At 41.6% G+C, this 144,179-nt stretch overlaps 2 protein-coding genes, 1 long non-coding RNA gene and 1 pseudogene across 4 annotated transcripts; 2 read left to right on the top strand and 2 right to left on the bottom strand.

Annotated features, from left to right (window-relative positions):
* Positions 1-11,353: 11,353 nt before the first annotated feature.
* SLC35G1 (solute carrier family 35 member G1) lies at positions 11,354-19,235 on the bottom strand. 2 transcript variants are annotated; one of them, XM_046027862.1, is made up of 3 exons: positions 18,996-19,235; positions 14,313-14,493; positions 11,354-12,289 (listed from the first exon to the last, which is right to left on the bottom strand). In XM_046027862.1, the coding sequence occupies exons 1-3, from the start codon at positions 19,171-19,173 to the stop codon at positions 11,551-11,553; spliced, it is 1,098 nt and encodes a 365-aa protein (XP_045883818.1). In that variant the 5' UTR covers positions 19,174-19,235; the 3' UTR covers positions 11,354-11,550. The 2 variants fall into 2 exon arrangements, with proteins under 2 accessions (XP_045883818.1, XP_045883819.1); XM_046027863.1 differs by having other exon boundaries at positions 14,313-14,421.
* A 63,921-nt stretch (positions 19,236-83,156) lies between these two features.
* LOC123955060 lies at positions 83,157-85,014 on the top strand (annotated as a pseudogene).
* A 9,537-nt stretch (positions 85,015-94,551) lies between these two features.
* LGI1 (leucine rich glioma inactivated 1) lies at positions 94,552-134,227 on the bottom strand. The gene is made up of 8 exons (XM_046027485.1): positions 133,788-134,227; positions 133,314-133,385; positions 113,933-114,004; positions 113,763-113,834; positions 102,634-102,705; positions 99,442-99,611; positions 99,003-99,167; positions 94,552-96,445 (listed from the first exon to the last, which is right to left on the bottom strand). The coding sequence occupies exons 1-8, from the start codon at positions 134,000-134,002 to the stop codon at positions 95,610-95,612; spliced, it is 1,674 nt and encodes a 557-aa protein (XP_045883441.1). The 5' UTR covers positions 134,003-134,227; the 3' UTR covers positions 94,552-95,609.
* On the top strand, positions 134,206-136,268 carry LOC123955438. The gene is made up of 3 exons (XR_006821276.1): positions 134,206-134,295; positions 134,571-134,674; positions 135,592-136,268. It is a non-coding gene; the product is annotated as an uncharacterized LOC123955438 (long non-coding RNA).
* The last annotated feature ends 7,911 nt before the right edge of the window (positions 136,269-144,179 follow it).

Here is a 144,179-nt window from a genome sequence, read left to right as displayed (position 1 = left end):
GTTGTTCCGCTGAGCCTCGTGTACACCGTGCCCTGCCTCACCCCCTTTGGGGGAAAGTCCAGACCAATTCACCTCCTGCATCTGTAAATGGGAAGTATGACATCAATGAGAATGTGTATACTTTGGGTCAAATTGAGTGCCTCTGTCCTTTGCTGGCTGTGTGACTTTACACAAGTCTCTTTCTTAAACATGCTGAGTCTTACCTTTCTCATCTGTAAAAGAGGGAAGGGAACATCACTCTCCTAAGGTTATTCCAGGGAAGAAACAAGAGGAAAATCTAAGATCTTTGACATGTGCTGGCATACAACAGGGCTATGGAAGTGGTGTCTGTTCTTATAATCCTTCCGTACTCCCAGCATGTTCTAGAACTGGGCTATCAGACATGGAACTGCTATCTCAGTGTGTCCACAGAGCATCTGAAATGTGGCTGGTCTCAGCTGAGATGTGCTGAAACTGTAAAATAGACTCCAGGTTTAGTGTGACTAAAGGAATGCATATCTCACTAATAATTTTTATATTGATTACATGTTGAAATGGTAGTATTTTGTATATATTGGATTAAATCTGTTGGGTCCGTTATCAAAGGAACGAGACTGAGACAAAGTGAAAGTTATGCAAAGCCTTATTCTATGCCAAGCATTAGAAGTCAGATTGACCGGCCAGGGCTGCCTCCAAAGAGAGCAACCCCTCTTGGTCTTACAGGCTAGTTTTTATAGGGCACAACCGCAGACCTCTACGTATGTGGCTTTGGCTGATTGGATGTCTTTTACCTGTGTGTTTAAGTAACAGTTACCCGGAATCGGTACTAGTAACTGCTGAGGTGTTTATTAAACCACAAAATGGCCTTTTTTTAAGTAAGTGTTTTAGCAACGGTTACCTGGAACCGGTATCAGTAACTGCTGAGGCATTTATTAAACAACAAAATGGCTATATAGGCAACACGGAGTCACTATGGCGAAATAGGCCCAGGCAGGCCCTAGGGGTTTAACAGGTTTTAACGTGGAATGGGCCCTAACAAATCAAATATATTGTTAAAATTAATTTCACTTGTTTCTTTTTACATTCTTTAAGAAGGCCATCAGAAATTTCAGAATTATATATTGTCTAAGTCAGCAAAGGCTGGTATTACAAAATACCATTGACTGGGTGGCTTAAACAACTAATATTTATTTCTCACAGTTCTGGAAGCTAGGAAGTCCATGATCTAGGTCCTGGCATATTTGATTCCTAGTGAGGACCTTCTGACTGTACCCTTACACAGTTACGAAATAGGGCTCTGGTCTCTTTCTCTTCTTATAAGGACACTAATCCCTTAACAGGGACCCTATCTCCATGACCTCATCTAAGCCCAATTACCTTCTAAACCCCTAACCCTCTTCATACTATCACACTGAGAGTTAGGGCTTCAACGTGAATTTTGGAGGGACGCATTCAGTCCATAACACATATGTAGCTTGCATTAGATTTCTACTGAACTGTGCTATTGTGGAATCTTGATTTTTGTCTGTGAAATAGAAAAGGTTGATGAAGTGTTGTCTGGGACTGTCTTTTAGAGATCACTCCTGGATATGATGTCCGTTGATATCCACTTGATATCCCTCTTGAGGATGTTGTGTTGCTTTATCACTTATTCAGCCTTAAACACCTGCTTTGTATTGTTAATTGCTTTTACCATGTTCCTAGAAGATCAAAGACAGCATGTAATGAGATAGAGTGGTGTCACCTGGAAAACATTGGTCAGATGCTCCATCCGATCCCCAGGGGAGGCACCAACTCAGTGAAATTATCAGCTCAGGGCCAAGTCATGAGGGAGTGGTCAGCATACAGGTAGCAAATGCTGGGTATTAACTAAGGTATTTTGGGTACAAGTAACAGAAAATCATTCGACTTTAATCATGAATAGGGGATTAGTTGGAGTGATAGTGGTGAGCTCACAGACTTGACAAAAGAGCTGGACACCTCTTGGCAGCCAGCACCCAGGGCCCACCTCACTGGGCACTGTTGTCAAACAAGTCAACTATGTGCCTTCTGCTCTTGTGACTCTGCTCCATGCTCAAATGATAGGAAGAGAGAAACTTGACTTTGTTGCATTCAGGTCATGGGCCCACCCACTCCTTAGGGCATTGGTGGTGGGATTCTGTATTGCCAGTCCCACTAGAACTCTGTGGAATCAGGTTTGGGTGGTTCTCCAAAGGGATGGGCTTGCAGCAGAGATAACGTTATGTGTTCACCAAATTCTCTTTTCTTTTCCCCTTCCTGGAACCAAATGAAAACCAAAGGAATCCTGCCTTCCTTTTCAGTTAGGTTAAGCTCAGTAGGATATAGGTGGAAGTGATATTCTGCATATGCAAGTCTACATGGTCATAAAATCTGCAGCAAGCTTGGAGCTACATGTTTAAGAGGTTAGGACTTTAGGATGGAAGGAGCCTGGAAGCCTGAGTCACCACTTAAAGGAGAAATGACGGAGAGCTTGTAACTTAGAACTTAACTGGACTGTGATATAACTAAGAAATAAAATTTTATTGGTACATATCTGAGATTTGGGGGTTATTATACTAGCTGGGATAATTACCCTGAGTAACACAGGAGTATTGTTTTAGAAGAAAGAGGATGAGCGTTGCTGGGAATACAATATATCTCTCTGGAAAGAGTCACAATCACCAAGTACATGGAGACTGATACGTGGAACAATGGCAATTTTACTAATATACAATGAGAAATATAACAGTTTAGGGAACCAAGGGCTGAATCTTTTGCTTAATCCATTATCCTCTGCATTTAAAGTATGTGAGAAGCCAAATTGTAATCGTGTAGATACTGATAACATGGATATACAATGAATAAGGGGTGTGATTTTATAGTTTCCAATAGCAAGAGGACTTGACTGCATAATCATTGGCCGTGTTTCTTAAAATGGAGTTGAAGAGTCCCTTGGGCTACACTGCAGTGTGCCAGGGGCACATAAAACTCAGGATTATTTTTTTTCTTTTAAAGCATGGCTTCAGGCTTAGGGTGAGCAGTAGAGTAGCAGAGTTGAGAATATAAGTTTGGAGTTTGACAGGCCAGGGTTTTAAGACCCAGGTTCTGCCACTTATTAGCAAGTGGACAAGTCACTTAACTTGGATGTGTCATGTAACTTCTTCAAGTCTCTATTTCCTCGATGATGAAATGAAGGCAATAAAAAGCTTTCCTTACCGGGGGTGGGAGGTTGGGGAACCAGGTGGTGGGTAATAGGGAAGGCACGCATTGCATGGAGCACTGGGTGTGGTGCAAAAACAGTGAATACTGTTATGCTGAAGAAAAATTTTTAAAAAGTGAAAAAAAAAAAAAAAAAAAAAAGCCTTCCTTAAGGACTTGCAAAGACTCAATGATCCAGAGCACAAAAAGCAGTTAGAAGAGTAGTTGTTACATGAAGAATACAATAAAGGGTAGTGGTTACTGTTATTGTGTTGTGGTTGGAGCTCCTGATTTTGGTGATGCCATTATGCCTCTACCTTCTTCTTAGACATTAGGGGTACTTTAGGGTGAAAAACTGGGAACTCACCATCTCTCATCATAGAGATCTCTACAGTGGGAATATGCCTGACCCACCCACCCTTGTCTCCTGCTTCCATGGCTGGTCAACCCTTCTTCTGATTGGTACATTACACCCTTACAAATCTTCTTCGCACATCTAGGTAAGTTATGGCTAAATGTGGCTGGCTCAGAATTGAATTTTGTATATTTAGGTGACCTTGCAGAGTTTTGTTCTTTGTTCCGCCTTGGTTCATGACCTCAGGAGGCGATCTCATTTCGAGGTTCTCGTTGTAGCTCATTGTGTACGGATTATTATAGTGTGTGTATGTCATTTTTGCATCCAGTTTTACCATTTTAAGAGCAATATTTGACAATATTTGATGTTTGGTGTTTCCTTTCATTGACTGTGATTGTATATGGCTCACAGGTTGAGAGAAATAAAACTAGAATAAAAACTGCTGTCATCACCTATTCTTTCACATCCAGCTCTTACATCCATGGGAAAAGAGAGAGGAGAAGGGCATACATAACTTCAAATCTCAAAGTCAAGAAACAGTCTTTTCACCACAGTGACAAATGCCACGGTGACTCCCTATCGTGCATTCTTCCCCAGCTAAGGAGGTGACATGGGATAATGGAAATGTCAGGTCTTTGCAGTCAGGCAGACCTTGGGTAGTGGCCAACTTCATCATTTATGGGTAAGGTAGGTGACTCTATTCAACCACTTTGAACTTCAGTTTCCCATTCAACCCATCCCCCAGAGTTGACAAGGACTGAATGAGACAAAGATCAAGAAACTCCTGACCTGGATGGGACATATTAAGTAAATATTAGTTTCCTTTCCATGTAAAAATGGTTTTGGTGGTGTGGAAAGGCAGGTATCTAACTAAAGGGTGGGCAATGATTTCTGGGATCTTGGAGGATATATGTATGTATATATATATATTAGATTTTATTTATTTATTTGAGAGAGAGTAAGTCAGAAAGAGAACAGGAGTGCTGGGGGGGTGCAGAGGGTTGGTGAGAGCCGAAGGAGTGGGAGAAGACGACTCCCCACTGAGCAGGGAGCCCAATTCAGGGCTCATTCCCAGGATTGGAGGATATATTTCTTTTTTTTTCTTAAGATTTTATTTATTTGAGAGAGACACAGTGAGAGAAGAAACACAAGCAAGAGGAGTGGGAGAGGGAGGAGACGCAAGCTTCCCGCAGAGCAGGGAGCCCAACACGGGGCTCAATCCCAGAACCCTGGGATCATGACCTGAGCCTAAGGTAGAGCTTAACAACTGAGCCATACAGGCACCCCTATATTTCTATGAAAATGCAGAAGTTCAGGATTTCCTTTTGTTATTTTCTTCAGTCATGGAGCATGTGGGAATTTTTTTTTAATTAATTAATTTACTTTTATTTTTGAGGGAGAGAAAGAGCCCACAAGCAGGGGGAGCAGCTGGCAGAGGAAGAGAAAAAAGCAGGCTCCCAACTGAGCAGGGAGCCCCATGCAGGGCTGGATCGCAGGATCCTGGATCCTCAGTGGAGGACTCAGTGAACTGAGACACCCAGGTGTCCCCAGCATGTGGGAATTTAAGTCTGATTTATGGGCTGAATGAGGCAATAGGAAGTCAATGACAGTGAGCCAGGGTGATGGCTCAGAGGAAAGCAGTGAACATTTCTCTATGCATGTGTATATGGATATATATGTGGATATCTCTCTTTTACCTCCTTTTTTCCTCATCAGTTTATTTTTTATTTCGTTTTTTGACTAGGTCACATATATACATGGTTCAGAATTTGAAAGGTATAAAAAGGAATTTAGTGAAAAGTCTCCTTCCTACTCTTCAGCCCCCAAATTCTTCTCCCTAAAGGTAACCAATGTTACCAGTTCCTTGTGTATCCTCTTGGAATATTCTGTTTACCCTCTTTTTTATGTAAATGAATACATACTATGCTGTACTACTACCTCAATCTTACTTTTCCACTGATAATCTTGAAGATTACTCCACATTCATACATGGAAAGGCCCCTTGCTCTTCCTTAATTTATTTTTATTGTATTGTATTTCATTTTATGTATGTACTCTTAGGCCAAGGGTAGGTAGGCCACCCCCAAAAGTGCCACTTTGGCATACTGAATATTTTAAATAGAAGTTACTGAAGAGACAGCCTATGCAAGAAGGACACTTAAGACTCTCCTCTGTCCCCCTGAAAGCAGGAAAGAAATCTCCCATGTGAAAGGTACCCTCCCTATACAAAGAAATAGAGATATCTTTATCACCAGAACTGGAAATTTAGAGCCAAGAAGGCTGTATAAATAACCCTTGTTACTTTTTACTAATTTACTAACCCAGCCCAAATATTCCTTAGAATTCCTTACTAACTGAAGCTCCCAAGGTTATCTTTGTCTTGTCATTCCTCATAGATTTATCATCTCTTTGCCTAAAAAGTATAAAAACTGTCTGGTCATTCCTTTAGGACTCAATTTCATTGCTGGGCCTCTGTGCACATGTAATAAAACTTTCTGGTTTTCTTTTCTTCCATTAATCTGTTTTATGTAAATTTAATTTAGTCCAACTAGAAGAACCTTGGACAGAGGAAAATTTCAGTATCATTACTTATTTAGTCATTTAACCAATTACTGGTACCATTATTTATTTAACATTAGACTCGCTCTATTTTTTTTTTTTTTTTGCTATTACAAGTAATGCTGCAATGAATAAACATGTACATTTTATTTTGCAATAAGCAAGTATATTAAATTCCTGAAATGGAATTTCTGGGTGAAAAAGCATATTCATTTGTAAAATGATTGTTGTTGGCAAGTTGCCCTTCACAGAAGTTATACCAATGCACATACTTACTTGCCAAGTATCAAAGTCTTCTGACTTTTCTAAAATGCACATACAAAGGAACTAAAACACATACGTAGGAAGTACAGAGACAGCCTGATATGACCCTGTGAGCATAGACCAATTGGATTTCTTGTTCCTTTGCCCTCTGTTGGGTAGATAATTTGGATTGCTTATATACATTTAGAGTTGATTAACTCACGATTCTAAAATGGAACATCACATTAAAGATGTTTCCAATTTGCAAACTGTTTTTGAGCTGCATTTCAAACTGTGAGAACCTCATGAAAAAGTTGGTAGATTTGATGGTGGGCTTAATCATTGTTTTTTGGGTTTTTTTAAGGTTTCAAATTTGATAACACCATATATTAAAACTGCAACTTGGGAACTTTTTGGTTTTGTATTCCTTTACTCTCTTAAACATTACTGAGAACTCCAAAGAGCTTCTGTTATGTGGGTTATATAGAGATATTTACCATATTTAAAGGCAAAACTGAAAAAAAAATTTATTAAAATGATTCCATAATATTAACATAAATAATATTCTTATGAAAAATAACTATTTAAAAATCAGTGAAAAGAATAGCATTATTTTATATTATTACAAATCTGGCTTAATAGATGATAGCTGGCATGTACCTTGTGCAACCCAGTGGCACATTTCCTGTGGACTAAATTTCTATGATGCCACATTGTATGCCCTGCCTTGACACGAGATACGTCTTCCCCTTACCCTCCTTCTATAAAGTCCCACCCCAATTTCTAGGGGATGATGGGCAGCATGAAGTTTCACAGGCTCTCTGTGAATTGGTTTTCCAAGTCCAACTTCAAACCTAGTGTTCTAATAGTCTAAAACTTGGATGGGTCTTTGTGAATCACAGAGTCCCTGTTAGGGCATCTTGCAGAATTCCAAGTGAATATGTTAGCTGTATTAGATTTCATAGAAGGGGTCAAAGGGACCATAGAATGGTGTGCTTAGGTTTGTGCTCAGGCTTCATGTACCCAACCTACACCCTAAGAATCAAATTCTAATTCCCAGTGCTGACCACAGCTCCATACCCCTATATTAGAGACCGACATGTTACATAAAGACTTCTGGCTCTCATCACTAGATTACCCTCAAGAGACTAATTGTGCTTACTGAGTGAACATATAAGGGGCTGGAAGAGCCATACTGAGTGTAGAGAATAGCGTGTGGGAAACACATAGAAAATCAGGCACATTCCCCAGCCAGAGCCAAGTGTAATACAGAGGATCAGAGTTAAAGCCAGAACTGGAAATGTGGCAACACCTATGCATAAGATAAAGACTGGTTACCGTTGGCCACCTATGTGGGCAGATCAGCCAGGAAATTGAGAACTGTCCAACAGTGGAATTATGTGCTGGCTGGAGAGAGTCAAATGAGGTTTGAAATCCATTAGACTGTTTCTGGATTTCCTGGTGAAACGGCTCAGGAGTAAGGACCCTGCACTGGGCATCATTTTGAAGAGGAGAGAGAATGTTCAACTCTACAGTATTAACTACAGTTTGATATGTAGCGTTTTTATCTTCCTTTTGGTCTACAAGTCCCTCTATGGCACTCCTTTGTAACATGGTTTGGGCAAGTAATATTCTATTTAACAAATGTGGACAGGCTGAGGTACCTGTTATTGATTCAGCTGGAAAGTGATACAACCACACTCAGATCTTCAGCCTCCTATTCCAGTGCTTTATCTACTTGTCAGAGTGGGCAAGTGTGGGTGGGAGAAGCTGGAGGCAGCGGAAGAAACAGCTCAAGCTGAGCCTTTGGAGGCCAAGAGGGTTTAGAGGCCAAAGAAAAGGTGGCAAAGGAAGCAGGGGAGACCCAGGAAGGAATCTCTTGGCAAATGTGGGTCAGTGGGGAGATTGATAAGAGTATTGATTTGTAATGGGACATGGGAAATGAGGTTGGAAAAGTGGGAATAGGGCCAAATAATTTGGATAAGATGTGGTATGTGATACAGCAACATTGTGGTTCTCTGAAAACCAAAGTAACAATGAAAATGGCTTTAGGGGCACCTGGGTGGCTCAGTGGGTTAAAGCCTCTGCCTTCTGCTCAGGTCATGATCCCAGAGTCCCGGGATTGAGTCCTGCATCCGGCTCTCTGCTCAGTAGGGAGCCTGCTTCTCCGTCTCTCTCTGCCTACTTGTGATCTGTCTGTCAAATAAATAAATAAAATCTTAAAAAAAAGAAAAGAAGATGGCTTTAGGAAGGTCAGTCTGGCAGTGAGGCAAGGATCTGAGTGGATGAGAGTCAAGCAGTGGGTAACCCGTTAGGAGACTGTTGTAATTCAGCTGTGAGGTGCTCAATCTTAGACTAAGCTGGTGGCAGTGGAAATGGCAAGGAAAGAATGAATCCACAAGATAATAAGAAGACAGACACTCCAGGACTTATTGACAGATTAGCTATGAAAAGAAAAGTACAGGTTCAAAGCTGCTCTAAGCTCTGGGAGTCTAGAACAATGTAGGCCTCACTGGAATAGAAGGTTAGGGTCCTTATTTTAGAGACATTAGATTTGATGTAAGAGTATCAGAGGAACAAAAATACTGATAGATTGGTGGGATGCCAGGATGGTTCAGTTGGTTAAGCTTCTGCCCTTTCGTCTCAGGTCATGATTCTGGGATTGAGTCCCACATCAGACTCCTTGTTCAGTAGGGAGCTTTCTTCTCCCTCTGCCTGCCGTTCCTCCTGCTTTGTGCTCTCTCCCTGACAAATAAATAAAATCTTAAAAAAAAAATTGAAACTTGAGATTACATCACAGGTGAATGACTAGGGATCATATCCTTTACAAAATGAATTTTGAAGCACATGGATGAAAAAGGAAGTAAGTTAGATTAGCGAGCACATTTGTTATAATCATAGAAACCAACATATAGCCTTCTTTCATATTAACTTTATTAGTAATTATAATAAAAACAATTTGTGAAAATATTTTCAAGATATAGAAACTACAGTTTTTGCAAAATATACACACTCATAAATCATTACAATACACATCCTTGTATATACTTTGGACATTATAAAAGTGTTTAAGAATGACACTCTGTAAAAGTTTAGAGAAGAAACATTTTCTCCAACCTTGGTCATATATTGTGACATTCAAGTACTTAAACCACACACTGTTGAAATAACTCATCTCTAGTGTACAGGCCCAAAGGGATTTAACTCTCCAAGTCCCATAGGTTCTTTCATTGTGCAAGGTAAAGAACCAGGAGAGGGTTCCCTGAGTTAATTTACCTTAGGTAGCTTAAGCAGTGCTTTACTTTCCACACTTTATCATGGAAAAAAGGGAAGGAGCAGGCCATGGAAACCCATCTTGGACAGATCCCCTCCCCAGCATCTCTATCTGTGCAGCATGGCTCCTACAAGAGGATCTTTGAGCTCTAAAATGCTCTGATTCTGTAACTATCTAACATTCTTGCAAAATGATGCTTCTGCAACGCTAAACTCCAAAAATTGCGGTTTAGGCTAAAGTTATAATGATAGTGTGACTCCCTTAAGTAGACTTCATTTAGGATTTGTCAGGTGGGAAGCATCTGGGAAGATCAGCAAGCTAAAAATTTCCTCCATGGAACTACTGGAAAAGATCCTTTCTTACCAAGGCATAAACCTCAGAAGCCAAGTTCGTTCTTTCTTTGGAAGAATTCTGTGATGAAAGGGAGAGAAAGAGCCTATAATCGTTCAAATCTTTAGGCTTAAGATAATAACAGATGCTAGGTTGCACAGTAAGAGTTGGAAACCATCATAGCTTCACCAATAAAGAGTTCATTGTGATAAAAGAATCATTCGCGTCTACTTTCTACTTCCTGATTAACCTCCCAAGCGTTCCTAAATATTACATTCTCTCTGTAACTGCAGAGGATTGGCCTGACGAAATTCCAGATAAAAAATGTCATTTGAATTCATGAAATTAGTATCATGGTACAGCACTAACATTTAATACTATACTGATATACTAGAATTTAACAGTGATTTTTTTTTTCTGTTCAAGAAACTACAAAAGTCAATCAACCATGGATTCATATCTTTACATTTAACAAGTAACATGAAGCATTATTACATGTAATTCTATAAGGGAAAAGGACTACAAAAATAAATTTAATAGGATTACTGTATTTTAAAAAGTTGTCTTAAAAAAATATATGCCACAGTCTTCTAAATATTTGGTGTAGAGAGGGTAAGGAAGGTATCTATTAGGGTGAACCATAAGAAACCATTGTTTTTGTAAGTTAAAAAGGTAAAATTTCAGCAATTTCATATGGCTCAACCTAATAAAATCCTGAGAAAATCTTATTTGGCATCACACTCTAAATTCAAAGAGAATTTATAGAAAATCACATTTCTAGTGAGGGGAAAGTACTTCAGCATGGAAATGTGCACACTGGCTATGCCAAGATTTCTCTCTTGTGGTTTAAAGGCCTGAAATCTTAGAAAGTTAAGAAAAATGTAGTGCAGTTTCAAAAAAACAGGACAACTTAAAATTACAGAATGATAGCTACAGTCGTGAATGCCAATGAAACAGAAAACTTCTAGCCAAACCTGGTGATTAAAAAAAAATTTTTTTTAAAGTTTACATACAAAAATTCTGGCATCAAAATGAAAAGGCACTCATATGGGTTAAAAGAATGATAATCATTTATAGAAGCCTTGAAAATAAGGCTAATTCATTTGTATTATTAACACCATAAGTAGGCACCTTTTCCAAGTTTCAGCTTTGGCCTCCGAAATGGAATTAGGTTTCAAATGAATTTCCAACATAATACCAATTATAGCAGCATTATAATCAGTAAGTTTCTTAGCGTCTACACTGCTCAAAGGGCATCTGAAATTTCCTACCCACATATATCCCATCAGTACCAAAAATACACTTTAAAAAATTACATATACTTATACCAGTCATGGAACATTTTTTTTGTTTTTTTTTCAACTAATGATCTGTCCTTTTATCAATGCCACCCCAACAGCAAAAAAAAAAAACCAAAACAATTGAGAAAAAAAATTGCTACCACACTGACTGGCTAAATTCTTAAGCTAATTAAAGACATACCGTATTCAAAAATGGTACTGTAATTACGAAATTTATTAAGTATGACCAGTGAAGGAAATGCGGACTTTCCAGCTGTGTGCACGCGTGGCATGGCGTGTCTGCCCCGGGACCTTGCACGTGGCCGCAAACCTCATTTGGAACCCTGGCACCACTTCCGCACCGCAGCGCCGGTGCTACTGGCTATGACGCACAGGGCCCCGCCCACCGTCCACCACGTGGGCACATCGTTAAAGAAAATAATCTGGAAGATGAAAGCGAAGACCACGTCCATAGTCTTCATTATTGCCACTGGCCCTGCTTTTTCTATTTGGATGGCTTTCGTGAGAAACACCTGACCCCCCAAACCAAACAGGCCGATGAGGATGAGAAACAGCCTGTCCAAGCCGCAGTAGGGCAGACTCCATTCCCCGATGATGAAGAGGATGATGATGCTCTCCAGGAGGCCGAGGATGACGTAATACCAGATGCTCAGGAAGTAGTCCACGGACTTCCCCATCTTTCTGAGGATGACCAGGGTCAGGGCGCCGAACACAGCGTGCGCCACCGCTGCGATCGTGCCCTTGAGGTGAAGGGAGTAGCTCTCCCCCCCGCCCGCGGCGCTGGCGCCAAACAGAAACGGGGGCCTCACGATAAGGATCACCCCGGTGATGGTGAAGACGGTGAAGAGGGCATCCCAAGGGCTGTATTTCTCCTTGAGAAATATGCAAGCGAAGATAGACGTGAACACGGGCGAGCTAAACGTGATGACAGTGGCGTCGGCGAGAGATGTTGCCTGGAAAGCGTAGTACAGTAGGATCATGGCCGTAGAACCCAGGACTCCTCTGAGCAAGAGGAAAATTCGTTGACCTTTGGGGCCTATAAACCCAGTTCTGTAAATTCAAATGGAAGAACGCACATTAAACCAACTTAGTATGTTTTTAATATTGCAATTCTTGATTAAATATAATTTTTGAATGCCTAACTGTCAAAAAATAAGGGACTGGTAAATTAATTATAATAATGCCCACAAATGAATAATACACACCTTTAAAAAATGGTTTCTAAGTATAGCTAAAGACATGAAAAGTGTTCACAGTAGAAGCAAAAATAGCAGAAGAGTACTCCATAAATCGTATAATTATAATTCAGCAAATACAATTTTTCCTATGTTTACACAGGCTTGCAAAAAAAAAAAACAAAAAGGAAAATGTATTGAAATGTTCATAGCGGGTAAACATTAATAGATGGACTCACAGGTAATTTTTCTTCTTTATTTCCCTCAATTTTCTACAGGGATAGTAAGTGATTATAATTATAATATTATTAATATAATTATAATTATTAATATAATTATAATAAATACAATTTCCAGATTGAGCTGTTTCTACATAAGAAAACTTGGTGCTGACTGGTATGCATTGCCAATCTTATGAGTTTTTCTATAAAAGCTGAGGTAATGCTAAAATGTATTTTAGCCTTGGAATGTGAGACAACTTTTGACTGTTCTCTGCAGGAAGAGTTAAAATACACTGAAAAAGAACATACAGCATTTGGATAAGTATAATAACTGCCACTCAATTTTTTAAAAAATTAAATATTTACCAAGCAATGTGCTGGGTAAACATCAGGCTAGTGCAGCTCACTGACCTGGAACCAGCACTGAACATCTATGTGAAGTCTAGCCCTGCAGGCCTGACATGAGGACTGCTGGGTCTCTGGAGTTAGAAAGGGTGGGTCATCTTTGACTCATACTTTGGAAATACTTGGAATACCATATGCATCTTCCATGATAATGAAACATAAAATGGGTCAAAACAGATTGGTGCTAAGGATTTAAAAAACTCTTCTAATGCCTTCTTTTATTAAGGGGAAGATAACTGTGTTAGCGTCAGTGGTCTGTTATCACCCTTAGAAATTTCTGAAGTCTTACAGTCATTTCCTAAAATACCGAGACTTGTACACACTTCCACAGGAATTTCTGACAGTATTAATTAGTAAGTTTTCATCTTTTTCACCAAATCCTCAGGATACAGGGTGAGACTATTCCAAATGCATCTGTACTATGTTACAGATACAAGGAGACTTTGGCGGCACCTGACTGAAGCATTTAGTTTAGGGTTTAAGCATTTTTGCCCAAAGAGAGAAAGAGCCAGACTGCCACCAGGGACCCAACCAGTCTCTTCTCTAAGGGTTCTAAGTACACGGGGGTGTGTAGAGATTCTAATAGGTGTGAGAGAGGCATAATTTAACCTGGGAAAGGGTGGGGAATGATCAGGAAGGGTGGGAATATAGTTTTCAAATACTACACGTGTTACATTCTACACAAAGCACTCTGATCTATAATAAATTTTATTTGGCCCTTGCAGCCAAGGTGCCAGATAGAAGACAAAGAGTATTATTCCATCCATTTCACAGATGAGGACACTAAACATGAAACTATTTAAAAGGCCTTGCTTGAGATTACCTTTTCTCTTTCCCACATTATTAAGGTAACCTTCTATTTGCCTAGATAACAGAGCAGTCCATTCTACTTAAAGAAATCTTGGTATTAGGAGACACCACCACTTCTTTTCATTTACTTTTTTCTTCTAAATACTAGTTGTGCCAAGGGAAAGAAGGGAGGGTGGTACAAGATGGAGGAAACTATACAAGGAATGCTTTGTTCTCAAAATGGGGAGTGGAGAATAACTGAATCTCTTTCCCCTCTTTTGCTGGGCATGTGGTTTGTGCTTATGAGAGCATCTTCTGTGGGTGGGTCCTTGTGACTTTTTAGTAATCAGAGCCAAAGGATGTAGCAACTGGTAAATCTATGGGAGGGATAAAGCAGATGCTAGAGAATAAATAATTTAAGCAGGTCAAAAGATTTACAAACATTTGTTAATACCTTCTACTTTGCAGATAAGAAATACTTACTTTCTGTATATTAAGCAAGGGATAATGACTAGCATTTGGAACACACATCGGAATGCACTAATTTCTACAGCATGGACGTCTTGCACTTTTTTAACAAATAAAGAGGCCACTGAGAAAAGGAAGGCGGACAATAATGTATAAAACAAGCCAAGTCCAGGACAGGGTGCTTTCTTCTTGGCTTCTGAAAAAGATTAAGTTCTGGTTAGTCCTTGCTTCCAAGTATATGATTTATTATTTTCAGTTAGGATTGAGAAAAATGGTACAGTGTTAATGGCTAACAGGCTACGAATGCTATCTCCTAAGCATATCCATTCTCTGGATCTGAACCATTTCTCTACCAGGAGTGAAGAATCATTCAGCAAAGCAACAATTTAAACCCATAATTTTTAAAGCAGCTTTACCCTATAAAACGGATTTCCTTTGGCTCACTGAAGAATCACCCCTCACTTGTAAGTCAAAAAGAAGTAAAAATGCTTGCCAAGATGGTGAGAGAAATCTTTAAGAAATGCTTGTCAAAATGGCTGGAGAAAAAGGCTTCTAATGGATAATTTTTATCATCTCACTGGTGAACCGGGCTTTATGAAGAAAGTATTCTTTTTTGGACAACAGTTTATAGCTGTGTCATATGGCTCCTTGTTGATTATCTTACTTCCCCAACAAGTCTGTGTACTCTTTCAGGCTGGGACCTCACTGTTCTGTTTATGCCTGGCTCATGGAAGACCCTGATTAAATACTTGCTGAATGAAAGAATTCAAGAGAACTTGAAAGATGCCAAGTCTAACACAACTGGCGATAGCATAATCTGGGAAGTCTCTCCATTGTTATTTTGAACCGTTAATCAAATCTTTTACTTTTCATGGTTTATGACTGATCTTCTGTTTACAGCATAAACTCTTCGAGGGCAGGGGCCTAGGGTATCTACCCCTCTGACCTCAAAGTGCTTTAAAACAAAATTTTTTAAAAATCAGAACTGTCGTTGAGCACCAACTTCTTGGCTAGATCTGAATCAGGAAACTTCTGCTACTTCTGCTTTCTCTAGAGCATCACATATTCAATCCATTAACGACAGTGTGTATGAGCATTAAACTTTTGTTTTGCCACTTTCTCTATCTGAGTTACCTAAGACAGGAGCAGAACCTGTTTTCAATCTCATACCCACTTCCAACCCCATCACGCAGAGGGAAGCTAAAGGGAACAGGATAAGCAGAGAGCTCCCTAAAAGGCAGGTGACACACTGAGGAATATATTAATATTTCTTTTCTTTTTTGAAATGAATACAGAAACAAGGAGAGAATAAGAAGGAAACACTACTGGCCCTCAGCAGTTAAAAGCATAGCAAAATGCAAGAGTGTATAGTTTGGGCAGTTGCAGTTTATAGTAAAACTAGGATCATCATTCCAGTCTAGGAATTCACATGTTACTCAGCTATAGAACAATATTGCATAATAACGTTTTTTAAAAAATGCCCTTCTCTGATAAATGCAAACACCAGGTAATACATTTCAACTACCTCATAGCCGTGAGATACCTTTGCCCACGAGTGACAAACACTTTGTGAATGGGGACCAAAGTATGACGATGCACAATCTTTCCAGGAGCATTCCACAGCCTGACGTGTGCAGTAAAAGATGCCACTGTGGTCAGAGGCCTCGCCCTCTTCCGGTTCCAGGTGCAGTCGAAGAAAATCATTTGGAGCTAGGGGTCGTCACATCAAGGGTGATATGTTTTAAGTTCCCGAATCCTCCACTTTCTGTTCACTGCCTATGTGCTCAGATACCACGGAAACAAACTGTACATACTCACTTAGCCCATGAGAAGGAAACTTTAGAAGACTTCCAAGTTAAGCACCACAAAATACATGCCTTGGCTGTGGTCAGCCTGAGAGTTCAGCTTCTGAAATTTCAGAGTTCAGGTCCAAATAAAAGTTTTTCTTAAAAGAAACCCAACTCATACATAGAAACTACACCCTCAGAACAGGAAGATCAAGGACAGAAAACATCTCCCTGGTCTATATTTCAATGACCTTCTCCAACCTAAACTTTTAAATTTTTCTCCAGGAGTATTTTAACTTAACATGATACTTTAACTCTTTTAAAACTTAATTTTACACCCCTGATTCTGATTATCTTGTCTCTTGAAACACAGCCACTCACATATTTTCTTGCCTATAAACACATAAGGCCCATGATTGCTGACTGGAAGAGGGGAGTTGTTACAAGGCCTGGCTGAACTTGACTATTTATTATGTGGGGGGAGGCCTGGTTCTACTCAGGCAGAACTGTGTCTTACTGAATAATAATTTCCATTCTGCCAATGGAGATGGGCAAGAGAGCAGCATAATCCAAAGAGGCATTTGCTTATGTAATGTGCTTCTATGATCATATTCCACTATAAGCATAGCTAATAATTTGGCAACTCTAAATAATTCAAATTAAGTAAGGGGCCACAGTGCAATTTCCTGAGTTAGGAGAAAACTGAAAAGTTGCTCCGTTTCTCTATTCTTTGCTTTAAACTGGTGATTCACAACCCCAGCTGGGAATAAAAATCGACTGAGTAACTTTTTAAACTTCAGTTCCCGAGTCCTACCCCAGACCACTGATACAGGCTCTCTGCAACTGTAGAAAGCTCCACCAGCTCGAGAACCAGTGCTACATACAGACAACTCCTCCCAGGGGCATATGAGGCACAAAAGCGAAGACAATTTCTCCTTGCTTCAGTCCAAAATCGACACTGTCCCTCAAGAAAATAAATAGATGTCTTAGGATAGCTGTATGCTGTCTGTGAAGGTTATCCCACAATGTAGAAAACTGGTAAGTTTCAATCTGAACTTGAAAATGAGCTTTCTTGAGACACCCATGATCAAGCCGTTAAAATGATAACTGTCGCAAAGTTCAATGACAACATTTCTCTGGCAATCCTGTTTTCAGAATATTATCTGGTTATCTTACAATAAGTACTACTAAATCTTATGTTAGCAATTTTCTTTGCAGTTAAAATACTCCACAAGATTCCTAAGTGCAGTAGCTTACGTAGCTTTATCATTTTGCCACGTGCTGCCTGAGTGTACAGTATTTCTTTGGCTCACAACAGCGGAAACATTTAAGAGTTCATAAGAACTGACTCAGCATTCCACCAAAATGACATTCAGCCATAATAACTGATAATGTGAGAAATACACCTCTTCATGGGCTGCACATCTGGTCAACACAGCTCCACAGCTCACAGGAACCCCTGCTCTGTAGCTACCAGCTCATGCATAAATAATCAGAAGTCTGATCATTTGTTAGCATTTAGGACAAACATGGAGCAAGAGTCATCTGGGGCTCCTCTCTCTAAACTGGAAAGTTCATAATACAGAAAGGGGGACCTGGGGCTGGGTAAGAGGCACAGAAATCCAGGGTCACACTTGGTGGAGGCCACCGAGGGGATGAGATGGTGCAGACTGTAACTTTGTCTTGAAAGGCGATCTACCTTTTTCCAGTTCTTCAAGGAAGATGTTCAAGGTGGGTAGAGGAATATGCTTAAAGTAGCACTGTGGTCAGCACAAAGGGCCTTGGCGTGGGTCTCTGGCATGCTGAGATCCTGAACCTTGGTGCTACACGGACCTATGCCATGTCTCACCCACATATGCCAGATCTAGGGAAAAACAAGGCAACCCCGGCCCTGAAGCCCTCATCTTCCTGGGCTTCACTTTCCTCATTTGTGGAAGAAAGAGGCTGAACAAGATCAAGATGTTTTTACAGGATACTGGGCTCTGGAAGACAGGTCTGTGAACCTCCTAACAATGTTAATGTAAGATTGTGCCTCTGCCTTGTTTAGGATTAATTGCCAAGAAAGTCCTTCTGTATTTGTTTCAGGTCTATGATATAATGATTCAAATTTAGAAATATAGGGAAAAATCACAAAATATTTACTATATTAATAATGGAATGCTGGTTTAGTTCAATATGAGCTATTATAAATATATACAAGAACAAATAAGTCCTCCCAACCCCAAAAGAACCAGTGGTTCCTCAGTCAACTTGGCCTTTCCAAGATTCTGAGATTCTGAGGCATTTCTACACTCTATGCTTCCTTTTTTTTTTTTTTTTTTAATTTTTAATTAAGTAGCCTCTATGTCCAGCATGGAGCTCAACTGAAGACTTGAACTCAGAACGCTGACATCAAGACCTCAGCCAAGATTAAGAGTCCCCCGCTTAACGGACTGAGCCACCCACGTGCCCCATACTCTGCTTTTCAACTTCCTTTTGAAGGAACACCGCTCACCGCCGTCATCAGTGTTCAGAGTTTAGCTCCTTACCAATCTCAGCCGGCTGCGGGATGGCCTCTTACTGACCCCCCAACCTCCAACCTCCGGCAGGGCGCACCAAACTGCAATCTGACTCCGCTGTCCTGCCCGCAACACTTTAATTATAGGAACAGTTTCAGAATCCCAAAAGGGTTCCAAACACAATCAGAAACTTTCTCCGGTCATCGCGCCAGCGGGGACGAAATTCTGCTTTGCAGACCCCCAGGTGAGGGCTCGAGGGTTTTTCCCAGCTCTGAGCAGGGTAGGGATGGGGCAGCGGTCCTCACTGAGCCCCAGGCCCGCAGCTGTGCGGGGACCCCCGCCCGCTGGAGCCTGCACCCTCACCCCTACCCCAAGGAGCAAGACCCGCGCCCGGGTCCGCACCCCACACTCACCCTGCGGAGCACACAAGCCGCACGGCGAGGAGCGGAACAGCCAGCACCTGCCGGTGCCGGGCGTCCCCGCTGCCTCGGCCGCCGCGGGCTCCTCGATCGCGCCCTGCGGCGCGTCGTCCGTCAGCCGCAGCCCGGGCTCTGGCACCTCGGCTACCCCGGAGCTGTCCAGGGGCCGCATCGCGCGGCCGGCGCTCTCCCCCGCGCCGCGGCGACTAGCGCGGGGAGCAGCGGCTCCGCTGCCCGGCTCTTCCGGCCGGCGGCGGGGCGGGGCGCATGCGCGCGCGGCCCTCCTCCCCCTGCCGGGGACCGCGCTTGTCCTCCGCTGCACTCTTACCTTCAGCTCCTGGAGCCTCCTGCACAGGAGGAGGCCGGCCACCTCTCTGGTCTGGGGCTGGTGCCCACAACTGGTCCAAGGGCGTGCTCCACTCTGCTGCGGTCGGGCTAGACTGGCCAGCGGCTTGGAGGCATCCTTCCCCAGGCACAGCGGACCCCCTTCTGTCTTTGCAAAGAAAGGGAGGGACGCCTGTGGGTTCTGTGACCTTCTTTTGGGGTAGGCCTTTGGGAGGTTAGGAGAGTGTGCTTTTATTTAATGGTGTGGCGCCGCATTCAGCACTTCTGGAATGCCCTGGAGACCTTGCCAAACACTGTGCCTTTGTCTCTTTGCCATTTATCCAAGGAAGGTAGAATTTTTCTGGTTTTAGGTAAAACAACAACAAAAAGGATTAGCACATAACCATAGGGAAAATATATCTGTAAGACTGGGGCAGAACCCATTTATATGTTCTTTGTAACAGTAGGCATTCATTATTGGTCTCTTTTTTTGTTGTTGTTTCTTCTTTTTGGTTGTTAACTGAGACATCTAATTTGGTTAGATGTAAGATTCCAATAATCTGACATAATTGTGCCCAGTAAAGTTAAAAAAATATATATGTCATTTGGCCCCAGAATGTCTGGGATTCACTAATATGCTCTTTATGTGTAGGTAATTCTTCTTTCCTCTCTGCTCGCTTTAAAGGTGAAAGGACAGTGTCTGGGCAGGGATGAACTTGCCTAAACTGTTCTAGGTCCAAGTGCAAGCAGATTACCAACTGTCTTTACTCAGGTATTTGTACAAAGTGATCAACAGCTGAAAAATACTGCAGTCAGGAATCCTGGGTTCTGCCTCTGATTCTGTCCCTAAGTATGTGACCTAAGATAGTCACCACCTACTACTTGAGGCCTTGGTTATTTGAGATAAAATATTACCCTCCCTATTTTGCAGAGCTGTGCAAATCAAGTCCAGTGATGTGGGCAAAAGCAGGATCACCTGAAAAGCACTTTACTAGAAATCAAGTTGTGTTTTTAAATCAGGTGAACATATAATTTATCCTCTAAATCGGACTCCCCCTTTTTTTAGAGTAATCAAAAATTAGGCAGGGCAATAGGCTTAAACCAGGTTTGTTGTAGGCAAGTTGGGACAAATGGCTACCTGAATTCTAAGTTCGTTAACACATATTTTGCTTGTCTTAAAAAGAATTTAAGGCTGCTTATAAAAATATATGAAACTGATTTTATTGTTGATGGTGGTGGTGGCGGTATTTTGGTGGGGAAGTTGTAGGGAAGAGTGGTGAGGGTGATAGATCATGTTTATGAAGCAAGAACCAAAAAAGTGATTATGAAGCAGAAACCAAACATCTAGAAATCAAGGGCAGTTTCACAACTGCATTACTTGTAAGACTTAGATGTGCAGAGTGTTTGAAGAGTCCCTCTAATATTGTGATTTACAGGAAGTATATATTTGGTAATTCACATATTTCTTTGCTCTTCATCCAAAGTTCTGGACTCACAGCTCTCAAACCCTTGGAATTTCCTGAGCAGTAAGAGCAATGGGAGCGACTATTGTCTTAATACTTGGTCTCTTGTCCTTAGTTCCTAAAATAGCTTCAGAACCATAAAGGTGTAAAGAGCATCTTATTATTCATAACAAACCTCCTTCTACCACAACTGGGTTTATGTTAATGAGGTGACTTTCTGAAAACACCTAAGGATGGTGGCTCTTGCTGAGGAACCATCCAGTGATTAGAGGGTTGGCACTGGCAGTCCCACCTGACACCTGTGGGGAGGGGGGAAGGGCCAGGGATCCAGTTCAGTCACCAGTGGCCAATGATTTAATCAGTCATGCCTAGATAATGAATCCTCCATAAAAACTTCCAAAGGGTGGGGTTTGGAGAGCTTCCTGTTGGTGAGCACGTGGAGGTACTGGGAGAATGGCTCTCCTGGAGAGCCCATGGAAGCCCTGAGTTCCTTCCCCATACTTTGCCCTGTGGCTCTCTTCCATCTGGCTATTCCTGAGTTATGGCTCCTGAGTTATAGCTATATAGTTATAGTTATAGTTATAGTAAACCAGTGATATAGTAAGTAAAATGCTTCTCTTAGTTCTGTGACTTGCTCTAGCAAATTCATCAAACCAGAGGGAAGGGTCTTGGGAACCCCCCGTCTATAGCCAGTGGGTCTTGCAGTAAGCTGGACTTGTAATTGACATCTGAACAGGTGGGAACAGCCTTGTAGGACCAAGTCCCTAAACTGCAGAGTCTGATGCTATCTCTGGGTAAATAGGGTCAGAACAGCGTTGAATTATGGGACACCTAGCAGGTGTCTGGAGAATTGTTGTTGGTGTGGGGAAACCTCCCACTGCCCAGCCCTGTCTCCAGTGGACTTGGGTTCCAGGAACCCTGTTAGTTTCCCTTTTCAAATAGGAAAGATGGTGGTTAGGAAGTGTAAGGAAGAAAGAATTGGATGATTAGAGTAAGAAATACCTTGACTCCTTTACTTTCAATACCATCCTCAAAAAGGAAGAAGAAAATAGCTACCACACCACTACTGGCTAGGGTGACTGAAGGGTGATGGTATGATTTGGGCCTTACACTGTATTCCTTTTTACTTCCTTCTCTTCTGCTGCTGACATTGATATATGAAAGAGAGCACTCCCTGTAGTTTTCTTGTTTGCTAAACAGACAAGAACCATAGACATCTGAAAAGCAACTGATAAGAAAAGTTCAGACCAGACTGGGTCAGAAGACATGACTCCAAATTGCAGCTCCATCCAGCAGGGCCATGGAGGAGCTAAGTTTTTCTTTGAGCATTGCTGTTTCTATACTCTGGTGACAAGGACTTAGAGCTGGGTAGAGGTGGGCTTACTCCACAGGGTGAAGGGTGGAGCAGAAATCCTGGGGTGGGGGGAAACCAGGTCAGAGTCCCCTGCAGTAGTCTGAGATTCTGACCTCAAGGCAGAGGAGGCAGGGAGGAAGGACTGCTTTTGAGATAACTGGCAGATGGAGTGGACAGGATTTGTGGACTCAATACAAAGGAACACTGCTTCTGTAGGAAAAGTCATGCAGTGTTCCAACTGAAATTCTGCTTCTGAGGAATTCAGTCCTCTAGCGATAACAGGGGCTCTCACTCTAATGTCAGGTAACCACAATGGGGTGGCACTCCCACAGTTCTGGTGTCAGAAAGGAAGACGGAAGATCAAAGTAGAAGAGGGGTAGTGATGAAGGATAGTTGGAAGGCAGGGAGGGACAAGCCCCCCATCCCCTCCAGCCCTCAGAGGAAACCACCCTTGGGATTTTACACCACTGGAAGGAACCCTCTACCCTTCGTGTATGATAGATAGATGACAAAAACCTGATGGGATGACAGGCACGGGGTGTGGGGGCGTGTTAATCAGATTAAACTAGCCCTCCTGGAGCACCTGGGTGGCTCAGTCAGTTAAGCGGTTAAGAGGCTACCTTCACCTCAGGTCATGATCCTAGAAACCCCAGGTTGAGCCCCATCTGTCCGGTTCCTTGCTCAGCAGGGAGACTGCTTCTCCCTCTGCCTGCCACTCCCCCTGCATGCGCTCTCTCTCTGTCAAATAAATAAATAAAATCTTTTAAAACATTAAATAAAACAGTACAGCCCTCCAACAAGCCCATAAAAACCCCTAGACTTGGAAATTTCAGTGGTAAACTTCTAGAGTTGCCTCCCTCTTTAGGAGCTTTGTACTGTCATTTAATACTCCTTGCTTTGCTGCCCACCACTCTGCCCGGTCTACCTCTTCATTCTTTGAAGGGGTGTGACCAAGAACCATGGGCACCGAAGGAGAAAAAAAATCCTGTAATGGGGTTCTAGCTGTTCCACGAAGAAGCGAGAGGGCAGCATCCTCGCCATGGCAGTGATGGCAGGCGGAGACCTCCAGCTACAGCAGCAGAGGGGTTGGACTCCTGATTTCTGCCGCAGTTTATATGTCAGGGTTCCTGAGTGAGGCATGTGTAAATCAGGAGCTCTCTTCTCTTGGTATGTCTACCTGAGTCATATCAGACTGATATCTTGATAGTGATTTGAAAGACTGCCCCTCCCCAAAAAGAGTTGGTTTCTTACTCTTCTAACTAATGCAGTTTATGACTCGGAAAATGGTAGTTTGCTCCAAGGAGTGAGGTCCAATGTGTGTGTTTTGGGGAAGATCAGTACTGTGGAACATAAGATCATAATTCTAAATACCTTGATAAGAGAAAGAGGGAACAAGCCAAAGAGAGGTAGTTTAGCCTAAATGTGGGATGGTATATTGGAGAGACAAAATAAGCTGTTTGAATAGATAATAAAAACTGATTTGGGGGAAAAAAAAACAGGAAAAAAAATGCCAGGGTTAGTTCCTCAAAAAAATTCAGCGTAGAATTTACCTCATGATCTAGAAATTCCACTTCCGGTTAAATACCCAGAAGCGCTGAGAGCAGAGACTCTAACAGAGAATTTGCACAACAGTGTTCATGGCAGATTATTCACAGTAGCCGAAAGGTGGAAAGAGCCCAAATGTCTACCAAATGATGAATGGATAAACAAAGTGTGGAATATACATACAATGGAATATTATTCAGCCTTAAAAAGGAATGAAATTCCGAAACATACTGCAACATGGATGAACCTTGAAAGCTTTACACTAAGTGAAATAAGCCCAACCTAACAGGAGTCAGACTGTACGATTCCACTTAGATAAGGGACCTAGAATAGTCAAATGCATAGAGACAGAAGATTGAATGAATGGTGGTTTTCAAGAGCTGAAAGGAGGATGGAAAGGGTGTTAGTGTTTAATGGGTACAGAATGTCAGCCTGGGGTGATGACATTTCTGTGGGTGGATGGTGCTGATGGTTGTACAGCAATGCGAACTCACTTAGTGCCGCTGAACCGTGCACTTAAAAATGGTTAAACTGGTACATTTTACCTTATTTATATTTTCCACAAAAAAAAAAGTTAAAAAAGAAATGGCAGGGGACAGCCTTTCTGAGGGTGTGCTACAGCAGTACAGCAGTAGAACCAAAGTTGAAATAAACCTGGGTCTACATACAAACTGAGGCATGCAAGATATTTTCCCCAGCACTAGCCATGCTCTCCTTTCTTCAGTCCTCCTTCACAATTATAGAGGGACGATAATACATTAAAAAGATCATATGGTTTACTGTGTTCTGGGCTTCTGAAATGTTCCCTTTCAAGTATCCCTAATAGCTAAAAAAAAGTGCGAACTTGGAACTGTGGACTAATTTCTGAAGACAGAGTTTAAAGCCCTTGTCAGATATAGACATTTCTTTAAAGTCCCATCCCATTTTGGACACATATGCCAATTTTCCATTCTATTCCCTAGTATATTTATGTTTTCTTAATGCCATTTTTCATGTAACTCACTCAACTAATGCTTGAGTGCCTGCATTGGACCACTTAGGGTTCCTAGCAGGGGTAGAGTGGGGCATGAAAGAGACAAGGCTATAGTCCTCTCAAGGGTGGGGTGAGGGATGGTGGAGAAACAAAAGAGGATGTGTGCATTACCTAGCATGCAAAACTCATGCCTCAGCTCCTTGCATCTTGCTTAGCTTCCTGTCCCTGCCAGGTTGACCCACTGGCCTCGGCATGAAGACACTGGGTTCCATGCTCTTGTGTGGGTCTGGATACATTCACTTGGCTCTCTCCATCTCTAGTTCTTAAGCTCAGAAGTGTAAGAGCTGGATCCCAAGGAGTCACTGCTGGGCAGGGGAACGTTGATAGGGAGCCCTGCCCCCAGCCTTGATACCACTGGGACTTTCTCCAGCAACTTCTTGCTTTCCTACTCTCATCTCTTCCCTCTCTGAGAAAGATAGCTCCTGTAGAAATGATTTATGGCCCCTACCCTCTGGCCCTGCCCTGAGAAACCTGTATCCTTCTGTGGGAACTTGCTTTCTGCTTACAAATTTCTGGAGAAATTGGAGAAAATGGATGCCTCTGTAGACTTTGCCCTAGATGATGAAAGTACAAAGCAATCTACTTCAACCCCAAATTTGTTATAACTTGGAACTTGGATTTCTCCCAGCTCTCATTATAATACTTGTTCTTTATTAAATGCTCAAAGTATGCCAACCACTATTAAATGCATTTCATTTAATCCTCAGGAAAACTTTATCATACATTTTAGTGTAATGATTAATAGAAGGGCTCTTGGAGTCAACTGCTGAAGTACCCTTCTGAATGCCTTACTTACCAACTGTGTGACTTCAAACAAGTGATTTAACCTCTCTATGAGTCTCTATTTTCACATCTACAAAATGGGTTAATAACCCAATGGATTAAAAAAATACAGATTTGAAGGGGTACATGATCCCCGATGTTTCTGGCAGCATTATCAACAATAACCAGACTGTGGAAGGAGCCCAGGTGTCCATCAACTGGTGATTGGTTAAAGAAGATGTGATATATCTTCTTTAGCCATAAAAAGAATGAAATCTTGCCATTTGCAGTGACATGGATGGAGCTAGAGTGTATTATGCTAAGCAAATAAATTAGTCAGAGAAAGACCAATATCATATGATTTCACTCATATGTGGCATTTAGGAAATGAAACAGATGAATGTGTGGGAAGAGGAAAAAAAAGAAGCGGGGGAGGTCATTCATAAGAGATACTAAATGATAGAGAACAAACTGAGGGTTGCTGGAGATTGGGCTAAATGGTGGTGATGGGGATTAAGAGGGCACTTGTTTTGATGAGCACCAGGTATTGTATGTAAGTGATGCATCATTGAATTCTACCCCTGAAACCAATATCACACTATATGTTGACTAACTAGAATTTAAATAAAAATTGGAAGAAAAAAACTTGCTGATTAAGAATTATAACACACTGGGGTGGGGGGGAAGAACTATAACACACTCTAATAGTTGGACTACCTGGTATATAGTTTGGTTCATGAAATAAACAGATTTAAAAAAATTTTATTTGTATTAGACTGCAAGGTACAATTTTGTGAACATAATAAATATACAAAAATGTTTAAAAGATAAAAGTAAATGAAATGGCATAACAGTATTCAGCTGTTGTGAGAATGAAATCTGGTAATACATGTAGAATGTCAGATAGTATGTATTTTTTTTAAGTGTGCTTTTATTATCCCCATTTTATAGGTGAGAATATTGAGGCTCAGGGATGTTAAGCAACTTGCCAAAGGCCCACTGATAGGAAAGAACAGAAGTGGGATTGGAATCCAGGACTGTCAGGAGTCAAAGTCCACAGTCCCAACCACTTTACTTATCTAGAGGTCTTAATTGCCAGGATTGCTGGTTTCTGAGAGGACCTCGTTAGGGCACAGTCCCTTTCTCCTTATATCCTGGCTTGGACCTTGAGGTCATTACTTTGGCAACATTCTATGACTATGTTTTATACTACAATTGATGCTGTGTGCTTTGTGTTAGGTTATGGTGTCTGTCTAGTGTCTTAACTTTGTTGGAATAAAATGCTATTAAACAAAGAAGAAAAGCAATTTTTTAATAATAATAATAATAATAATAATAGAAGCCAACCTATTTCCCCATCTGCTGTGAGATCATACATGCTCCAGTGTCTACAACTCTGATCCCTTCCTAACCTACTTCTGTTGTCCAAAGCTGGAGTCTTAGCTAGGACTCACAGGACCCAGCTGGGTTGACAGTGTATACCTGATTTTAGTTATTTCCTGCATCCTCTGCCTGTCCAGGGCACTCTACTATTTTCCCTGCATTCTAGGTGTCTGTTCTGTTTCTTTTTTCACATTACTGGATCTTCTTCCAACTTTTCATGCTATCGACCAAAAAGGCAAATATTAATTTTTAGTAATATGAGGTATAAGGAGGGAGAAGGCATAAGCAAAGTGTCAGTAGAGAATTCCAATGTTAAACCATCAAGCATTCACTTTCCAGACAAACAGAGGTGCACAGATTTACAGGCATGCATGTGCACACACGTGTGTGTACACACACACACCCCAGCAGTTTCACCTTCAGTGGTGGTGAGGATTGGAAGCACTCAAGAAGTGCCATTTTTATACAGATTCAGGTATATTTGTTTAACCTTTCTACTTGCTCCAGATGTACTTTATAAATTATAGAACTAGGTTTTGAAGTTCTATGCAATATTTAATGCGTGATAAAATTTTCAACAGCATAAAAGGGTATACTATGAATAATCACATCTTTTATTTTTTCCCTCAACCCCATTTCTCAGAGGCAATCACTGTAAACAAATTTTTTTTTAAACTCTTCCAGGGGCCGCCGTTATACTCTTCCCCATCTCCTAAGTCTCTAACGACCGATTTACCAACTCGAGATGATTTCTTTTACTCTTCTTTGGAAAATGGAGGATTTTAGTGCCACTTGCCACTTCCTGCTTTCCCCAGCTCCTGTCTTACCTTCTTGATCAACTGGTGTCTGAACAAGTTGCTATCTGGCAAGGTGGGGGGACACATTTGACTTCAGGATAATAACAGTTATCCTTTGTCAGGTCCTATTATTGGCAGCCAGGCAATGTGCTAACACTTTACATATGATCATTTAATTAATCTTCACACCCATGCTAGTAAATAGGCACTACTTGCATTATACAGATAAGGAAACTGAGGTCTGGGCTAGTTACATAACTTGCTCAGCATCTGACAGTTAGTAACTGGGAGCTAGACTTAACCTGTACTCTCTAATACCCACTTTAAATCTTAACCATTACTGCCCCAGAACAGCAAACGCTCTAAGGCCAGTCTAGGTCTGCCACGGTGAGTATTTATTTCATCCTGCAAGCGGTCTATGTGTGTGTGTGCACGTCTGCACTTGCATGTGTATTCACATTGATACTCTAATATCTCTGTAGTATAGTCTGTAGAAATAAAGGGTATGACTCTATTTATTTATTATTTGTTATGACAGTGCTATATTAATGAACTGGAGAGGGGAAATGGAATGTTACAAAGTTTTTCGCATATAGATAGGTTTGTTTTTATTTTGTTCAAGAAAGTCAGTTATCTTTTAAAGAGATTAAAAATTAGGAGAAAAGTCTTTTAGATATAATCAAATATTTACCATTTCTAACACTTTTCATTCCTTGGTACCAATCTAAGTTTTTATATGATGTCATTTTATTTTGCAGCCAGAGGAACTTTTAAAAACATTTCTTTTAAAGCAGATATGCTGGCACATAATTCTGTCTTTGTCTGAAACATGTCTTTATTTCTCTTTTGTATTTGAGATGTTTTTGTTGGAAGTACAATTATAGGTTGAAAATTTTTCCTTTCAACCCTTTAAAGATCTTGGTCCATTTTTTTCTGGCTTGAATTGAATATTCTTATCTCTGTTCCCCTGTTTTCTCTGGCAACTTTTTATCATTGATTTTTGTCAATATGCTTTGATGTAATTTGTAGTTTTCTCTGTCTTTTTTTCTTTATTCTTTTTTTTAAAAGATTTTATTTATTTATTTGACAGGCAGAGATCACAAGTAGGCAGAGAGGTGGGCAGAGAGAGAGAGAGGTGGAGGCAGGCTCCCTGCTGAGCAAAGAGCCTGATACGGGGACTCAATCCTAACCCACTGAGCCACCCAGGCGCCCCTAGTTTTCTCTGTCTTCATCTTGCTTGAGGATCATTGTGTTTCTTCGCTTTTTGGGTAAATATTTTTCATTAAATATAGAAAATTAACAGCCATTATTTCCTCAAATATTTTCTCTTTTGCTCTGCCCTACTACCTAATTTTTGAGACTCTGATTATTAAACATTAGACTTTGATTTTGTTTCATAGCTCATTGAGGTTTTTCATTTTTTAATCCTCTTTTTTTCTCTGTATTTGGTTTGGATAATTTCTGCTTCCTGTCTTGAAGTTTGCTTGTCTTTTCCTATAGTGTTTTAAATTTATGTCAAGCTCATCTAATTAGTTTTTCATTTCAGGTATGATATCTTTCAGCTTTAGAAGTTCTATTTGGATCTTTTTTAATAGTTTCCAATTCTTGCCTCAGTGTGTTTATTTTTTCCTTTAAGTCATATTTACAAAATAGTTTTAAAGTCTTTATCTGCTAATTCTATCATCTCTGTCATTTCTGGGTCTCCTTATCGACTAACTTTTCTCCTCATAGATTACATTTTCCTACTTCTTTGCAGGTCTAGTGGTTATTTTGTTTGTTTGTTTGTTTTGTTTTGTTTTGTTGGGTGATAGAGTCTAGATTTTGTTGTCTTCTTCAAGAACTTTAAGCTTTGTTCTGGCATATAGTTAATTTACTTGTGGATCAGCCTGATACTTTCAAAGCGTGGCTTTATGCTCTGCTAGAATGGATTTCTGGTAGCTTTACTCTATAGCTAGGTTATTTTTATTCATAAGACTTGGGCTTTCTGGCACCTCTAATGAATGTTCTAGATGTTTAATGAGATCTCTCTACTGTGGTTGACCAGAATGGAAAGGTCCCCCAAAACTTTGTGAGCTTCACAGTTGTTCGGCTCATAGCTCTCTGGATGTCGTTTTTTACCCGATAGTTTTTTTTTTTTCTTTTTCTCTAGATTGTGTGCAGATTTCTGGAGTTTTTTCCTCTGCATAGTATCGTCTTCTCAAACACTGTCTGCGAATTCCAGCTATCTTAATCTCATCAAACTAAAATCCTTTTCCTCAACTGAGCAAGGTTGTTCTGCTTCAGGTTCCTCCTCTCTGTGCCAGAATCAAATGCCTTTTAGCCTAAAGCTGAGGCAATTTGAATGACTTACCTCGTTTGTTCCCTTTCTCTTAGAGAGAGTCTTGTATAGCTTGTTGTTCTGTGTCTAAAATAAATATGTTTCATATTTTGTCCGTATTTATCTAATTTTCATTTTTTGGCAGGGGTGTGAGGATACTATCAGTTACTCCATCACAGTCTGAGTGGAAGTGTTTTATTCTCAGAGTTGTGATCTAATGAAGTGACGTTTCTTTTGGTGAGAGTTGTGCTGAATGCTCAAAACCTGAGACGGTATTATCAAACAGCAAGGCTACTTTGGGTTTTGATCCCATGCAGATAGATAGTTATCAGCAACCGCTTGGGTTTTCAGCTAATAAACCAACCAAGTCTCCCACACCTTCTGAAACCCACTGACTTCTTCCTTTTACTCTCTTTACTTATTAGCTGATTGCTGTAGTTTTAATTACCTGCTTCATGCTATATACTCCTCCTTCACTTATCAGCATTATTCTTTACTGTTACTAGTTATCATGTAGTATCATGTATCAGGAATTACTTATGTTCCTCTCCAATATTCTATTGAAGTCTAGCCATCACCCAGAAAAATGCACAAATAATAAGTGTGCAGTTCAATGAATGATGACAAATTTAATGTGCTCATGAAAAGAACACCCAGATCAAGAAATAGAACATAACCAGTTCTGCAAAAGCCCTTCTTGTGCCTCTTCGCCATCACAACAACGCCTCCAAAGGTAACTACTCTCCAGACTTCTAAAACTTATGCATTAGATTTGTTTTTAAACTTCATATGATTGGAATTTTACATTTGCCCTAGTTTTTGTGTGGTATCTTTCATTCCATATCATATTTGTGAAATTTATCCTTGTTACTATGTATGGTTTTAGTTAATTTATTCTCTTTGCTAAATGACATTTTATGAATATAATACATCACTATCAATGTGGACTGTTATGAATGCCACTGCCATATTTAGAAGTGTAGTATCTTTTGCCAGTTTAACATATTTCCATTGGAAAGACTACTGAAACTGAGTTATACTCTGTATATATTGAACTTGAAAACTCAAATTCATAGTAATTCACAAATATTTATCAGCTGTGTACTATGTGCTAGGTACTGGGCTAGACACCAACACTGGGACCTTTGAGGATTTTACAGTCTAGTGAGAAGGGATAGACATATAAGTAGATAATCACAATATATAGTAGTAATATATTAGCAAGAGCCGTAAATATGACTTTGTTAAAATTTCTTCAAATGATGTACTTTTTAAAAGATTCATTTTTCATAAAAGGTATCTGCCCATATCTGACCAATCTTCTGGAATTCCCAGAGGTGCCTTTACAGATAATTCAGACAGATTTAGAAAGATTAAAGAGTTATTCTTTTCAAAGAGTATCTGTTCAGTCAGTTGAGAAATCCTATTATGCATCAAAGAAATGCCAGTGTTATTCCCACAGTCTTTCCTTCCTCTGTGTTCTCCTTAAATGACCTTGGACCTCCCCCCCGCCCCCACCCCCACTTATATCCTCTCTTAACCAGCTCATCCATTCCCTGGGTTTTAACTATTGCTTGTATCTGGCCATGACTCCCCCGCCCCTCCAGTTTCTCTCTGAACCCATATTTAATTACCCTGGTTTTTAACTGCATTTCAGGTACCTCCACTGGCACATCAGTTCAACAGGTCCCTGAGAACTGACTCTAGTCTTCACAGTCTGCTCTTTCCTCTCTCTCCTATTCCAGTGGAACTGCTAATGTTCACCCAGGCAGGGAGCCATTTTAATCTCTTTCTCCCCCTTCATCCTCCACTTCCAATCAATCAGTAAGGTTTGCTAATTCTATTTTGCAGAGTTAACTTATAACTATATCTTGAATTTATCCAGTCTCTTTATTTCCACAGCCACTGTTACGATTTAAGCTCTTAACTATTTCTTTCTGGGTTGTTGCCATTGCCTCCTTCTAGATCTTTTGGACTTCAATCTTATTCTTCATACTCCTTTATTTTTCCAAACTACGATTTATTTTCCAAATCTTATCATATTATTTCCTAGCTTAAAAGTCTTCAGTGTTACTCTGTTACTCATAGGAGAACTTCCCAAAACGTATGCCCCAGTTGTGTGTTACCGTGGATTAAGATTGCCAAGGGTGATGACCAAGATTGGGCCAGGTGTGTCGTCAGTCACAAGAAACCTCAACTTTGTGTCTCAGTGTGCCATATGTGTTTTCATTTTCCATGTATGGCATGAAGGGAAAGATTAGAAAGGGCTGACTACAAGATTAGGTCTAAACTCCAGATACTTGTTGACTTCTCTAGTTGCCTCTCCAGCATTCATCACCTTACACCTTATTAACTAATGATTTCCATTTCCTGCCACATGCTAAGCTGTGTCAAGCCTGTATTATTGCATAGAGCACAAGCTCTTCCATCAACCTTCAGTGAAGCTCTCCCTTTCACTAGCTGGCCAGCTGTTATACATCTTTTAAAATGTAATTCTATCTTTGCTGTCTTGGGTAGCCTTCTCTGAGTTTCCAGGATGGAATTGGCCATTCTAGTGTTTGTGCTTCCAGTATAGCTCATAATCTACCTCCATTATGGCATCATCATACACAAGAGCATCTTTTGGTTGACATATTTATCTCCCTTGCTAGTCTGTAAGCTGCTTGAGTCTTTTCATCTTTGTTACCCCAGTACCTGGCACAAAGGAGGCTGAAGAAAAGATTAGATGAACTAAATGCAATATAATACTTTATATCAGTCAGGGTGGGGTATGTTATGTTGTTGCAACAAATGACAATATAGTAAAAGTTTATTTCTCAGTCATGCTGTAATCATTCAGATTGATGGATGTTCCCTATCAACTCATATTAACCCTAGAGAATTATACATGCCCTTCACACACACACATATTCATTTTTTAAAATTGTGATATGACACACATTATATAAAATGTACCATGTTAACCAATGTGTATAATTCAGTGGCATTAAGTTTATATTCATAGTGTTTTGAAACCATCACTATGTCTAGTTCCATAACATTTTTATCACTCCAAATGGAAATGCCACACCCATTAAGCACATTCCCTATCCCTACTCTTACCCCTCACCCTAAACCCCTGGCAATTGCTAATCTTCTTTCTTTATTTGTCTATTCTGGATATTTCATATAAATGGAATCATACAATCTGTGGCCTTTTGCATGTTTTTCTTTCAGCTAGCATAATGTTTTCAAGCTTCATTCATGTTGTAGCCCATATCAGTCCTTCATTCCTATTTATGGCTGTATAGTATCCCATTATGTGTGTATGCCACATTTTGTTTATTTATCAGTTGATGGACATTTGGCTTATTTCCACTTTTGACAGACCATTATCTCTTACTTAAATATTATAAAATTTCTAGGAGGAAAATGATCAGAGATTCACTGTATAGATGTGAGCCAAAAGGAGAGGAGAGGGGAATAAAGGCTAGAAAGAAAGAACAGAAATTAAAAAAACAAACAAACAAAAAAAAACTTCTAAAGTAGAGTACCTTATTTTGTTAATGAATTATAAATACAATTTTGGAAAACACACAAAAACATGTCACTCTGAAAAAAACTTGATCACTTCTTTTTAGCACAAAACATAGTGTAGCCAAAAGCACTCAAAATCTGGTAATTAAACGTTCAGCCTAAAGTTGGTTTACCTCTCAATGGCTTCTCACGAGTAAATGCTACAGTACATTTTGTGAAATAGAATGACCAATTAATCATTTTCTGATTGTGGAGGCCGAGAAAAATTAAGGCCATCTCACCTCAGGTTTAGCCTTAGCATAAGTACAGCCATCTCTGACCCCTGTACCCAAGGGCTGAACTTTCCCCTACTTTGCTTTAGTTCCAGGAAGCCCCACCCTACTTTAGATCCAGAGACCCCCACCCTACTTTAGTAACAGGAAGCCCCACCCTGCTTTGGTTCCAGAAACCCCCATCCTGCTTTAGTAACAGGAACCCATAAATACCCCTGCCTTAACTAAGCTCGGGGTCCAAGTCCCTACTCTACTGCATAGAGTATACTTGGGCCCAAGCTTAAGCATGTCACCTCGGGATCCAAGTCCCTACTCCGCTGTGCTGGGTATACTTGGGCCCAAGCTTAAGCTTGTCGAATAAACCCTTGTGTGATTGCATTGGTGCTTGGCTCCTTGGTGGTCTCTCAGACGTGAAAATTCAGGCAAAACATGATGAAGCTACAAACCAATCAGAAAACTGTGGAAATAGAAATCTGCATGGAAAGATTTTCCTGGAAAGGAGTTCTGCATGTCCACAAGCTTCTCCTGTTACCCAGCAACCGCTCCTCTGGCCTTCCCTTTAATGGGGTAATTTCAGCGGGCAGCTGGCGCAACCTTGAAATGGTCCTGTTTGTTTTCCTGCTCTCCGATATGGAGAGGTCACTGCCGGTAATAATGTGGCAGCCGGTCATTACTATCTGGACTGTGATAACTTGGCAGAATTGCCTCAAAATGCTCTTTCTATATCTTGACATTAACTCTGCATATGCAGTTGAGTCTCACTAGACAAACATTTCAAGGCCTAAGGATATTTACATTTTAGAGATTAAAATGACCAGTATGGGTGTTAGTGGAAGGATTAGACATTGCTGTGCTCTGTCCAGTTTGTAGCTGTTCTGTCAATAAGCAATTATTATTCAAATGGCCCAGGTTTTTGTTTTTTTTTTTTTTTTTAAAGATTTTATTTATTTGACAGAGAGAGATCACAAGTAGACAGAGAGGCAGACAGAGAGAGAGAGGGAAGCAGGCTCCCCGCCAAGCGGAGAGCCCGATGCGGGACTCGATCCCAGGACCCTGAGATCATGACCTGAGCCGAAGGCAGCGGCTTAACCCACTGAGCCACCCAGGTGCCCACAAATGGCCCAGGTTTGAATCTCAGTTCCACCACTGCTAGTTGTATGTTCTTAGACGTGCTTATCAATCTTTCTATGATGGACCTGAATCATCGATAAAATGGAGCTAATCATAGTGTTCACCCCGTAAACTTGTGAGGATTAAGTGATCTCATACACACCAAGTGCCTAGAACAATGTCTGACCCACAGCAGACGAATGTCATCAATGGCTTTGACTGTTTGGGGATTGTGTTCCCTCTTGACAATCACTCTTCCTCTTCCACCCCTCCTTGACTGGGTTAGGCAGCCTCTGCCATGTGTCCTTTGGGCATGCTATACTTCCTCATGGTTAAACAACACCTAAATGGAATTATAATTGTGCGCTTAATTCCACCTAGAAGCTCTGGTGTATGGTCTGCCGTGTTTTCCATTGCATCCCTATGTGTTAGACTACTTATCCATCAGATGTGCCCCCAGCAAGTTGCTGTGAAATTGCAGAAGCAGCCAGTCTAACCCAGCGGGGAACAGAGAGCAGGAGGCTGTTGGCTGAGATTTGCCAGGACTTTGCAGGGACTCTGAGAGGAAAACTGCTGAGTCATAGGCGTGCATTTTGAGCAGGGAATAATTTTATTTTGAGTTCTTGCAACATTACTGCTTGGGCGGATAGCAGGTCCTGGCTGTCCCAACAGAAAACAAAGGGACATAAATAATCACTATCTTATCTTTGAACTCTTTCTTGCCAGTAATGGGATTTACTTGAACTAGCTTCATCCCAGATAGGTAGAGGTGGATGGGGGAAGGTATGTAAGGGTAGACAGAGTGTGTCTCAGAAGCTGATGGTAGTGGGCGCCTGGGTGGCTCAGTGGGTTAAGCCTCTGCCTTCTGCTCAGGTCATGATCTCAGAGTCCTAGGATCAAGGCCTGCATTGGGCTCTCTGCTCAGCAGGGAGCCTGCTTCCCCCTGTCTCTCTGCTTGCCTCTCTGCCCACTTGTGATCTCTCTCTCTCTGTGTGTCAAATAAATAAATAAAATATTAAAAAAAAAAGAAGAAGAAGAAGAAGCTGAAGGTGGGAATGCAGCTGGGGCTCCTGCGGAACTGCCCTCAGAAGGAAGGCACCCTCTCTCACACTCCTCTCTCTTTCTTTGTGGAGTGGATAGTTCCATGATGCCAGGTCTCCCTGCCTGTCTGCTTTCTTCTTCTCTTTCTTCACGTCTCTGTTCAGTGGGAGAAAAGTCAGCTCTTGGGGTTATATGTCCCTCAGTTCCAGCTGCACCCTGAGAATAACTAGCTGTTGCTTAGCCACCAAACTTCGTTTCCAGGGGAGAATCTGGTTCAGATGGAGCCAGATGTCTCTCTCAAGCCGATTTATAATTGCCCAGGATCATCTATTACAAACAAGGTTGCCAGGAGTCCACTTTCATGGAAGAGCAATTCATTGTGAACAGGGTCACTGAGAACTGGCAGATACTCCAATAGATTTCTGCTAAAGCAATATAGTTCAAAATGATCCCCAATGTTATGCAAAGTTCAGTAAGGGAACTAACATCATGGAGTGTAGAATACATCCCAGCTAACCAGAAACCACTGGGTTTTGGTAACCTTTTTTTTGTTTGTTTGTTTGTTTTTGTTTTGGTAACTTTTGAGACTTGTCCCTTTAATGGTGTAAAAAATAAATACAAACAAAAATTATTTTAGATGCAACTTTACTCAAAATGAACTACTACATAGTTCTCTGAAATAAGAGGATACACTGCTCCTCCCATTGCCTAGAACTCTCTCTTTTGTGTTGGATTAATCCCTAATTCCTACCCATCTTTCAGATCTCCACTTGACACATTCCCTATGTGGAGGGTATGCGTTCCCCGTCTCCCCCCCCCACCCCCAAGGAATTCATCTGAGCAGACTTGGGGATGGGAAGGGCCCTGCCTCTAAATGAAGGTGTTGGAATAAATAAATAAATAAAATAATGAGGGTATTGGGCTTCTTGGTGGTGAAGCATGGCTTTTACTGCCCACCCTGGACCTGGTGAGGCAGTATGACCTTGATCTTGGAGTCATGGAACTACTAGACCACTGCTCAGTGGCCATCAAATGGTCATTGGCACAGTACTGGGAGCCCAGGTCATGGTATCACAGGGTGATGGCACCTGAGGTAGTCAGGTCCCAGTACTCTCCATATGTCTGCAAACTATTTTGCCAAAATCCAGGCAGATAATATGTTTGCACAAATTCAGGTATGAAAAATACGAGCACTTAGTTTTCTGTAAATGAGCTTGATTTCTGTTCTGAACCCCAAATCTGATTTGCACAGTGGCCCTTTAAACCTTAGTTAAGGTTGCATCCAAGTTCTGGTATCTTATGTTAGAGTTGCAGAGTGGGTGGCAGAGAGGGGCAGGTAGAATGTCTGGCTCCTGGTGGGAAGTCTTCATTCTTACCGGGTCTTTAGTAAATCCACACAGGTCCCACCTGAGTCATCCCTCCTTAGTGCTGGGTCTCTCTCTCAGGTCTGGGGTTCTCTCAGCTCACTGCTTGCCTTCTCTAGGAGCACGGGGTTCCTGGTGTTGTTCATCATACCAGGCCCAAAGGAACCCCATTGGGTAGTTGCTACCCTTACTATGGGATATATTAAGAGGAATCATTTACTATACCTGTACTTAGCTGAGTATACAGGTCTCCAGTGAAGATTTCTCAAGCCCACTTGCCCAGGGCACCACAGCCATTTCTAGTCTGAGGTCTTGCCCCCTCACCCAGTCTCCACTGAGCTCAGAACCCCAAACCTATTCAGAGTTTCTGCTGTTTTGCCCCCTCAGTCTCTACTAGAGAGAAGCAGTTTAGGTCCCCTCTGCTTTTAGAACTCCAAAACCAGTCTGAAATTCCTGTTCTTCCCCTCTTCCATGACTAGAAGAGAATCAGGATAAAATATTCCTCGCTTAGAACCAAGCAGAACCAATCTCCTCACTCACCAAAGTCAGAATTTTCATCTCGTCTGGGGATGCCCGGTAGAGGAGGAAGTAGGATGGGAGAAGGGAGGGGGAAAGGAATAAACAATAAATAAATGCAAAAATGAACAAAGCTCCATTTTAAATGAATTTCTATGCCTTTTTTGTATTCATGGCAAAATTCTAGAAAGGCCCATTGGAATGAATCTTTTACCCACTTGGGAAAGCAGTGGTCACTGTGCATCAGCAGTAATTCACTAAGTTAATCTTGTTCACTTTGTGATGATTTATAAAGCTGGAAGATCAAGGCAATGCTGGAGACAGTGTTACTGGGTCTCAGCAGGGCAGGTGGGAAAGCAGTGGTCATCAGGAGTCAGCAAGAATCCTTAGTATTATTAGATACTTTTATATGTGTTATTTCATTTAATCCTAAAAATAACCCAGCAAGTAGAAGACAATTAAATATACACTGAATGTCAGTTACAACCTTTGTCTAGCTAAAGAAACTGAACTGGGGGCAGATATTACAGTTCCCCTTTAAGGCTATATGGCTGGTGGGGCGCCTGGGTGGCTCAGTGGGTTAAGCCGCTGCCTTCGGCTCAGGTCATGATCTCAGGGTCCTGGGATCAAGTCCCACATCGGGCTTCCTGCTCAGCAGGGAGCCTGCTTCTCTCTCTCTCTGCCTGCCTCTCTGCCTACTTGTGATCTCTCTCTGTCAAATGAATAAATTAAAAATCTTAAAAAAAAAAAAAAAGGCTATATGGCTGGTGTACTAGCCAAAGACCTTCCAACTGCAAATGAAATACCTGAATCCTATTCAGTGTTTTAACTATCTGTTGCTGTGGTACATGACTCCATGACTTAGTAGCTTAAAACAATAACCATTTTATGTATTTGCAACAGGGCTCGGTAGGGAAAGCTTATCAACTAGAACTGGAGCATCCACTTACAAGAGGACTCACTTACAGGGCTGACAAGTTTGTGCTGGCTTTCAGCTGGGAGCCTCAGTTCTTGCTGTTAGCTGGGTGATGGCTAATTTTATGTGTCAACATTGCTAGACTAAAAGATGCCCAGATAACTTATAAAACATTATTTCTGGGTGTGTCTGTGAGGCTGTTTCTGGAAGAGATTCGCATTTTAATCGGTAGGCAGAGTAAAGAAGATCACCCTCACCAATGCGGTTGGGCATAACCCATCCACTGAGGGCTTCAATAGAACAAAAAGGCGTAGGAAGGACAACTTTGTTCTTTCTGCTTGAACTGGGATACTTGTCTTCTCCTGCCTTTGGATATTAGCATGTCTTTTTTTTTTTTTTTAAGATTTTATTTATTTATTTGACAGAGAGGACACAACAAGAGAGGGAACACAAGCACTGGGAGTGGGAGAGAGAGAGGCAGGCTTCCCGCCAAGCAGGGAGCCTGATGAGGGGCTTGATCCCAGAACCGATTCCAGAACTCTGGGATCATGACCCAAGCCGAAGGCAGACGCTTAATGACTGAGCCACCCAGGTGCCCAGATATTAACACTTCTAGTTGGACCTTCAGACTTGGACTGGGACTTGTATATTGTTCCCTTGGTTCTTAAGCTTCTGGGTTTAGACTAGAACTATACCCCAGCTTTCCTGCATCTCCAGCTTATGGATGGCAGATCATAGGACTTCTCAGCCTAGATTATGAGCCAATTCCCCATAATATATCTCTTTCTGTATATGTCTATATATCCTATTAGTTCTGTTTCTCTGGAGAACCCTGACTGATACAACTAGGTTCCTCAATTCTCTTCCATATGGTCAGCTTGGGCTTTCTCACAGCACAGCAGTCCCAGGATAGTTGGACTTCTTGAGTGGCTGATTTCCAAAAGTGCAGTGGCCCAAGTACTAAGGTTTAGGCCCAACACTTGCACAATGTCATTTTCATCATCGTCTATTGACTAAAGTAAGGCAGAGGACCAGTCCAGATTCAAGAAGAGAGACTGCAAAGGTACGAATACTGGGAACCATGGTTCATCGCAGGTTGTTAATGTAATATGCGAACCATATTGGGCTAGGGATTTCTTGGCTCACGTTACCAGCAGATTTAACAAGTATGGCTGGTTTATGGGGGTGTCCGGATGGCTCAGTCAGTTAATTGTCCAGCTCTTGATTTTGCCTCAGGTCACGATGTCAGGGTTGTGAGATGGAGCCCCACAGTGGTCTCATGCGCTGGACATGGAGACTGCTTTAGATTCTGTCTCCCTCTCCCTCTGCCCTCCCCTCCCTCTCTCTCTTTCTCAAAAAGAAAAAAAAAAAGTATAGCTGTCTTAGGATGTCAGTAAAAAGGCACTCAAATGAGGCCAACTGGAATATGTTTCTCTGCCTCTCATCTCTGCTTCCTCTGTGTCAACACCATTCTCAGGCAGACTCCCTATTAATGGTGGCAAAAGGCCACAGTATTTCTGACTTTTGAGGAGCCATGCAGGATCATGTATCCCTCCTTCCATGCACCTATCCTGTGACTGGGAGGATGGAATATGCTAACTGGCTAGTCTGGGTCATGGGCTTACCCATGGCACATGCTGTTGATTAACTACTTACCCAGCAGTGTTTCCCAGCTGTCTTCTCCATTGCCTGAGAGTCTGAAAAAGCCAAATACTCAATTGCTCAGCTTCCCTTCTAGCTAGATGTGTCCATGTGATTGAGTCTGGTCAATGAAGTGAAAAAAGGGGTTGATCTTCAGACTTCCAGGGAAGTTTTGAGAGTTTAGCAATGCTAAACTCTGGTATTGCTGCCTTGGCATGTATTTTATTTGGTCACATGAACGTAGAGACCTTAAACTAACATTAGCTTCCTCATGCAAGTGCATACCCTAGATAATAGACCACAGAGTCCTAGGTAAATGTAAATTTCTGATACAACTTTTGCAGTTGCCTTTGTGATTAAACAGTTCCTCCCATCTCCCAGAGCCTTGCCCTTGCACCCTCCCTCTTAGAAGTCCCCTGTGGAGCTCACCAAAACCCTACTCTTTTTGGTCTGAATTGATTAAATCTGGCCTTAACCTAGGATCCCCAAAGCACTTCACCCACAGACCGTCATAAATGCATGCGCCCAGCTCCTGCCTCTCTCTCTCTGCCTAAACCCTGCTTTGACTTCCCTGTGTGGTTCCTCAAGACATGCAGTATACTTCCTCTAGTACCTGTGAGTAACAAACCTCTCTGTTTCAATTCTTTTGGGGTCTTTTGTCAAATCCCGCTCACCATCCAGCATCCTAAGGGTTTCTCCCCTGATTAAAAGGGAAACTAGTTTTCCTATACGTGTACTCTGCACCTACCCAATAACTTCCTGCTCTGACACTGATGTGTGAGAATGAAAACACTGGAGTGTGACAATGAGAAGGCCGAGACAATCTCAGAGATGCAGAACTAAAATTGACATTGTTCCACCACTGCTCCAAACCAGAAACCTCTTTTACCTATACAGTAAACATCTTTATAGTTTAAAGTCCTTTATAAGCGAGCAGTTCCTTACTGAATAATATGAACTGAGACTGTAGAAGAGGTGATTCCCAAAAGAAACTTCAGCTGTTATCAGAAGCAGGCAGGAGAGTAAATACTCAGCAGGTGAAAGGTGTCCCTTGCAACTGGTGAGTCCCAGATCTAGGAACAAGTCTCAGGTTAGTCTGCCCTCAGAGCCCCCATAAAGTCAGCATTATTATATTCAATTTGCACATGAAGAAACTGAAGCTGAAGGAGATGGGAGATTTTCTCATTGTCACTCAACTAGTTAGTGGCAAATCTGGTACTTCTACCCAGTTCGTTGGGTTTTGTTGTTATTACTTCTTGCACGAAGAAGTACAAAGCAGGAAGGATAACTTACTACTCAGAAAGAGAATTAAACTCCAAAAGGATTTTGACAGGATGGAACAATGAGCCAAGTCTTAATAGAGTGTGAGAGAAAAAGACTTAGGTATATTAATTATAAAATCAACATGAATCAACAGGGCAATGTGACAGCTAAAACAGTCAAGGTGAGGAGGTCTTAATTTTAAAAATAAAGCTGCCAGCTATTTAACTAGCAAAAGATGGATCTATTCAGGAATTGTTAAGAATCACAATCTAGAACAACCAAAAGATAGGGAAACCATAGGCAAATCCAGAGAACAAGAGAGAGGAATGACTTTTATAGAGGAATGAGGGGAGTTAGGAGGGGCTGTTATAAACTAAGTATCCATTGGAGTAAACTGAGAACTGGAAGTATAGTGGCTTTCCATTGGCTGAGCTGTGACTGTCTCTCATTGGCTGGGCTGTTGCCAGGGGAGGAAGAAATCCTCCTTCCTCCCGCTGGATTAGTAAAATAGGGTATAGACTTGTGAAGTCTATCTCTTCTTGTGGGATCTATAACCAATGAGTGGCGGGGTATGAGAACTTCTTCCCCTAGCAGCCTTCTGACTCCATTCTAAAAGATGTTTCCATTTATTATTTTTCAGGTAGATGTTCAATTGTTATATTTTGTTTACCATATCAACTGTCTATAGCTGCATAACCAATTATCCTGAAAATTTAGCAGCTTAAAACAAATCTTTATTATCTTAAAATTTCTGTGGGTCAGGAACTAAGGACTGGGTTACTGGGTATTTCTGGCTCAGGGGCTCATGAAGTTGCAGCAAAACTTTGGCCAGGGCTGTGGTCATTTGAAGGCTTGACTGAGGATCTGCTTCCAACATTGCTCACAAGGCTGTTGGCAGAAGGCCTCAGTTTCTCACCACATGGGCCTCTTCATAGGACTTTTGAGCTTTCTCATGACAGAAACTGGCTTTCCCTGAGTGAGAGAAAGAGCAACTGGGAAATTGTAGTGCCTTTTATGAGCTAGTTTCTGAAGTGGCATTCCGTCACTTCTGCTTATTTCCTATTGATCCAGCTAATACTCAAGGGGAGATTTGTACCTTTTGAAGACAGTGTCAAGGACTTTGTGGACATATTTAAACCACCCATCATTACCACTGGAAAGACCATACATGAAGCATTTTACATGATTCTGGGCACCCAAACTTAAGATAAATATAATTCTGTAGTTTTCTTATAGTAGCTATCATGGTTGCAGCATTTTTGTGTGAATATATAGCATTTATCTCTCCTCCTGGACTGTAAGCTCCATTAGGACAGGGATGTAATTTGTTTTTCTCATCGTCTTATTCTCAAGATCCAATTTACTGCTTGGCACAAGCAAGTGTATATGTAAACATTTGTTGAATGTTGAGAGAATTCACTGGACAAAGGTCCAGGAGACTTAATCTCCATGCCACATGAGAAATAGTGGGAATAAATTGAGACTTAGCTTGAGAAGAAAAGACATGCTGGGGAACATGAGAGCCTTCTTCAAACCTGCAAAATGGAAGGGGCTCATTATGGGCACCTCCAGGGAAGAAGTTGCCATTGACTGGTGGAAATTCCAAGGTGGCAAATTTTACCTGACCATAAGGAGCAACTTTGCAACAACTAGGAACATTTTGTAATGGATATAGTGCTTAAGGGGGAGTAAATTGTTTGAGTTCCTGTTGAAAGATCACTTGTTGGGAATATTATGGGAATAATGAATACATTAGATAGGATGTGGGATCAGATGACTTTTACGGAGCTCTGAGATCATGTGATTCCACCATCTTAGATATATGCTATTTACCTTAGTTTAAAATGTTAAAACAGGGGCACCTGGGTGGCTCAGTGGGCTAAATCCTCTGCCTTAGGCTCAGGTCATGATCTCAGGGTCCTGGGATTGAACCCCACATCAGGCTCTCTGCTCAGCAGGGAGACTGCTTCCCTTCCTCTCTCTCTGCCTGCCTCTCTGTCTACTTGTGATCTCTGTCTGTCGAATGAATAAATAAAATCTTTTAAAAAAATGTTAAAACAAACTATTATCAGCCTGTCCCCTGTTGTAGGCCTTCGTTGCTTTGTTTATCCAGCATGTATTTGTATTTCTTTTTTAAAATATATTCTACTTTGTTTTGACGGACTCAAACTGTTGGCAGTTGGTTCCAACTGCCAACCTGGTGATTTTAGCGGGCACTGCTAATCAGAGTACTCTGCCTCTTCTCTCCAGCTAAAGTAGACATGTGACCCTAACAGATCCATCAGTGTTCCCTGGGAGTTTTCTAATTGGAATTAAGGAAGCAAATTCTGTCATATCTGGTGTGGGGAGCATGCGAACCTGGGAGATGCTGGCAGAAGGATTCCAGCTTCATGAACGAAGGGAACACAGAGAGAGGAAACAGATGTTGATAGAAATTGAGATGAACTTCAAGTTCCTCTGCCAAATGTTTTTGAGACTCCATCCCTCCATCCATCCCTGCTCTTTCCACAGCTTGGTTCCATGAGGCAGTAGTCTCTATTTTGCCCATAGAAGTTCAAATTGCACTTCTGTTACTTGTGATAAAAATCCTGACTTGCTGCTTCTCTTTTTCCTTGACTTCGGTATTTCTGTTACTGATACTTTGAGTTATCAAGCTGTAAAACCTCCAAGACTTCTTTCCCTTGCCTCTGCCTCTGTCAATACTGTGTCCTGCGAGTTCATACTTCACCTTGCAATGAACTAAATGTCTGAAAACACTGCTTTGGACAATGACTTGCCCCCAAACTTTCAGGGATATATACTTTAGTTAAATTCTGCTCAGACTGTGGAATGATAAAGTGAAAGTGTTCAAAGATGTCACCAAACTATTTTGCTGATTTTTTTTCTAGTATGTGGTTTCCTCTTCCTTGAATGACCTTCTGCCTGCTGCCTGTAAGAATCTCACCCTTGCTTCCTTGTTGAGATTAAGTGCCACCTTCTTTATGAGGCTTTCCTGAGCATCCACCCACAAGTCAAAGTCTCCCCTCCCTTTGCAGTCATGGAATGTTGTGTAATGTTGTGTTTCCTCCAGTCATTTGTCAATTATATACAAGTCTTCTGGGGGCACCTGGGTGGCTCAGTTGGTTAAGCATCTGCCTCAGGCTCAGGACATGATCTTGAGGTCCTGGGATCAAGCCCTGTGTAGGCGAGAGTCTCCTTGTCCCTCTCCCTCTGCCCCTCCCCACTGTACATGCTCTCTCTCTCAAATGAACAAATAAAATCTTCTTTAAAAATTATATTATTATCTCTATTATTGTCTTTTGTCTTCATGCCCTATTTCTCTAATTACATTGAGAGCTTCAAACATGATGTGGTGTCTTATGTGTCCCCTGTACCACTCACAATTGCTCATACAGCACTAACTTGCTCACAATAAGTTTATTCATTCATTTGGCAAATATTTCTTGCATATTTGCTAAGTGTCAGGAACTATTTTCAGTTCTGGGGATACAACTGTAAATAAAACAGATGGGAAAATTCTACCCTTGGCAAACATATTCTGGTAGAATAGAAATAAGTGAACATGAACAATTATATTTAAAAATATAACTTTATTAAGCTATAATAAGTAATTGTTATAACACACATATAAATATAATAAATAACTAAAGTATGTTACATAGGGGTAAGTGCTGTGGAGACAGAGCAGGGCTCAGGGTGGGTGTGGTGAGGAGTGATACAAGTACCCAGTATATATATACTGATTGATCTTCCCCCTCAGATATGTCTTTAAATTATTTTACTGACTTTGCCGGTTTGTTTGATGAAGTTCAACCTCCTTTTCCATAGCACTTGTGGAATCAGTTCATTTTCACATATTTCCTCTATTCATTAAAAAAAATTTTTTTTAGGGGTGCCTGGGTGGCTCAGTGGGTTAAAGCCTCTGCCTTTGGCTCAGGTCATGGTCTCAGGGTCCTGGGATCAAGCCCCGCATTGGGCTCTCTGCTCGGGGGGGCGGGGGGGGGACCTGCTTCCTTCACTCTCTCTCTCTGCCTGGCTGTCTGCCTACTTGTGATCTCTGTCTAATAAATAAATTTTTTAAATATTTTAAAAAATTATTTTTTTAGGGACACCTGGGTAGCTCAGTCTGTTAAACATCTGACTCTTGATTACGGCTCAGGTCATGGTGTCAGGATCATGAGATCAAGTCCCATGTTGGGTTCCACACTCAGCTCAGAGGCTGCTTGAGATTCTCTCTCCCTCTCCCACCCTCTCTGCCCCACCCCACATACTCTCTCTCTCTCTACATCTTTCTCTCAAATAAATAAATTAAAATAGATAAATATTTTTTAAATTAAAAATTATTTTTTAATTTAAATTTAATTTTTAATTTTATTTTAAATTAAAAATTATTTTAAAAATCTATAATTAAACAGGTCGTTGAATTTTATTAAGTGTGTCCTTAAAGATGACCTTAAATCCCAAAGAACAAAGGTTGCAAACCCAAATGCTCCCAGGGCCTGGCTGTAGGGCAACTAGGAGTGGGAAGCCTTATTTTCTTGCCAGGCAGGATTTCAGGTTTAGTGTTACCAGATTCTTCAAGTGAAACCAGAAGTCAGATGTTTTAATCTATCAACAAAACCTATTTTAAAATATATCACACAGGCCAAAACGGACAGCTCTTGTCTGAATCAGGTCTACAGGCTTCCTATCTGCAACATTTGCCATAAAGATTTTGCCTATCTTCATCACTTCTGCATTGCTCATTCCTGTTTTTTTGAGATACTTGCCTTAATCAAAAGATGAGATGTTATCAGTATTATTATGCACAAATCTGGCCTTAATTGCCAATAACTCATGTATGGACATACTGGCTCTAATAACCAAGCCAACTTGTGTTTTCTGTTAACACGTTTCAAACCACTCCGTCATGGAATTGAAGAGTCAGAAGGGAGATTGCCAGGTGGAGTTGGGGTTCGGGGTCAGGAGTGGGAGGGGCGTCTCTTTCGATACCTCGCCCTTTGGTATCCTGATGGTCATGCAGGTAACACTGTCTGCAGCCCCCCTGCCCTCTGACCATGGGTCCACCCTGAACACATCTCTGGAACACTTGCAGCTCACAGGCAGTGATCCCGAGCTCACTCTTCCGAAGAGTACAAAGTAAGTCCACTGTGAGTCAAAATCATAAAGACAAAAAATAGGATGGTGGTTTGCCAGGGCCTGGAGGAGCAAGGAGTGAGGCGTGAATCACAGGGTTTCAGTTTGGGGAAAAGGAAGAGTTCTGGAGCTGCATGGTGGTGATGGAGACACAGCAGCATGAATGTACAGAAAGCCACAGAGCTGTCCACTCAAAAATGGTTAAAAGGGTAAATTTTATGTTATGTGTGTTAAACCATAGTAAAAACAAATGGCTTTTATGGGTCAACAGAATAGGCTCCTGTCCATGTGATGCTAAAGTTGAGTAACATTGGGACACCTGGGTGGCTCAGTTGGTTGAGTGGCTGCCTTCGGCTCAGGTCATGATCCCAGCGTCCTGGGATCGAGTCCCACAATGGGCTCCTTCCTTGGCGGGGAACCTGCTTCTCTCCCTCTGCCTCTGCCTGCCACTCTGTCTGCCTGTGCTTGCTCGCCCTCTGACAAATAAATAAATAAAATCTTAAAAAAAAAAAAAAGTTGAGTAACATTTAGTTTTATACTTTATTTTTTATAGTTTTTTTAAAGATTTTATTTATTTATTTGACAGACAGAGATCACAAGTAGGCAGAGAAGCAGGCAGAGAGAGAGGAGGAAGCAGGCTCCCTGCTGAGCAGAGAGCCCGATGTGGGGCTCGATTCCAAGACCCTGGGATCATGACCTGAGCCGAAGGCAGAGGCTTTAACCCACTGAGCCACCCAGGCGCCCCTTTTATATTTTATTTTTTATGTTTATTTTATATTTGTTTTTATCTAAGGAAGGCTTGCCCTATTACAATGCCAATACTCATAAAATAAAATAAGTGAACACTCTCTTTCACATGCCCTGATGGTCTGCAAATGATTGGCAAGCATTGAGATACTAGACCTGGGAAATGAGGCAGGGGGCAGTACCGTGTTCCAGACACTTCCAAGCCAGGAAGCCAGAAGACAGGAAAAGGGGAAGCATGGACTAGAGGAAGGAGAAAAGAAGAAAGAAGTGAAATGGCTAAGAATGGGCAATGCTAGGGGAATTAAGCCCAGACAGAGGAGGAAAGAGGCTTGTAAGAGTTATATCAGGCCAAGCTTGGGAGCAAAGGATGCAAAATGAAGGGACAGGACAAAGAAGCTGGACTTCTTATTAGAAAGACCAGACGAAGGACTGGGACTCGCATGAAGCAGGACAGCCTTGGAGAGATGCAAGTTGCAACCATGAAAATCCGACTACATAAAGTAAAGTGTGTCAGGCTGGACTTGTGAAGGAAGCCATGTAACTGTAATTCTCTCCTGTGTACTTTATGGGGCCAAGCCTCCCTTATTCTACAGGAAACTTGCTATGCACATGCTGGTAGAACATTATGAGAAGCTGGGATACTAGAAAGATGTATGGAGGCATGGCAATAGGTTGAAATATCAATAGAATACGACCCTTTAAAAGAATATACACCAAAGGATATTATAGGGCATTATGTAAATGTAAGGTGTTGTCAGGGTTCTCAGAGGAAACAGATGGTAAACTAATCTGTCCTGTGGATTAGCAGAATCAACAAGGGATTATCAATAGTAGTGGCTTTCTACTAGGCCTGAAGAGGCAAGGGAAGGAATGGTGTTAGTGGATTCCAGGAGGAGATGGGCTGCTGGGCACCCTGTGGCCTTTAGAGGAGCGTACCCTCTGCTAACCCAGAGCCTGACAAAAAGGGAGCTGGGAGAGGAAATACCTTGACTTCTCTCTCCTCTGATTTTCTTTTCTTTTTTTAAAAGATTTTATTTATTTACTTATCTAGTTACTTATGATGACATTTCAGAAGCTACTGCCACCATTCTTTTCCTTAGGTCTTTTTTCCACACTTGCATCTCCCTTTCCCAGTGGCCACACTCTTACCCATCGGGAACCAGGATTTTCCTCCCTGTCCCCTCCAAATTTCCGCCTCCAAGAACCAGGAACAGTTCTTTTTCTTGGTCAAAACACAGCAAGCAAGGTGCCTGGGTGGCTCAGTGGGTTAAGCCTCCATCTTTGGCTCAGGTCATGATCTCAGGCTGCTAGGATAGAGCCCCACATCGGGCTCTCTGCTCAGCAGGGAGCCTGCTTCCCCCTCTTTCTTTGCCTGTCTTTCTGCCTACTTGTGATCTCTCTCTGTCAAATAAATAAATAAAATCTTAAAAAAAAAGAAAACAAAAAACACGGCAAGCATTTAATATCAAGTTTGGCCAGTAGGTGTCAGCATGTATCATAAAATCAGCAATTGTTAACCCATCTTTACATTTAAACTCAGATTCAAATTGTGTAAGACAAATTAGTTTCTTACTTTTCCAATGTTTAGAAAGCTGTAATTCCATTTTCTTTTTTGCTTGATATATGCACAGAGATTACATCTTAAACATTTTAAAATGTAGGGAAGAATTTGAGAGAAGCTGCCTCCTTGTCGAAAAGATAAAGAAAATAGTTTTCGTATAAAATCATTCGGTCATTGATCCATAATGACTATTTACTGACCACCTTATTTTGTATATTCAGCAAGAAAGAAGCCAAGAGTTGTAGGAAAGGATTCTGCATGTTATAGGAAACTGAAGTTTAAAATAATGTATTTTGGCTTGCTGGTTCCCTTTTTGGTAGATGTTTGTCTTAATTTTGGTGTTTCCCCCACCTTAAACTGTGCATATTCTGCACAGCATACAAGCGTGCCCCCCACTCCTGTTTTAAGAAAATGGAGCATGTGGATGTACCGGACAGCTTAGTGTCATCTAACTGAAATCCACTGAGCACCTGTTTTCTGTTTCTTAATGATCCCAAAGCTTCCTGGTCACACTCGGGTTTTAGGAAAGTCTAGCCTAGGGATGCCTGGGTGGGTTAAGTCAGTTAAGCATCTGCCTTGGGCTCAGTCCTGATCCCTGGGTCCTAGGATCAAGCCTCACATCAGGCTCCTTGCTGAGCAGGGAGCCTGCTTCTCCCTCTCCCTCTGCCCCTTCCCCTGCTCCTTCTCTCTTTCTCTCTCTCAAATAAATAAATAAAATCTTAAAAAAAAAAAAAAAGAAGAAGAAGTCTAGCATAGTCCAGTACAACGAGAAGCTTCAATTTCACATCCAACTCAATGTTCTTTCTTTCCTCCCCAGGGGGAATACGACTGAGCACCCCCCCACCCCCCCACCCCCCTGCACTGGGGAAGGAGACATGGTCTACTCCTCCTACTTCTCCCCCACTCTTCTTCTGTATCTACCAGGATTGAAGAAGGTGGAGGAGGGTTGAAAAAACCAAAAACCTTTGTAGGGAAAGCAGCCCTGTAGGATCTCTATACTGCATAGATGCTGAACATCTCATTAGCCAGAACTAAGCACATCTGGGTAGAGGGACAAGGACAATGTAGTCTTCATTTTGAATGACGATGCACCCAAGGAAAGGTGACCTCTTCTAACATAACCTTTTCTGACTACCATCCTCAGTCCCTTCTGGGCTGGGTCCCTCTCACCAGCAGCCAGCTGCCTACCCAGGGCACCTGTGAGAAGTCTTGAACTACTATTTTACATGGAGTCAGCTATCACAGAAAATGGAAATATCCTTGCTTAAGAAGACTTGACACTCTTCTACGGTAATCCTCCTACTCTGGGAATATTTCCGCTCTTGATTTATACTGTAAGAAATAATGACAAAATAGTAGCAGAACCTGTTAAGTTCCTCTTTATCCTTTGGGTGTTCTTAACACCTATTTTCCTTAGCTTTAGGGCTTTTTTTGACAATTCTAATACAACAGTGAGAGTTCCATTCAATATCTCATGACCCAAAGTTTTATATGTGTAAGGACCTATTTAGAAACTGTCCCTGCTCCCCTTCCCCCAGGGGATTTACTTGGAGACAAGTCCCTGAAACCAGCTCCAGGTAACAAAGCCCAGATATAAGGGTGGGTCAGGCCAGGTGGAGACATCAGATCAGTGGGGGGTTGTATACTGTATCCTTAGCTACCAAGGAGTAGGGACCCCCGCCCTTTGGGAGCCTTTTTGGCACCAATCCCAATCAAGGTGTAATAGGCTGGTTCAAATGTCTACTAGGGTAAATTGTAACTCAATTTATGTCACCTAGCATCACTGTGGAGTTTCCCGTGTATGTTACAATCTCATTGGTCCCATGTGCATGGCAAGGCCCGGCCACATGGCCTTTGCCCTTAAAAGCTAGTCTGTGAAACAGAGAAGGGTCGCCCTTTTGTAAGAGGTGTGGCCCCAAACGTTCGGTTAGATTCTTAATGCTTGGTGCGAAATAAAGCTTTGCTTGACCTTCGCTTTATATCAGTCTCGCTCCTTTAATCATGGACCCATTATTGGGGCATAACAATATGTAAATATCAGATCTGGCAATAAAGAAAGACCAACTAAATGAGGAAAGCAAAGACTCTTATTGAGAGTTTGCTTTACAGCCAGGGAGTCAGCCTCTGTCACTTTTATTCTGGCAGAGACCCAAAGGCAGGCAGAAGAGCAGGCTACCTTTTCAGTGGAAAAGAAGGAAGGCTTAAGGTTTCTCTAATTGAAAGCTGTTAGCAAGAGGAAGCTGGAAGCCACCTAAACAAATGGAAAATCCAATGTGATTGGTTAGGAATGCGTGTTTGATTCTCTTTGGTTGGTCCTTTTGGAAGTGTGGAGACAAATCAGGGGAACTGTTCATTATTAATCGAGTCCTGGCCCTCTGGGGCTGATTATTATAGAAATTACTGTTTAGCTTCCTGGATTGTCACTAGAGATAACAGTCTGGTTTCCTGTAAGTCTAACTTAGAACAGGAAAGCTTCTTAGGCTGTTTATTGTAGAAATGGGATTTGTTTCCGGGGCATGTTGCTATAGGTTCTGGGTCTGGATTCCAGGTTGGGTTTTTGTTTTTGTTTTCGTTTTTAAGTGGGCTTCGTGCTGGCCTGGGTGTGGAGCCCAACTTGGGTCTTGAACTCACAACCCTGAGATCAAGACATGAGGTGAGATCTAGAGTCAGACGCTTAACTTACTGAGCCACCCAGGTGCCCCTCAAAGTTCTATTTTTATATATAGTCTGGCCATTGTTCATATATTCAGTCTCAGTAGCAAGCAATAAACTTGTCTTTATCAGCTATGATAGTATCTCACATTTATATCAAGTTACAAAGTACATTAATGTGTCTTTTTACGACTAGTAAGTATAAAAATCCTGTAGGACTTTGTTATCTTATTGTAAAGCTGAGAAATAGGCTCAGAAAGGTCAAAGGTCAAATGATTTCCCACTGTCACAAAACTGCTAAGGAGCCTAGGGGTGTGATGACCATGCATTCTGATTTTCCTAAGAAAATTTTGAAGTGGGAGAGTGAGGTTCTTGTCTCACAGAGTCGAAGAATGATTCTTGTGGACAAAGGAGAGTGAGTAAAGCGATAGAGTTTTACGAAGCAAGGATACAGAAAAAGCTCTCAGGAGTGAGAGGGGGGTCCCAACAGGGTTGCCAACGTGGACCTCCACTCACAGTCTTTTATTTAGAACTGACCTGGGAGTTTGTGGCCTTATCATTCTTGTGATGTCTGAGTTTGAGGAAGGGCCCGTGATCACTCTTTAATGGCTTACTTCTTCTTTGGGGTCTGATCACAGTGTGACTGCCATTAAAAGATCCCACATCTGACATGCAGGGCAGTGGGGTCTGGTTTGTTCCCTTATCTTTGGTTTCACTGTGCCTCAGCATTTCTGGGATTTCTGTGAGCCTGATCATGTAGGCCCCTACCTGTCTCACTCCCCAGCCCCACCTTCCCCTACTCAATGAGACCCTTCAGATGTGTATGGGTGGGTCATACACTTGGAGGATGACTGCCAACACGTATCTGGAGGGGAGGAGGTAGATATAAAGGAATTTTAAAAATTTTTTATATGTTAAAGTAGGCTTACAGGATCCTGGGGGTCAGGCTAATATTGCCTTTTGCCCTTAGCAAAATGTCAATATCCAGGCATTTGAGTCCTTAGGGGAATGTCATTCTGCCTGTTTTAAAGACTTACAGGTAGTAAGGAAATTTAATGATTTTTCTTCTTTCTTTCGCCACATCAGTTTCTGTTCTTTTGTCCTGGTCTGCCATCCTGTTAAAATCCCTGTTACTGTGAAAAGTTCATTGGACAGTTAGGTGGTCAGGGCCGGGGTCCCCAACAAGAAGAGATGGAGTCAGGACAACCACAATAAAATGGCACTAACATCCTGTTTTGCAGCTTAGGCAGGACAGCACTAGTGTTCTGCTTTGCGGCCTTTGCAGAAAGGACTTCTGCAAAATGTCCTCAAATAAGGCAATTAACCACAGAAGATTTGTCAATATCACAGACAAGGGGCAGTTAAGACCTAAGCCCCCAGAGGTCAAGCAAAAAAGACCATCAGCATGCTGACATTAACCTAATAGGTCGACAGAGACGTGAACAAAGCCCTGATTGGCACTACTCAGAACACCCTGATTGCTCAAGATAGTTCCGCAAAAGAGCTCGTAAAACCCCCTAAACTTAGAAACTCCAAGGCAACCCTCTCAGGCCCCCTGCCTCCCTGGGAGCCTTGTACTCTCTTGCTCAGTAAACTTTGCCTTCCACTCTCCCTCCTGCCTACCTCTTCATTCTTCAAGGGCTGGACCAAGAACTGTGGGCAATAAAGGCAGAGAAATCCTGCAACATTCCTATCAGACATGCCCTGGTTTGTACAATAAATCATCTAGTCATTTTATCCTACCCAGCTGCTTTGTTTACCCGGTTTTATTTGGTCTACCCTCCCCAGTCAGTATCCACCACCACCACCACCCCCGCCCATCTCCAGGCCTTTGCCAAGGTCTGCTGGCTCAGTGCACTCCAGTCCAGGGACTTCTTTAAGAGAAAGTTCTCCTTGAAATCTGTTCCATTGTTAACTGGTTGATGAGGGTCAGTCACAACAGGTTTCTGTTAAGTGATTAATTAGCTAAATGAAACTAGAAATGTGAAAATAGGGCTTGACATGCAATAGCCTAATGTCCCTTCAGGAATCAGCAGCAACAGCTTCAATGTTTGTCATAAACACTACGGAGAAATGATATGCATTAGTGTCAATGTTTAACATCTCACCCAGGGCAATTCTTACTAAGCGAGGGCCCCGAACAATAAGAACTCACTAAATCCTCTAAAAAAAAAAAAAAAACAAAACAAAAAAACTGTGTAAATGAACCAGTTACAAACCCATTCAAAATTATTTCCCTTCGACAGTACTTGGAGCAGAAAGTCAGTTATTTTCTGCAGTCAATTAATTCAGGCTTTCTGAATGTCTGATTGCCTTAAGCAACCCTACAGAGAGGCTTTTTGTTCTAGAACAAAAAGCTGTCTGCATAGTTTATGTTAATGCAAACCCGCAGGTGGCAAATAACTGCTCTTTGGAATTAAGGCAAACGGCTACTTTGAGACTATTGAGATGCGATGGGAGACTTGATTTGAGAAAAAGGAAGCGGCTGCATGAAATAAATTGGTCACTCCTGGTCCCTTTGTAAACCTTGGGATCTCCCGCTCAGCCACCCTCACAGCCCTCAGCCCACCCCACCTTCCCCATCCCCATCCTCCCCCCACCCTTCTCCTCTTCGCTGTGATCCTTGAATTAATAAACTCCACTGGGAAGGAGAATCCTTTCAGCTGGTGTCAAACCACCCCCCTCTCCCAAAACTTTCCATAAATCATTCAATGCAGGGATTCTTAACAGCAGGAAATGAACCTCTTGGAGCTCAGCTTTAATTTTACATTATTGTTAGAACTGCAAGAGACAATCTGATCCATCCTCCTAATTTCTGGCAAGGAAGATATTAAAGGTGGTAGGCCAGATCACTGATGAGTAATCTGAGTGGCGGCGCGGAGAATAGAACCCCAGCCTCCCCAGGGCAGCCTCCATCCCCCGGCACCCTCTGTGCCACTAGCTTGAGGCTGTAAAAAGACAGGCCATACCGAGCCTGCAGATAGCGATACATTCTGAAACTCCATTTGTCTGTCACTTGTTTAGAACTTGGCACACATCTTCTCCTAGAAAACAAACTTGTTTAAATGTTGGCAAGGTTCTCTGGCCAGTCTAAAACCCATTTTAACCCAATCACTGTTTCAATCTTTGAAACAGCCCAAACCCCCCACCTCCCAAACTCAAGTGTTGGGCCTGATGTTTGTCCCTAACGCTTTCTGAAAGCTAAACCTTGAGTTTGTGGGGAACCCTATATGGGCCAGGGGTTAGGGAAGAAAAACAGGGCTGATGGAGGAGCAAGACTAGGGTATGTCTTGGAGGCTTGGGAGAAGACCAGTAAAGAAGTGGTCAGTTTGGGAGCTTTGCCCACTATGGTGGGGAGATGAGGAGAGGAGGAGTTTTCAGGGATGAGAACAGTCCAATAATGAGGCCATGGAAAGCCAGTGATGGGGGAGGAATGAAGGTTATCTTACAAGCTGCCCTTTTATAAAGTAGATCTTCTAATAAGTTATAAAATGTCTATATGAAATTAAGGTACATTTGGGGGCACAGTTCTCTTTGTATAGCAAGAGAAGTGAGAGTAAGTCCCAGCAAACACCCCCCTTGGAGGGGTAAATCCCTGGAGTGGTGCATCCTGGGAAAGCAGCCTCGTCATAAGACAGTTACGGATCCCCAGTGTGGCCTGTTGCGCAAGTTCTGAGGCGACCGAGAAACTCAAGTGGCATGCGGAGTGCTGGGAGAACTCAGCTTTATCATCCCCGATGGCGTCAGAGGATCCTTCCCAAAGTCTGAGACCCGGGCTTCGCTGGGACTGGTATTTATAGGCAAACTAGGGCTTTTTCGTGGTTTCTCACAGCTGATTGGCTTGGGAGTCTCGCGGTAGTTCTGAAGGCTATGGGAAGTGACTTGGTGAAGTGCTAAGTCATCCTGGGGGGGAAGTGACTTGGTGGAGAAGTGCAAAGTCATCCTCGGTGGCTCCTCATCTCAGTGAGGTGGCCATTTTGGGCTTTCTGCCTCAGGCCCATGCCGGATCTCAGGCTTCCACCAAGCAGACTCGCCCTCAGGAGGTTCCTGGATATGTGAACTGAAAGTGCTAAGCCTCTGCCTTCTTGGAATCCCAAATGTGGAGCATCCTTGGCTAAGCTGGGCTCTGCCCCCAGGATTTCCCACAGTCTTGGTTGCAATCCAGAACGCACTGACATCATGACAGTAGGGGCCTGGCAGAGCATCTTGGACTTTGTAAGACCCATTTCAATGCTGATGCCCTCGGAAGCCATAACCTGCTGGACTCACCAGACTTTGGTGGGTTTGAAAATGTAAATTTGGGGGCACCTGGATGGCTCAGTGGGTTAAAGCCTCTGCCTTAGGCTCAGGTCATGATCTCAGGGTGCTGAGATGGAGCCCCGCATCGGGCTCTCTGCTCAGTGGGGAGCCTGCTTCTCCCTCTCTCTCTCTGCCTGCCTCTCTGCCTACTTGTGATCTCTCCCTGTCAAATAATAAATAAAATCTTAAAAAAAAAGAAAGAAAGAAAGCAAATGTAAGTTTTATTATCATTCAAGAATAGTGAGACCAACAGGTCAGGAAACAATTGCCCATGAAAAGATAGTTACTCCTAGCTCCCAAGAGAAGGGAGTGTGCCACACCACAGTGAGGGGTAGGGAGGCACAAGGGAACAACCAAGGTTATTCAGGAGCAGAAGGAACTCAAAAAATGTGGGCAAAAGTGTTTATTGTAGTTTCTGTGGGAAGAAACAGGTGAGACACTGTAAACAGGTTGAGGATTAGCTAGTTTGAAGTGTGGTGGGCTCTGGAGTATAGGAGCTATCTCTAGTTGTCTCCTACCTGGCCCTGGGGTGATTAGGGTAGGAGAACAGTGGCAGTCAGTGAGAGAGGCTGATAGAGGAGGGGGTGGGGTATGGGCTGTGCATTGGTTAGTTTGCATATGAAATCTGAGGAAGTGTCCTATCTCTAGACAAACCCTGGGAGAGTCTATCTATAGTTACTGAGACCCCCAGTTGTCAAAGCACCGGAAACGAAGAAAATAAAAAGACATAATTAATGCGGTACTCCCTGCCATAGCAAGTGTGGAAACTGGACTGATTTCTTCTTTGGCTGACGTAAGATGCCCCCTTCCTTCCTCGATACTCACCCCCCATGGTTCTTGGACAATTTGGAGTAGGAGATACTGTGCTTCCTGCTAGTAAGGCAGATGGGGCCTCAAGCAAATAATTAGAAAACTAGCAGAGATGTGATCATGTTTGATCTCTGAATTTGTACAGTATTCCACAGTTTTAATAACGAGGCTTCAGTTGATTAGGGTCTGTTGGGGAGAAAAGTTTTTCCCTCTCTATCCTTTGTGATACTTTGGCTGGTCTAATGAACAACTTATAGGTTAACAGAAGAAAAATAAGTTTGATTGCATACATCTGTGGTGCCTATAAGACTATGAGACCCAAGGACAAGTCCAGCAATTGGGCTTTATATGCCATTTTGAACTAAGAAATGGGATAGGGGCCCAAGTCTTCACAGGGGAGGATAACTCATAGGACAAGAAAAACAGGTATTTGCTAATTAGATATTTGCCCTGCCATACAGATAGGCCATTCAGGTAAAAGTTATCTCTGGTAATAGTGTGCTCGCTCTCTCTCTCACTCTCTCTCTGAGTCAGACCCCCTATCTAAATTCTTCTGGGCAGTTAAGGGAGAGGTGAAAGTCTTATGGGGCCTCTGGGTGGCTCAGTAAGTTGAGCGCCCAGCTATTGATTTCAGCTCAGGTCATGATCTTGGGGTCCTAGGATTGCTCCCTGTCTTTGTCATTGTCATGGGGCTCCCCACTCAGCAGGGAATCTGCTTGTCTCTCTCTCCCTCTGCCACTCCCCCTACCTGCATGTGCTCGCGCTTTCTCTCTTTCAAGTAAATAAATAAATCTTTTTTTTTTTGAAGTTTCTCTTGAGTCAGCTGGGTCTTTATTGTCTTCAGCTCAAAATAATCCACTTGTTCAAGGGACATATTTTGGGATTACATATTCTGCTCCCCTTCAGCTCAAATATACAGAAAGAATTTTAGAGCATTTCATTTCAAAACTTCTCTGCAATTTTTATTATCCTATGAAGATGAAAAAAATGGAAATGGATGAATGTTTAAATCAATTTAAAATGCATTAACCTGGGCAGACATATGGAACTTAGGATAATTCTTCAAATGCTGCAAACTTTCAGACAATTACAATTTGACAGGTATCAAACCCCTCAGTAAACATATGAAGGGCACCACAATATGCTATCCTCAAATATGTCTCTTTGGTGTATTATTTTGTGTTAAAAGACCATTGAGAACCAGCAGGCACAAGAAGAGCTCTTTACCTCCCCCAACTACCTAGAAATATAGTATAGATTTCTTCTTTTATAAAGGAAATTCAAGCTTCTAAAGGAAATTTCCACATAAAGATGTCTCCATATGAGGAAGAAAGCTACTCTCAGAGATAACATTTATCTTCCAAGAAGCCTTTATCAGTGTAACATGACAACCCTTATTTGTCATAAATTTCTTCCCCTCCCCTTCCATAACCTGGCTCTCCTGACCAGAAGCCCTAGAACTCTTTTCCTTTGTCTGGCCTATGATGGTACGTAAGTGTTAATCATCTGCTGCTTCCTTGAGCCATGTTTTTCTTTCTGCGTGTGTAATTAAAACTTTTTTCTCATGACTTTTATAACAGTTTGATTAATGGGCCCTAGACATTAAATCTAGGAGAGCAGAGGGGAAAAGATTTTTCTCCTACATATATGACCAAATACTGAGATATAGTCTCTCTCAGTACTGAGATATATTCTTATTCCATGCTTGTTAGGCTATGAGATTGTTCTTCAACCTAATTCTCATCTTCTTTCCTCAAAGAATTTCTGGGCAATGCCTCCTGAGATGCTGTCCCCAGTATCTGATTTATCATTGCATAAATGTCACATTATTGAGTGAACAGGGGTTAGGACAGAGGTTTCAAAAATGGAAAAGCTACAGGCCTTGTTCCTAAGGAGCTCCTGGACTAGGGATGAATGATTCTAAATGTCTTCTGGATCACAGATCCTTGATCATCCCTGTAAAGCTCCATGGACTGCAGATTAAGAACTCTGGTTTATCAGGGAAGGCAGAAAGATAAATTATACTAGAGGGTGTTTGATACCATAGAAGTCTGTATAAAAATGATTCTCAATCTTGGCTGCACGTAGAAACATCCAGCGCCCTTTTTAAAAACATCAGTGCCCTGGTCCTATACCCAAAGGCCATGACTTAGTTGGTCTGAGTTGCCACCTGGGTATCATGAATACTAAAAAGGTAAATAGATGGAAAAAGCCTTTAAAAAAAAAAGAAAATACACTTTGTGGCTCAGTCGGTTAAGTGTCTGCCTTTGGCTCAGGTCATGATCCCAGGGTTCTGGGATTGAGTCCCACTTCTGGGTCCCTGCTCAGCAGGAAGTCTGCTTCTTCCTCTGCCCTTCCCAGCCACTCATGTGCTCTCGTGCTCTCTCTCTCTCTAAAATAAATAAATAAATAAATATATATATAAATAAATTTTTTTAAAAATATTTTATTTATTTATTTGACAGACAGAGATCACAAGTAGGCAGAGAGAGAGGGGGAAGCAGGCTCCCTGTGGAGCAGAGAGCCCAATGCGGGGCTCTATCCCAGGACCCTGGGAATCATGACCTGAGTGGAAGGCAGAGGCTTTAACCCACTGAGCTACCTAGGCACCCATAAATAAATTGTTTTAAAAAGAGTATTTAAAAGGTCCTAGTCCCTGGGGGAATTCCAATTCCAACTACTGGCAAGGTTCTGCAGAAGCATAGTGAGGGAGTGATTAGCTCTAGCTCTCCCCAGAGCTAAAGTAGCCCTGCTACCCATTCCCATTAGGACACAGAGACATGTAGCTGAATAGGCAAGAAGCAACACTCATCACAGGAAAACCTAACAAGAATCAAATGTGAAGGGAGAAACAAGGTTAGATCTTGGAGAACAGTTTGGGGCAGGTTGGGGAAGCAGTTCAGAACTCCATATCTGGACGGAGAGGGAGCATTAAAATGCTGTTTTCAGACAATATTTGGGACACGCTCTTAGGATATGTTTGGTGATTGATAGTGGCTGAGTACTACTACATATGCCTAAACCCTTCAAAAGCTTCTAGAAAAATGCTATCACTAACAGAAATTGTGTAGTAATAGCAAGTTTTAAGTTACTAAGAACATCCATCAGACATTTATCAGCACAGGAAACCCTAAAGACCAAGGCCCGGTAGGACCAGGCTGGAGGGAATTAACAGTGGGAATAATAATTCCATCAAAATATTTATTGAGGGCTCACTACACTTTATACATTATTTCACTTAATTCTCACAACCACCGATAGGAAGTACTTATGATGATCTCCTTTTAACAGATGGGGAAATTGAAAGCACTCCTCTCAGGTCCCCTCCTTCTTCCGGAGCTTTGTACTGTCGCTCAATAAACTTTACTCTCACTCAATAAGTTTTGCTTTGCTGCCCAACACAGTTCATCTTGTCTACCTCTTCATTCTTTGAAGCGGTGTGACCAAGAACCACTGGCACTGAAGGAATAGAAATCCTGTTGATAAGGAAAAAACTGTACTCTTAAGATGGCCGACCAAACCAGCAAGGGAATTCCATCCAGTCCCTGTCTCAAAGCCCTTCTGGGTTCTTCTTCCCTACCCTGTTTCCCACGTGCGCCAAAGTACCAAGTATGCGGAAATAGAAGGGTATAAATTCCCCTCCCGGCTTGTGCTGGGTGCTCAGACCTTTGGAGATCACTCTCCTTTGAGCCCGCCAGTGTAAAATAAACCTCTGATGCTTCCCTCTCTGAGGGCCGCTTGGTTCTTCCATCAGGATCCAGTCCAGGTTCCGTAACACTGTAACAGTTATACTTTTACTCAGCTATTTCTACAAAAGCTTCCTGCAACTGTGTTTCATCTTCAGTGAGACTCATGGAAAGAACTCTTGAGTACAGGCTTCTGATAACCTTAAGATCCTAATACTGAACTAGGACACAGTTGGAAACACTGGTCATAATACCAAAGCTTTAGCTGCAATGTCATATTTGAGAGAGACATGCATAGACTCAGATTTAATCAGAATGTTTTAAAGAAATATGGTTGACTTTATGGAGTCAGTAAAGGCCCTTGGAAATTTCAGTCTGTTACCCTGCTTACAGTTTCTAGTAGTCTTGTTACGGAACCTGGACTGGATCCTGGCAGAGGATCGGGGGTTGATTTAATACCGCTGGGCTCAGAGGAGGTTGTTCTCCAAAGGTCTGAGCCCTGAGCACAAACCAAACTAGAAGGGAGTTTATACCCTTCTACTTCCCTATACTTGGTACTTCTGGCGCGCATGGGAAACGGGGTAGGAAAGAAGAACCCGGAAGGGCTTTAAGACAGGGACTGGCATTCCCTTGCTCCTTTCGTCAGCCATCTTAAGAGTAGTTTTTCCCCATCAGTCTTAGGAGAAATGTCTCTCATTTAATACCTGATTACTTGAACCATTGGCCTAAATTTGAGAACACATCTGCATCACTGCATCCTGAAATGAGTTTAACTGAGTTAACCTATTGCCAGGACTAAGAGACTGGTTCAACAAGAGGAAACTATGTATCAGCTTAACTTTCCATGTGGGAAGTTCCAAAGGAGGCAACTGTAGGGCCAAGGGCTGGCAGCTCCAAGTTGGGCCACCTAGAATGAAGACTATCTTGAGTTAAAAGCAGTCAAAACCCAGCCGATTCTGGAAAAGCTCTTTACTACCCTCAACTGCTTAAATTTACATGGAAGGAAAGGGGAGCCTGTACTAGCAAGAAAGTTATTAGCAGAGATTCCTCTTTATTTAACAAACTTATTTGCATAACAGAGCAACCTCTGTTTACCAAACACTCTCACCTTTCTGCTAATGGTCTTCCTCCCTTTGTTATCTCTAGAACCCTACCCCTCTTCTTAGCTCAGGATGTCATATAAGCCTCATGTTGCCTATCTTCGAAATTTCATGTCTGTGTGGATCCATTGTAGGTAAATTTGATTTTCTCCTGTTAATTGATCTCATGTAAATTTAATCCTTAGTTTGGCTAGAAGAATCTTGAATAGAGGAAAACTTCTTCCTCCCCAACAATGCTGCGAAACATAATTTTAAGCAGCAAATACCAAATTACCAAATTTCAAACCAGAATAGTAAACATACTCTTCAAAAAAAGAGTGTAAAATCTACCACCAAAGGCATGGAAAAATTTAGTTCTCATTTTCTTTTTACTATGTACTTTCAAAACTATTTTTTTTTTAATGGAAAGGAATACAGAATGCAGATAATGTAAAATCCTAAATTATTTGACTGTTTAGTTTCCTAAGGCAATGGTCTCTAAAGTCTGCTGTGTGTCCTTCAGGACTACACAAGACAACCCACAGGGATATGAGGAGAAACTATCACATGCCTATTTCTATTTTTACTTCATGCTTAAAAACGTCTGTGTACTACATAATGTACATTATATGTTACTATAGCAATACACTTATATATATGGAAGGAATGTTTGGAAAGTATTTTAAAGTCGGTTCACTCCGATTCAGTACATTTTGGTCGTATTTTGAGAATGCTGTGGGACAAACTTTCTTTTTCAAAAGGAATAAACTGAAACATACAACTAGATATAAAATGTTAAATTATTGCATTTGAACTGGAAACCTTTGCCATAGTCATCTCATATACCAGAAATCACCAGGAGTACCTGGCTAGCCTAGTTGGTGGAGCATGGAACTCTTGATCTCAGGGTCATAAGTTCAAGCCCCACATTTGGTGTGGAGCCTATTTTTTAAAAAAATATCAGGATAGAGTTCTATAAAAATGTTAAATTACTGTGTTTCTTAATTTTTGCAAATTGTGAAGATACTTATAGAGAATTTTAAAATGAAATGAAAATAAAATGAAGGAAAATTTAAAAAAAAAACAGATGGGGAAATTGAGGCTTATAAGTATGAAAGACAAAATGCACTGGACCATTAAGGAGATAGTTTTATTCAGGCTTTTGCACTAGGGAGAAGGTTCATTGACTAGGACTATCTCAGTGAAAGGGAAGGGGACTTGGGGTTTTATACAAGCAGGTAAACTCAAGGGAATGAATCTAGGGGAGTTCTGGGAAGGGTGGTGACAGGTTTTATCTTGGAATCTGGGAGGTCAGGGTCTTTCTTTGTGAGATAAGCTGTTCCTGGAATACAAAAAAAAAGGTGAAGGGATTTTTGAAGTACAAAAAGGTGGGGTACTTCTTAACTGTCAATGTGTTCTTGGGGCCCAAGTAAAATTCAGTATTGTCAAAAGGTTGAAACACATGTTCAAAGTCAACTAGCCAGTAAGTAGACCAGCTTGATTCAGACCCAGTCAAACTGGTACAATTTGTTCTGGATTTGTGGCCAGAACATCAGTTTCTGCAAAAAGAGAGATTGAGTGCTCTTCAGCCAGGAAAAGCCAGGCCAGAGAAGACTCTAACATGGTTCAGACCCAGTTATCCCACAAGCATGCATGGAATCAGAGTGGGTTCTAATTAAATAGCTCTAGAATCAGCCTTTGCAGAATCCAACAAACCAAGGTCCAGGCTAAGAATCCTGGTTCCTGGTTGTTCTTGCCTACAGGGAGCCTGGGAACAGTCAAAGACACCAAGGTAGAAGCTGTCTCAGCAATCCTTCCACTTTTATACCCCCTGGGCTTGCACAGACAGGTGGGCACATATGCAGGGAGTCAGAGAGAACTTTCCCACTTCCAATGGACTCTTCAGGTGATCCTAGCAGCTAACTTGGCAGAACAACTAGCTGCTTCACATTAATTAGTCATCATTCTCATGGACTCATTAAGCAAGTTCAAGGACCTTTATTGCTTTGTTGACTGAAGGGTAAAATCAGAATGAGTTTTTAACACTTGTGCAGTTTAATAATTAAAAGGTAGAGAGGTAGTTCTGTGCTTTCTAACTTGTGGAGCTTCATAAACTTTTCCTTAGGCTGCTAATGTGAATATCCTCTTTCATATTTACTTATTTATTATTTATTTATTTATTTAAATATTTTATTTATTTATTTGAGAGAGAGAGAGATTGAGATAATGAGCAGGAGGAGGGGCAAAGGGAGAAACAGACTCCCTGCAGAGCAGGGAGCCTTACATGGGACTGAATCCGAGGACCTTGGAATCATGATCTGAGTCGAAGGCAGATGCTTAAGAAACTGAGCCGCCCAGGTGCCTGACTATCCTCTCATTTAATATATTGAGCACCCACAATGTGCTAACCACTGACATAGGCTATTCGTGAATAAAACAGATAAATATGCTTCCTATTCTGAGGCTTACAAGCTAGTGAAGTAAAGAGATAATAAACACAGTAAATAAGTACATTATGGAGAATGAAAACATGATATGGCCTTTAGAAAAACAATAGAGCTCAAAGTGAAGGGAACTTGGAAGTGCTGGGAGGTAGGGTTTGCATATTAGATAGACTGGTCAGTTGAGAAGTTGATATAGGTGGGTAAAGACCTAAAGGTGAGAGAATGAACCTTGCAGATGTAAAAGGAAGTCACTTTGGATAGAGGTTGGTGCCAGTGCAAAGGCCCTGAGGTGATAGTGTGCCTGGTATATTCAAGGAGTAGCAAAAAGGTCTGCCTGGAGCTGAAGAAGGAAGGAAGAACATGATAAAGAGGTTAGACATGATGGAGGCAGATGATATAGGCCTTAGAAGCTTTTAGAAGGGCTTTTGCTTTTATTCTGAATAAAATGGGAATTAGTTATCATCATATTACTTGCACTGTTGTTGTTCTTATTTGCCTACTCTTGGGGGAAGAGGCTTAGGTCCTTTTAGAATCACAGTGGATGCAGGACACCAACCAGAAAGAAGAATGCTAAAGTCTAGGTGTTAGTCCAGGCATCGGTCAGAGAACTTGGGGTCAGAAACAAGACATGAGTGTGATACTGAAACTGAAGGGAAAAAACAAAAGAGGTCAGAATTGTAGGACTTGCTTCAACTAACTGCACCTCTGGGATGACTTCGCTCACTTATCTCCCAGTGACAGCTGGGGACCCTTTCTTTGGTTTCTCATGGCCCCTAGGACTTGTCCCATCATAGGATCAATCCACTGGGTTGTATTTGTCTATCTGCCTGCCTGGGAATCTTCCCTCATAAACTTGGTTTTTAAGGTTAGGGATCCTGTCTTATTGATTGTTTCTTTCCGTAGTGTCAAATTCAGTTCTGTTATGGTAGATACTCAGTGAATGATTCATCAATGAATGCTCACTGTCAATTTTTGAATACTCACTATGTGCTGGGTACCATCTATGCATTTTATATGCATTAACCCATTTCATTCTCCCAGTAATAGAAATAAAGACTATTCCTATCCCATTCTACCGATAAGTCAGTCAAGGTTCAGAGAAGTTAAGTAATTGTCCAAAGTTACTCAATAAGTGAAGAAGCCATGATTTCAACCTAGGCAATGGGAGTTCAGAGCTGTGCTATAAAGAGTTATAAGATGGATGGATGGATGGATGGATGGATGGATGGATGGATGGATGGATAGGACATGTCAGAACTATGATGCAAAGTGTGAATCCCAGAACTTAGCAAGGATGGAAGATATACTAATAATATAATAGTGAACAGAAGCTCAGGAAGCTGTAATTATCTGTCCACTGTTGAAACGAAAAAAGAAGAGAAACGTGGAATGTAGAAAGGGCAAAAAAGGTAATCCACCTGGATTGCTACCAGATACACTAACATCCCTCACTTTGGACCCTTGGCTCTCTAGGAAGCTCACCCCCAGACTCTGGAACTACCAGTCTTGATGGCCATCCCTGCTGAGATAGGGGATAAGGGTGAGAGGTGGTGCCCTGAATACTCAGAGGAGATGAGGGTTTTTTCCTTTCACTTTTTGTGTGTATGTGTGTGAGGTATAATTTACATACAGTGATATGCACCCATCTTAATGGTTACAGCTCAGAGGGTTTTGACAGATAAGGTGAAATTCTGAGTTGAGTCATGGAAGAATGAACAGCAGGCTAAAGGTCAGGAGTACCTACCTGCAAAGTCATGGAGAGCTAAAAGAGCATGAAGTCCTTTGGGGCAGCAATTTGCAAGAACAACATACCTTTTGGGTATGACCAATAGATAAGTGTGGAGGAAAGTCCACATATTTACTGTCAGAGATAGAAAACTAGTTTATTTTTTTTAAAGATTTTATTTATTTATTTGAGAAAGAGCATGAGAGAGGAGAAGGTCAGAGGGAGAAGCAGACTCCCTGTGGAGCAGGGAGCCCGATGTGGGACTCGATCCCAGAACTCCGGGATCATGACCTGAGCTGAAGGCAGTTGCCTAACCAACTGAGCCACCCAGGCGCCTGAAAACTAGTTTATAATGTGGAGTTTGGTTGCGGTTTGCGTGTAAAACCTTAACTCCCGATAGCAACACTTCTCTGTCTTTTGCTTTCTCTTTAATCACTTCCATTTCCTCTTTACTTATGCGTAGCACTATTCCATATCCAAACAGCCTCAGGTTTGCTGCTTACCTGTCACCAGTGCAGTCTACTGTGTTAACCCTTAGGTATCATCCAATTTCTGACAGTGTGGAGCTGTTTATTCTTGAGGATGCGGATATGAATATCAGCTGCATATGGGATTGCTGCTCATAGGCTGTGGATAAGGACACCATTCAAGAGTTAGGAGAAGGCACAAATCATCTATAGTGTAAATACATCAGCCCCACATGGAGGAGACATCCCAAACACAGTAAGAACTGAGGAATCAAATATTGAGTGATTCAGTTACTCAATACAAGAGTGCTTTCTATCTGCCTGGCATGCTCCCCTTCCTTTCCATTTTGACTTAAATGACGTCTTTTCTCCTTGATGTCTTCTCTGGCTGTGCTGTTTAAAAGCCCACTCCACCCCAGCCCCACCCATACGCAGACATCCTATGGACATTTCTCTACTTAAGTTTTCTTCTTAGCACCCATCACAATCTACCAGAGCACTTATTTTACTTATTTATCTTATTTATTGTTTGTCTTCATCACTAAAACGCAAGTTCCAAGAAAGCAGATGTCTCTGTTTCCTGGTGTTTCTGCAGTAGGCAGGCACTTGCGGAATGAATGAATTATGCTAGCTTCTGCTAGGAACGCAGACGCTCTGAACCAGAGGCACATTATCTATGATGGGCATAGATACTCAGTGAATAACTCAAATAACATTAGAAGGAAATGAATGAAAAATGAATAGATGAAGGCAGAAAGTTCAAAATAACTAACAGAAGCTCAAATAGCCTACTTTAAATGAGTCAATCATCTTATAAATTTGACAAACTTAACCAAATTCCCAAACATTTCTTTAAAAGGCACAGATAATGTACCTGCCTCCTTTTTTTTTTTTTAAAGTTTTTATTTATTTATTTGACAGATAGAGATCACAAGTAGGGAGAGAGACCTGCCTCCTTTTTAAAAGCAGGGCATAATTATAAATGCTTAGACTTCAGAAGGGTAAAGGATTTACAGGTTCTATTTGCCTATTTTTAGAAAAACTGTGCTCTTTGCAGATCTGAAGAAATGAACTTTTGTGGCATTCAAAACACAGGAGAATTAAACCCAGAGATGCAGATAACTAAAATTTTGAATATTATAATCTTACATATTGGGAAGTGGTGCACAGACTTCATTAACATGTGACAGCTTTTAACATTCTTCTTCCTGTTCTTCTATCCTTGACTGAACTCTGAATTCTTGGTGATTAATTGAATTTAATTCTTTTCCACCAATTTTGACAAATACTCCATTGGATATGCGGCTTGTGGCAAGTTTTATTTAGTGTTAAAATAAGTTCTTATTCGTTAGAGAGGCTCAGTTACATCTGTTTTTTTCAGAGATAAAATTTAAGTGAACTACATCCATCTGTCTAAAGGTTTTTCATACTAAAGATTTTAAAATGAAAATGTAATGTTCATGAGTAATTATTACCTTTCAACTCTTGGATTTATGTTGGATATAGACTGACTTGCTGATTTTCCCTTAAATGTCAAATCAGAAAACCCTGTGCTACCAATGGAGAAAGACTGTGAATTCTCAACTTTTGTCTTTTTCTTCATTGACCTTGTCAGTAACTTTTCAAATGTAGTACAAGATTTGCAACAGAGTCCACAGGGATTCAGAGGAACAGTGCAGGCTATGGGCCCCTTTTAGCATTATAGCATTTATGCTTATGTTTCTGGTATGGATTAACAAATACTCACGACATTTAATGAAAAGAAAATGTGAGTTCAATCATTCTTTCGACACTTATTTTATCCAGTATTTACTAAATGTTGGAATAATGTGAAGCAGGGATTGCAGCTGTGAACAAAACAGAGATAGACCTGGTCCCCATGGAATTTACATTCTAGTGAGGGCAAAGATAACAAACAGGAAAACAACTAAATGAGCAACATAATTTTAAATATAAGAGTAGTACCCTAAAAAGAATAAAACAGTGTGATGTGATGGAGGGACAGAGCAGGGAGGGAGGGATTTTAGAGGGTGCTTAGGAATGGCCTCTCTGAAGAGGTGACTTGTGAGCCAAGACTTGAATGACAAGAATAAAATTAGTCTAGAAAGATGTACCAGGAAGATAACCAGTAACTCTTAGCATTCCATGGCTGGCAAACCACCGTCAGTTTTCCAGTCTGATTTTTATTCTTCCCCAACATGCAACTGCTGCTTTAGCCAAGTGTGTGCAGAGAGTGACAGCCCTCACCTCACCCCTCCACGGAGGTGACTTCTTTTTCATCAGACCCAAATCACCTTTCATAAACCCCATAGGTAGAGATGCCTCTTACCTATGAATCCTAGTGTTCCTTACGTGATAAAATAGAGATGGGGAGAGGAAAACTTTGTGGCACCATTTGGCATCTGGGGGAACCATTCACTCATCCCACCCACCTTCATCCTGTGGGGGAGAGAATAGAGTTTTGTGTGAGGAGGACTCCACCAAAGGTATAAACATGAATGCGAGCTTTAAGAACTCAGAGTCTCGCCACTTGGGGCGCCAGTCTGTGAACTACGGGCAGATGAGCATTTGGAGCACTGACCCATCTGAGATCTGCTCAAATGCCAAAGGAAGGTTCCTCTTGCTTATTTCCAGGGGGGCATCTGACAGCAGAAACTTGACACTGTGTGTTATATCTAGGAAGGAATGTTCCTGAACCTGCCACCCAGATTCTGATTTCTAGGAGCACTCTAGCAATAAGTGTCCCCTCTGTCATGCTTCTGCTTCTAAGATTTTTGAATTCTAGAATGCTCAAACCTGTCCAATCTGCCCATGTAAACACTGCTCACCATTCAAAGCCCTCTCTTCCCTACTGCCTATTTTTTAGGCTTTTCTGAGGCCCTGCTGTGCTTAGCATATTACTCTCAGAGTCTCTGATTTAGTATATCAGTATTTTTAAAAAATAGTTCTTGGAGCACAGGTCTATTACCTCATTGCTTAAGTTTATTCCTAAGTATTTTATTATTTTTGGTACAATTATAAATGGGATGGTTTTGTAAATTTCTCTTTCTGCTACTACATTATTAGTGTATAGATATGCAACAGACTTCTGTGTATTAATTTCATATCCTGTGGTTTTAATGACTTCATGCTATCAGTTCTGGTAGGTTTTGGTGGAGTCTTTAGGGTTTTCAAAAAACAGTATCATGTCATCTGCAAATAGTGAACATTTTACTTCTTCCTTACCAGTGGGATGCCTTTTCTTTCTTTCTTTTTGTCTGACTGCTGTGGCTAGGACTTCTAGTACTATGTTGAATAAATAAAATCGGTATCCTTATAAGCCGCTTCTCTCAGAGTTTATGATCAGCCTTATCCAAGAACTTACTTTCCATTTAAAGGAGATTTGAGGAAAGGGAAAGCAAGTAGACAAGTGGGAAAGAGAGAGGGTTGATCCCCTCCTCTCTCCAGTTTTTTGGTGACCACAGAGAGAGACCTTCTCAATTTAGATGAAACTGGTCTTTCTAGTTCAATGTCACCATTCTCAGTGTAGAAGGTTCTCAAGCTCCAGGAGGTAGAAGAATCACCTGGGTAGCTTGCTACAAATGAGGGTTTCTAGGGATCAACCACAGAGATCCTTGTTCAGTTAATCAGGTGATGCCTGGGAATCTGTATTTGTAACCAGCACCTCCGGGTCATTGGGATGCTGTTTACCTGTGGGCATTTTGAGAAACACTTGCATAATGGATAGTAGAGGACCATTCCCCACCTCTGACTTCTTCTTTGTGTGACAGGGCACTCTGTTTTAAGATAGGGTCCTAACATTCTCATTCATTTAACACCTATTAACTTAAGCTGAATACCATACTAGGCATACAAGGGAGTAGAGCCTTAAAAATATTTGGGACATACTTATACTAAAAAAAAAATCACCCATTGTTTATCTGAAATTTGCATTTCACTGGGCAGTATTTTATTTGGCAATAAAATTGGCAGGCAGGGGTTAGGAACTGTTGTAGATTGGGTCCCCTGGCAAGCAGACACTGAGATGGAGTTTAGTGTGCAGAACTTTTACTAGGAAGTGCCTTTGAGATCAACACACTCAGAAGGGGGGAAAGAAAGCTGTACTGGGTTGAGAAAGAAGGTGAACTGAGATGTAGGCCCAATGGCCTCAAACAAACCTACAGGGAACCAAAAGCATCCAAGTTGTCTCACATTGGGTTGAAATGGCTGGGACTTTCTACCCCTGCTTCCATCCATCATGGGGTATAAGCTGTCCTAGGAAAGCTGTGGCCTCTGTTGCTGAAGCTGACCCTGAAGGAGCTGACAGCTGAAGTTTCTTTGCTGACAACAGTCCTAGCAACCAAAAAAATCCTTCCCTGAAAGGTGACCTGGGATTCACCATCCCTGTGTTCGCTACAAACTCTGAGATCTAGCAATGATCCCAGTGGTTCCAGTCATTCAAATGTGGACATTAAAAATTAATGTGATCTTGTTTTATACTTGAGAGATAGTAATACCTGATTATAGTGGGTAAAAAAAATTTTTTTTGTTTGGCAAGAAGCCTCTAGCCTATAGTCATGTATTATCATTGACTTTCTTGAGCTGGTTCATAGTATGACATAGTATGACTTTTAAACATCTACAGCCCAGAAATAGCTTTCTGAAAATTGACTGTGTGATTCATAGTGAAATCTCTCAAGGTTTAAGGAAGAGAACTGATGGAAAGCTGGCATCATTGGGTAAAGAACCCCTCTAATTCCCATAACCCAAGTGAGGAGTAAAGCATGATCAATTTATCCAACACTGTCTCAGGGTTACCTTGTGTCCCATTATTCATCCATCCATCCATCCATCCATCCATCCATCCATCCATCCATCCATCCAACAAGTACTAATTGACTTTGTTTATAGAAGTAAGGGTTCTGATTCCTCACAGTGCAGAATGAAAAGCTCTTCTTGTTACTAATGTGTTCAGGTTTTTAATTTTTTAAAAATATCTTCCAATGCCTCATTTGTTTTTCTTTGAGATAGGCATCAAAGTCTCTTTTTCCTTTTCATAAATAATTTATTTTAAAAACACTGGTTCCTATAGCAACTTCAAAGGTTAACAGCACATGTAGGCCACAGGAATCTTCAGAAAATTGTTTATGATAGAATCACCAAGTCTTCCCAAGAAAGGAAGAAGAAAGAAAGAAAGCTGCTTAAAACATTTAAAAGCTGCTTAAAACTGTGAGTGAAACACACACATGGAATTTGCTGATGGTGTAATGTGGGATTTTCTGCATTCTAGCAGCTTATTAGGAATGTAAGGGACAGAGTTCCCTGAGATGGATGGGTACACACCATGCTAGGGGCTCTGGGGCTAGAGAAAAGGGATGGACCCTAACAATAGTGACAATAGTATTTTTCTGCTGTAAAATTTCAAAGGGGCCTCTTGGAGAGCTGGAGTTCCTCATCTTTGTCAGATGTTAGGAAAATGCGTAAGGTTTGGTACCATCTTTTTGATTTTATAGAGGAGGAATAAGAAGCTCAGAGAAAAATGATGCTTGAGAGATCAAAGGCCAAGAAGACTAGAAAGTAGAGAAAGAGGATAGGGTGGCTATGAAAATATACCACCTGTATTTTCTAATGTGAAGAACAAAATTCCCTAGCTGGACACAACCTCTGCCTTTCTAGTTCTACTGCCTCCATTGTGTTGGGACCTGCTTCCCAGGGCTGCTCCCTCCAATGACTGAGCATGGCAGAGGGACTAAGGTGAGCCCATTCTATCAAGAGGACCCTGACTTTGGCTTGACTCCACATCAGCTTGCCCAAGACTCTTCCTTTCCAATCTTCATTCCTTTCCAGTTTTTAAAATGAAGTAATTTTTCTTCTTATTATTGAGTTAGAAGAATTATTTGTATATTCTGGATATAATTATTTTTTTTTTTTAGATTTTATTTTATTTATTTGACAGAGAGAGATCACAAGTAGATAGAGAGGCAGGCAGAGAGAGAGAGAGAGAGAGAGGGAAGCAGGCTCCCTGCTGAGCAGAGAGCCCGATGCGGGACTCGATCCCAGGACCCCGAGATCATGACCTGAGCCGAAGGCAGCGGCATAACCCACTGAGCCACCCAGGCGCCCCCTGGATATAATTCTTTGGTCCTATATATGTATATGAATATTTTATCCCACCACATGACTTATCTATTTCTTTTTCAATGGTGTATTTGAAAGAGCAGAAGTTTATAACTTTAATGAAGCCTGATTTATCAGTTTCCTTTTATATTTTGTGCTTTTTAGGCCCAATCTAAGAAATCTTTGCTTACCCCAGGGTCAGAAATATTTTCTACTATTTATTTTTTTACAAGGTTTATATTTTTAAATATTATATTTAGATTTAGGATTCATCTTAAATTTTTATGCATGATATAAAGTAATAGTTGAGGTTTTTTTATATGGATTTTCAGTTGTTCTAGCGCCATTTATTGAAAAGACAATTCCCCATTGAATTACCTTGATACCTTTATAAAAAAATCAATTGACCATATATGTGTAGGTCTATTTTAAGATCTTCTGTTCTTCTCCACTTATCTATATGTCAAGTCTTATGCCAGTACCACTGTTTCTTTCCCCTTTTTTTGACAGTTCCCCCACCCCCAGTTTTATTTATTTATTTTTAAGATCAACCTAAGTATACCTTTTTTGGGGATAAAGATTTTATTTATTTATTTGACAGAGAGAGAGATCACAAGTAGGCAGAGAGGCAGGCAGAGAAAGAGGGGGGAAGCAGGCTCCCCACTGAGCAGAGAGCCCAATGTGGGGCTGGATCCCAGGACCCTGAGATCATGATCTGAGCTGAAGGCAGAGGCTTTAACCCACTGAGCCACCCAGGTGCCCGCCCCCGTTTAATTAAGAAATAATTGACATACATCACTGCATGAAGTTTAAGTATGCAGTATGATGGTTGATTTACATATATCATGAAATGATTACCACAGTAGGTTAGTCAACATCCATCATCTCATATAGATACAATAAAAAGAAAGGAAAAAGATTTCTCCCCCTGATGGGAACTCTTAGGTTCTACTTTCTTAACTGCTTTTCTGTATATCATCGAGCAGTGCTGACTATAGTCATCGTGTTGTAGTGATGTCTCTAGTACTTATTTATCTTATGACTGAACATTTGTACCTTCTGACAATCTTCCTTCAAACCCTCCTTTCCCCTTCCCCACCTCTGGTAACCACAAATCTGATCTCTTTTTCTGTAAGTTCGGTGGTTTTTTCAGATTCCAAATATAAGTGAGATCTTACAGTATTTATTTGTCTCTGTCTGACTTATTTCACTTGGGGTAATACTAAGTCCATCCATGTTGTCATAAATGATAGAATGTCCTCTTTTTTTAAGGTTACATAATATTCCATTGTATGGGGATATATACCATGACTTTATCCTGTCATCCATCAGTGGACACTTAGGCTGTTTTCATGTCTTGGTTATCGTGAATAATGCTGGTATGAACATGAAGGTGCAGATATCTTTTCAAGTTAGTGTTTTTATTTCCTTTGGATATATTCTGAGGAGTAAAATTGCTGGATCATATGGTAGTTCTCTCTCTCTCTCCCTTATTATTATTATTATTTTTTTTTTTTTGGAGGACCTCCATACTGTTTTCCCAAACTGGCTGCACCAATTTACATTCCCATCAATAGTGCACAAGGGTTTCCTTTTCTTCACATCCATGCCAGCATGTGTTATCTCCTATCTTTTTGATGATGGCCATTCTAACAGATATGAAGTGATATCCTATTGAATGCCAGTCTTCTTGATTATGGCTCAAAATCAAGTATTATAAGTCCTCCAACTTTGTTCTTTTCTTTCAAAATTGTTTTGCCTTTTCTAGGTTTTTACATTTCTGTAAGAGTTTTAGAAACAGCTTATTAAGTCCTACAGTAAAGTTTATGGAGATTTTGATTAGGATTGAGTCATATTTCAATTTGGGGAGAACTGATATCTTAACAATACTGAGTCTTGTGAAATAATGGGAAAAAAAAAATATATATATATATATATGTTTTTGTCCCCGATTCCTGGCACAGAATTCCTAAAGCCCTTGCAATTTCTTAAGTGTTGAGAGCACAAGTAGCATATTCTGCTATAACATTTAGTCTTTGATCTTGGTTTCTAACATAAATCCCCTTAATCTCTTGGGATTTCCTGGGTGGTAGAAATGTTTTTTTGTTTTGTTTTGTTTTTTAAAGGTTTTATTTATTGATTTGAGGGAGAGCATTAGAGAGAGAAAGAGCATGAGTCAGGGGAGGAGCAGAGGGAGAGGGAGAAGCAGACTCCTAGCTGAGCATGGAGCCCAATGTGGCTTGATCCCAGAACTCCATGATCATAACCTGAGCTGAAGACAGACACTGAACTGCTTAACTGACCAAGCCACCCAGGTGACCCAATAGGAATGTATTTTGTGAGGTGACTCTTTGTGGGTTTCTGGATGGCTTCAGGATGCATGGTGGTCACCAGAAAGGTGTAACCTCAATTAGAAACTTGAACTTTCAGCGCTGCCCACTATTCTTTGAGAAAGTGGGAGGAGCTAGAGATTAAACTAATGATTAATCATGTCTACACAATACAACCTCCACAAATATAGGGTTTGGAGAGTTTCTGGGTTGGTGAACACATCCATGTACTGAGAGGGTGGTATACTCCAACTCCACAAGAGACAGGGGTTCTTACATATGGGAAATCTCCAGACTTTGCCCCATGCATCTCTTTACCTGGATGTTCCTCTGTGTCTTTGATCATATCTTTTGTTATATACTAAATATAGTAAGTGTTTCCCTGATATCTGTGACCTGTTCCAGCAAGTTATCAGACCTGACGAAGGAGTCACAGGAACCCTGACTTATAGCAGCTTGTTGGTCAGAAGTATAAGAGATAATCTGGTACTTAAATAGGCATCGGAAGTGGGGACAAGCTTGTGGTACTGAGCTCTTAACTTGTGGATCGAATGTTAACTGCAGGTAGTACAGAACTGAGTTGAACTATAGGACACTCAGCTGGTATTGGAGAGTTGGTGGGTGTAGGAACAGAGCCACACTTCTAATACCCAACACTGTCAGAAGAATTTAAGTATGAGAAGAAAGGAGAAACAAAGAGTTTTTCATAGACAAGTCTATAGTCCAGTCTGAGGAACACTGACATCTTAATAATGTTGAATCTTCTAGTATATGAACATGGTATATGGCTCCATTTTGGATTGTAGGTTTACTTATTTATTTATTTTAAAGATTTTACTTATTTATTTGACAGAGAAAGACACAGAGAGAGAAGGAACACAAACAGGGGGAATTGGAGAGGGAGAAGCAGGCTTCCTGCCTCACAGGGAGCCCGATGCGGTGCTGGATCCCAGCATCCTGGGATCATGACCTGAGCCGAAGGCAGATGCTTAATGACTGAGCCACCCAGGTGCCCCCGGATTGTAGGTTTAAATACAAGTTTTATTCCAGTGTTTCATGTCTTCTTCAGGGGTTAGTATGATCTACATCCTTAATTTTTGTCTTCCATTTCAACCACTTTCTCTCTGAATCTTTTTACTTCTTTCTTTATTCGATTTCATTTTCTTGTTTATCTTCCTGCCACTCCTCAATACTCTATTAAAACTTCATTTGAGTCTACTCTCCATTGGGTACTTGTAATGGAGCTTTCATTCCTAAGATAATTTTGTCTTTTCTTTCCTGACTTTGATCAATCTGTCTGTCTATCTATCTATCATCTATCACTTTGTCCCTTTCTGGTTTTGGATTTTGAATTTCTGATTTAAGGTAATCTTTCATATTTTCAGATGTTTATTTAAGGATATTAATTCCATTTGGAATTTTGTGTTTTGTGGTTACTCTGTGGTTGATTTTTGGTAAAAATTTTCTTCAGCTGAGCTATTTTTATCCTAGTTGTTTTCTTCCCCCTGGAGTAGCTTTGTGTGGATTTATGGTGCTTAATTTCTTGTCGTGGGATATAAAGTAATTTGCCATTGCTTGTTCAAGATCACCCTCTTCTGTCAATGTAGTGAAGTACAGTTCCTTTAAGGACTGGTATGGTTTTTAAGCACAGGGGTGGATGAGGTTTTTTTTATATTCTTTTCATGATTTACCTATTCCAGTTTTAGAATATCCTATTGATTTTATTAATGTTACCTTATTTTTTTCTCTGAAGGTTTCAAATAGCTTCATTTCAAACTTTTTTTCAGATTCTTGTATCTCTGTCACCTCAGGATATAAATCTCTCTTTTGTGACTACTTTTCATTGTACTAAACATGTTTTTAAACTTTTCCTGGATATCTCATATTGTGTGGGAATTTTCTTCTATACCTGCCTTGTCTGTGAGGTAATTTCTTAGCTGTCTTAGCCTTGGTCTTATAGGTTGACCAGACTCAACCAATGTCATGTATTTGTAGTTCAGCTCAGCAGTCCCCATTTCTGGAGAGACAATTCTCTACAATTCACATGGTATAGACCAGAAGGGGACTCTGCTATGGACTTTGGCCCTGAGCAAGTAGTGTGTTTATGCAACAATTCTAGATGCATGGATGGAGTGATATCACCCACTGTTCTTGGGTGGGAAGCCCAGCTCAGGTTCTTGTTACAGAAGGTATATTCTGGCTTTTTCTAGGAGGTATTTAACCCCACTTCTGCCTGCCTGACTCCAGTCCCATCTTCAGTTCCTGTGACTTAACACTTTCCTTATTGTTTAAGTTTTACTCTCTGTTTTGAGCCGCTGAGATTTTTCTCTTGTGTTTTGAAAGTATATGTATATATCTTAATATATTATCTCATTCTTATGGATTTGGGGTACAGGAAAGAAGATTATATTTACTTTGAGAACTTTATCCAGAGATTTTTATGCCTTTTAAAAAGTGATGATGGTAATACGTATCAAAACAGACAAAGAGCCAAAATCCTTTGATCCAGTGATTCTGCTTCTGGATATCTGACTTGAGGAGGTAATCCAAAAGGTAGGGGAAAGAAAGCTACATGGATAAAGATTTTCATAATTTTTGGGGGGGGGTTATAAAAATCTGGATATATTAAAAATATTTTTTGACAATAGGAAAATATTTCATAAATATACTCATTCGATGTAATATTGTGCAGGTACTAAAATAATAATTTACAAAGAATGTGCATATAAAAATGCTTTTATAATGCAAGAGAAAAAAATTGCCTTCAGACATTTTTGTTGTTTTAAACAAGTGTGCTTTAAAAAAAAGAAATGCCCCCAGAAAAAGCCCAAAAAACCAAAGAAAGAAAGAAAGAAAGAAAGAAACCCAGGAAGATAGAAGAATGGAAAGAAACTACATCAAGATGATGAAAGTGGTTGTCTTTTGGTGGTTTTTCCTTTTATTTTCTGTAATTCCAAAATTTTATGTTATACTTGTATCTCATTTTTATAATAGAAGAAGACCTAAATAAGTATGTTGTCAAGAAGCTGAATCATAAAAGAATGAAATTTTAAATAGGAATGCTTTCGTGATTATAAAGAATGGATTGGCCACATAACTGTTGATTATAAAACATGGTTCTGATGGCCACAAAAAGAGGAAGCTTTGTGGTGTGGGATTGTTGGTTGTGATCAGATCACTTTTCAGGAGCACCAGTTGGAGGTAGAGAGTAAGAAGGCAGGGCTAGGAAGGGATGGCAGATGGCAAGAACCTCTAGCTTGTAGGCAACTGGCCAGGATCCAGGCTCTGATGAGCAACTAGGAGACTGCAGTAGGGGCAGGTTGGCAGAAGGCATAACGGGGAGCCAACATTTATTGAAGGGTTGCTGAGTTTGGGCCAGGCACTGTTTGGACCCTGAAGATAGAGACGAGCAAGACCAACACAGTTCTTACCTTCATGAAACTTACAGTCTAGGGCAGGGGTTGTCAAATTTTGCTTGGATAGTAAGCATTTTAGGTTTTGTGGGGCCACAAAATCTCTGTCACAACTACTCAGCTCTGCTGCTGTAGCCCAAAAGCAACCGCAGACAATAGTCAATGAACAGACATGGCTGAGTTCCAATAAAACTTAATTTACAAAAACAGATGGTGGCTGAATTTGGACAATGGGTCATCATTTTGCCTACTCCGATCGAGGAGGAAGACAGGCAGTAAATGAATCAACATAAACACTAGAGTGTGATCATTGTTAGGAAGGAATAAAAAGGGATGATGTGGTTATGAATTACTATGGGCGGCCCACTTAATATTTTATCTTTCACTGAGTTGTGACATCCATACAGTAAAACACACAAATCCCCAAATAATACAGGATGCTTTTAGCACCTTAACCCAAATGATGTGTGAACCCGTTTCTTTTCTTGTGTTTAGTTTTTTTCTGTAGTGGTGCTTAGTTAGGGCCAGAGCCGAGGAGGCATGAGTGAGAAAAATCCATCAGAGAACATCAGTACCACTGCTGAACCGTAGACATCGGTCTGTTTTGTAAAACACTTCTTTGAAGTATTGCTGTGATGGAATTTATTGTTATCTGCCACTTAATTGGTGGGTGCTTTAAGAGTTGTGCATTCATCATGGACAAAGACCTGAGAAAAGTTGGGGCGCCTGGGTGGCTCAGTGGGTTAAAGCCTCTGCCTTCGGCTTGGGTCATGATCCCAGGGTCCTGGGATTGAGCCCCACATGGAGTCCCACATGGAGTCCCACATCGGGCTCTCTGCTCAGCAGGGAGCCTGCTTCCCCGCGGGGCACACCCCCCCCCCCCCCCCCGCCTCTGCCTGCCTCTCTGCCTACTTCTGATCTCTGTCTGTCAAATAAATAAATAAAATCTTAAAAAAAAAAAAAAGACCTGAGAAAAGTGCCCACAGGGAGCTCAGAGGTGGGGTCAACTGGTACAAGTATGGATCCGGCAGGAGCAACTGGCAGCTGCAAGAACGCTTAGTGAGGTCAGTGTGAAGGCTCCAAGTGAGGTAGGAGGCGAGGTCGTCACACATGGGTAGTTGCCAGGAAAAGACAGCCTGAGCTTGTAGGAATCAGAGAGGTTTGGTTTGATTGTGTGTGGCTTTGTTCTGATGGGATTGTTTGAAGTCACTGAGTAGGGAATAGTTAGGGAAAGTTCTGTGATGGCGAGAGAGAGAGGAGCCAGCAGGAATGGAGTGTGTGTCAGTAATTAGAAAGGAATCATTCCGTGTTCAGATCCTCTCTCCCTCCCTCTCTTCCTTCCTTGCCTCTCTCCTTTCTTTTTTAAATATGCAGGGGATGAGAGAACAAGAAGATATTTAATTAGTGGATTGCCACGGAACATAAACCTACTAAGATACTATTTGCTGCATGCAAAATTAATGGGCATCCTGTATTTACATTTGCTGCTTTTGGGCACCCTGTACTTCCGGTGTTGGTTTTTCCACTTCAGCCTCGGTAAGGGAATCTCTGGGAAGACAGCTGCCACCAGGAGGCAGCCGGGTGCTGTGTGGACTCTAGATGCCCGCAGTCTCTGGGCTTCTGGGTAGCTCTGAGTGTGCACTCCTTTCTCCTCCAACCCTCCTCATCCCCACCCCAACCCAACCACAACTTTCCACTGCTCACTCCTAATCTCGCTTTGTTAAAATAGCTAAACTCTAGAAACATTTAAAGCGCTTTCTAAATGTAAAAGGAATCTATAATGTAACACGCATCCTGCCTTCCTAGTTAATTGCAGTCACAAATTCTTTCTTCTTTTAAAAACCTGAATTTAGCTTAAAAGCTCCTGTTACTCACCATGTTGACCTGGGTGTCCCCTCCCCTCCCAGCCTTCCCTCCTGCCCTCTAACTGCACTGGCTCTTTGCTCCCTCCTCTCCCCACCACTTCCTTCCTCAGCTTGTCACCATGGTTACATGGGGACCTGTTTCTGTGGTGCCCTCATCCATAGCTGGTTTCTGAGATAATTTCCCCAGTGAATTCCAGCTCCTCTCAGTTATCTCTGCCCTCATCTTCCTCCAATGAAGAAAAAAATCTGGGAGAGAGAGAGGAAATCCCAGCTGCTCAGATATCAAAATTCTATCTGTAACCAAGAGATTCTCTAAGTAATGTTACCTCTTCTATTTGTTTTCCTTTTTTAAGAAGGAAAAGCCACTCTTGTCCCCATGCCTGTTACTCTGGAGTCACCTTAAATCCACATGTAACATTTAATTAATTAAGTGCCTTTGGGCCTTGGATCTGTAATAACACCCAGCAACTAACTGTATTCTTATTTAAATGCCTTCAATTATGGAAGTGAAAAGGGTCCCTCCAGGACAGAAAAAGGCACCGAACCAAGATCACTGGCTGTCATGTGGGGGAGGTGTCAATATAAGAAGACATCAGCCTGGTCAGTCTAGGTCATACCGAGAGTTTTTGGAGGACAGCCTCAAGCTGTGTAAAGAGATGTAAAGCTAACGGTCCCTCAAAAAAGAAACTTTCCAAGAGCGATGGAGTGGAAATATCTCCAACAGTTTTCAAGCAGCAAAGATGATTCTAAAAAGCTTTAGGTGCAACAACATGGAAATGAAGATCAGAAATGAGAGAGTTTTGATAAGTATTCTTGGCTTTTGATTTGCTTGGTTTTTGGTATGCTGAGATTCTGTGAGTTAGGTAATTTTCCACACTCCTCATGAGCTACAGGATAACCTACTCAAATTATGCAAATCATGGTTCAAAGGAAGAGGCAGAATTATGTTAGTGTCTTCCATAATTCTATTGGAACTATGATTCATAGGGTCTTCATTCTCAAAGAGGACTTGCACCAAATGAACACAGTCGAGCAACATTTCTTTTTTTTTTTATGTCAGGAAAGGCTGGAACTCACAGAAACACTTCTTAGAATCCCCATGTCCTCACCCCACCCACTCCCCTTCCACAGCTGCTTCTGGGCCTCTCTCTTCTAAAACACAGATTTGGACATCCTCCTTCAGCCTGATCTGTGAGTTTCTTTGTGTTATTCTCCTCCCAATTCTGCCTCACGAGATACCCTAAAACAGGAGCCTGCTGGGAAGACCGTGAGAAAGGAAGAAACTGAAAAGAAAAAGGCAGAACCTTCTTTAGTTTCCAGGGCCAGGGGAAGGACTGGAAATACATTGACATCAATGTTTTTGCCTGGTTAGACTTACATTTCTGATAACAAAACTAGCCACAATTTAAGCATCTGAGCATCTGCCCTGACCCTCTGGGACAGTCGTCTTATTAGCAGTAATTTTTAGTGGCATGCTGTCCTTGACCCTATCTCTGCATGTGGGGTGTAAGGAGTCTGGCTATTTTTCAAGGGCAGTAAAATTCAACTATACTCAGTCATCTCTGGCTTAACCGAAGAAGAACGGGAGGCAATGAAGCAGACCCTTTCTGAGCATACTGCCCATACTCACCACCTTCTGAGTGAGAACACTGACCTTCTGGAAAAGAAGATGGAAGGCAGGACATCTGTTGGGAAGATGAGAGCAAGGTGTTCATATTATCCCTCTTTAGAGTGGAGGTGGTGGACATTGGCGGCACAGGCAATGTGATGGTAAATCTGTTGGGGCATATAGGGAAGCATGAGTGACTGTTTCAGGCTGAATTTAATGAATTGTTTCTATTTTGATGGAGACATTAGGAGTTTATGTTCTAGTCTTCAGCTTTGAATGATCAAAATTGCTGTTCTGACTGTCCTCTTGGGATGGCCAGGCTTTGGAAGATTCATCTTCCAGGAGGCTGGACCGTGGATTGATTTCAGGGAAGAATATCATCACTGGGAAGGAAATATCTTTCCCCAAACTTCCTTTCCCACTTTAGCTGTACCCTTTTTAGGGACTACCCTTTGTGGTCCTGGTCTCCATAGCGTCACAGGGGCAACCTGCCAGTGTAGTCTGGTTCTGCTGCCCTCTGCTGGCCACAGTGGGCATATTCCTCTTGTTAACCACTGGGTCGTGTCCCTCTCCCCCAAGGGGCTGCAATTCTTATCCTCCAACACTTCTTCCTCGGCAATCCCTCTTATTATTAAGGAGATACCAAACCCTCTCGTTATAAAAGAGGCTGGCATGGAGCCAGCAGCTTCCACGTAGAGTTTATCTAACGTGCCTAGGAGAAAGATTCTGGCACCCATCACAATGGATAATGGGTTATTTCTGGGAAGGGCCCTGAAATATGTCCAGAAAATGTCTGAGCTCATCAACTATGCCCTGACTCATTCAGTCTGTTATCAGACGGTGATATCTCTCGACCTCATCCCCACATATTATGGTAGTTTCTATTTGGAAGCCTCTAAAGAGGAAACCTCTTTCTATAGCATAATAATAATGGTTATTGTTATGATTCATCCACTATAGCATCCTTGAAGCAGTAGCTGAGCATTGCAGAAATCTCAAATGTCAGCCTCAAGTTGACCCTTTCAACTGAAAGTGAAAGGGATAAGGTTGGAAAGATGCTGATAAAGGTGAAATGAGGTATCCTGAAGATAAGGGAGACTAGGTTGAGATAGCCCAATGTGCTGGGTCACCAGGGACCAGTAATACCTACCAAATTTTATTGTACATTGTAGACCTCCTCAGAGTCTTGCACTGGCCCCTCTGGGCCTTCCTAGCACACCAGTGTAGGCTGGTAGTGCCATACTTGGGCTGTACTTCTAGGGGAATCCACCTACCATGTAACCTTTCTTCTTTGTCATGGAGGAGCCTTTTAGCAGATGTGTGTATATATACGTGGTCTGCACTTTGCCCCTATGCCAGTGTAAATATTACAAATATGGCCATCTGGCTCGGGTCATTGACAACGACACAGCATATTGGCCTCAGATTAGGAGGACAAAACAGTAAAATCTTCATCAAACTAATAGTGACATCTCCAAGGGCTTAGGCCCCTTTTAATCTCTCTATTTTGGGGGAAACTTCCCTTGAAAAAAGTTATCAAAGTATGAAATTAAAATAATTTTTAAGGGTTGAGAACATGGAGTGGATGGAATTGCTTCAGCTGGATTCTGGCCGGGCTATGGAGTAGGTCAATGAGCTAAAAGAGAAGGGTCATAGACCCTGAGTGCCGGCAACATCGATGACGTGCTACAGTGCTCCTCTGAGGCAGGTTAGATCCCCAGAACCACATGCTCTACAGCAATTGCTGGGCAGCCTACACCAAGAAAGGTGATTGCCAGAAGGCTTATGCGGATGGTGGCAAAACTATTGACTTAAAGCCTGACTGGGGCAAGGGCTAGTCACAAAAAGCAGCAGCTTTTGAATTGTTACACTGATCTGAAGAAGCCAAGGGAACCGCCAAAGAAGGTTTAAAATATGAAGCAAATAATGCTCAGTTCAAAGAGGGTTTACAGAATATGGAGGCCCGGTTGTGCAGAGAGGAATTTCATGAATCCTTTCAACATGTCCAGTCTGAACCAGAAGTCAGAGGGTGATCCCAGGACAAGGACGCTGCTCACTGATCCTACCTACCAGCAACTGATAGAGCAACTATGAAACAAGCCGCCTGACCTGGGTGCCAATCTGTAACATCCCGGATCATGACTGCTCTCAGTGTCCTCCTGGGAGTCGATTTGGGCAGCATGGATGAGGAGGAAGGAGTTGCAACAGCCCCATCACCACCATCTCCCAAAAAGGATACGCAGCCCAAGCCAGTGGAAGAAGATCCTACACTGAAGAAGAAGCAGGCACTGAAAGAAAAACAGTTGGGGAGTGATGCCCACAAGACAAGACTTTGACACAGCCTTGAAGCGCTATGACAGAGCCAAGGACCTGGATCCCACCAGTATGACCGACACATGACCAGTCAAGCAGCTGTGTACTTCGAGAAGACTACAGTAAATGCTGGGAGCTTTTTGAGAAAGCCATCAAGGTGGGGCATGAAAACCAAGAAGACTGTCGACAGACTGCCAAAGCTTATGCTCAAATCGACAACTCCTACTTTAGACGAGAATGGGCAAGTTCAGGGTGGTATGGCCAGAGATGGCAACTCCTACTTCAAAGAAGAAAAGTGCAAAGATGCCATCTATTTCTATAACAAATCTTTGGCAGAGCCCTGAACCCCGGATGTGCTGAAGAAATGCCAAAAGGGGGGCGCCTGGGTGGCTCAGTGGGTTAAGCCTTGGCCTTCAGCTCAGGTCACAGTCTCAGAGTCCTGGGATCGAGTCCCACATCGGGCGCTCTGCTTAGTGGGGAGCCTGCTTCCTCCTCTCTCCCTGCCTGCCTCTTTGCCTACTTGTGATCTCTCTCTCTCTGTCAAATAAGCAAAATCTTAAAAAAAAAAAAAAAAAAAAAAGCCAAAAGGTGGAGAAAATCCTCAAGGACCAAAAGTGGCTGGCTTATGTAAACCCTGACCTGGACTTGGAGGAAAAGAACAAAGGAAATAAATGTTTTCAGAAAGAGGACTCTCCCTAGGCCATGAAGTATTACACAGAAGCCATCAAACAGAACCCAAGAGATGCCAAATTGTACAGCAGTCAAGCTGCCTGATACACCAAACTCCTGGAGTTTCGGCTGGTGCTCAAGGACTGTGAGGAATGCATCCATCTGGAACCAACCCTCTTCTGCTGCTTACACCCCGCAAGCAGATGCACTAGAGGACACGAAAGACTATATGAATGCCAGGGATGTCGTTAAGTTAGAAAAACTTAAGGCCTTAGATCTGTACTCTAACAGTTAAGGAGGCAGACGGTTACCAAAGCCGTATGATGGCCTAGCACAACCCACATGACAGCCTGCAGGTGCAGCAGATAATGAGTGACCCGGTCATGCGGCTTATCCTGGAACAGATGCAGAAGGACCCCTAGGAATTCAGTGAAAATATAAACAATCCTGTAACAGCACTGAATATCCAGAAGCTGATGAAAGCATGGGTCTAATCACATTGGGTGATGACTTGCTCATCATGTTGTTCCTTTTGCCCTCATGTGGAAAGAGGAGCTGTAGCTGTAGCAAGGAGCTCAGAGCAGAGGAAAGAGCAAGGTAAAGCGAACAACTTCTCTTTCTAGATTTACATAGATCTATGTGGAAGAGTCCCACTCACGTTACTCGTACTGCCACTGCCTCGAGACCTCCCAGCACATGCATGGTCTCTTCTGCTGCCCTGGGGTTCCATGTTCCCCATCCTCAGTTGCTGTCTCTTCTGCTCTCCCATAGTTGGTTATTTTTTTATTTGAGGCAGTGGGCATGTTTCGAGAGGGGAGGGTGTTCTCCCCGACCTCAGGTCCCAACTATCTTCACCTTAACTCCACGTACCCTTCTCCAATAAAATAAGCCAATTGGGTGTGGTTATGAAAAGAGAAGAAAAGAAGGCAGTTTTTAAAGAATCAGATAAAGGATACCAATCAAAGCAGTAGTAGCAGTCATGCATACTTTGCTCTGGCTTTTTTTCCCTCTGATATTGTTACTTAATAACGTCCCAGATAGTGGCCATTCCATCAATGAGTGTATCAATGCATGCAGATTATGATGACTTGAAACAGTGCTCTTAGTAACATACATAAGAAATGTCTTTATTATTTTAAGCCAGTAAGATTTCAGTGTTACCAAAGTATTACCAAATAACTCAGTTTATCCTGACAGATAACAATCAGAGTTAAGTATATGAGTGTAAGTCAATCACTAGGGCTCTGGTTGCAGAGAGACCTGGTTTGAATCCTGGTTCTGCTGTGTGTTAGCGGCATGCCTTAGGTAGACTTCTCCACCTCTCCGAACGTCCATTTTTTCTTTAGAAAAAAATGATAGTAATAGCATCATTGCAGGGGTTAAATGACTAAATACATATAAAATATTCAGCACCTGTTCAGCACATGGTAAGTGCTCAATAAATGGTAGCTGTGATTATTTTTTTAAAGATTTTATTCATTTATTTGTCAGAGAGAGAGAGAGAGAGCCTGTGCACGCACAAGCAGGGGGAACGGCAGGCAGAGGGAGAAACAGCTTCCCTGCTGAGCAAGGAGCCCGATGCGGGACTCGATCCCAGGACTCTGAGATCATGGTCGGAGCCGAAGGTAGATGCTTAACTGGCTGAGCCATCCAGGCATCTCAATGGTAGCTATTATTATTGCTTTCAATCATTAGCAATATTTTAGCCTATTGATCATAAATAGGCCATGCAAAGACAAGAGAAATGTGTGTGAGCCAGTAGAGTTATTAAAGTAGATGGAATACTGCCTTTTCGGAGATATAAAAAGGGATAAGCTCTTTAAGCTTTGTGGTGAAAATATGTACACATATGACTATTTTGTGATGGGGAGGGGGTTATATTTGGTCTTTTAAAATAGTATCTCTGCTTGTTCACACTCCATTCACAGAATAAGCCCTCTTTACTAAAACTTAGAGAATTCTGTGCTAAAAATATTCCATTCCCATTTGGTATAGTGAAATGTCATATCCATTAAACACCAACATGCCAAATGCTGCTTGCAGATTCTCAACCCAGCAAACCCAAGTCAACAGGAAGCCATGATCAACAGCTTGTTCATACTGTACATCTTGACAGATTAGTTTTGGAGAATTATCTAAGGCTTAATTGTTTTCTTACAGCTATCTTAGAATTATAACTCATGTACTCCAATTAACTAATTTTTAAAGAGAAGAATTTGGGAGCCCGGGAGTGAAAGTGCCTTCTCAAGGTCACAAAACTATAAAGGTGGTTGAATTGGGCCAAAAGCTCCAAATTTCCAACCCACGTTTTCCTCCATTGTAAGTTACAGATTTTTGACCTGATCTAGTTCTAATATAGAAAAAACTAAGGCCAAAAGAAACTCAATGTCTTGTTTTAGGTGATCCTTAAAGCTAACATGTCCCAAAATTTAAAGATTTTTATTTATTTATTTGAGGGAGAGAGAGAGTGAGACAGAGAATGAGAGGGGAGGTCAGAGTAGAATCAGACTCCCCACTGAGCAGGGAGCCCGATGTGGGACTCAACCCTGGGACTCCAGGATCATGACCTGAGCCGAAGGCAGTCACTCAACCTACTGAACCACCCAGGTGCCCCACAATGTGGTTATTTAGAGTAGAAGCCAAGCAAGTGGACTGATGATGGGCTAGCAACATCACAATCACTTAAAGAATGTTTAAAAATAAAAACTCCTGGGTCCTGTTCTTTGAGGATTCAGTTTCAGTGGCCCTGAGGTGGGGTCCCAGGAACCTGTGTAGATAGTTTGCTTTCTAGGGGTTTCTTGGGGGTGGGGGCTGCAAAACCAGTTCCGGGAACCATTATTAACAGAAGTCAGTGTTTTATGTTCTTCTCTTCTCTGCTAAGATTGATCTATGATAATTTCCAGCTAATGACTAGACACCTGTGGGAAAGCTAAGTCAGGAAAAGTCCTGGGCCAGGAAAGAGCCAGATAAAGATCGATCTGAAGCCGAAACACATCCAGGAGAACAAACTGTGATCTAGGAATGCTTGCTCTCATTTCCCAGGGATGGGAGGCCACGGAATCAGAATTGGTAGTTTGACTTCACTTGGGAAAACATCATTTTGAAACAGTGGATATCAGTTTAAATATTTTAAAACAGAATGTTTGAGAGAACACCATTTAAAGATGTATATAGAAATTGTAACGGTGAATCATCATGAATAATAGACCAAGATGGGAGATTGCATTTTGTCAAGTTTTGCAAAATAAGAGCTGGAAGGACTCTTTGAAACCTTTTAGCAAAGGGATTCTAGACACATCTAAGGGTGTGGCCTCTTCCCTAGTAACTCCAGCTCCCTAAATGGAGGTCCTCCACGGAGACCACACCTAGGGCTGACAACTTTTGTTGTTTTGCCTGTTCAGCATCATTTCTTTCTTTCTTTTTTTTTTTTTTTAAATTTTTTATTTCTTTGACAGAGAGAAATCACAACTAGGCAGAGAGGCAGGCAGAGAGAGAGGAGGAAGCAGGCTCCCTGCCAAGCAGAAAGCCCGATGCGGGGCTCGATCCCAGGACCCCGGGACCATGACCTGAGCTGAAGGCAGAGGCTTTAACCCACTGAGCCACCCAGGCGCCCCCCTTTCTTTCTTTTTAATAGTACTACAATTTCACTTTAGGGAAATACTCTTACCTCACTCTCATTGCACGTGGTTATTGCCCATGGGTTCCAGGGGTGGGCATATGACCACGCTTGGTCAATCAGACCCTTGTTCTCACCCTTGGCCAGAACAATTGCTTTTGGGATGGGCACAGGGCCAGTGAGCATCAGCCCCCAACTTTTGCTAGAACTACTGGAAAAGGAGTACCGTCTTTCTGTTAGGCACTGCTGAACTGTCAGGATGTCCTGCTGGAGCTGCTAATGGATATCTCTCCATCATGAAAGGAGACACTGACTTAGAAAGTAGTCAATAATCGAGTCAGAGAAAAACAGATTTATGAAAATATCATCTGAGTACCTGGTCCAGGTATTTCTGAAGCTGTGTATTTTTTGTATTTAAACTAGTTTAGTTGGGATTTCAGCAACTTATAACCAAAAGAATCCTAACCAAAATGTCTCCTCAGGGATCAGAACCTGGGTGGAGAAATGATTAATGACTTGCCTAAGTCTCTAGCATTAGTGAGTAGCCACAGCAAAATGCAAACCCAGGTCCACCTGAGTCGAAAACGTGTTGGTACTCATTATGTCTGCTGCTCTAAAGAGAGAAATATTGTGGCCACCAACAGGATAGATCTACAGGCAAAAGGCAAGAAAACATTGGTCATATTTCACTTCTCCTTTAGATCCCTATAGAACTTACTTTTCCCCCTTTGTTGTTTGTGCATGCTGCCCTTTAGAAATAAACCTGAGGTATGTAAATCCTTTAAGAGTAGGGACAACTTCTTGCTCATTTTGTTTTCTTCATACCATCTTCCAAGCACTTTGGCTATAGAAGATGTTCAAGAAAAGTTTTTGATACAATTGAGCTTGCTGTGTCCGTTGGTGTAAAAACCAATCAGTAGTCCTAGGTACTTAGAATACTCCAGGTTCTTGATTAGGGTGTCTATCCAGCAGTTTATAAAAGTAATGAATTTTTCCTTTTTAAAATTTGTTTATTTATTTGAGAGAACGAGAGGGCTTGAGCGGCAGAGGGAGAGGAAGGGAAAATCTCAAGCAGACTTTGTGCTGAGCGCAGAGCCCAGTGCTGGGCTCTATCTCACAACCCTGAGACCCTGACCTGAGCCGAAACCAAGGGCTGGACACTCAGTCAACTGTGCCACCCAGCGACAGAAGAATTCAGAGTCCTGAATTTTTAGTATTTATTTTGTTTTTAAGCACTTCATAGCATGGTGCCACTGATGGATACTATCCAAAATGAATCTTGACTTAGCTTCTTAACTGGCTATATATGACTGGGCAAATTACTGAGCTTTCTGAGAAAGCCTAAGCTTTCTCATTTATAAAACAATGCTCTTATTACAGAATCATAGAGGATGGAATGATAATACAGTTAAAGCACTCAGTACAGTGCCTAACTCATAGTAAGTGCTTAAGAAGTGCTGCTATTATTATAATGAAATTAAAATGTTAAAATATAAATTATAATATTAAATTAAAATATCAAAATTCCTAAAGTTTTTTTTTTTTTAATTATTAAATATGTGTGGGTAGACAGGGTTAAGGGAATGAAGGACAAAAAACAGTTGTCCTGGGATCTGGCCCTATTGGGAGGACTGGTTTCTGGGGCACAGTTTTGCTGAGAATTATTGTTAAAAGCTTCAGCTAGGGAAGATGCTCCCTTTGGGGTATCTCTGAGTAGTGCTGACCATGGATGGGGATCCCTCTTGGGAATAGAAATTTCTGGACTTTCTGGACTTTCTGGAAGTGTTAGTATCCCACTTCCCATTCTTTGGGTCTCCATGGATTAATTAAATTAGTTCTCACCCTTCATTTTTGTGGATCAAGTTTTAGGTAGATTTGCTGCATGTGTTTGAATAAGGATTTACTCAGGAAATAAATTGTGTCTCTTTTATTTCCAGACCACCCAGTTATACCTGGGAAGCAGGAGGGCTTGGTAGGTCTATTCTTTTGGGGTAACCCATGGCCAGGATTCTTTTGAGGCTGGAAACTGGCTATAGGGGAAGACACTGCTTCTTAGATACGTGAACAAGGGGGGTGAAGCTGGTGAGCTTAAAGCTATTTCATTTCCACCAGCTTTATGGATTTTCTACGAAGTAGGACTATTCTAAGGGATAGAGGGTGGGACAGGATAAAAGGATCACAGATCCCTAAGGCAAAGTTCTGACCAGCAGGGATAGGTAGGCTGGTAGAAGAGATGGATAGGTCAACAACCAACCATAATACAAGGCAGAATCAATTATGAGCCTTGTTTATGGTAAAAGCCATGGGCTGAGAAAGCTGGAGAATGGAGAAACCACATCTAGCTGGTTGGATGAGGACTAAGATGTCCAAAGGTAGAAGAGTAGGGAAAGGGAATTGTTGATGGTTGGGGTGGCCTGGGCACAGAAGCAAGTACATGCTCAGATGAACAATTTTTGGCAAATTGTGAGCAAGAAGGGAGCGTGGGTGGAATGGGTGATGGTTCACTCAACTGTGTTGAGTGGGTTGAGCCCCTACTGACTAGCAGTATACCTACAGATGTGGTCCTAGGACCAGTGCCAGGCCGGGAGGAGTTTGGAATCAGTTTGGGATGGAATGAGTACAGGACTTGAGAGGAAACGTTGAGAAACTTGCACAGCAATTTGGCATTGCCACAATAACAAAGCACATGAACATTTTTCTGGTAATTCATTCTTATTCTAATTTCAAAAAATATTGGTCCACAACACAATGGAAAGACATTGGCCAAAAATACATTGGAGATTTTTTTTAAATTTCCATAGTTGAAGGTTTTTTTTAAACATTAGAAAACTTTTTAAAAGTAGAGCATCTCTGATCTAGTTGAAGTAATATAACATTACTTTTTAAAGAAATTTGAAGTGAGAGATGACAGAGAAGAGAGTCTGTGAACTTGAAGATAGATCAATAGAAATCCCACAGTTTGACTAGCAGAGGAAAAGGAGATGGAAATATCTAGTACTCAGCATCGTACCCAAATTGAGGTAACTATGCCTAAACATTCTTAGGTGAGGATAATTGTGTGGATAGTACAGAAATCCATTCAAACTAATGCAGAACAAAGCTTGACATGTATATGTGGTCATGGTGGGGCAGGGTTGTTATTAGAAGGCTCCAGAAGTACATCAAGGAACTCAAGGACAGGGAGTGCCATTGGATGTAATGAGGGATGAGCGGGAAATAGATAGCCCCTAGGGATCTCCCCCTCTCTTCTCTCTCTTTCCCCCTGTGAGAGATGCTGTCTTACACTGTCCAGATCCTCCTTCAGGAATAAAAGACTTACTTTCCCAGCTTCTGGGAGGACTCCCAGAAACAGCTTTTGCTGCCCTTGCTAGCCTGTGGGATTGCTGTGGCTAACACACAGCCTCACCTCGGGCCATACTTTCTTCCAGCCCACATCCAGTGACTAATCCCCATGAAGCTGGCAAGTTCTGGTGGGTCCCCTCGCTCCAACTTGGGATGCCTGAAAAGGAACATCTCAGCTCCCTACAGGGATGCTTTTATTGGAACTGCATCATGGCTCAGCTGCTCTCTGCCAAATTCTCCTTTCTTCTCCTCCCTTCCAGGTGGCATTTCAAGGGTATGACCTAATAAATGTATGTATGTTAGCCTCACAGAGTCTGGTTCTCAGGCAACCTTACCAGGGCCACCAGACCTCCCTTCTCCTTCCTTTTCTCTCTCTTCTTTCCTCTTGCTCTTTGCTCTTTCTCCCCTTTCCTCTCAGACTATGCAGTTTCTCACCTCCCCTTCTCTCTGACCTTCTACCTCATTCTCTTCTCACCTTTCAGACCAGCTTCGTCTGCTTTTACAGCTGCTCAGTCACTGTCCCTGTAGCATATGCCATTGGTTCCCACCCAGAGGCTACTTACTGGGTTGAAGTACCCATCCTTCAGCTGCCATGGGTGTTGGTTTATAACAGCCTGCATTTGCATACCTCTCTAGAGGATTGTCCTTAGCCAACGGGAGATGTCTGAGAGGTTATGCCCCATATTCTTGGGTTGATAACTATTAGATGGAGGCGGGGTGTAAACATCTATCCTCCTTGCCTTGAGGCAGAACACACTGTGTGGTACAATTCACACTCTGGAGTTCCCTGTGGAGTCAGTCTGAAGCTAATTTCTCCTGAAAGGACATCTCTGTGTAGCACCTTCCCCTGTCCTAGTCGCAATCCCTTACAGGTGTACCAGGAGAGTACTCCCTCAATAAATACCACTGCTGAGGGAACCTGATTTAATACAGTCACTTTACAAATCTGGTACCTGTGGCTAAGTGACCCAGCCTCTGCTGTCCTAATTAGAAATATCCAGGAGAAAGACCTGGATCAGTTCAGGCAGAACCCAACCCACTGGTCACTCCAGGTCCAATCATCTGCGACTAGAGAAGAGGCAGAGTTTTACAGTATAGGGCAGAAGAAGGGTATGGGGAGAAAGGAGGGCAAGTGTCAGGGAGGACTGGCCAGTTCCTAAGAAAGTCGACCCCACCACTTGTCCTCCTCCTCAGGTTTTCTTGAATTTCTGTCAGTCTTCTCCTCACCTCTTCCCCATCTACAGTCCCAGGTTCTGATTGGAGGCTGAGGTGTCAAAGGGTAGTACCATGTGATGTAGATGGGTCTGGATTGAGTGTCCAGAGGCCTGGATTGGAGCTGCCTCTCTCTGCTCGCTTCACATCTCTGGCTCTCAGGTTTCAGGTGAATTAGAGAGTTGGTTTGCTAATTTAAATAGCCACTGTTTCTGTGAAAACAAACAGAGAAGAATCTAAGCCTTTCTTCTCTGCATCCCTGAATTCAGCAGAGGGCTTGGCACAGAGTTAGAACACCGGCAGCATATTGACAACAGAAGAGATCCTTTACAAGTGAATTGCATTAAGGTAATAAATGTAGAACATGACCCCGAAGAGTGCAATATTCTGGTGTGGAGCTGGCATACTCTGTGAGTGCTGATTTGTGTCAGGTCAGTGTTAAGTACCTTGTGTGCATTTCCAATTACTGCTGCGGTGTAACAAATCACCCCAAAACTTAGATGCTTGAATTGACCGTTTTATGATGCTCATAGATTCTGTGGGTTGGGAATTTGGACCAGGTACTGTGGGAATGTCTTGTCATCCAGAGCCTCAGTGGGGGTAGATCTGACAGGTCAGGGCTGGAATTACCTGAGGCATCTTCACTCACAGGGCTGGTGCTTAATGTGGCTGTTAGATGGGACTTCAGCTGGAGCTGTTGACCGATGGGTGGGCTTCCTTACGATGGTAGCCTCAGCCTCGTGGGACTTTGTGGGTGGCCATTCAGGGTTCCAAAAGCGATTGTCCCAGTTCACAAGGTAGAAGCTTCATTGTTTTTATGATCTAGGCTCAAAGTCAAACTGCATCATTTCCAGCACATTCTATTGATTATAAGCCTGCCCAGACTTAAAGACAACAGAATAGGCACCACCTATCGATGGGGTGGAAGCAAGTTTTCCATAGAACACATAGGATGGGAAATATTGTGGCCATATTTGGAAAATTCAATCTACCAAGTGCATATTATCTCATTTAATCCTTCCACTGTCCTTGGAGTAGGCATTAGTTTCCCTTTGCAGATAAAGAAACTGAGGCTCAGACACAACTTAAGTAACTTGCCTGTGGACAAAGTCAGTTGATGGCAAGGCTGGATTTAAACCCAGTCTGTACAAAGCAGGTGTTCTTCAACAGCATGTATGCTGCTTATAGAAAAAGGGGACTGAAAAAATAAGAAATTCAAAGGCCAGTTCTTCCTGTGTGCAAGATCGGCAGTGGGTAAGACTTCTTGTCCCCCATAACTCTATTGTCAGTTCATATCTTCCCACGTGGTAAAGGAGTCTGGCTCCTATGCATAACTTCCCAAGGCATTGCTTCTTGGAGACGGTGTAACTACTCTGTGTACCTTTGGTGTCTCCAGTTTGCCAGATATGTGCTGGCAGAGGGGTTGATGTCTGCCCTCCTCCCCCTACCCATTCATTTGGCAAAGGAATGCAGGGAGCAATAAGCTGTAGGAAGCTCTGATTCACCCAGAACCAGTTCATGCCAGGCATATCTTCTCTGCCACGATCCCCTTTTGAAACCATATTTCCCCTTTAAATTCAAACAAGGATCACTTCCTCCAGGAACTCATCTTTGATACTCCTGGGATCTTTATAATCAGAACGGTAAGATGATGATTGGCACTTACAACTTACTCTGCAGGTTTCTCTGTCCTAACCCTCCAATTAGTCTAAGGCCCCAGAGGACAAGGGCCCATGCCCTGGGGCCATGCCCTATTTCTCCTGAATTCTGCTCCCCAACACCACAGGAACAATACCCCATTCTTAATAGGTACTCAATAAATAGGACTGACTAGATCAAAGGGACTTGTGAAGTTTATTATTACATTATAACAGGAGGACACACATGCATCTTTGAATGCAATTTTTGAGAGCCTACCCTATAGGCACTGTGCTAGGTGCTAACAAACCATGTGACCCAGGAGTAGGAATTTGGAAAATCAACCCTGAGCCTCCTGTACACTCTGCAGAGTGTCAGTAACATCCAAACTGATGTCTAGAAGTGAAGCGTCCTTGGTAAGATTAAGAGGTCTATATATGGGGCGAATTTGAGGCACGTACTCTTAGGTTACCTCAATCAGCTCTCAGCTGATTCTAGGGTCAGACACTTAGAAAATCCTTAAGTAGCATTTTTAAAATTTAAAATCTTGACTTTCTCTTCATCTCTAAGTTTTTTGAAGAATTTTTTTAGCTAGAGCTATCAGATAAGAAAAGGATGGATCTCACTATTCTTTATTTCAAATCAGGGTACTTGTAATAAGCAAATTTCTCAACCCCATTTTAAGTTTGTCACCCTTTCACCACAAAATGTTCTCAAAAGCCGTGACCTTTGGAAACACCCTCGAATGTTCCAAATCCAAACAGCTGATAAACCTGTTCATAAATCTTGGGTAATGAATATCTGTGTTTCGTTTTCACTCCTTATTCACACCATAAGATCTTGATCTAAACATAACCCTATTGAATAACCTATTTCCTCAATGTACCGTCACCAAGACTAAAACAACTGTAAATAATTACCTTTGGGATATGAAAGAAAATGTAAACATTTTATTTGGCAGTTTCTGAACACATGAATAAATAAATGGAAAAGTACATATTAATATTTCTTTTTGGAGTAACAGATACCATTAAACACTTATTTACACATCTTCACTGCAAAGAACAGTCACACCATTCAATTTTGTCTTATAAAAGGTCACTTCCCACACCACTGGACTGGACAGTTAAGGATGGAGATACTGGTAGTGCTTGGTTCTAGCAGTCTCAATGTTTGAAAGGCATTCATTTGCAAGTGTGATAAGAAGAGTCATCATGCATTGAGTTCCTCCGGATCATGTACTGTAGAAAGTTTCTGGTGGCAGCCACAGAATTTGGTGTGTCATGCGCTTAAGTCAACTATGACGTGTTTGTAAATCTGTGTATTTCCCTTAAAACTGGAAGCAAAAAGAAAATTGCGCTTATTAATGGATACATGCGTGAATGATCTTGGTGCTTGAACATTTAATTCCTGAAATTTCACAAATTTGGCTTTCTCTGAATCCCAGTTATACACTTGCGTAAAGGAATAATCACTTCCAAGAATTGCATATTGGTAGTTATTTATCTGAAGAGGCTGGAACACCATGGATCCTCGTGATGGCATCCTCTGAATATCCTGAAAGGAGGAACCTCCCCATTTCATTACTTTGGAATCACCAATGAATCTTGTCAAGCAAATGTACACGTCACCTTTCACCGAGAAGTGCTTGACGGCATAGACGTCCTCCATGTTAGGGATGTCCGTTTGGTTAGTGAACAGTTGCATTGCTTTGTTCCACTGATAGATTACAGGACGCTGGGAGCTACTAGACAGGATTAAATGAGGCGTTCTGAGTGTCTGAGGTGTTCTGGCTATTTCTAGATATTCCACATCAGTGTCCCTGTACCACGCATGTAAGGATTGATGGGAGTAGAATCCATTTCCATTCCATTTATAAATGGTAGTAAAACCAGCTTTTGAGCTGTCAGCAACAACAAAGTACCAGTTGTTTTCAATCTTGAATGTTTCAATGTCATTGGGTTTTCGGATTTTGAGAATTTCAATATCCTGGATTTTTATAAATTTATTTGCAAAACTGTCTCGCTTATAGATGTGAGAGCCTCCAAACAGCTGGGCCACAATAACATAGAGCTGAGTTTCAATGACTATAGGCTTGCACACTACAGTGGATGTGCCTGGGAAAAGACAAATGAGAGATTAGTTGGATGGCCATCCTCTTTTGCAGCATGTAAATATGCAACCTGAAGCCATACAACTTCCACCAAAATCAGCCTGGAATAAGGATTTCCTTGGTTGAATAGGCAAGGCCAATCTCCAAGGTCCAATGGCAGCAGGATCCTGAGGTTCTGTGGCTTTGTGCCTCACGAGGCCTTGTTACCAACAACTGAATTGTCAAGTCACATCCAACCTGCACTAGACATTTAATAGGGCACACGGCTACTACTCCTCTCACTACTTGCAGAAAGAAAGCATTGCTTTCCCTGACACATCATGAGTTAATTATAGTAATTCTAGTGAAAACTGCCACTTATTGAGCACCAGCTCTGTGCTTTGCCAAATCATCTCATTAAAAATTCCCAACAATCTGAAGAGATAAATATTATCCTTCCTTTTGCAGATGAGCAGACAGAAACTCAGACAGGTTCAGTGGTGTTAGGAGAAGGCAGAGTTGGGATTCAAACTCAAGTCTACCAGCGTCTCTATGCTTTTAGGCCAACCTGTAGGGAGGTGAGCTATTCTAGGGCTTCTGACTTGGGCTAAGATCCCACAAGTTTCTAGAATCACCCTACAAAGTCTTGAGCAGTGATGTAGGTAGCCCATGATTCTACCTGTAATTGGTTTGTTCCTAGTGTGAAAGGGTTCTTGCTCTAAAAATAACGCGATTTTCCCCTAGGAAAGGACAGAGATGCTATTTGTCATTTTCCTGAAGCTTTAGGCTATTGGTGACAAGACAGAAGACAAGGAAGAGAAATTCTTGAGAAAAATGAAGGAGGGGTATAGTCACAAGTGATACTCCTGAGAGTTATTCTGAGAAATTTCAGAGAACAATACAGATCAGTGTCCTTGCTCAGTATATCCTTTTAGTAAGAGTTTGGCATTTATCGGGAAATATAAATATCATTTATCAGTAAATATTGACTAGAGGGAGCTTGACTCTAGGAAATCCAAAGCAAGCAAGGCAAATCTGGGGCCCAAGCCTTTTCCAACTTTAGGAGCTCCAAAGCAGTAAGTTCTGCATCAGCTCTTTCTACTAATTGGTGAAATTATCCTGTTTGTGACCCTTTTCAGAACTCAACTGGTTGTGTGACTTTGGGAAAATCACTTAACTTCTCTGGAATTCATTTCTCTTCTGTACAATGAGGGTTTGGCCTAGATCAGGAATGGTCACTAGACTTCAACCACGTATCAATATCGATCAACTGATTAGTTGGAAAACTGTGCTGAGAAGGATTTGTAGTCCTGTCTGCACCCCATAAGCAAGAGCACCATGATTGATTAGCGATGTCTTTCTGGGGTAAGAGAGGTCATAATGATTGCATATTGAGTATATATTTCTCATCTTAGATGAGATGATGTCCTCTGAAAGTCTGCATATATGTGATTCATTTCTCCTTCAAGTGTTCATCCTAAGATTCATCTAGAATAATTGATGGACTATACACAGGTAAGAAGAACTTGGTTTAAACTGCACAAAGCTGCTGCAGTCCATTGGAAAATTGAGGGCACTTTGGGAGAAAGGAAAGCATGACATTCCTCCTTGAGAAAGAAGGAGGTTTCTGGAAGGACCTCAGTTTGGAGAAGATCCCTTTACCTGGGCGCCTTAGTCTCAAGCAAGCCCCAGACCTGTCTTGATCCTGTAAGCAGTGGAGCTGACAGCCATTAACACAATTGAATTATAACCCTTCCCACCCAAGAAGTGTAATCTTTTATGTGGAGGTTTGAATGCTCTCAGGGACAGATTTAAAGGTATTAGAAGCTAAAGCTGATGGAAACATTTTAGAGGGAGGCCCATATTCTAACTTACTTAAAAACCATTAAGTTGTTGAAATGAGAAGAAAAATTAAGAGGTCACATAAGTAAAAGTTTTCGTGGAAGAAAAGTGGTTCCCAAGGTCAAATTAAATGCACAAAACACTGGAAAGAGGCTTCATCACTGCTAGACTTCTCAGGGCCTCTAATGCAGAATTATTATGAATCTCCAAGAGGGAGATATGGTTCACAGATTTCTTGGACCCAAACCCCTCTTTGTGACAAGGGGGTCACTTTGTACAATAGAGCTTGTGACTCATTGATCTAAAATAACATCTTTATTTTATAGATAAGAAAAAGGGAAGGCCCAGTAAGGGTGAGTGGCTCACCCAGCTGGTTTGTGACAGAACCTAGATTAAAACTCATGATTCCTAGTCCAATACTTTTTTTTTTGAAGAAAAATAATCCACCTTTATTTGGCATTTACTATGCTACGTTCTATGCTGTTTCTTGAATATGTGATGACATTGTCTTATGAATACATTATCTTCAACAACACCATGAATTAAGTATTATTATTCCCATTTACAAGTCAGAAATCAAGGTTTAGGGAACAATCCTCAATCATTTAGTAAATAGTACGGATGGGGATTAAAGGACTCTAAGCATGGCCAAGCATCCCCCCATGCCAATTGTCTTTTTCTGTTGCCCTTGGTCCAGACTGCTTAACTTCCTATTCAAAATATGGTCAGGTTTTTCATACCTGTAATGTTGTCATAATTTCGGAAGGTCTTTTCTACGTGGTCCCATTCAAGGAAAATGCACTTTCCCGTAAAAGGCTGAGCAATGACTACATACTCATCATTCATATAAGAAAAAGTATCTATGGACAATGATTGATAAGGCAGGTCTTGAGACTTTGCAAATTCTGCAAAAACAGGAAATGATGATGAATAACTGTGTGCTAATGCTTCATTCCTTGGCTAGATCTCAAACATCCTTAAGAGATACATTTATTTAAGAGAAATAGTAAAATGATGATTTTACTTTGCTTTTAAACCCACAAAGTTTTAATGCTTTATCATAAAAAATTAAAATTGGTCATTCAGTTTTTAAAAATATTAAAAATATCAATTCCTGCACACACACAAAATGTAGCCCTTATTTTAGCTTTATGAGGTGGAATGATTGGAATACATTACCTGTAATGATGCAATCAAAATCCTTGGGCGAGAGACTATTGATTTTGCGCTTCTTGTATTCTGGGGGACCTTCACAGTAGATGTCTTCAACAGTTGCATTGGTGTGGTCCAACCATTCCACTAGCCACTTGAGTTTACAGTCACAGTTAAATGAATTCCCTCTCAGGTCCCTGAAAGACAAACTTCAGTTGATTTTGCTGTATGAGGGTCCTACCTACACAGGTATGACCTCTACCTCAGCAATTAACATATGCAGATTGTTTTTACCTGGCTTTACATCATGCTCCATTATCTACCTTGAACTTGACTGACAACTCACTTTGAATTCAGAGATATCCCACAGAGAGTGCACTCTTGCATGCCACCCAGTCAATAGAACCTCATAAATTATTTCTTCTTGAATCAAAGGCAGCTCTGTTTAGAGCTGTGCTGTCCATAGAAATATAGTGTAAACTACATATGTAATTTAAAATTTTGTAGGAGCACCTGAGTGGCTCAGTCAGTTAAGTGTCCCCCTTCAGCTCACGTCATGATCTCAGGGTCCTGGAATCAAGCAGGCTCTCTGTTCAGTGGGGAGTCTGCTCCTTCCTCTCCCTCTGCTCCCACTAATTCTCTCTCTCTCTCTCATTTAAGTAAATAAATAAAATCTTTTAAATATTTTTCTATATTTCTAAAAAAAGTAACAAGAAATAGGTGACAATTTTAAGAATATATTAAAAACAATTTGTCATTTATTTTTAAATAATATATTTTATTTAATATCTCACACAAATAATTTAGCTGTGAAGCCAACAAACTTTATTAATGACATATTTTATACTTTTAAAAAATATTAAATCTCTGTTGTTGTTTTTAAGTTTATTTATTTGTCAGAGAAAGAGAGAGCACAAGTAGGGGGGTGCAGCAGGCAGAGGCAGAGGCAGAGGGAGAAGCAGGCTCCCCGCTGAGCAGGGACCCTGATGCAGGACTTGATTCCAGGACCCCGGGATCATGACCTGAGCCGAATGCAAACACTCAACCAACTGAGCCACCCAGGCATCCCAAAAATCTTAAGTCTTTGGAGTCTAGTGTGTATTTTACGCTTAGAGCATAACTCAGTTTGATGCTAAATTTTCATCAGAAGTATGCGATCTGTATTTAGATTTCATAAAATTTATACTCAGAAAAAAATAGTTTCACACATCCAAGTTGTTCCAAACATAATTAACTTTTGCAATAGCTGAACTGAGAATCAGTTTTTCAATTTAAATTTAGTTTTCTACTTAATTTTTTAGAAACTAAGTATAAATTTAAAGCTTTGTTCCTTAGTTACACTAGGAACATTGCTCGGTGACCACATGTGTGGCTACCATATTGGACAGAGCAGGTCAAGAGGACAGGATATAGCGCTTATTATATCATATTTAATTAAATCAAGCTAACTCTTTGCTTTTGTTCTTCCTCACAGATGTAATTCATCCTGATCCTATTCCATGGTCTACAAATTCAATTTTAATAGGAAATGACTTTGACACACCAGAGTTAACTCAGACATCCAGCAGCTCATGTCTGTAATAAACTGTATAGCACGGATTGTTTAAATTTCCACATATGATCCTAACTCACCAAATTTTCTGTTTATTTGCATTGCTTCTATTCAGAAATTCCAGCTCCTTCCTAAAACCCTTCTTGGTCACACAGAATTCCCAAGATAGGTATTGCCTAGTCTTCACACAGCACACAAATAATTTTTAAATGTTGAAGCATTTAAAAATGTTTTTTTGGGAATACATTCAAGAAAACCAAGAAATCCATGAAAAGACAAGCTATCAAGGATCCTTGTATTTAGATAATTCTTGGTTTAGGCATATTAGAGTATGCCCAAGAGGCCAAACCCATTACGGGATTTCCTTAGAGACTGAGCCAATTTCAAGTGGGTTCTTTGTTATGTTGTTTTGGTTTTTGCTCATGTGTGGTACTGGCTGACAGAAGGATGGGCCAGAGGATGATGTCCAAATAAGCCATATCCCCAAGTCTGCCATGGTATATCATTTAACTTCCAAGACCTTCCCAGGGCTGACTTTATCTCCCAAGAATATTCTAACCCCAAATAGTGACTGGCAAGTTTTCTAGGTGATTGTAAACCAGAACGGCTAACTGTGATCTGTCTGAGACTTTTTGGTCATGTCTTGCTTCTGGTACTCTCTTGCATATAAACCATCATTCAGGACTTGGGGTACCAGGCATTGAGGAGGGGCTGGGGAAATACCACAAGGAACAAAGAAAGTTTTTCATTAGCTTACTGATTTGAAGTTAAATACTAGGTTTAGGAGAAAATACTTGACTCAGATCTTTTGTTATTGGAGAAAAGTTGTTTTGAACATATATTCTATAGAAAAGTACCTGAGTTGATTAAAAAAAACTTTGTGTTTACTTGTATCCTTTAATTTTTCCTATATCTACCTTATAACCATTTAAATACCCTTCTAATGTCTGGAAGGCACTTAATGAAGCTAAATTGCTTTTGAGAGAGTTAGACATATATTACTTGCTTTGCTTACAGCAAAATATACAAATTCCTTACAAAGATCTTTCACTCTGAGGCTTAAAAGTCAAAGTTTGAAAGCTCTTTTGTTTGAAAAAGGGTCAAAAATAATTAAATTCATTCCCTTCCTGGGGCTTAAGCCAAATTCCTGGGGATTAAGCCTAGAGTTGTTGTTCAGGCTAAGGAGAGAAAAGGCAAATTTGCCTCCCTTCCCCCACTTCCTGCTCCATTTCTCTGTTGACTGACCAACCCATGGGTGTAACCTTTCATCTGTACTCGGTCAGTTTCCCAGACTCCTTTATGTTTTTCCTTTGTAGCCCCATTTCCTGGACCTCATGAGAAAAAAGGCATCTTGAAATTTCACTTGGGGCCTCCTCTTCCCACCCCCTCAAAGTCCCTTATCAGCACTCCCACCCATAAGACACACACTTTGCCGCATGGAAAGTCTGGGCACTATATATTCAGAATATAGAATATATATTTTGAGTCTTTACTATAGAAGACTCAAACATTAGTTCCAGTACATTTAAAATTTAAGCAAATTTAAAATTTAAATTGTAAAATTATAATTTAAATTTAAAGCCAATTACAAATTCTAAAAATTAATACCAAGTTTCTTTGTTAACTATTGTAAATTAATTAATCAGTGATTTCTTAGGTCCTCTTACACATTTGTTAAAGAATCCAGGCCTTTGAAAATATCTTTTGGGAGCGTCTGGAGATTGTTGTTTGCAAGGCTCCTGGGGAAAAAAAAAAAAAAAGTGATGTAAACTGTAATCAAACTAAATAGATGTATTTTATGATAAAACTTAATTATGAATCCTTTTTATTCTTTCCTGACTACACTAAATTACTTGCAGTACCTTTTTTATTTCTTCTAAGATACTACTCAGATTCCCACTATTGTATATTCAATTCTTGGTCTCTTTGCTTCAGTGTTCACTCAGTATTTTATGGCATTTTCTATGTATTATGGCAAAAAAGAAGCTAACAAACCAGTAACAAAGTGGTATTGGACATTGATCTTTTTATGTAGAATGGAATATGAGACTCATACTCTTAGACATTCAGTCTAGGGGATGTGTCCCAAATGATGACTAACTAAATGGATGACAGTTTCATTTCACACTCAGTCTGCCCCTGCTCCTCCCTCTCTCCTTCTCACTTGCTCTAGACAGTGACTAAACCCCCAACTAATGGTGCCAATAGCTCTAGAGTTTGGGGACCTGTCTAACCTATCCCCCTGCCAGCACATCCTTTCTTCTTTCCAAAGCATATACTCCCTTTTTATATTTTTCTTTTCTTTTAGTTCCATTCATTTGACCTCAGAAAACAACTTTGTCACATATGTCCATCCATCCATCCATCCATCCATCCATCCATCCATCCATCTTCTTTAAACATTTCCTTTCCTTTTCTTCCAGTTCTTATCTTACTGCACAGGAACTGTTTTCTCTTTCTCTTTCTATTTGTTCTTTCATGAGTCACTAGAATAATTCTAATCAAAGCTAATGAGTAAGGAGAAGTCCTGATGGTATCAAAAAAAGGGAAATGTGTCCATATTGCAGAAGTGTGGACATAACAAGGAGTAGGAAGGGATGTAGATTCTGATAATTTTCTATCAGAAAATTTCTATCAGTGTGTGTATGTGTACCCATATCGGTTATATAATTTTCTAATGAATTTTTTCACACACAAAAAATAAAAACTAAACTGAAACAAAAATAGCTTACGTTGTTGGCCTCCAAAGCCCTTGAAAAGTCTCTCAAATTCCATTTAAAAGACTCTCAAAACTCTTCTGTCTTCTACCTGCTCTAATTAATATGAGATTTCTCAAGTGCAAACATTCAAGACTTTTAAAACCTATTTTTAAGTTAATTATGTTGTTTTCTTGAGTTTTAGAAATTACACTAGGTTGGAAACCTCTTTTCAGTGAACCTTGGAACATAAGAATGGGAACTGAATCAGAATGTTCCAGTCTCAATGAAGGTCTATTATGTAAAGAAGGGCACTGCTTTGGAGCCATTCTGAGCTTGGTTTGAATTCTGACGCCACTACTTCCTGGCTGTGTGACTTTAATTCTGAATCTTCTTCAGGACTCAATATTTTCATTTTTTTAGGGGGAGGTGATACCTCTTGTCACAAGATAGTTAGGGAGAGTAGATAAGATAACTCAGGATGGTACCTGGCATCTGGTCTATTCTCAATAAAGGGCGGCAGGGAGGAAGGGGAGAGGAAAAGAAGGAGAAGAGCTTGCCTAAGAAATAACATTTAGAAAACTGGCTATATGAAAGAAACACTATGAGTGCAGTGGTATTAGGACTAATAAAATGTTGCTAAAGAAGACTTTTCAAAGATTTTATTTATTTATTTGACAGAGAGACATAGCAAGAGAGGGAACACAAGCAGAGGGAGTGGGAGAAACAGGCTTCCCCCCAAGCAGGGAGCCCGATGCAGGGCTTGATCCGGGAACCCTGGGATCACAACCTGAGCCAAAGGTAGACGCTCAACTGACTAAACCACCCAGGTGCCCCATTTTTTCAAAATGTATTTTTTAAAGATCTTATTTATTTATTTGAGATAGAGAGTGAGAGACAACATGAGACAGAAGAAGGTCAGAGGGAGAAGCAGACTCCCTGTGGAGCTCCCTGTGGAGCTGGGAGCCTGTTGCAGGACTCGATCCTAGGACTTCGGGATCATGACCTGAGCTGAAAGCAGTTGCTTAGCCAATTGAGCCACCCAGGCACCCTAAAGACTTTTCAAGAGAATGTCTCTATAATTCACCTTTCTGCCTAGTGGTTGAAAGAAGAGAACTTCTTGTGTCTTGGTCTAGTACTGAATCACTCCCAAGTTATGTGTCTCAATTTATTTTCTAGCACGATGTGTCTTAAAGTTCTCAGGCGAACTTCTCAGTGGATGAAACCAGCTACAACTGGTTGTAAGACACAAGTTTGAAGGAGGCTGGGTCACAGGACAGCAGGCATGCAATGAAGAAACAGTCAAATCCTGAATTATTACTGCCAGCAAGGCTGCCCAGGAAGAGGCACCATGTTTGCAATGCTGCCCAAGGCAGTTCTGTTATTTTTATTCTTTTTTCCCAAGGTAGTTGTTTTGAACAATGAGCAAATTTGGGAGTTCCACTTCCTGCCCAGAGGATAGAGCTCTAGGCCTCACATACCCAACATGAAGGCCAACTACAGAAGCAGCTGCTAAGACATGAACTTGGAGCTACAAGGCTTTTGGGGTGGAGAGACATCATTTTTCCATGACAAGATGGCCGACTTTTAAGTCAACAAAGTTGGGGGCTGGGGCTGATGAAGGCAGGCTGGCCTTCTTGGACTGTAAAATGAGGCTTTATGCCTTTTGAGGGCTTCTTGTAACAGGGAGGCTCTCACTCTGGGGACCAGAGGGTGGCGGAGGCAGAGCACCATGAGGGGTACCAGAGGCAGAAGTGTTGGATGGATTTACCGCACTTAGTGAGACTTGTTTCCCTCTTCCACTGCCAAAATCCGGTGAAATACTGACTCACAGTGGACTGTTTCTGAAAAAGATAGGATGGAGCTTCACGCCTACGTTTGATGAGAAGTAGGCATGAGAAGTCTGCCTGGACTCATAAAAGAGGCAGAAACATGAGGAAGTAAGACCCAGAAAGGAGAGGAAGGCTTCCGAGGCCCAGGACAAGGAGTTGAGACAGCTTCCCAAAAGTCTTTGGCAGGCCTCAGTCACAGGGTTACATTTGCATAAGAAGAAAGCGGGCAGCAGGGACTGGAGTAGAGAATGTTTTAGGAAAACAATGCTGATAAAGCTGTAAAAGGCCCTGATATAAATCACCCTTCCACTGGGGGCTGATGGGTCAACAGTCAGAGGTCACATAGGTCACATAGGAGATCAGCAGAATCTGCAAAGTTAAGAAGAGAATGATGAAATGCCTCCACACGTTAATTAGCTGGCCAGTTTAGAATATTTACCAATTTACCAAGTGAAGAGAGCTGGAATTATTTTGAGACCCACTTCCATTGGGAAAAGATATTTAATCTAGCATTATCCGTAGGAGAAGAGAATTGGAAACAACCTACATGTCCATTAATAAGGGATTGTGTAAATAAATGATGGTTTATACTTAACATGGAATATTTTGTAGGAGATTTTAAAAACATGAGGTAGATCTCTATGATTTGACACAGAATGATGCCTAAAAGAAAAAAAAGTAAATTGGAGAGTAGGATATAGAGGGCAATCCCACTTGAGGAGGGAGGATACATGTCAACAATGCATAAAGAAAGGTCTGGAAGGAAAATCATTTTTTTACATTTGGAATATTTCACTTTTGCTATATAAACATCCGGATTGTGAGAGTTTTTATCATCAAGCATGTATTATCATTTTAAATTCAGAAGAAACAAAGAATAAAGTTGAGGTTTTAAACAGACGCCATTGCTTAGTATTTGTGTATGGAATGGTTCTTTCCAGTGAAGATTTAGTGATTCTAAATCAACTATTTTACTTCACTCACAAAGTCCCAAAGTTACCGGGCTAGAGTGTGAGGGACTGTCAGGGTCAGCATGCAGGGGTCTGAGTGGTCCGATGATGTCTCATTTTTCTCACAAGATTCTCACATGGCATCAGGCCCTCATTGTCTGGGGAAATTAAGGACTGCAGCCAGTCCAGACTTGGAGCCATTCCTCTGGGTTCCTTGCCTCAGATGAAACTCAGCTTCAAGGGGGGATTGGAGCTTCAGAAATCATCATGGGCATCTGAGGGCTTTAGGTGTGTTCTCTTGGAGGGTGGGGATGCCGGTGAGGGGACTCCTGAGGGCTCTGCGCCAGAGCCGCCAGGAAGAAAAAGTAGCAAGTCCCTGATGCTCCCTGAAGCCTGCTCAGCTTTGGTCATTAGATGAAAAGAGTGAAAATCTGGTGCCTATGGGTTAAACAGCTGGAGAGACTGAGATAGCATTTCATGGGTTAGGGTTGGGGTTTTTAGGCTTGATGTTAGGATCGTTTGATTCTTCAGATTCCATCTCTGTATTGAGTCTTGCTACTGGAAGGCAAAATGGACAATCAAACGCTTTCAATTTTTTCACTTTCTCCTTTCCCTCCATTGTCCCCCAGCTTCACAGAGTAACAGCGTCATGTCATTATTTCCTTTCCCCTAATAGATGCTCTGGTTGAAACATGTTCTGTGTCTTTTGTAAAACTGGCTGTCAGTCTCTTCCTCAGCATCACTGAGAGCAGTGTGCTGGTTTGGGGTCTAGCTTGGTCTCAAGTGGACAAGGGATTCCAATTGAGCATCCTCATTCTCAAGAGTGTGCCTTTTCCCAACTTAATTTCACCTCTCTTGGTTTCTGTCTCATTATCTGCAAAACTGAGTAGAGAATACCAATTTCCTTTATTGTGAAAATTAATAAACACAACTGCTAGCATTTTTTATATACACACCAATGAAATGGATTCCAGGGAAAATTTTGGCATCTGCAGGTGAATATTTAAGCCTTATGTCAAGACTATAAAACTAATCCGTTTCTTTGTTATTGTCAAAACCAATGATATTTAATGCCTAAGCACTTTTAAATGCTCAATTCAGGAGCTGAGATCATCTATTCTCTTTGCCTCTCTGAGAAGACAGAACTCTATGCCTTAGTATTTTTAAGTGTCCCATCATTTACTGATACATATTATATATATTAGTGATATATACATATCACTGGCATATGTATATATTTTCTGATATATGTACACACACATATATATACACATGAATACATATATATGTATATATGTAATAATGCTTATTATTTCTTCAAGAAAATTTGGAAAGTGTAGAAATTATTTTTTTAAAGGGTGAAATAATAATCATCCTGGAAGAAGTAATCACTATTTTCTCTCACTCATTACTACAGAGTTCATCTCATGAGGGATATTTATGTGGAAAGCAAGTGATTCCAGAGAGGCATGCTACTGGTCCTGAAGGTCTAGAGACCTTCTTCTCTCCCCTTTTTCTTTGTGATCCAGAGTGAGATGGCTTGAAAGAGTGTGAACCTGAATTGATGTGGGGGACCTCCTTCCTCTTCGAAAGTCTGCTAGGTAGGCAAGAGTTAAATCAGTGCTGGATTTTAAAACTAAATACAAGTATTATTAGGAAGAAGACGAAGACAAATTAGAAGCTGGTGGAGAAAGAGGCAAGGAGTCAGACGTGGCCACCTGAGCTGTCAGGAAAAGTCATTCTGCATGTGGTATGACTGAAGGGAATCCTGGCAAGCATCCAAGCCGACCCCCTGCCTGTCCATCCTCTCCAGGGCTCTTTGGATTGGGGAGCAGCCGGGGGCAGTGGGGTGGTAGATGTGGAGGGGGAGGTGGAAATGACATGGTCCAGGAATGACATATCAGGGTTTGAGCTCTGGTTGTTTTCTTTTCTCCAAAGTGAATCACTTGGAGTGATCACTTCTGACCAAGTGATCACTTGGTCAGAATTATCTACAAGTTCTGTTCTAGCTCTTAAATCACATCTTTATGCTTTTCACCATGAAAGGCTATGGCTTCATCTTTAATAATTAAGAAATGATATGAGGAGAGTCAACACCCTAAGCTGTGCCATTTAGAGACAATGAATTTGACCAGAGGTTTTGGTAGGGAGTAGGAATGCCCTCGAATGTCTGAGGGGGTGTGGACAGAACCGATCAGCAGGAGTGAAGAGGAGGCGAGGGAAGGCTTGAGGATGTATTTCATCCATGTTAATTTTTTCTAGGTTGATTGGGTAGTGAGTCCTGGAAGGATGCTCTTCTTACCACCAGATTCCTAGTACCTGGCACAAAGGAAGCCCTCAGTAGATACTTTGAAAGGAATGAATGAATGGGGAAGGCTGGGATGGAGGAGAGGAAGGGCAGCAGTCTAGACAAAGAATAGAGTGGAGGAGAATGCTTAGACCCCTCGTACCAAGACACTAAGTTAGGAAGAAAGTGCAAACCTGTGAACTGCCCTTGCCACCCACCCGCCCCCGTCACATGGACCTGCTGCTCACAACATGCCCTCCTGCCTCGTCACCTCCCCATGGCAACCATTCCAAAGCAATGTGGAGGCTCTTTAAAGTGTGCCTTCCACGAAGCATAAGAAACATTCTTTAAGACACAAGGAAACTGTCCAACTGAACATCTAGTTGCCTTGAAACTAGCTGAGTGGGGTCAAGCATTCCCAATGGCAGACAGTCTGTCCTTCCCAGCGGAGGGGATGACCATTCCTTCCACTTTGATGTCTTCCTGGTTTACCTGAGAAAACCTCTGATGATGACTGTGGAACCTACTGGAAAGTCTCCTCCCTGAGGCAGAGCAGACTGGCTCCAACAGCACGTTTGTTTCAGTGCCGCCAGGCTCTGCTGCTAAGAAAGCAGCGCCCACAGCCATCTGGGTGCTCCCAGCCTCCCTGCCGTGCAGATTCCCAGCTGCAGTCGGTGTCTCACTGAATTTGCAGTGGTTCAAGTGCAGTTATTTTAATTTCATACAGAATGTTTAAAGGGGATGAAAACACTGCAGCATTTGGAATCCTGATCCAGGACCCACAGAGGTTAGGCAGGCCATTTTAGTTGATTTTAACGGTGTTTCCTGCCTACCAGGCTCTGTTCTAAGCACTTTGCACAGATTTACTCATTTGATCTTAGGACAACCTTAGGAGATGCTCCTAAGCATCTTCTTATCCCCTGTCTCCCTGTTTTTTACAGATTATTGTTATCACTCCCATTTTACCCACAAGGAATTCTGAGGCCCAGTGAAGCTAAGTGACCTCCTGATATCCCACAGCTGTCAGGCTTGAAACCCAGGGGGTCTGGTGGCAGAGCTCACCCTCAACCACTACCCTGCACTGTCTCTTTACCTGTACATTATTGTGAAAGCTGAAATGAGGACATCCTGCCTGCCTGATTGGGGACACACAGGCACCTTTAGTTTGGGGACTGCTATATGCACCTTTTGCCCCCACCACCACTTCTGAGCAACCAGCAGGGCTCTGCAACACATCTAGATTGATGACAATTTTCCCCAATATTTTTATACATGCATGCCAACACTCCTGCCCCTACTGGGCCTCAGTCACAGTGACACATACGTGATACCAAAGGAAATCATTACCAAAAAGGCTCATGGGTGTTAACAGAAAGTAATACATAATGTTTAGAGACTTTTGTCATCATTGGCCATAAACTATTTTTAATGCATTTGCACCCTATAATTTCAAAAGTAATACACAGTCAGCAGAAAAATTCAAACCTTGTTGATATATATAAACTATTCAAACATTAACATTGAACACATATAACATAGGGACAGTAATTCAAAATAAAGTATTAGATAGAGGATCCCAGTATTTGACTGGCATTGTAAGGACTGAAATGTAAGGAATTCTCCCTTTTCTGAAAGCTAGCTTGAGGGGGGAAGGGGGTATATATAGTAAGTTGTCTATAATTCTCTTTTTAGGAGTTAAGTCTCTTGAGATAGGTGTGTAAGAAAGCGAGATAAGTTTGTTGCTTCCTTAGGAACTAACTGCATCTGTATAAAGGCTCAGGTAGGCCCCTTGACACAGCTTCAGTGTTAGGCCAGAGTGGAAACCAGTGGAATCTAAAGCTATAGGTCTCATTCCAACTATTTGTGCTTGGAGACTAAAATCAAGGCTAGGGCCCCTGTCTTCTGGATCGTCTTCTTCCCTAGTCATGTTTGCCCCTCAGATCATGTCCTGTGGAAGGATCCAGGCAGCTCAATCAAAACTTTCTGTCCGTGCTAGAACTGACTTGGTGGAGGGACGTCTAATTAAAGACCCCAGGAAACTTCTGCCTTTACCACTACTTGCTGGGGAGCAGCTTAAATGCAGGGTGCACCCCCTGTGTTCTCATCTTCCACAGGCGCAGTGCTACGCCTTCTTTTATAAGGTCACCAGGAGACTATAATGAGGTCAAGAATATGATAGAGCTTTGTAAACTTCTTCTCCAGTATATGCAATTTAGAGGGTCAGATGATAACTCCTCGCTGATTCCTATTTGCCTTTGACTGGGAAGAGTTGGTCTCAGGTGGAGGAAGGTGCTCTTTAAAGCCTAGAATCTTAAAAAAGAAACTAAATATCTCAAACAAATGTCAGATTTATTTATAGGTGGTAAATAATGGAAAGCTAACTTGATGTGCTGAGCAGTCAGAGGGACATTTGGTTTTCAAACACTCCCTATCCATCTCTGCTTGAAAGGAAGAAAGGGAAGGAGAAAAGAAAGAAGGAAGGAAGGAAGGAAGGAAGGAAGGAAGGAAGGAATGGAGGGAGGAAAGAAGAAAGAAAGGAAGGAAGGAAGGGAGGGAGGGAGGAAGGAAAGAAGGGCATTTTGAAGAACAGCATAATTAGCAAGGAGAACATAACTTAGGGACAAAGGCACTCAGTGAGAAAATATTTGTTTGTCTAATTGCTCTTGCCAGACGGAGCTCCCCCAGGTTGGAACTGGATCTTATTCATCTTTGTGTGGCACTTCCTAGAGACTATTTAGGATGAACCATATGGCACTGCATTTTTGTAGATCAAAAACAGTCTAATATTGGCAATGCCATATGAGTCAACCTAAGTGCTGGATGAAGATGCAAGAGACCTAAGGGTCATATTCACTCAGTCAACTTTAACCTGTTTCCTCATAACACCTCCTTCCCACCTCTAGCACCTGGTCAGAGAGGTTGGACTTCCATTTCACTGTCTGACCCTTAAGATTCATGCTTCTCTTTTTGAAGACTGACTTTGGTGTTCCCTTGAAATTGAAAATGTCTGGATGCTAAGTACATGTTATACCAGGGTCCCCTTCTTATAAGAGGCCTCATTAAGACCCAAATTACAATTCCCATTTCATTTAATGGACCTAACAAACAAAAGAGTCTCTAGTCAAACGAAATAGATGTTCTTCTTCATCAGGGTGTTGTATAGATTTTTTTCCTTCTCCCTTTGCTCCCCATCTTCCCCCACTTTCCTTCTGTTTTCTTTTCCCCTTCTTTTCTCCCTTTCTCTATCTCTCCCTTCATTAACCCTTCCATCCATCCTTTTTCCCTTCCTTCCATCCATTCTTGCTTCCTTCCTCCTTTCCTTCTGGGTCAGATAGTCCTTTAGACTGGAGAGAAGATACACCTGAGTCAACCAATGAGAACAGCAGACTTACATCACGAGTTCCCAGAGAGGACACGTGGATCTTACATCCTTCCTTCAGCCCTTGATGATGCTGAGTACCAGACAAAAGCTCTGTTGAGTAGGACTTATGTGAATTAAGCAGCTCTCAGGTTGAGGTCCTGACTTCTATTTCTCCTTCCATATATTTGTATCTGTTTTTTATTATTTTCTAAACAGTGGTGTTTGGCAGTGTTTGGCTCTGTGATAAAATGGCATTAACTATGTATACCATACACAGCTATTTCTGTATCACATTACAGCATTGATGTGTAACGCAGCAAAGCAAATGTTTTTCATTATAACGCCTTTTTACAGAAGACGTGAAGGGTTAATGATTTATGTGTAATACATCTGGCCATCAGGGCCGCTTACTGCAAATCCAAACAGCAGTTGAGACAAGGTTTGGTGAGAGGAAGTGTTAAGTCCTTATGGACACACTAGAATGTAGACCCCAAAGGCAAGTATTTTTGTCTACCTTGTTCCCTGCTTCATCCTGGGGCTTAGAACAGAGCTGACAGTGAGGTATTGTGAGGGAGCACGTTAAAGTTGACAGAATGGCATTGGGATCTCCTGCATCCTTGTCTTAACACTAGTGAGACACATATTAGTCACTTGAAAAATAGTCTTGAATGGATGAATAGCCATTGTAGTTCAAGTATTGAATTGATGTTATAATCCTGTAACTATTCAGCTCAGTAGTCACATATCCCCTCTAGGTCTCTGTTTTCTCATTTCTAAAATGGGGGTTATTGTGCCTATCTGGCAGGATTGTTGGGAGGATTAAATGAAAATCCATGTAAAGCAAATTGACCGACAAATAGTAGGCACTTAATAAATGCAGGTGCCTTTTCTTTCCATGCCCTCTAGCCTCCTTCAAAATGGATGTGTGTGTGTGTGTGTGTGTGTGTGTGTGTAAGGGGGGGTGGGAGAGGCTAGAAGAAATAAATTATTTCATTCATGTTTTCCAGGACTTTCCAACCTCAACCCTATGCCATTTCTTTGTTGTGGGGGCTGTCTTGTGTATTGCAGGGTGATTAGGAGCATCAGTGCCCTCTACTTGCCAGATGTCACGGCCCCGAGTTCTGACAACCAGATTGTCTCTAGATACTGATGAATGTTCCCTGGGAGGCAAAACTGTCTCCCGTGAAGAGCAACTCTTACAGCTATAGTCATTCATTGAATAATTAAGTATTCCATTTATAAACAAATTGTTTACGTACTGTGTAGACATTGCTGGTGGTTATAGTATATGTTTAAATGTATATAAGGTCAGGGCTTACACAGAAAAAGAAAAACAGCACATATCAAATTAAGCTATACAGTCAAACCATAACTATGTGAAGTGAGTAATGATGTAGATAATAAAAAAGTTATTTCAGTCACACAACTTCCCTGCATTAGATTGTTTTTCCTAATTTTCGTTAGATTAGGCTAATCATATTAATAGTGATCAGTTTCCTGGACCTGCACTGGCTGATGACAGGGAGATATGGCACGTGCGCATGGAGAGAAATCATTTGGGTTTCTTAAATTTTCATGGACTACCCATGAAGTGGGTGTGTGACTCACAGATTATCAAACTGCATTATCCATTAGTAAGCTTAAAAAGTAATAGCAACATTCATACTTACAGGTGAATTAAAGACTTTAGTCCCCGGAAAGTATGTCTTGATATGGACTTGATGTTGTTGTTTTCTATGAATCTGCAATAGGTTATAATATTTGTTGTCAGACAGCTGTAGGAAGCTGAGAGCACTTGTCCTGAATCATTATGTAAAAAAAAAAAAGTTTCTTTACTTACAAATACTCTAGATGTGGAAGACCAATAAAAGCATCATCACTGATCACATCAAAGGAGTTCGATGTGAATAATCTGCCCAGAAAAAGTACACAATGAAAATGGTTAACCTGACAGATTGTCAATCTTTGCTGCTGTTATCTCTTAGAGAAATGAGTGGGAGTTGTGTATGAAAAAGTGGACATCTGCCTTTTACAGTGTTATTTATTTAGGTAATCTTTGCAGCCTTTTTTTTTATACCCTCAATTATCTCCTCATTAAATACACATTGAGAGAGGCTTTATGCCCCACTTCTCACAATGTGGATGTCACAGGCCTTGGGTAACATTTTGAGATACAACTGGACAAGTATGACAGTCAAAGCAGCCAAAGCAACATTTTGCACATTAGCACAACAAAGACACTAACAGAATCTTTCCCTCTTGCTCAAGAAACTTCTGGAACATTCTGATCAGTTCAAACAATGGTGCCACAGGGCTTAATATCCTGGAAAAGTAGCTCTGTCAAAGCCTAGTTGTGCTTTGATATCTAATAGTAGATAAGCCATTAACATTGGCTCAATGAACATCAACTTAACTTCTTAGAAAATAGGACAGGCTGAAGATGAGAAACAATGAAGCTTAAAAAAGGTATTAGATCCATTTTATTACTAACTAGTTGAAAAGAACAGTTTCACTTGGATACATTTATTTGCAATTTCAAAATAAAAAAAAATTGAAATTACTGATGAAAAGGAACATCAACCAGCAGTCCCAACATTCTGTTGAACAATTGGGAAGAGTTGTCAGTTTCTGAATGGGAGATTTAAAAGAGGTTGTAGGCCAAATAATAAAAAGGGTAGGGGTTTTTTTGGTTTGTTTTTGTTTGTTTTTTTAGAATGCGTTTTAATTTATGAAATTCATTGGCTAAAGTGTTGATACAAGTTAAAAATCAGGTTTTAAATGTACTGATGACAATTTTATACCTCGGTTTAAGTGATGTTCAGTTTACATATTAAGTTCTTGTGTGGGGGAACCTCTTATTCCACTTATAACTATTATCCAAAATGTGACCCTGGTCACGGATGAGACCTGATATTTTACTTAATTTGACAATTCATGTCTCATACATACCATTTAACTGCACTATGTAAAGTCCAATATTCTCTCTTAGTAACATTTTTGACTTACTTTTGAAGTCTAGGGATTAAAAATAATTGCTACTAACCAGCTTGGTGACTTTGCCTCTCTGTGCCTGTTAACTAAGGAGATTGAAACTAAGAGACCTCACTTTCTGAACATTTATGAATAACTTATTTGACAGCTGGGATTGCTTTAGAGCAGTCAGAGGAGGGGAAAGCAGTGGGTTAGAGATGAATTGAGCATGATCGATAATCTTTGAAGGTAAAAGCTGGGTACATGGAAGTGAATCTTACTATTATCTCTACCTTTATTATTTTTTTAAAGATTTTATTTATTTATTTGACAGAGAGAGAGAGAGATCACAAGTAGTCAAAGAGGCAGGCAGAGGGGGAGGGGGACAGGCTCCCCACTGAGCAGAGAGCCCGATGTGGGGCTCGATTCCAGGACCCTGAGATCATGACCCGAGCCGAAGGCAGAGGCTTAACCCACTGAGCCACCCAGGTGCTCCTTATCTCTACTTTTATATATGCTTGACATTTTCCATAAAAATGGGGGAAAACAGGAACCAAACAAATAAAACTAGATGATCTGTTCCATTTCTTCTTAAGCTATCAATCCTGGAGTGATGTTGGGTTTTCTATCCCTCCCCCATCATACTCAAATCATTCACTAGGCTCTGAAAAGTCAACACCAATGAATAATGATGTACATTAGATGCTTGTAATCATTAAAAGAAATTCAAAGGTTTATGATTTCAGTCCAACTTTGACAATTGTTTCTTCTTATTTCATGGTTCTGGAAAGCAACAAGATTGCTCAGCTTTACTTCAAAGTAAGCTAACATCCAAAGCCTTCTTTAGGTTCCAGATTTTTGTTTCATTCTGTATAGGCATTATCAAGGATGGAGAGAACAGAATAAGGCAAAATAGATACAGAGCAATACCTCCCATGCTCACTGGTTTACAAACTGTCCCATGGTTGGACCAGCCACTTCAAAGCTGTATACTTCAAGTCGCCAGAAGAAATAGCTTTCAGCACCAGCTCCCCTTATGTTGAAAGCAGATGCAAAACAGAGCGGGAAATGGGTATTAGTGGGCAGCACTTGCCCACACATGTCAGGGAAGTAAAACAGAGAATTTCCACTAGAATTTGTATCTGCTTGTTCATTGCTTATCCCTAGCACCTGTAACATTGTCTGCCCCATAGTGGACACTGAATAAATATTTGTTAAACAAAAAAGGAATTCACTTTACATTAAATTCTTGTCAATGCTACATTACTAGATTGAATGTTCCTTATAGCAGGGACTTACCCTTATTTGCTTTTGTGTCCCCAGCCCTGATCACAGTTCCTGGTTAAATAATGCTTGTTGAACTAGATTTCAAGGATCAAAATCTCTGGCTAAAGCTGAAACTACATGCAAAAGTATGAGTGAATCTCACAAACCTAAGTTGAGGGAAAGAAACCCGAACACAATAAAGTATATCATATGTGATTTCACTTCTATAAATAAGAAAAAAAACCCAGTAAAACTCATCTATACTGGCAGAAATCAACATAATGGTTATCCTCAGAGGTGGGTAGTCACTGGAAGGGAGCACAAGGGGAGCCTTTCAGGTAAGGATAGTGCTGAGTTTTTCGACCTGGAAGCTGGTTACAAAGGTGTTCACTTTATAAAAAATCATGGTGGTGGGGAGGGAGGAATGAACAGGCAGAGGAATTTTAGGGCAGTAAAAATACTCTGTATGATACCATAATGATGGGCACATGTCATTATATATTTGTTCAAACCTGTAGAATGTACAACACCAAGGGTGAACCCTAATGTAAACTAGGGACTCTGGGTGATGATGTAGGTTCATCAATTGTAACAAATGTCCTACTCTGGTGGCAGATTTGGTAATGGGGGAGACATGTGAGGGTAGGGGGTATACAGGGAATCTCTGTGCCTTCTCCCCAATTTTGCTGTGAACTTAAAGCTGCTCAAAAACATAGTCTTAGGGGCACCTGGGTGACTCAGTGGTTAAATGTCTGCCTTTGGTTCAGGTCATGATCCCAGGCTGCTGGGGTGGAGCCCTGCATTGGACTCCCGGCAGAGAAGTCCAGGAAGCAGGGAAGCAGGGAAGCCTGCTTCTCCTTCTCCCGCACCCCCTGCTTGTGTTCCTCCTCTTGCTGTCTCTTTTTTACCAGATAAATAAATAAAATCTTTTTTTAAGAAGTCTTAAAAAAACCATCGAGATAAACCCTTAAGATATATGTACTTTTCATTGTGTATATTTCAATAAAAAAGTTTCTTAATAAAAACAAGAAAAATAATAAGGTAATAATGAATATCTTGTCTTTTGATTCTAAATTCAAATGTAGTTTTCTGTTTTTTTTTAAGATTTTATTCGTTTATTTGAGAGAGAGTGAGAGAGCATGAACAGGGGGAAGGGCAGAGGGAAAGGGAGAAGCAGACTCCCTGCTGAGCAGAGAGCCCCAATGCAGTACTTGATCCCACAGCCCTGGGATCATGACCTGAGCCGAAGGCAGATGCTCAGCTGACTGAGCCACCCATGTGCCCTCAGTTGTAGTTTTCTATGGACAAGGATTCTGTGGACAAAGATATATAAAGTTATATATACACAATAAATACAGTTGAGTAGGCTATCCATTTTGTTGCCCTATCTATACTTAAAAAGACTAAAAATCATGTTCTATAAAGAGGGTAAAACTCTGATCCCTAATTTTTATGAATTTCTTGGAAATATGTTTGATTTCAATATTATGATTTGTTGTTATTGACCCTGATATTAAAGAATCCCACAGTTGCTGCTAAAAGGAAACTATGCCACCTGACACCATCTTCACATGCGACAGACCTGGAGAGGACCAAGGTGGCCATGTTTTATAGCACATGACCTGTGTCCCTTCCCACAGATTATTAGGGCAAGAAGGGCTCGGGTCTTCATCCAGGGTAGCTGATTCTGAGGTGGGTCAGGCTCCCAAGGCCCAAATGTCCTGGCTCAAGAAGGTTAGTTGGGTTAACAATGAGTCCCCTTCTGGGGATTCGGAATCAGCATAAATGGAGCCAGCCAGCAGAAGAGCTGAAGGAGAAAGGATGCCTCAGGTTTAGTTAGCTCCATGGCATGCAAAGTGTGTGCAAGCCACACTCAGGAGAGAGCAGAATGTGGAAGAGGCCTCACAAAGAGCGGGAAATGTTGCAGCAGTGGGGATGCCTAGATCTGTGTTCAATCTCAAGCCACTGCTTCTCAATCTTGGTTGCACTTGGGAATGACCTGAGCAACTTTAAAAATACTGATACCCAGTTTTGCCGTGAGGGGTTCAAGTTAAATTCTACATGTGGGGTATAGCCTCGGCATTGGAATGTTCAAAAGCTCCCCAGGTGACTCCCCAGGTGCAGCCTGGGCTTTCCTTCTGGGCCAGTTTCCCTACTCCCGTTCCCCTCCTTTACCTGTGGCCACCTCGAGAGCAGTCAGCTCTCCTTGCAGCAAGTCTGGTTGGAGCGGTGGCTCTGGACATGGAGGTGTTGTGGACTGTCCTGTCCCATAATTACACGTAGTAAGAGTCTGCAATAATATGACTCAGATTTGACAATCATCCTCACAATAGCATCATGGAAGGGTTGGTGGGGACCAGTGCACTATGTGAATGATCTTGGTACTCTGAGCCAGAAATCAGAGATCTGGATCCCATAGACTTTCCAATCAGGCATCCTGGGGATTTGTCTGGAGATAGTGTAGAATCTGCCCTTCACTCCTGGTCTTGTGGGAGCCTGTGAGGTCTCTGCCATTTCCTCTCTTTTCAGCGAAGGAAAACACCAGGCATTTCCCTGTACAGTTTTGGTGGAGTTGGACACAGGGATGTGCGATGAGCTATCTGTATCTCACCACCAAAGGTGATGTACTTACATCTCTTAGCACCCTCACAAATTCAGTAGGAAAAGGAACTATAGGAGGAATGGGGAGGACATTTTCTCCCTCTGCAACCAAGGGAGTATATGTTTCCTTACGAGAAGGAGATTTAGGAAGACCGTACATACCAACTGTTAATTCTAGACAGGCAATAGCTCATTATTTAAAGAATGGTGTTGCCTTCATAATAGCTTATATTTTATAGACTCCTGCTGGATTATATTCTTTGGTCTTTGGAAAAACTTTGGAAAACTTTGGAAAGAGGTAGAGGAGTTGCTAATATCTGTTTGAGGGGAGGAAACTGAGGCTCAGAGGGCTGTTAAAAGCTTTGCTTAAGATCATGAGGCCCAAGACTACTCATCCGGTAGCAGCTCAGAATAGGGTCCTAATATCTCCATTCTGGCAGATAATCATGACAACACTGCTCAGCTCATGGGTTTAAGAAATCTAGTTAAATAATAATCCCTTTTTAAAAGAAACTAATTAATCAATTTAAGTAGTCTCAAAGTAACATTAAGATCATTTAAACCCGTATTTTTCTTCAAGTAAAGACGTTAAAATTTTGGAACGCACTTCAGTGTATTCTCTTTATGAATACAATATCCTCATTGTACAGATTCTGCAAAACACAGAAAGTTTAAAGGAAAAAATAAAGATTGCATAATCAAACTACCCAAAGATATTGATACGCATATTCATGAACATATATGAGACATACACATATATATTTATAAAATTGGGATAATGATGTTACCTTCTTCTGCCCTTTTCACGTACTTATTTTATCATGAACAATTTCTCATGACAAAAAATTTTCGATAATGTAATTTTAACAGATGAGTATGTTTTCTGTTATAGATGTAATTAAATTTTTTTCTTGTTGATTCCAATTTTTATTATTAATCACTGCCATAACCATCCTCATATACAAATATTTTTGCCTGTTTTACCACATCAACATTTAGAATTAAAAATTTTGTTTCTTTTTCTATGAAACCATGTCCTTTGATAATTTCTGTTGCTTTCTGAGCCCTTTTATATATTAAAAACATTACTTACTCTTTTCTTATCTTTATTTGATGCTAAGAGTTTTTCCCTATTGATTATGATTTGTCTTTTCATTCATGATTTTTAACAGTTAAACATTTTACATTTTTAACAAAATGTATCAGCTTCCCTTGTATATTCTTTGCTTTTATTCTTAAAATGTTCTTTCCCACATAAAGATCAATGAAATATCACCTACGTCCACCCTCTTAAATTTTTTCTTTTTAACGTTTGACTCCCCAATCGATTTGGAACTTTCTTTTATGTATAATGTGAGGTGAAACACTGCCTTCATTCTTTCCCAAACACTTACTCAAATTTACTCAAAACCTTTTGTTGAATAATTGATGCTTTCCTCATTTATGAGTGTTGCTTCCTTCAAATGTCTGCTATTTTATTGGGTTTTTCCAAGAACCAAATCTTGGATTTATTTATTATTCCTACTGCTTCCTAATTTGTTATTGTATCTGATTGTTATTTATGTTCTCTTGATTTCCTCAAGATACTGAGTTTAGTGCTCAATTCATATATTTTTATTCTTTTTTATTTGAAAGGAAAGCATTTAAAAATATGACTTTACTTCCGAGTAAGGCATCCAGTAAGTCTTGAAAGGTAATAATCTTTTAAAATTGCCTATCTGGGGGTGCCTGGGTGGCTCAGTGGGTTAAGCCGCTGCCTTCGGCTCAGGTCATGATCTCAGGGTCCTGGGATCGAGTTCCGCATCTGGCTCTCTGTTCAGCAGGGAGCCTGCTTCCCTCTCTCTCTCTCTCTGCCTGCCTCTCTGTCTACTTGTGATCTCTCTCTGTCAAATAAATAAATAAAATCTTTAAAAAAATAAAATAAAATAAAATTGCCTATTTGATTTCTGCAAGTATTTAGAATAATATTCTTTTTTTTAAAAGATTTTATTTATTTATTTGACAGACAGAGATCACAAGTAGGCAGAGAGGCAGACAGAGAGAGAGAGGAAGAGAAGCAGGCTCCCCACTGAGCAGAGAGCCCGACGTGGGGCTCTATCCCAGGACCCCAGAATCATGACCTGAGCCAAAGGCAGAGGCTTTAACCCACTGAGCCACCCAGGCGCCCCTAGAATAATATTCTTAAAATTCCCTGTCAGTGATAGGATTTTTTAAAAAAAGACTTCATGATTTTATTATTAATATTTCACTGGGAACAGAAGATGATATCTCTGAAAAATATCTGTTCACCTTGAGTTCTAGTTTCTCCTTCTGGTGCCTATTATATCCAACTACCTAGATGGGTGGGTCACATCTCTTCACAAGCAGTAAATTAACACCAAGGCTGTAAAGTTGTTAGGGGGTTCCTGGTTGAACTGAAAATCTAGGACCAAAGCATTTAATTCAAAAGGAGAAAAAAGTGGGCAACAAGGTTAATGTGGAGCTCAGAGTCCTGAGGGGAAACCAAGGTGGCAACAGAGAAGTAAAGAAATGAGCAGATCAGAGAATGCAGATCTAGCTACAGGGGAAGAAGTCAAGTTTCAGGCTGCCAGATAGCCAGCCAAGAAGCCAGAGATGGGAAGCCACCAGAGCAAAAGGACTGGGCAGGCACAGGTGTCGATGATGAGGCTAATGGGCTGCTGAAGTGGTTTCTTGCCCAGGTTCCTCACTTTTCCAGGTTCCAGGGAAGGAGCACAGTGAAGAGCAAATCAGGAAGTCTGGGGTCTTAATTCCTGTGAATTGGTCATAAATCCTCTGTGTGGCCTTATGACTTATCTCTACGTTGTCAAAGGAGGAGGCTAGGTGGTTTCTAGCTTGAAATATATAGGAGTCTATGCTTGCAATTCTGTGGGCTTCATTCATGGAAGAGTAGGCACGGGGAGCAGGGAGTGGTGTGGAGGACGGTCTGCAGACAGCTGAATGACAGGTGTAACCCTCCCTTATCTCAAGCCAAACTGCTCACCTGGTCCTGTGCAAGGGCCCCCTGGTATTACCCATACTTCTTCAAACTTCCTCTAGGTACTTGTGACATCTCCATGATCATCAGAATTGTCATTGACCCACGAGTGGCCTGTATGGTGTCAGAGCATGATCTTAAGCCAGAGCAGATTCTCCTGGCTACTCTCCCCTCAGTGAGGACTACTCTGGATGAAGAAGAAGAGTAAGCAGCCTGCACTTGGTTGTCACTTGGAGACGGCATTGATCAGATATAGAACAGAGAATCTGGTTTTTAAGTTGTAACTGCCACTCATTACATGCATGGTACATGAAGTAGGTGAATCTGTTTCATCATCTGTCAAGATAGGAATTATAATAACAAAAGGACTTCCCGGAAGATTCTAAGAATTACATGGGATAACATATGTGAGCATGTCTCCTATGCTTCTGCCAAAGAATATCTAAGCAAAGAGCATAGACATAAAACACTGGAGCTGGGAGAGCCTTTAGATAGATTTTTTAACTTCTAGGGAAACTGAGAGCTAGTGAAATTGTCACCTGTCCCAGAAAACTGTTATGGGTGTGGTCCTGGGAATGAGGCAGCCATGGGTAGTGTCTGCAAACACAGAAATGCACAAATCCAGGAACATCTGTGATGTATACGTGCGTATATAGGCAAATGAGAGGTGAAGACACCCAGGCGATAAGCTGCTGGGAGAGTTAGGGGCATAGCTGGAGGGATTTGACAACTTGTGTACAGCTTGCTGTGCTGAAATGATTCAGCCTCTTGAGATCCTAATATTCTCCTTTATCCAAAAGAAGAGGGCTGGTTGAATGGTAATTAATAATAGGCTGATGATTCACTTTAGTTAAATGCGCACATTCTAAGGGCATGTGCCATGTGAATAATTTACATTTGAATATTTTAAAATATACTTTTAAGACAGGAAAGCATTAAAATGGGAAGCATCACACGTGAGCACCTTATGTCATGGTGTTTTATTTTGGGGGGTTTTTTGGGTCTCTCATCCTTAAAAAAATTTTTCAGTGAAATTCAGCTGATCCTTAAGAAGACCTCCAGGTCTGCTTCATGCGGGTTGATGGGAAATAGCCCTACTTTAGCTTCACATAAATCTGGTGGGGGGTGAGGGACATTCCAGAGAGATAGGTGGTTTAATTCCTCTTTTTACAGGTGAGGAAACTGAGGTCTACAGAAGTTAAGAGATTTACCCAAGGTCACATACATCTTTTATCAGCAGCAGGGCCAGGATTAGAATGTAGGTTTTAGATTTGCAGGGATCCCCTTGGGAATATTCTTGACATGCCTACTAGCAAAAATCAAGTCATGGATCTACTTCTTTGCTTTTATGGTGTGTTACCTCTTATCCCAGGACAGTCAAACATTTCCTTTCTGGGAGTTGGCATAACTAGTCTAGGAATTGACATAACTAATCAACAGCCCACCCCTCCCGATGTTGTTTATAAATTCAGCCTGTATTGCCCTGGTCCTGAAGCACCAAGGGTAAAGGACTTAACATTTTATGGAAAGCCCATTCTGTGCCAATCCTCATCTTCAGCAGCTTGCCATCTATGAACTCATTAATCTTAAAGTGAACACTATAATTTAGGTTTTATATTCTCCTCTTAAAATGTGAAGGAAAGGGAGGTAAGAGAGGCAAAGTAATTCGAAGCTTGTAACTGGCAAAGCTGGGATTCTGTGCTCAAACTGGTGACGGTCATAGGTGAGGCCATGCTTTCTCTTTTTAGTCCCATCAGATCTGCCCAGTATCTGCTGCAGATCTAGAACAGCCTTGCCTGGAAGTTCCCAGAGTCTATTCCCTGGAATACAAGGCCTTCATAGGGTTGAGAGATTTTACATGAAGAGAAAAACAGATAAGTCTGGGGCAAGTGAGTAAGTAAAGATCATTAGGGTTCTTAACCACACTAATCTTTCTATCCTTAAATAAACTGAGACTCTTCAAAATGGAATGAAATACACAGCTTCCCAATTTTATTGATCATGGGACCTTTTTATCATTGAGCTTTATGTTTAATGGCTATTCCATGAAACATACCCAGGGAAATGCTGGATTAGCTATTTGGGAAATGGCTGTGAGGAAACCTGCTCCAAATAAAACTAGTGAGAGTGTAAATGTAGGCTCAGGGGCTTTTTCCTGTTAAATATGCTGTGAGTGGTAATCTACTTCCTCAGAAAGGTGGAGCATCCCCTGGGAGGTGCCCAAAGCAGCTGTGTGTGCCAAGCTGCTTGACCAGCTGGACAGTGTGGGAGGCAGGCATTCTCCTGGATATCACACTCCATGAATCCACACTAATAAAACTGAGTTAACTCCTTACATGGAGATAGATGTTTTAGTGTATCCTTTAAGGTGGAGTTCTTTGCACTTGCCTAAGCACTGCTAGCAAGCCTTTCTAGAACAAGGTGAGGTATAAATAATTAACTTAGTAAATACTATGAATACCAAAAGCATAGATTCCAATATCCTATGAGGTGTGAAGAGAAGTGAAATGACATAAAATAATTCCAGAGGCTTTTCTAAGCCATGGCTACTCACCACGTAGCCAAGGTGGGAGATAAAATGTACAGTTTCCCAAATTTATTTGAGCACAGATCCGTTTCTTGCTGGACAACAGTTCCACAGGACACGAGTTTAGAAAATGTTGGTCTAAGGCATAACTTTAAAGTATGTAAGTCCTTTTTCTTTTGCTATTTTCTTCTCTCTTTCCTTTTTCCAAGCAAGGAGACCAGGGCTTACACATACAAATGAGAATTAAATCCTAGGGAAACGAGTTGCTCTTGCCAGTAATGCTGCCAGTCTTTCAAAGGGCTTTTGAAACTCCTTCTCATTAATTGTCCTCAGGAATCAGGACACATTCCCCTGAATACCTCCATTAATGGCAAAGGTTGACCCTTTGAGAGGGGGTTGGATTTGGGGAATGGAACTATGCGAAGTCAAGCCCAGTGATTCATGTTCAAGAGGAAGTAGATGCAAGTAGTTAAAAGTGAGGATGTGAGGTTAAGCTCCAGATGTGCCACTTAGGAGGTGTGTGACAGAGAGGAGGTTACCTAAAACCCTTTTATGACTCAGTGCTTCATCTGTGGAATAGAGGTAATCATATCCCCTCATGGGGTTATTGTGATGATGAAGTAAAGAAATGAGGTCGATAAAGTGCTTAGCCTTAGGCAATACAAAAATGACAAACACCCCCTAACAAAACTTTGCCTGGTTTTATTGTATGGCTTGAAACTGGCAGTAAAGATAGTTCGCAAAGAAGGATCTAGAACTGTTTAGCCGTGGAAGCATAGCTGGGAGGAATCTAAGACCTCCCACAGGAATTCTCTAATGACTCCAGAATTGTTTGTACATATAAATTCTGGTCTGTTTTTTTAAGGCGTATTGCTTTTTAATCACATTGTACACAGGCAAACGCCTGCCATCTTGTCATGTAAATGGGCACAACAATTTCTCTCTAGTCCCTGCCCATGGGAGAAATAATGAAATATTGTTTTATCATCAGTCACCATGGGGAGGTCTTGGTAAATTCCCAAGGGATCTGCTTGGAAAATTGAGAACCACATAATTATTCTTAATGATGACTTTATAATAGCCAATTCCATATTATGAGACTCTTTCATTTAATAATCTAATTTGCTGCTTTGTTAGAAATGATCCAGTAAATTTTGTTCATTTCTTTAACGAGACCACCTTCTATATTATATTAATTTATAGGAATTCTACTTGTAGAATGGAAGACAATGCAATAGAATTTTTTTAAGACAGGAAGACACCTCAGTTAATTGAATAGATAGGTCTCAAATGTCAATTTATGTTTTGTTTGTTTTTTAGCCTTTAAAAAAAAATCTGCTTCCAGAATTTTGCCTTCCCCTGAAAATTAGGAAAATATGGCTCCCTGCTCATGTACCATATTCTCATCAGCAATGATCCGCTAGAGCTGAGGATCATGTCAATTTTAGTCAAGGCATGTCTTCCCTGGTTTCCTCTGGTCACTACCACCCACTATTGTCTTATACTCAACTGCTTCCTTTATTTTCCTATCACCCAATCCCCATTGGCATTTGAGTTTGAGAATCACAATTTTATCTATCTCTGGTATTTTATACATATAAAATCTGAGGCCCAGGGACGCCTGGGTGGCTCAGTGGGTTAAAGTCTCTGCTTTCTCTGCTTTCAGCCCAGGGTCCTGGGATTGAGCCCCGCATCGGGCTCTCTGCTCAGCAGGGAGCCTGCTTCTTCCTCTCTCTCTCTGCCTGCCTCTCTGCCTACTTGTGATCTCCGTTTGTCAAATAAATAAATAAAAATCTTAAAAAAAAATCTGAGGTCCAGGGGTATTTCGTGACCAACCCAAGTTCAGAAAGCCCATTAGTGGCTGACCTGGATTTGAAACTCATGTCTTTGAGTTCAGACCTCTTTCCTCCTACCACAGAACTAGTTATCTGAAGACTGGATAGTGTTAATTATTTTGAATAAAATCATGTTTTACAAAATTTGGTGCCAGTTTTTTTTTTTTTTTCTATGAGGAATAAGGGAGAGGATTCTGCTTCCTCTCAGTCCTCTAACCCCAGAAAGGCAAATAGTTCATGTTTTCAGTGAGAGGTATTTGAAGGCAAGATTGCTTAGCAGGTTCTGATGGACACCTTTGGGTAGAAGAACAACATTTTGAATCTAGGATCGTAAGCAAACACAGCCCATACAATCAGAATCTAATCCAATATTGTGGTTGGTCAAATTAAAGTGATTTTCAAAAACCGTAATAAAAACTAACATTTATTATTGAGTTACAGGAACTGTGCCAAGCACTTTCCATCTATTGTTTCATTTAATCCTCAATGCAATCCTGTGCAGTAGGTATGATGGTTATTCCCCATTTTGCAGATGCAAATCATGAGGCTTGATTAAACTTGCCCCAAATCATAGAACTACCAAGCAGCAGAGTGGAGATTGGACCCATGTTTATTTGACCACAAAACCTGTGCCCTTTGCTACTTGCCATATTGCCAGCTCTCCAGGTTAGCCATTTTGATATCACAGCTGTCACCATAAAGGCCCTGTAATCATTTTGTAGCCCATATCTCAACAGTTGGCAAAAGTCATCATCATCGCCAATCAACTGAATATCATTTTGAACAAAATGAGAAAGCCCATCAAGACTACCTTAGGATAAGAAAATTTAAAAAGAGACCACCTTGTGATACATTCAAACACAGGCGATTACAATTTACCTTTTTAGGGATCACTGCCAAATTGTATCTGCCATATCAGAGCAGGGAGGGAGAGAGAGCTAACTCTCATCTTCGTGTCCCTCACAAAGCCCAATGCCGTGCCTGTTGCACAGAAGAATCCCACAATGCGTTTACTGAGATGGGAGGCTTTTGCTTTTATTTTGTTACTGCTTGCAACACTACAATGAATACATACTTTTAGCTAAGCAAGTATAAATAAGTCAGAAAGGAAATTACCTTTCTATTAGGGAACTTTTTTTTTCCATCTTAATACCGCTTAACCAACATTTCGCTTTGGAGGTCTCATCAGACTGAATAAAGGGAGGGTTTTACCCTTCACACACCCTTGATGCTAGTCAACCTCCAGAATCACCAGAGAACCTGGGAAGCAAATATGATTTTTTACATGTCAAAGGCCTAGAAGAAGTCCAAGTGGGACAGAAGAGACTCAGTAATGGGTCTAAGAAAGGCTTTGGATGCTTTGCCTTTTAAATTCTGGTACACTAGAAATCTCTGTTGAAGAAGTTTAACATCATAACACCATGTTTCTTCCTTTTTCTTCTTTTTGGAAGTATAATTTATATGTATAACCAATATACATGATGCAGACGAGGGGACTGAGATAGCCCAGGAAAGAGGGTGAAGAGATTAGGGAAAAAGGCAGCAAGAAAGTGAAGGGGCAGTGAAAAGGAAGGAGGTGTTCGCTAACACGCTGCCACTCTCCCTGGCCTCTCCTGGGGAAGAGAATGTGCCCGTGCCTCCCAGACTGCCCTCCACTATTTTGTTCTGGTCCCAAAGGCAAGGTAGTTTCCTGACTAGACTCTGCCTGACCCATTCAAATTTAGTCTGTATCCATGCCTTCAGGAGGAAGGGTACACATCCTCCAGGAACTGGAGTCTCAGACCTGGGGGCTCCCCGATGATGGTCTGTTGTGTTCTGTCTCACATTTTCTAGGTTACCTGGGTCCCTAAGACAGATTGGGGAGCTCCTCTTTGGCTTGAGGGAGTATCACCCAAGGATTACTCTCTTTGTACGGGTAGTCCTTGGTTCCTCGGGAAGGAGGCCGATTCCCAACGTAAAATGCCAGTATGCGGGAGGTAACTGAGCCTGTGAACAACGCCTTCATTCTGAGGCTGAACAGAACCTCTTCACATTGTTTTGATTCCATTCACTTTCTAGACCTCCACACAATTAGTTCGCGTGAAATCTGATAGGGTACAGTACGCATAAAAAAGAATGTGACTATCTGCTGTTAGGAAAGCAAGACTCTTTAGTATAAAATCTGTGAAAATATGGATTGAATTCAACAAATAGAACCTTGGCTATGGATAACCCTCCATGATGTCCAGAGACATGGGGCAGACAGAAGCACAGATAATTCTAGTAAATGACAGGAAGAACTGGAGATATCCAAAAAGTCTATAGAGTTTGAGAGAACAGAGGTCAGGGAATTAGGTACTTCAGTTTGTTATGGATGGAGCTTGGGGAGTGTCTGTGTGCACGTGTAGTGTGTGTGTGCATGCACGTATGGTATCAATATTATAAATGATGACCTTGCCCAAATATCTACATTCTATTAATGCCAACTCGGGTGTTCAGACTTTCTCTGTTTCCGGGGAACCATTAAAAATGTCCAAGCGCAGGGTGACATGATGAGATCAGTGTTTCTGGAAGTAACACTAATGGAGGCGGGTAGCAGGAGCACCAGATGCAGAAACTCCCACAGCAGCCCGTGAACCCCTGATGGCAGCTTTAATTAGGGCCATGGCCTTGGGGTGAAGAGGAGGTGGCAGGTTCTCATCCTGTTTGAGAGAGGACTTGTCTGGTTGGAAGTGGACAGTGAAGGAGGAGGGCCAGTAACTCCTAAGTTTCTTGCTTGAATAATTGAGAGGAAGAAATCCGTTTTGAGAGAAAACGTTGATTGCACAAGGTTGCTTTCCAGTCACAACAACTAAGTAATTAAAAAGCTGAAAATCAGAGCCATGGGTCATGAGGCATATTGTAGACAACACAACCTAGTTGCTGACTGAAATTGTTACTTCGTCGTCTATTGTGAGGGGCATCAGCTGGCCCCAAACAAAACCAAGCTTATCGATAACAATTACCCCAGAAGCCCCTTAGCATTTAGGTCTGGCTTGAGTAGTCATTAAAGGGTGCTACATTTTTCTTATTCTTGTAATATAAGGAGGAATAGAAAAAGGGGTCAATCACTGCAAAGGTGAGATATGGTATTTTTTTCCTAGACAGATAGTATTTTGAAAGACTAAATGATAAAACCTTAATAAGGATGGACATATTATTTATCTTGTTCATGGTATTTGCTTTTTCCTTTTTTAATTTTTTACTTCTTAGGGGCTATGTACTTGTGTGCTGACTATGGATTAATAAGAGAAATAGTGGAGGGGCCTGGGTGGCTCAGTGAGTTAAATAAGCTTCTGCCTTCGGCTCAGGTCATGATCTCAGGGTCCTGGGATCCAGCCCCGCATCAGGCTCTCTGCTCAGCATGAAGCCTGCCTCCTCCTATCTCTCTCTGCCGGTCTCTCTGCCTACTTGAGATCTCTCTCTCTCTGTGTCAAATAAATAAATAAAATATTTAAAAAAAAATAAGAGAAATAGTGATTATTTTTTTCCCCCAGAGGGATCAATTCTATTGAGTCAGATAGGACCAAATCTCACTGGAATAAATAGAATTTTTTTTCTGACCACATTGAATTCTTATATACGTGGATTTTTTTTTCTTTTTCTTTTCTTTTTTTTTTTTTTTTTTGAGCACAATACTAAAGTCAACCCTGTAATTTGCTCCCTGCAAACAGAACTCTCTCAAGAGTTGGAGGGATCTTGTTAATTAAAAATTTTATAAACAAATGGCAATGTGGCCACATTTTATACTCTTCAGTTAGAATTTTACTTCTGAAATGAGCCTTTGTCATTGGGGATTTCAGTCTGTAGTTGAGAAGAACAGGGCTTTAATGTGTGAAAACACATTTCTGCAAATTCCATTTGCTACAAGCACTGTTCCCCACCGCTAAATGCAAACCCAAATGAATAATCATTCTCATTGGTTATGTCTCACAACTGACTCTATGGAAAACATGAATGAAATTGCGTTTGCCCGGGCAAAGTTTTGTTATTGTGGCTGTTTAAAACCAGAAATAAGATATTTTTTAAACATTTTGTTCAGTGTTTTTGATGAATTTTTATTAGATAATTCTATTCTTTCTCTCCTCTCCTCTGTTCTTGCCCTCCAAAACACATTGTCAGCCGCGGCCTAGCAGGATCTTTCCTCCCCAAACACTGTGTGTAATTTAAAAGGGCACTGCCTCTGTTTTCCTCAGTACCCCAGGCTGACATTTCCAAAAAGTACTTCTCATCATGCTTCTGCAGAAGGTCTGAAAAAGCATTTGGGACCATAACAAAATTATCAGATTGTTAGCATGGATCATGGGAATGGGCCATTTCTTTTCCCTTTTCAACAACAGAGCAAGAAACCAACTGTCTTTGCACAACAATGAAGCAGCATCAAGTCTGAAGTTTATCCCTTCACAGGATAGGACAGGTCAATTTGGTAATCCATGGTCACAAAGGCTGTTAGAATTCATTGCAAAACACAAGCCACCGCTGCTGTGATCCAGGCCTTGTCTGATGGCCAAAGTCACACAAAGGCAAATTCAGGCCCCTTCCTCTTCGTGTTCCGGGAGGGACTGGCAGCCCACGTGGGGTTTTCAGGGCACACGGTGGCCCTGCCCCACAGAAGAACTCTTCATCCGTGAACCATCTATTCCCATCAACGTTATGATTATGGCACAATTCCCATTTGGAGCCTTACGATTTAGTTCCTTCTCGGTGAAAATGAGCTTATTAGACCCTCTTCTGAAGAGGAGGAGGAAGCAAAGAACATTGAGCAGGAAGAATAGGGAGCAAAATCTTTAGGAAACAAGGTGCCGGGATCAGAGACAAAGTTTGACACCTGACACTTGTGCATAAGCTCTGCCCAGGCACAAATCTGCATGTCGAGGTTAGCCAAAGTGAGTTCAGTAAGGACATACAGGGCAAGAATTCCTTGTCCTTTTGTTATTTCTGAAACCTGAACTGCTTTTAGAAATAAGGGCTGGAATGTTCCATAGGAACTCAGAGCATGGGACACAGGGGCATGGCACACACTCGGTGTGGGCTATTTAAAAACCAGTTCCTTGGCTTCCCTCTGTGATTCTAAATACGTGTAATCACATTACCCCGCAGCAGCCGGTAACTATTCCTATACCACTGTCCAGCATCTGCGCTTGGGAGGCTGGTCCCCTGGCAAAAAAAAAAAAAAAAAGTAGACATGTTCTAACTGATTGGGTTGCTCAGTCCAGGTTTTCTGTGTCACAGCTAATGTCTATTTAGTGTTGGAATATTAGAATGTGTTGACTGATGCTTCTCCTTGAATTTTAGGGACTCATCTATTTAACTATCCTGGGAGGGAAAGAGGTGCCTTAGCTCTGGAAAAGGATGCTCTTTAAATGAGCCATTTATTTATTTAACAAGTGGACAACATAAGCACAATTATCACTTTTCAGATACAACCAATTCTTATGCTGCAGAAGGATCCTGCCATGGGAGACTTTACCTCTCTATGTACTGAAGACTCTTTTTTGGATTTGTCTGATGTGCTAACTCTTCCCCTAATCATACCAGTAGCCATCAATCAGATAAATCCCTTAAGAATATTCTGCTCAATTGCATATCACCCCAAGACACTAGCTAGTAGAAAGACATTAGCCAACATTGTTACATAATGTCCGAACACCTGATCAGGTTTGTGAATTCAAAGAAATAGTCAAACCAGTTTTGGAATTTCATATAGATAACACAACAGATTAACAGATTTAATTTATAGATTTTTTTTAGCTTTTTAGCTTTATGTAAAAATTAAAAACACTACCTTTCCTAAAATGTGTGACCATTTGTCATACCCGATGCCAAGCATTTTCTCTACTTAAATCTTATCTCTGATAATAATCCTTCAATGTATCAATACCTCCATTTTATAGATGAGGAGACTGAGGCTCAGAGAGATTTAGTCATTTGCACAAGATTCCTTGTCTAGTTTCTAGTGAGTGCTAGGGTTAGATTTACACAGGTCTCTCCAGTTTCAAATCATGCTGTTTGTCTCTGTATACATAACCTCAAACAGCCAAAATGGCCAATTAAGGCAAAAAAAAAAAAAAACCAACCCAAAAAACAAAAAACAAGCAAGCAAAAAACTTGTGTCCTGAATCATACAGTTCAGATAACGAAAACTCAGTTGATCAACAATTGGCTAATTTCCTCCTGGAACCATATTACTACAACTTCAATCTGTCGCCTGACACCTGAGTCTGGGGAGACCTCTTGACCCTCACATGGTCCAGCTCTAAGAACTAGCACTCCAATGGCCAAACATTACACGTCAGAACAAATTATACATGTGATATTGTGCCTGTGGAGAAATCGAATTTCTTAGTCAAATATTGTTTTTTGACTATTTTGAGACATAGCCAGAATAGGTGGTTCCCTCGTGGCTAACTCAAAACATACAGCAAAGACTAATCCTTCGCACCACCCTATATTAATATTTTCTTTGCCTCCTTGTAAGGCGATTAGTTATAAGAGATGGGAGATTAGAAAACAATCTCACGAGAGTTAATATATTAAGGAGTTACCTAGAGAGTACCCGGATTTGTTTTTCCCCACATGGTAAATCATACAGAGTAGCAGCCCGCCCCAGATCCCCAGGAGACAACATCTTGAGCGCATATGTTATGCAGGGTTCTCTATCGACTAATTCAAAAACTCCAGGGCAAAATAAGCAAAGTTCCCAAGTCAAAAATGAAAGTAAAATAGTGGCATGGAATTGGGAGCATTGTTGCAAACATTCCAACAACTTCATAAATAGCCGTTTGAGTAGCCAGCATTACAGGTTAGCAAATTTACCATTGCAAAGAATCAACCTGCACTGCTTGTGTCCAGTCCCAAACAAACCCAGCTACCTCTGACTTTACTGATCGTCTTTTTCTTCCCAGAAATGCAATCACATTTGACAAAATTAATATTGAGATCGTTTTACTAGAGGGCTTATCCAAATATATGCTATATTAAAAATAGTCATGATATAAATATTTCTCACAAGAGCTGCAGCGATGGTGTGAATAAAAAACTCCCTTCTGAGATTTCAGTAAAACCAGATCTCACAAAGGATCTGAAAGAAAACAAACAAAAAACAAACAAACAGACATACACAAAGAGACGCACACACACAGAACAAACCTTATGTTAATCCAGTTTAGCAAAACAGTCACTATTTTGACACTATTTTATGAAGTACCATACTGTTCCTTCCCAGATGGAGCAGGAGAGATGAAATCGGCTACAGGTTTCTCATAATAATGTTCAGGGGTGGGGGATATCTAAGCATGTTCCATAGCAGCTTAATCAAAATTAAAATTTCCAAATGCAGCAAAATGTTAGCACTGTCAAATGGCCAAGCACGCAAGAGGAAATTCTCTCTCCATGCCCTCCTACCGATACATACAAAGCCCCAAATACATCGGCTGGAATTTTTAAATCGTAAATTAGATATCAAAATGCTTACGGGCCTTACAATGAGATAACATCAGGAGGAACGGTGCGTGGAATGGATCTGGCATTCTCACATAAAGCATTATCTTTGGTACAAGTACACACAGCAGGGCATTTTGGCTTCGCTGGTTTCTTCCCCTCAGTCAGCAAAAGCGCAGATAAGAGACATAGGAAATAAGCAATTCTTTTCAGGGGGATGCAGGCAGTTCCCATCCTTTGGCTTCTCTCTGATTCCATGCAGTCGAAAAAATATCCCCAAACATGAACAGGGCTTCTGGAATTCAGCTGGTGATTGTCTTGCTCTGAGACAGGTCACACAGGAGTCCACCCGTTTCCTTTGCCTCTGTATCTCTGCTTTTCAAAACGGGGACCTGCAGCTGATTCGTGAGCTGCTCTTCGCTCCAGCAACGCACTGCTCTGGGAAGAGACCTGTGAGGTGCTGTGCGATGGGAGGGACCCAACTGCTGGAGGAGAGAGCCGACTTGCATCACCACGAGAACACTGAGCACAGACCAGTCTTCGAAGGCAAAGTGAAGTGATGTAACAGAAAATAAACAGCGTTTTGCTTGCACCGAGAGGCCCTTTAATTGTTACGAAAAATAGGACGGCTTTATGTCTTATTAGTGGGTGGGTGGGCGGGTGGGTGGGAGCAGTCATCTTGTATCAGATCTCGGCAGTCTCAGAAACCTCTGGGAATCTGCTGTGCATGTAGCAAAAGACCGAGTGAGAAAAACTCGCTTTGGAGCCAGCCCTGGCTGGAAAAATGAAGTTAAATGAAACTCTCTCTCTCTCTCTCTCCCAGTAGCATTTGGCTAAAACCTTGGTATCGCTTGCTGATTCCACCTGACTGATGCCATCGTTGAAAGACAAATAGGAACACATGGAGAATGTGACTTTCAGGGAATGAATGTGAGTAAACACTTTTCTGACACTTACCAACTCTTATGAATTCTTGCTTTTCATAATCCGCCCCCCACCCCCATGTGTAAGCCATCCCCTCCTTCCATGATGAGGGAGGAAATGAGGGTGTAGACAGCCCCTGTGCATAATCCACCCTCCTCCTTTCTCACACTCCCTTCATCAGCTGTAGGACCAGAAGCCCTAAGGGAGCTCCCTGCCAGCAGGAGGCAGCCAACTTTGGCTTCTGAGGGACCTGTAAAAGCCTGGTTTAGTCAGGAGGCTCAGACAGGGCTGGGAAAGCACGGGATTAAGAGCCAGAGCCCTGGCTTTGAGGTCCCGGTTCTGCTACAAGCTAACTGGCCTTATCCCTGCATCTGTTCGCCTGTCTGTGAAATGGGGATGGTAGCATAGGTGTTCCATAAATATCATGAACATTACATCAAAGTGGTAAGCTATCTCACTGTCATATCTGATGGGAAGGAGAACATATCTTTGGAATAGAAAATTTATTTAATGAAAACCAAACAGACCTTGACATTGGGGCAAGGTGGTATAGTCCAAGGGGGTGGGAAGACCCTTGGCTTGGAGGACAAGGAGGAGAATAGACCCTTGGTTCTCTTACCATGCTGAAGTCGGCCACTCCGGAGCTGGCCCAACTGGCCAGGGGATGTCAGTCTATAGTCCTTTCTCCTGGTCAGCTTCTTAGACTGAAAACAGTAAAAGGACTGTTTGAGCAAATGCATGATTATGACCAAACTCATCCTCCACAGGAACTTGATGCATTGGTGGTCTACCCCTTCCCTCCCATCACATGCCCCATGCTCACTGCAGTCACTTGTTTAATTTCTCTAAGCTCTGGAGGTGGGGGGAGGGGGGCAGTGGCAGGCATGTTCACTCTTGCATTTGGTTACCCTCTGTTTACCCAGAAGACTGTAAGCTTCATAAGGGCAGAGATCCTGCAGGGACTTCAGTGCCTGGACAGATGAGCAAACAGTTCACCTTCTAGAGCAACAACAGAGTGTAGAGGCTATTCATGACCAGGACATGCTCATCCAATGAAACTTCACATCCCGTCTCAGAGTTACAATAGAGGAATTTGATCTCATCAAGGGGGCCAGAAGATAATTCCCTGAAGAAGTAATGACTGAGCTGAGTTCCCAGGTAAGGGGGAATGAAAGAGAGAGCTGGAGCTTTCCAGATAAGGCAAATAGACCCAAGGGACCGGCCTCGACTCTGAGGACAGCAGACACCTCTGCAGTGTTTTGGGCAAGGAGTGAAATAATCTGGTTTGTGCTTCAAAAGGACCAATAGATTATGATCATTAGACCGGTTTTTGAGGGCATATAAATGTGTTATATTTTTACAGAAAAGGAAAAAACCTCCATGCAAGAGAAGTAATGATTTTAGAGTAGATTCTACTAATGTTTCACTATCTAAGTCTCTATGGAGGGAAGCAATATATGATAGTGTTTATAATAACTGTGACCCATGGGCAAGCCCCACTTGAAATGGTAAAAGTGTCACTTAAAAGTTGGCTGCAAGCCAGATTTCTATAAATTGGGTCTTGTTTCAAGTGCACACTGGAAACTTGTTCCATAAAATAATTATGTGGTAAAAATTTCATAGAGGATTATTTTTATTCTAACTACCCATCCCCTAACTTATATGACTTATAAATGATGCATTTTGTAATTATAAAATAAAGACCCCCAGAACCTTCAGGAATTTCAGAGTTTTCAGATCCAATCCCCAAAATGTTACAGGTGGGGAAACTGAGTTCCCAAGAGGTCATACAGATGGTGGGGAGCAGAGTAACCATTCTGTGTGAGGTGAAGTTCTCACAGAGATGTGGTGAAATGGATCAGTGTGGTTAAACAGGGTAAGTCGCTCCCTGTGTTTCACTTTCAAATGTATCAAATTATCAAGATTGCTTGATCAGCCCTTTGCTTTGCACTCTGTAGACACTCAGGGAAAGGGTGAGCACTTTCATTTTTGGCCGGACAAAGGCAGAAGGGCAAATGAATGAGGGAAAGAAATCATGCCCATAACTTCACTTGGGGATATATTTATCTGGTGGTTCAGTGTGTCAGTTCTAGTGGAAAAGGGACTATGGGGAGGGGAGGGAGGGGGTCTCTAAGGACAAATTACAATGGGCATACAAAGACAGTAACTTTTTCTTTCTCTTTGGCATTTAAAGCCCAGACTTGAATTCCTTATTCAATTAAAACACCCACTAACCCACTAAGATCAGGCAAAATTGTAACCGTGTAATGTGGAATGCTGATGGCCTTTTAAGGGAAGAGAAACTGCCTGGTTCCCAAATTGGATCTGAGGAGGGGGCTAGGAAGAGCAGTTTGCCATACTGAAGTCTTGAGGGGGAGAGGGGGCTCTTGTTGCTGATGAGACTTCCTTTCCCCACAACCTCCTCCTCCTCCAGGAAGCCCTGGTACAGCACAGAGTAGATGTGGGAATCGGGAGGGTGGAAGCTAGGGGTTTCCACCAAGTCGGACACCTTTAGAGACGGTTTGATAACCCACCTATGGATTATGGTGGGGACCCTTGGGAGAGTAGGCTAGAAGGGATGAAAACAAAGCTGGAAGGATGCCCAAGGGGGCTGGGAGGCTTGGCTGAGGAAGGCTAGATGCACAGGCCCAGCTGTAGAGGAGAAGCTGAGTGGATCTCGGGGTGGCTCCGCACGTTGCCAGCCGTGTGACCACAGGCTACAGTGTAAACTGTCTAAGCCATAGATTTCTCTTCTGTATCTTGAGGATATTAGTAATACATATCACATGGAATTGTTGACAGAATTAAATAGATCTAAAGTGTTTAGTGTGGGGTCTGATACGTGAGGACAACTTGTTACCATCATTGTCATCATTGCGGCAACAAGACTTGAACTCTGAACATGCGACTCTCAAGACCTGGGAAGCCAAAGCTCTCAAATAAAAATGGGTTTATCTTAAGTCTGTATTCACTCTAGGAAGCAGGGACTTGTTGGGGGCGGGGGGTGGGGGTGGGGGGTGAGAGAATGCGGCCTTGCCAAGAGTCTATTTGCATAAAGCAACCAAGGATCCTCCTGGGAAAAGAACTCACCAGTCTGGGTGAGAGTAAGAACATCCAAGCCTAGTCCAAGGGCATGGTCCAGAGCCGGACAAAAAGAAGTTTGTTTTGGTGATGAATGCAGGACAGAGATTGTTGACAGCCTGCTGCCCTTCAACATGTGTAAGTTAGAAGGGGTAAGAAGAATCTACTTTCGGGTCCCTGGAACAAAGGGTGTTCTTTCTAGGTTAGTGGCCATCATGGCCTTGTATATGGGTGCTGTGAGGAACTGTGCCCAATGCTGTGGCACCCGAATTGCCATGGAGATACAACAGGGCAAGCCCGTGACTCATATGTCACCAAAGGCCCTGGGTTTTCCACCAGGAGCAGCTCAATATTAATGGCCCAGCCACAGTGACAGCCACACAGAGGAGTTGGCAATGATCCCAGCAGAGAGCCAGAGCACAAGAGAAGCGAGGTGAGGTCCTGGTGTGTGTTAGGGAGCACATGTGCGAAGTTCTCCAGACACCCTCAGGAACGGGACAGGGGCTTTGTGGAGGGGCTGTAGTTTCTGGGAAAGCCGATGAAAGCAGAGGGAGAGAGGAACAGCCTGTGCTGGTTCTGATCCCAGCTCTCCCCTCAGGCTGGCTGTGGCCTAGGAAACACACATTATGCAAGTAAACAAATCATTATTATGAGCCTCAAAAGCTCCAGCTTAGCCCTGCGTCCCTTTTACAAACACTCACACATGCAAATGGGCGTCAGTTCTTGTGTGTGTGTGTGTGTGTGTGTGTGTGTGTGTGTGTGTACACGCATGGTTGTGATGTAAAATGTTGCTTACTACAATCAGTCTAGGACCAAAAAAAGAGAAAGAAAAAGAAAACCCTTCTTCAGAGGATGAGAAAGATCTTCACCCACCCCAGGAGTCTGTGAAATGGCTGAGAAATGTTGATCTCAATTCCAAAAGAATTCACTTACTGATTGAGGGCAGTAAGTAGACTGGTCAGAATATCATTTCTGTTATTTACTAGCTGTGTGACCTTGAGCAAGTTGCTTGGCTTCTCTGTGCCTCATTTTCTACATTGATAAAATAGTAATAATGCCATCTTTACACTGTTGATATTAATTAGTGATAATGCACGTGGAAGACATGTCACAAAGAAGACATTCGGCTACTGATAGTTCTGCCAGAAATCAGATGGGAAGTGGGCAAGGGCAGTGAGCAGAGGACCAGATTTTAAAGATTACTTAGAAGGAGTGTTGTCACCGAGGACTCTTTAGTAGAAAGTGTCAGACATTGATTCTGCCAGTCTTAGCATAAAAGGCCCTCATTGCCATGGTGATAGAGTGACTCGCAGAATCCGAGGACTGGCTGTCTAAGTAGGTTTCAGAAAGGAGAAACTTGTGGGAGCTTGAGGATCTAGGCGTCAGGAGACAAGAGACAAGGTCCTCAGGTGAATCCACTCCAACCAGTTCTTGTCCCCATGTTCCTCCCCAGAGGAGAGAGCCAGGTGGGCTGAGCTGGAGTCAGGTACCCACCCATCTGCTACAGGAACGGACACCTGGGCAGCAATCCCACCAAGCGTGGATGCAGTGGGAGGGGTGTGGCACCCCAAAGGAAACTTTGGTCTTACTACCAAGAGCAGAGAGGAGGGCTGGGCAGGTGAAACCATGGGACACTCACTAGGGGACGATATGTGTGCTAGCATTTGTTAGCCAATATTGTACCCCTTGGCCCCAACCTATCATCCCAACCAACCAACCATATAATTTTTAAGAGAATGACCAGAGGACAATTTAGACAAACAGATATGGGTAATATCTCAAAAGACAGCTAAACCCTTGTGTCCTGACTATGGAATTGGGGACTTTTGACTCCTATGGTCCAACTTTGGCCAAGAGAGGAGTTAGAAGACAATAGGAATAAACTGACACTTAAAGAATGCGTATTTTGTGTCATCTGCTGTTCTAAGCTCTTTTTGTAATTAATTCATTTATTCCTCGTAGTAATCTAATGGGCTAGATATGTATTATTATTGTTGCTGTTATTATTTCCTCCACTTACAGAAAAGAAAACTTAGGGCCAGGAGATGAAGTAGTGTGCCCAGGGTACTGCAGCTGGTGAGGAGTGGCACTGGGATCTAACCCAGACATCTGAGTCTGATGCCCACAGTGTTAGCCACTACAGGGCGCTGCCTCCCCAAAGGGTCAGTGGGATGCGGGATCCTGGGTGCTGCTTTGGAGGTCCATAGTGCTTCAGGGGGAAGTGCTGATCTTGTACTACAATTCCCAGCATGCAACTGGGCTATCATCTTAACCCCTTCCTCACCAAAAGTTCCTGGTGATCTTAAGTAAAAAAGACTTTTTTTAAAAAAAATGATACTTTTCTTTTCTCGAGATTTTATGTATTCATTTGACAGACAGAGATCACAAGCAGGCAGAGAGGCAGGCAGAGAAAGAGGAGGAAGCAGGCTCCCTGCCAAGCAGAGAGCCCGATGTGGGGCTTGATCCGAGGATGCTGGGATCATGACATGAGCCTAAGGAAGAGGCTTTAACCCACTGAGCCACCCAGGCACCCCTTGAATAAAAAATTTTTAAGGGCAAATGTGGCAAAATCTGGTCTCCTTAAAGGATGACTATGCAATTGACTATGCATGAATGCAGCTATAAGTGGAAGTAGATAGAGGAGAAGGTAAAATTCTAGTTTAAAATATCCTCTACATTTTTTTAGTGTTACTGAAATTACTGTGGGAAAGACGGTTTTTATTTTTTTAAAAGAATTTTATTTATTTATTTGATAGACAGAGATCACAAGTAGGCAGAGAGCGAGAGGAGGAAGCAGGCTCCCCACTGAGCAGAGAGGCGAAGGCAGAGGCCCACTGAGTCACCCAGGCTTCCCAGGAAAGTTGGTTTTTAAACTGAGAAATGTTTACCATGATAATATCACTAAGGCATGGTAAAGCACCCATTCTCAAACTTTGTTGGACTTTGCAATCACTTGGAGAGTTTCTAAAATAATGCTGGGGTCATATCCCTAGAGGTTCTGATTTAATTGGCCTGGAGTATGACCTGGACATTGAGACTTTGAATTCTAAATTGTAGCAAAATTTATAAAGTGCAGCAAAATTTGAGAACCCTTGTTTTGAAGAAGAGAAATATTCAGGTGGGGTCAGAAAGGTAAAGCAAAATGTGACTAGCTCAGGGACCTTGTCAGGAAAACGACAAGGAGACAGAATAGACTATCAAGCAGTGGTTTTCAATCCTGGCTGCATGTTCAGATCACCAGGGAAATGTTTTTTTTGTTTGTTTGTTTGTTTGTTTTCCATTTTATTTATTTTTTCAGTGTAACAGTATTCATTCTTTTTGCACAACACCCAGTGCTCCATGCAAAACATGCCCTCCCCGTTACCCACCACCTGTTCCCCCAACCTCCCACCCCTGACCCTTCAAAACCCTCAGGTTGTTTTTCAGAGTACATAGTCTCTTATGGTTCGCCTCCCCTTCCAAATTTTTTTTTTTAATAAACATATATTTTTATCCCCAGGGGTACAGGTTTGTGAATCGCCAGGTTTACACACTTCACAGCACTCACGATAGCACTTACCCTCCCCAATGTCCATAGCCCCCTCCCCCTCTCCCAATCCCACCTCCCCCCAGCAACCCCCAGTTTGTTTTGTGAGATTAAGAGTCATTTATGGTTTGTCTCCCTCCCAATCCCATCTTGTTTCATTTATTCTTCTCCTATCCCCCTACCCCCCCATGTTGCTTCTCCATGTCCTCATATCAGGGAGATCATATGATAGTTGTCTTTCTCCGATTGACTTATTTCACTAAGCATGATATGCTCTAGTTCCATCCACGTCGTCGCAAATGGCATGATTTCATTTCTTTTGATGGCTGCATAGTATTCCATTGTGTATATATACCACATCTTCTTTATCCATTCATCTGTTGATGGACATCTAGGTTCTTTCCATAGTTTGGCTATTGTAGACATTGCTGCTATAAACATTCGGGTACACGTGCCCCTTCGGATCACTATGTTTGTATCTTTAGGGTAAATACCCAGTAGTGCAATTGCTGGGTCATAGGGTAGTTCTATTTTCAACATTTTGAGGAACCTCCATGCTGTTTTCCAGAGTGGTTGCACCAGCTTGCATTCCCACCAACAGTGTAGGAGGGTTCCCCTTTCTCCGCATCCTCGCCAGCATCTGTCATTTCCTGACTTGTTAATTTTAGCCATTCTGACTGGTGTGAGGTGATATCTCATTGTGGTTTTGATTTGTATTTCTCACCAGGGAAATGTTTTTTAAAATTACCTTACCCCAGACCAACTGAAGTAACATCTCTGAGGATGTATTCTGGTGAGAGAACTGAACCCCAGAACAGTGATTCTCGAAGTGTTCCCAGACCAGCTATCACCTGGGAACTTGGTAGAGCTAGAGATTCTTGGGCCCCATCCCTGAAAAATGGAAAGAGAAACTCTGGGGGAGTGCCCAGTATTTTAAGTTTTCACAAAGCTTCCCAGTGGTTCTGATGCACCATCAAGTTTTGATAAACACTGCCCTGGAATGGAGGCTCCATGGAGAAAAAAAACTTGGTCTGACGTTTTCACCAATGATCCTGGCGAAGTGGTGGCACAGAGAATGTGCTTTCCATAGTCTGTTCCATTAAGGGCAGGCCTCCCATTACTCATGCCCTTGTGCCCTCTCCCCTGAGAGCACGACTGGCCCTCTTTAAGCAACAAGATGGGCACAAGTGATATACTGCCAGTTCATGGCCAGAGTCTCAAGAACTAGCAGCTTCCGCTTTTGTATTTTTAGAAGGCTTGATGTGCTTTATCAGTAGTCAGGCTGTTTGTGAAGAGGCCACATAAGAGTTAGAAATCCTGAGTCTCCATAGAGAAAGAGACACAGCCACCCCAGCACCCAGGTTGAGTTCAGCTCCAGCCAGGTTTACCAGATGAATGCAGCCCTAAGAGAGACCACTGGCAAGACCAACAGCAGGAACTCCCAGCTGAGCCCACACCAGATCAAAGAGTCGTGAACAAATCAAATTATTTTAAGCCAGGATGTGCTGGTCGGTTGGTTAATATAGCAACAGGAAACATGAAACAATGGTCAATACATACCTGTTGAATTAATGGTGAAAATGCTTTGGGGACATGGAGCTAGAACACAGTCTCTCTCCTTTGTCAAAGGAGGAAAAAGAGGAGTTAGATAGAAAGCAGGGACAGACTCGCCAGTTGACAAAAAGAATGGCCTAGGAGGGGACTTTGACCAGATGCCATTAATACTGCGCTCAGCCCAGCAACAAAGGCCCACAGTGCCCAGCCAAAAGCAGAAGAGTCGGATAACTAACTCTTGCTACCACACACTGACTACTGATTATATGCCAGGCATATGGATAAAACATTTTTCCAATATTAATTCTCGGCAACAAATATTACATATTTAAAATATATAATTAACTATGGGATGCCTGGGTGGCTCAGTTGGTTGGGCAACTGCCTTCGGCTCAGGTCATGATCCCAGTGTCCTGGGATCGAGTCCCACATCGGGCTCTCCTTGCTCGGCAGGGAGCCTGCTTCTCCCTCTGCCTCCGTCTGCCAGTGCTCACTCACTCTCTCTCTCTGACAAATAAATAAATAAAATCTTTTTTAAAAAATAAAATATATAATTAACTCATATAATATTCTCTATAATTGTATTATACATATTTGAGTTATATATTAATTTTTCTCGATAGACTTGCATAAGCACTATTACTACCCCATCTTACAAGTAAGGAAACCATGTGACACTGGTGTGTCAGAACGAAGGACAAGAGAGAGAGGGTCAGTGGGCTCGTAAGGTGCTTGGAACGGTTTACCCACCCCTTTTGATGGCTCTTCATTCATTGGTTCAACGTGTACTTCTTCATACTCTATTTGCATGAGGCATTGGGGGACGCAAGGACACATAAGTCTCTGTCTTCAGCCAATGGAATGAATACGGAGATTGTAAGATGGCAGATAGCTCACTCTTCCTTCTTAGTTCTCGCTTTGCTTCTTGGGGATGCAGCAGTAGAATTGTGGATATGGACAGATCTGAGTTCAAATTCACATTGCCCCCTACAGCCTATGGGATCATGGTCAATCACGTAGCCTCTGTCTCAATATCTTTGTGTAAAATCAGATTAATGTTGACTTCACAGGCTTTTGCCAATGGCTGGATGAGATCATGTCAATGAAAACATTTTATCAACTCTAGTCTTTTACAAGTATGAGGGGTTCTTTTGCTGTTCTAGTCATGTTTACTAAATTGAAATCAACCCTTCATTCCCAACAAGCTCCTTTTTTTTATTTTTTAAAGATTTCATTTATTTATTTGAGAGAGAGACAGAGAGAGTACATGCTGGGGGAGAGACAGAGGGAGACGGAGAAGCAAGATTCCCTGCTGAACGGGGAGCTTGCTCTCAGGACCCTGAGATCATG

The sequence above is a fragment of the Meles meles genome, chromosome 13 (assembly GCF_922984935.1).
Source record: "Meles meles chromosome 13, mMelMel3.1 paternal haplotype, whole genome shotgun sequence".
Taxonomy (NCBI): domain Eukaryota; kingdom Metazoa; phylum Chordata; class Mammalia; order Carnivora; family Mustelidae; genus Meles; species Meles meles.
This window is presented reverse-complemented; position numbering and strand designations above follow the sequence as displayed.

What these genes read in the sequence shown, in the direction of transcription:
- SLC35G1 (XM_046027862.1), bottom strand. Translation starts at nt 19,173, where the DNA reads ATGCGGCCCCTGGACAGCTCCGGGGTAGCCGAGGTGCCAGAGCCCGGG. An exon ending in CGGCTTGTGTGCTCCGCAGG is followed by an intron (nt 14,494 to 18,995) that starts GTGAGTGTGGGG and finishes AATCTTTTTCAG; the next exon opens with AAGCCAAGAAGAAAGCACCC. An exon ending in CCTTGCTTAATATACAGAAA is followed by an intron (nt 12,290 to 14,312) that starts GTAAGTATTTCT and finishes TTGAATTTACAG; the next exon opens with AACTGGGTTTATAGGCCCCA.
- LGI1 (XM_046027485.1), bottom strand. Translation starts at nt 134,002, where the DNA reads ATGGAATCAGAGAGAAGCCAAAGGATGGGAACTGCCTGCATCCCCCTG. An exon ending in ACACCATCGCTGCAGCTCTT is followed by an intron (nt 114,005 to 133,313) that starts GTGAGAAATATT and finishes TTTTCTGGGCAG; the next exon opens with ATTATTCACATCGAACTCCT. An exon ending in CTTCCACATCTAGAGTATTT is followed by an intron (nt 113,835 to 113,932) that starts GTAAGTAAAGAA and finishes AACCTATTGCAG; the next exon opens with ATTCATAGAAAACAACAACA.